At 35.1% G+C, this 144,179-nt stretch overlaps 3 protein-coding genes across 8 annotated transcripts in view; 2 read left to right on the top strand and 1 right to left on the bottom strand.

Annotated features, from left to right (window-relative positions):
• LOC136032971 (regulator of telomere elongation helicase 1 homolog) overlaps positions 1-62,239 on the bottom strand; it is a 102,605-nt gene extending 40,366 nt beyond the window's left edge. Inside the window, exons 1-9 of one of the 2 annotated variants that reach the window (XM_065713472.1) lie at positions 62,095-62,239; positions 55,920-56,124; positions 36,159-36,580; positions 26,961-27,074; positions 16,713-17,108; positions 15,795-15,925; positions 10,871-11,077; positions 6,515-6,677; positions 4,351-4,470 (exon numbers count right to left, since the gene is read on the bottom strand). In XM_065713472.1, coding sequence (XP_065569544.1) covers positions 4,351-4,470; positions 6,515-6,677; positions 10,871-11,077; positions 15,795-15,925; positions 16,713-17,108; positions 26,961-27,074; positions 36,159-36,580; positions 55,920-56,124; positions 62,095-62,196 — 1,860 coding nt within the window. In that variant the 5' untranslated portion in view covers positions 62,197-62,239. The remainder of the gene's footprint in view (positions 1-4,350; positions 4,471-6,514; positions 6,678-10,870; positions 11,078-15,794; positions 15,926-16,712; positions 17,109-26,960; positions 27,075-36,158; positions 36,581-55,919; positions 56,125-62,094) is intronic. The other variant, XM_065713473.1, reaches the window with a different exon arrangement.
• Positions 62,240-66,318: 4,079 nt separating this feature from the next.
• On the top strand, positions 66,319-140,925 carry LOC136032973 (uncharacterized). 3 transcript variants are annotated; one of them, XM_065713479.1, is made up of 2 exons: positions 66,319-66,467; positions 137,866-140,925. In XM_065713479.1, exon 2 carries the CDS (start codon positions 137,869-137,871, stop codon positions 139,219-139,221), a length of 1,353 nt encoding a protein of 450 aa, XP_065569551.1. In that variant the 5' UTR covers positions 66,319-66,467; positions 137,866-137,868; the 3' UTR covers positions 139,222-140,925. The 3 variants fall into 3 exon arrangements, with proteins under 3 accessions (XP_065569551.1, XP_065569550.1, XP_065569549.1); XM_065713478.1 differs by lacking the exon at positions 66,319-66,467 and adding an exon at positions 126,317-126,491; XM_065713477.1 differs by lacking the exon at positions 66,319-66,467 and adding an exon at positions 126,362-126,568.
• Positions 76,836-108,271, top strand: LOC136032975 (nitric oxide synthase 1-like). 3 transcript variants are annotated; one of them, XR_010618833.1, is made up of 9 exons: positions 76,836-76,968; positions 80,604-80,740; positions 90,739-90,901; positions 95,344-95,435; positions 97,533-97,674; positions 98,932-99,072; positions 102,354-102,528; positions 103,599-103,700; positions 106,304-108,271. XR_010618833.1 is itself a non-coding variant. In XM_065713481.1 (6 exons), exons 1-6 carry the CDS (start codon positions 76,873-76,875, stop codon positions 99,004-99,006), a joined length of 705 nt encoding a protein of 234 aa, XP_065569553.1. In that variant the 5' UTR covers positions 76,836-76,872; the 3' UTR covers positions 99,007-99,210. The 3 variants fall into 3 exon arrangements, 2 of the variants coding, with proteins under 2 accessions (XP_065569553.1, XP_065569552.1); XM_065713481.1 differs by lacking the exons at positions 102,354-102,528; positions 103,599-103,700; positions 106,304-108,271 and having other exon boundaries at positions 98,932-99,210; XM_065713480.1 differs by lacking the exons at positions 102,354-102,528; positions 103,599-103,700; positions 106,304-108,271 and having other exon boundaries at positions 97,533-100,365.
• Positions 140,926-144,179: the final 3,254 nt, after the last annotated feature.

The following is a 144,179-nucleotide window of genomic DNA, read 5'->3' as shown; positions in this document are numbered from 1 at the left end:
CTGATTACCAATCCAATGAGCCCCCTCCAAAGTTTATACGGTCATCCTTTCTATACAAACATTATATGCCCAGAGGGCATACCTTAAAACCCTTGCCAAGAGGGCTGTGAAAGGGGGGGGGGTGTCATCTTCCAACACACAATTTCTAAACCTTTCAATTACGGTGAACAAAATGGCTATCTCAAAATTTTGATTGTATGTGTATGGGGAAAATGTGGGCATGGGAGGGGGTTAGTTGCCCCCAATCACTTCTGACTATGAAAAAGACACTAGTCTTTTAAATTTCCAATCAAATGAGCCCTTTTCGAAGTTTCTACAACAACTCCTTCGATACGAAGTTCCCTGACCTAAGACCAAAAAAATAAAAATAATAACAGCAATACATTGTGCCCACACCACTCTTTACTTAGGGCAGCGCTATTGCATTACCTATGATAGTACCTCCCTGTATATAATTTAGATAGGGCCCTGGTGCTTCTTAGCAAAAATAAGTATGTAACTCTTATGAACTGAGAATTTTGAGTCTGGGGAAGTGGCGAAGATAATATATCAATGAAGATATGTCCCCTATTTTCTTCTACAAGTTCTGTTTTCTTAGCATAAAGGTTTACCAAATGACGAACCTGTTCTTACCCCAATATATAGGGGCATTGTACTGTCATCTATAATGCTTTGCTGATTTTCCAAAGCACAAAAATTAGCAATTGAAATCCCGTTTCGATGCCCTTAAATTTCTTAACTAAATTACTAACTTAAAATTCTTAACTAAATTAGCGAGCTACTGGCTGACTTTACTTTAAATTCATAGAGGCCCCACCTGGGTACCTATAAACTGAATTTAGTTTTACAGATATAGAGATAAAAAATACAATATATATATATATATATATATATATATATATATATATATATATATATATATATATATATATATATATATATATATATATATATATATATATATATATATATATATATATATATATATATCATGAAAAGAGAAATCACCAATGCAACAGCACAAACACAAAAAAAAGAAAAAAAAAGAGAGACAGAAGGAGAAAAGGAAGACTGTTTTCCTAAATTAGTGATTAATATAGACCAGCACTTGAATGAGGCCTTAACCCTACTCATCCATACAATCACATAGGTCAAACAGCATAGCCACACACAATCAACCATAAAGAATAATCCATGGACAGGCAGTCATGTCGTCAATAAGCATAAGTCGTCATTTACCAAACAATAGAAAAAATAATATAGACAAATAATTCAGAGGCAACACCCAACATAAGGGCTCATCAGGAGAATACACTGGCCTATATAGGGTTTCGCCACTCTAAATTCTCTACCCAGCACAGTGTTGTGGCTACCACAGAATATCCATGGCATCCCCGCGTCAGGTATCACCCCCAAAATATATGCCTATGAAAGAAAAAAAAACAGCAAATGTAAAACAACCAAGTAAAACCAAAACAAGCTTATCCTGTTAATATATCCCTCCCTTTAGCACCAATAGGTAAACTAAATATTATAAAATTTACCAAATCACAAATATTAACACATTGCAAAAAACCTGAATGAACTAAACAATTATAGAATTCATCTTTACCATGTGGCTAATTTTTAAGAAAATCCGCTCAATTACAAACACAATTCAAAATAAATGGCGCTGCGACAACATTTCTCGAACCTCCGAAATTAGTTGAAAATTTCTTTAAGTATTTCTAGATAATTCTTTTGATATTTATTTAAAAGTTCGTTATAATGAAAACTAAATTTTTTAAATTGCCAAGTTAATTTATTTGCAGAAAAACCTCTTGATATCAATTTTTGGCTTAAGATTTTACATCTATTTTTAAAATCAATATAATTACTACAAACCCTTGCATAACGAAGTAACTGTGAGAAAAACGCTGAATATGTGATATTTGAGTGTATATTACTTTCAGGGAATGGGAAACTAATCACTTCAAAATCAAAATCATCCGTTTTATTATACATTTTAAAACTTAATTTATTATTATCACAAATATTAATATTTAAATCTATGAAATGATCTTCATGACCAGCGCCATGACTAGGCTCAAGAATAAGCCCTGGATATATATTTTTAGAAATATCAATGAAATCCTTACAATTATATATATATATATATATATATATATATATATATATATATATATATATATATATATATATATATATATATATATATGTATATATATATATGTAAAATTGAAAGTAAAAACGGAGCATCTAAAATTGGTGAAAATATAGAAAGACGATAAAGCTATGAGTTATATTAAAAGAGAGAAAAACAACTACAATTAAAAAAATAAATAAATAAATAAATAAAAATAAAATAGCACATATTGGTATCTAATCTCCTTAAATATTACTTCTCTTCTTCCATAAGACGAAATTCAGTTTGTTAGCCTATACAGTTAAAAGACCGAAAATAAATTTGGATAAAAATCAAGTTCTAAAACGACTTAAAATCAGTAGGAGTTCCAGGATTATAGGAAAAGAGCGGGTGGTAGGAGATTCAACATTTTAGGAATAAGGGAGGGACCTAGAATCTCATAACTATTTTCAAAATTTTGTGCTCATTTTTTATGTTCTTAGTCAGCCAACACATACAGCACATAATTTATGGTATTTTCTAATTTAAATTTTTCCACCAATCAAGCTTTTTTTTTATCCTGGATTTGGGATTTTTTACCTTCCCTCTTTGTAATTAGCAGATAATACAAACTCAATATCTGAAGGGACTTTTTGACATTCAGCAAAAACAATAGACATGGCTTTCCTAGTCTAATAATAAATCAATTTTCATCAATGGTTTCTTCCCTTAAAATTAATTTTATTCAAACGTATAGAAACTTGACTAGACAAACGAAACTTTCAACTTAAGCTATTTGTTTAGCTTTTAGCAAAGCGTTAATGACACAGCACACTTTTCGGGGGGTTTTCATGAGCAGAAGTAACACAATTGATTACTTTAAAGCTTTCTAGACACAAAAAATTATGATAGCTTATCTTATTTTACCGATAAACCAGAAATCTAATCAAAGCCTTAAAATTCAGCATTCTATATTTAATTTTCAGTATAATTTTTATTAGTTTTTAAGTTTCATTTCTTCATTCATAGCGATGTCTGGTCGCTTTAGGCCTGACATCCTATTTAAGGTAATTTCTTCCGTTTAAATTTTAATTCGCTCTTTGCTTAAAAAAAAAAATGTTTATTTAATCTAGTGTTTCAAAAATTACTGGGTTCAAACAGTCGTTTTTTGTCAGACTTTGTACGGCTTATGCATGACACGCGCCAGAGCAACAAAGATCAGCTCATATCAAATGAGTAAGTTCCGCCAGCTAAAAAACACACAGAACCATAGCTTTAAGCGGAAACACACCAAAAAGGAGACGTCTGATTCAGCTCCATATAGCCTTCGCTCTTTGAATAATATCTACATTCCGCCTACCCTTACTATTCGATCAGATTTCAATCCCCACATTGCTTGTCAACAGGTCTGGATGTCACTACCTTCTTTAGTACAGAAATGCCACTCGTTTGGGACTTCTAAAAGATTTCTTAAGGATCATTAAATAAAGAACCAAATAGACTAACATTCTTTTTTCCTCTGAGGAGTTGATGTCCCCTGTGTTCTGTTCATGGTGTGTGGTTGTCTTCTCTGAGCTTGACTCCCAGGCCTCAGGTATGTTCTCTATGTTTTTTTTTTCTCCTTCAAGTTGTTGCTTATATTGTATCCCCCCTATATATATATTGCTTATGCTGTAGTTGTTGCTTGTAATTTTTTCTTATCCCCCTTGTATCCCTGGCCATGGAACCTTTCGAGGGGAATTAAGTGTATTGTAATTCAATTTTGCATTGTATTGTCTTCTATTTAATAATAAACTTCTCTCTCTCTCTCTCTCTCTCTCTCTCTCTCTCTCTCTCTCTCTCTCTCTCTCTCTCTCTCTCTCTCTCTCTCTCTCTCTCTCTCTCTCTCTCTCTCTCTCTCTCTCTCTCTCTCTCTCTCTCTCTCTCCCTCTCTTTTAGGGGGCTTTTTTACATACTAGTAAATAATATCGCTTCTTCTGAACAAAATCACTTCCTCCAAAATTTATTTTTTATGACTAGTCGTAAGTAAACTTTGTAGATTTGAAAACATAATTTTCAATAAAACAGCTGAAATATTTCAACGCTGCCATATAACCGTTGTCTTCCAAAAATCTAAAAAAGAATAGGGGGAATAGCCAAAAAAAAACGATTTGCCTGAAAATCCTACAATATGACCCCAAGACAAAAAACTAAGCAAAGGAACGCTAATTAAAACTCATTCTTACCTTTCCCCGGCAGACTGCCATGAATATTGCACCCTGATGAACAGGATCATCAATTGCCTTATAATAGTCCTTCATAACCGTATTGAAGGTCTCTTTTGTTTGCGGCTCAACATATATTGGCTAAAACATAACAAGAAGAAATGTAAGCAGAGTTTTTAAAGCTAAGTATTGCCGAGATGTTATCTAAAAAATGTCCATATTGAAAATTAAAGTTATAAAAACCCACAAGAGTGTAAACAACCTATCAGCAGATTAAATAGATTTTGTTCAAGATAGAGTCTATTACTTAATTTTGATCAAAAAGGAGGAAAAAAGAAGCCTGTGTTTAAACTGCCGAATCGAAAAGGCATCAAATCAGACCTAAGTTTATTGGCACGAATAAAAAGGGTGCTATACACTTTGGCACATTTGAAGCAACCCATTGAAAATTATAAAAAAAAATTTGCAGCTGAAAAACAGACAAAATAGTGTGACCTGAAAGATTATAACATTATGGACCAATTTGCTCTGATTATACAATTTTACTATGGGGCCGCGATATCTATCAAGAAGACTATTCACGGATTGGATAGATAGATAGATAGTTTTTATTTGCAATAATTAAATAAATAAATATGACAAACCAGTGCATATGCCTGGTGGCATACTTGATTGGAACTTGTTTATTTATCTCGGAACAAAACTTCCCATGATATGCAGAAGAGAGATACTTTCGTTTTTATTTATTTATTTTATTTTTTCACCCACACGATACATAAAGTAAATATGGTGGAGTAAGAATAAATATAAAAAAAACACAATGAGAAAAACAAATACACACACAAAGTCAACAAAAAGTCTGAGTATAGATTTCTGTTCTTGAATAGCTTCAAGAGCTAGAGGGACCTGTAAAAAAATCAGAGGACAGTCCAAATCTAATGAAAATACGTCTGGGCTGCAGCACAGATAAAGATGACTAGCGGCTGGCAGACGAGGAGATATCCTGGGTAGCTCGGGTAGCAAGGGAGGGACTAAGATTTAAGCTTAAATGGGTTACTTCTTGCATATCTTCTTACTTTTTTTTAAGCGGTCTTAGAGTACAGAATCTAGGGGAAATATTTCAGCTTTAGCCATATTAATAATAATATGAAGTTATCAACTTGATTCATTAGAAAATACTGTAAAATTAAAGAAGATAAAAGGATAAAAATAGCGTCCAGAAAAACGACAAGCGAAAAATAAATATTGGCACTCTACGTGTCTTGGGTATGCATACGGCAACAAGTTGACAAACGCCTTTCGACACGCCCAAAGCTAATTGTTTAAGACAATTGTATGATAAATTTGCCATGAGTCGCAAGATCAAAGTATTCAAAATTTGGAAAATAGAACTTCTTCATTTGATTCCTCCTTAAATAAAACCTTGTGTATCTTCTTCTATTATATACAAATCATGTTTATTCATGTTAAAAGCCTATTAGCCTAAATCGTAACAACTTTTTAACGATTCAATTTAGAGTTCTACATGAAATAAATTTCAATTTTTAGTCGACCGATTCTTGTTAATCAGCCTTGGAAATGCCACAATATTCAGGATTAGCTCTCGACCTTGAAAGATTCCCCAATTAAATCTTCATTTAATCACCATTATATCAGACGTGTTAGTTAAAGCTTAAGTTATAAATCACGTGAATTGTTTGAAAGTAAGATCCATCGATTAATGAAAATCGACAAAGATTCATTAATGCCAGTCATTTCTAAGCAGCGAAAATAAAAAAATATGTTCATCAAAAATTTTTAATAAAGGGGGAAGTGCTCTTCAGACCAAATCCCCTCTAAAATTTTGATATTTATGGTCTTCAGACTACTTGCTAAAATTTTAATTTAAATTGCCGTTTTCCACAAAGCTAAAGTATTAGGAAAATTGGGAAGAACACTGGATCTAATATAAATCTAAAAGCACAGCCACCTTAAACGTTATGGTAGATTTTAGTTTTACACGAAGACAATTAAGTTTTATTGATATTAATCAATCAAATAAGAGCACTAAAAACTGAGAGCAGTATTTCTTACAAGTAACTGCTTCGATTTCAAACCTTATTCATTCCCAAGGTTTTTGGGTTAAAGTTCTCATTCCGAGTTTTCTTAGTTATGTGCCAGTACTGAAGTGCTTAAGTCTGTGTACCTTGATTCGCATAATTTCACCCCATTGTCCTTCATTTTGCCAGTGTTCAATGCATGACTTCATAACAGGATACGAGGGAAAGAAAACCAGCATTCCGTGGGGTGTAACTTTAGCAGCATAGAAGATAGCCTTTCCCAAAGAGGTCAAGTATTCAGGATTACTCCTAAAAGCAAAAAAAATTATTTTAGCAATGTTATACTAAAGTTTCAGGTACAAAATAGGGAAATTCACAGACTTCATTCCCCAAAAAAAGGCTTTCTTGTTCTGTGTATGCGATCCTTCCCTCCCCCACCTTCCGACAGGTGGACCCTCTTCAAAAAAAAAGTTTCGTGTATCCAACCTGAGAGTAAAATTATCCTATTCCGTAAGAAACCAAAATTTTGGAGATCGTCCGACATTTAGTAATTTTTTTTTCTGCTATTTCGAATGGTCTATGCGAGACCTCAGTAAGACCTCAGCTGAGTAACAGCATAGTAATCAGTTTCTCCATAATCATCATATCAGCACTTTCCTTGACAGCAACACTATCCCATGAGCGAAGTTACCCTTTCACACTTAACTCTTTCCACTATATTACCGACCTAAGAAAAAAGTGAGCTTATACAATTTTATTAACTGAACGATGGAGCGTTCACAAAGAAGCGTTTGAATATTTTCAAAATCTCCGATAGTATCTTTTCTAGAGGTAGTTTTCGAGAGTAGAGTCAAGCAGAGCAGTTATGCAGAGTAGTCTTCTGTCACCATTAATATGAATCATTGTGATGGACTTTGTCTTAAGGCAGCGTTTTCCAAAATGGAAGACGCAGACTAGTCTATGGGGAGGCGCGAACATTAGACAGGATTGCAAAACACTACCGAACGAAAAAAAGACTACGCAGTCACGCAAAATATCCTAAACCTTTCGAGACTGACGGGGTGTGCTGGCCCAGGCTGAACAAAAGCTAGATCACCATCTTAAGGTAAAATTAGCGAGATTTTATAGATGCCGCTAGTAGACGATCATGGCGATTAATTAGTTTCTCGAATATGCACTTTAAATTCAGAGTTTACCTTACAAGTTAAAGAAGGAACTGATGAAGCTAAAACCGCAGATTTAATCGGATATTTTCAATAAGTTGAACAGAATAATATAACAGAAGATAAATTATTTGGCAAAGTCACATCCAGTGAAATTTTAATATAATTGGCAATATTTTTAATGAGAAAGGACGATTTGGAATAATAACTACAGTGCAAAGTCAATGTCAGGACACAAAACTCATCGTCTAGGAGTAATTAAAATGCAAACACCTGATGTTCTCTGGACTCACTGCCTGCTCTATAATCTTATATAAGATTAAATATAAACAAGTTTTTTCAGCTGAAAATAAGGAGCAACATTAAAACCTGAAACGAATGGAAACTATTAACTACATGAGTGGTTGTCCTTCCCTCAATACCTCGCTCTTTACGTTAAAGTTTGATTTTTTGTTCCAGTTATTTAAGAATGACTCTTGAATAACAAAGGCCGTTTGTTCACTTTAAGTTTGTTGCTCCTTACTTTTTGCTGAAAAAACTTTTTTTATTTGATTTCTGGTTGTATTTTAAATAATGCTGGGAAATCCGACTCCCCTCCATGGATCATTCCTTTCCTCACAAAAAAAATCCTTCCATGGAAAGTTCCTTCTACGTAGCCCCCCTCCCCCTCTCCACGAGAAAGATCCCTATTGAAAAATGTTTGTATACTTCCCAATAACCAATACTATATGTAAATAATGAGCAAAGTTCATAGCTTGCAGTCCTTCTCGCGGAGGCTGTAGGGGGTCAAGTCATCCTCAACGACATAGTTAATAGATTTTTCTATTATGCCTAAGAAAGATTTTGATCGGGCAACTTTGAGAAAAAACGAGCGTGGAAACGGGGCTAGAAGCCCTCAAAAACTTTGTCACTTAAAAAGGGCCATAGAACTTTTGATTTCCAAACAAAATGAGCTCTCCCACGATTTTCTACGATCACTGGTTCAATACAATCACTCCTAAAAAAAAAAAAAAACAACAAATAAACACTAATGCATGATCTTTCTTTTGACAAAAATACAAAATTTCACAATTTTGTACATAGGAGCTTGAAACCTTTACAGTAGAGTTATCTGGTATGCTAAATCTGACGGTGACATTTTCATTAAGATCCCTTGGTGTTTTGGGGATGTTCCTCCCTTCTTTCTAAAATTGGTTAAATTATCTCAGGCTCCTAAACTTTTGATGGGTAACATTGAATTTGATGAGCTTTCCATATTTTGAATAAGCCCCAAAATCCAATTCTTTTGATGTATCTATTGTTATCAATACTGTGTTTCCTAGAGCTCAGTTACTATTGAGCGACATCACCCCTTACTTACAGTTCGTTACCACGAACTATTTGAAAATATGAGTGAGGAACTTAAAGTGAGGAAATTTATAAACTACATAAAAACAGTCTGTTATGAGTTAAATTATTCACAAAGCTGTGTGACGGTATGGGAACTACTTACATACCTCATTTTATTACCATATAGAAGTATGACTGAAACTTGATTGAATTATCTTGTGATACTTCTTTTAACAAAATTTTCAGAGTACATCTCTAATTCAATTTTGGCTCGATATTAAGATTGAATATGATATTTTGTCAAATAAAACTTTTAAATTATTGCTACTGTCCACAAAATCTTATTTGTACCAAACAGGTTTTTCTTCTACATCTGAAATGATATTGAAACATTGTGTTCATTAGGTTGTATAAGATGAGCTTCGTCTAGCTATCTCATTATTAATACTGACATTTGACAGACTTTGTGCTAATTATAGGCAAGCACATCAATCTCATTAAAAGACAATAATCTAAAATTGTTATTCGTTTCTTTGTTTCTAATAGTTTATCTTAATAATTTTCGTAGTACTAAAAATTGTCGTATCTACATGATTTTACAAAATGGAAGGGAATCTCCATATGATCAAATATTTTTAAGGGAGCTATGGTAAGATAAAGTTTGGAAACCACTTTTTCAAGGTACATAGCAATGACCATGACAGAGCATGGAGTCAAATGGGAAGATAAGACTCTTCTAGACTTAGGTTATGCAGACGATTTGAGCGTCCTAGATAACAAAAAAAGCAAAATGGACGAATTTTTGGAGGTTTAGAGAGTTGAGGGTCGAAGAATAGTTTGAAAATTAACGTTTAGAAGACTATGTCACTTAAAACCAGGAATAAACTAGGACGAAGAGATGATGATGCTGGGTAGCGAGAAGATCGGTCAAGAGGATAGCTTCCCAAACCTGGGTAGCATTATTAGCAAAGATGGCGAATGCAATGAGGATGTAAAAATAGAATAGCCAAGGCCTAGGTTTTTTTTCATAGTTTAAAAAAGTATGGAAGAATAGCAAAATAAATCTGCAGGCCATGATTAGAATATTGGAAGCTACAGTGATGACAGAGGTAAAGGACAGTTTTGAAATGCGGGCGCTTCGGAAGAATGAGGAGGACGATCTATTAGATATTTTCCAGATGAATTGTTTACAGATAATTTTTGCTACCCGTTTGACTGACTTTATATCAAACAGCAAGCTCTACAAAATTTGATTCTATTCCGCTTTCTAGGGCTACAATAAGACAAAGGTTGAGATAGAAGGGATACATTTGGCAAATGACATAGCGCTAGAGATCCTCTTTTTCGGCCATCCCTCTAGTGCCAAACGATAAGAAGCTCATCCCCGAGTGGAGTGGGAAGAGGCCATATAAAAGGATTTAAACGAAGCTGAAACTTCCTAGGAGGGGGTAAAGAGGGGAACGTTGAATAAATTGGGATATAGAAGGAGCATGCACGGATATGCTGGTCTGAGGCGGCTTAGTGCTGCAGCGAGTTTTAAGTAGTAGTATTTCTAGACGTTTAAGGACTATAAATAAAAAAAAATGAACTAAAATCACTCGATTAGATGTATTTGTATTGCCATTAAAAAAACAATTTGTATTGCTTAAAATACACACAACTTGAGAAATATGGGCATAGAAGATCAACATTTATAATCATATCCATTCTAAAACTCTTACCCTCCCCCTCTAAATTCTAAAAAATCCCCTCAAGTTTCGCATTTATAAACGTGCGATATAAACAATACCGGAAATAATATCCCTGGCCATCCTATTTACTTTTACATGATGGGCTTCCAGTACAAAATGCGTGATTTTTTTCTGATAGCACATTAATTACTTAAGTTCAAAATTAATTCCATGTAGCCTTTGGTTGACAAATAAATTAAATCTTGTTTAGCTCCCAAGAAAACAGACACGAAGCAGAAAAAAAACGCTTTTTAAAAGCAAATAAAACTGAAAAGATTACCTGTTATTATAAGACGAATTTAGAGCAACCTTATTAGGTCCCAGCTGGAGAACAGCTACAAGAACTTGATCCTCTTGAATAATATGCGGGTTTTCTAAAGTAACGGGGAAGGGGACATGCAGCTCCGCAGCAAATGAATCCAGCGGAGATAAGGTACCACTTGTTAAAATGATGCATCGTGGCTTCAGTTCTATCAAATCTTCCATACTGAAACAAAGAATCAAAGTAATGAGCTCATCATATATTCAGAACAGAAATATATTAAAACGTTATGTTAAAATACAGACAGAATAAAATTTTTCAGGAATATAACAAGCAATGAGCGATATGAGAAGAATATTTTGGCAGACATTTATCCCTCTTTTTATAAGTACAATCCTATTTGTTCGAATAATGAGGTTAAACAAAAAAAAACAAAAAAAACGAAAAGACATTGAATCTGCTAAATCATAACAAGGCCAAAGATATGTACCAAACATACAGGCCTGAGAGAAGCAGGCCCACCTTCTAATCTACTAATAAAAAACAGGTTGTGTTCTGGGGTAGGTTTATGTTAGAATCAACGATTTCGAAACCTATTTAAACTTGCCAGTATGTTTGAACCTTTCCAGGAATCAAAACGAACTAAAAAAAAATTCAATATTACAACCTACGAATCTGTCGAGCCAAAAGAAAAAAATGTTGTTAACATCCACACGTCTCTTTTGCCAATGAAGAAAGGTAAAAAAAAAAGTCATTTTCAAAACTCTAGGTAGCCTTAGAGGCAGCAAACAAATCAGGGAGTAACTAGCAGCTTCATAGGAGCCAGTAAGGTTTTGTTTGTAGAGTTTGTTTTTAGATAGTTTTTATTTTAGGTAGTTTTTTAATTTTAGAACGAAACATAAAAAATATATATAGAAACATTAAATAGGCAAATAAAAGAAACATTAAAAACCAAACCGAAAAAAAGCAAGCGAAGAAGTAAACTGATGAGAAGAAAACTACAATGAACGAGTCTACTTTTTCAGAATGGGGATAACGAAGAATACTGAAGCTACAAGATGACTGCCCCCCAAAAATGATTGCCAGGTTTCAAGTCAAAAGTTCCAATGTCCAAAAAATCAGTTAAGCTTGCTTAGTTTGGATTTAGTCAGGATCAGCTTTATGTTATGCTTAGTTACGCTTGAACATCGTTTTTGAGGCTAACCAAAATCAAACGGTTACATCAAAATGTCGTTCAGATATCAGGAGAAACAAAGGACAGGCGGGGGGCTAATTACCCTCCTATCTTTTTGGTGACTAAGAAAGGGCACTGTAGCTTTGGATTTCCGTTCGAATGTGCCCTCTCCCAACCTTCCAGGACCCTTGGTTCGGTATGATCACCCCCGGTAAAAAAAAAAGAAAGAAAAAAATAATCAGGCATCAGTTATCTTTCTTCTGGCAAACAGATAAAGTTTCCACATATATGCAAATGTGAACTTGAAACCTCTACAGTAGTATTCTCTGATATACTGAATCTGACATCATGATTTTCATTAAGATCGCTTTACTTTTCGGGGGTGTTTCTCCCTTTTTCTAAAATCAGACACATTTTTTCAGGATCATTGCTTTTGATGAGTGACATCAAATCTAATAAATTGTGTATATTTGGAATCAGCATGAAAAGCCGATTCTTTTTATGCTTCTACTGTAATTAAAATTCCGTTCTTTGGGATTTGGTTATTATTTGGCCAAGGCGAATTGCAAACTGTTTGACTTACTACAGCGAATTGTTTAAAAAGCAAGACATTAGATCCGTACATTGCGCAAATAAAAAATTACAAATGAAGAGATTGTGTTATCTATGTTTGAATTTTACACACGAAAAACATTAACAAATTAGCCTAATTGGTAACAAGGTGAAAATTTACACATGGCTGAATGTATTTATAATTTTGTAACAGCCAGAAGGAAATAGCAGAAAATCTCGGTTCTCAAGTACGAATAGACCTAAGATGGACCCAGGGGGTAAAAAATGTTTCAATTTTGATGTCCTTGGTACTTCAAATGAATGCATGTCTCGGTCACTTATAAAGCAGTTATGTTTTGTTATCTTCTTACAAAACAAAAAATCGGTATTATTTAAGGATGCTTTCTATGAATAAATCTTAAACTAATTTACAAAAGAAAATATTTTTGCTGAAGATATGACATACGATTATCTAATTACAAGATGTGAATTTTCTTACCGGTATCTTAAGTTCTTACAATTGCCTATTTTGAGACAAAAGTGTATTTATTGCAGAAAGAATATTCTAGAAACAGCTGTGTTGGATTTGACGATGGTGATGGAGGCGTCAGAGACCCTCTATATGCCTCCAATCATACATTAGAAGAATAACGGAGATTCCAATCAAAAGGGTGGTAAACTATGGCTTGGTATAGAAAGGTTGCTCATTGGAAATGATTTTGTGGTTTCGCTGGGGATTGATCGCCTGAGAACCTGCCTACCTTACTACTAAGGCATTGGTCTTGGGTTGGTGCTAGAAGGACCACAGGCCCACTTGGTACCTTCATTCACACAGATTGACAATCTTTGTATGATTCTGGTTGAACAAGGTTCCACATGGCTACCTTTCTTCTAACAGTTTGGAAGTGGGGGAGGGGGCTGGGTTAGAGGAGCCGAAGACACAATTTGCGTCTCTTATAAAACTGATTAAAAATTCTTGCATAATTCCGCTTCAAATAAGACGAAACATACTGCTAAATATTTAGTAAAAAAAACGGCGGAGCAGGGTGCTTCTATAGAAAATTCAGTGGGGGGGGAGTGCGATTCCTACTCAGTTCGTTCTTAGATCAAGCTGGGATTAAACTTGTGCTTACATAGTCTCCTTGTTTTTGCACTGAGTTTGGACTTGGCTTGTTTATGTGCCCGATCCGTCTGCAGCTTGCACTTACCTAGCTTTTAAACGGAATCGCGACTTATCTCGCTTTTGCATTGCTTAAACAAAATTTTGTAACTTGGACGTAGATTGTTGTTTACTCTGAAATTATTTTTTACCAAGCGTGGGTTCCGCTCATTTTTGTACAGAATCAGGATATTGTTTGACACATTACAGACTTGGTTGGTTTCGCACCCAGTCAGGCCTTTGTCTTTTTTTTTTTTACAACAAGTCAGCCCAACGCTTAGAATTCATTTATTTTGCACTGAGCCAGGAGTTAGCTAGTTTCGGCGAAACTTCATAATTTCCACTTAGATTACTTTTGAACTGATTTAGGACTTGGTCAGGATCTATCAGGATCTAGGTCAGCTCGGACTTGGTCTATCAGGACTTGGTCAGCTCGGTCAGGATCTAGGCAGCTTTAGCGCCAATTTAAGCTCCTGCTTTTAAATCTACGAATCTTGTCTTTGACTTTTGCCAAATCTGTTTTTCCACCAAGTGATATGAATGACTTGATGCGGTGCCTCTCAAACCAAATCACAGAAATTTCACGGCTTGAGTAAGCTAATTGTGTATCAATTCATGTCTTAATTCATAATTCACTGAGTCAGTACTTAGTTCACTTCTATGTCAAGTCAGTCCACAGCTCGGACCTAGCACAATTCTACACCAATCGAGGACTTTACTCGTTTTACCCTAAATCAGGAATTGGTTGTTTTTCTTCCGATTCAAAATTTAGCTTCTTTTCTCGTCTGATCTGGACCTGGCTCGTTTTTTACAGAATCAAGTTCATCTAATGTTTAATATAATTAAAACTTGGCTCAGTTTTGAACTAAGTCAGCCCTAAATTTTGTCTTTCAATGAGTCAGTCCATAGATTGAACTTGTTCTAGATTCATCCGGGACTAAGCTCATTTTTTGCACCATATAACTGAAATGAGCCTGCATAAACTTTACTTACTTTTTCATAGAGTTGGGATTAGGTTGTTGTTGGCCTGAGTCAAGAATAAACTAGGTTTTACACAGAGTAAGAATTTTACTCATTTTTGTATTAAAACGAGTGTTATTTTATTTTTACACCAAATCAGTCTGCAGCGATTCTGTGAAATTCCACATCTTATACTTGGCTTGTTTATGTATCAAGACAGTTTGTATCTTGGAATCAGATCGTTTTGGAACCAAGCCAGGATTTATGTCGATTTTTCACCAAGTTTCCGCAGTCCAGCTTTTTGCATTTCAATCATAGAGATGGAAAATCATTGCACTACCTCGGTCTACAGAAAATGTAGAGTGCCTAGATTTCTGCTAAATAATGTTGGAGGAGGGGGAGAGAATAGAGGGATCACGGGGCTAACTTGAACCTATAATCACATACAATTCTATTTTGCTACAGCATTCGAATAATTCCTTGAACCAATTTCTACTTTAAATGAAACAAGATTTAAAATCCTTGTATGATTCCGGTTTTAAGAAGGTGTAAAATTCTACTAAAATGTATCTACGAAGAATGGAATTTTGAATAATTTGGGGCCTTTGTCTTTGGGGCTGCGTGGACCCAAGTACATCATTCTTCCTCGTTACACTATAAAGTACCAAGTACATTATAAAAGCTAAGCAAAGTGATACCAGATTAGAAATACTTGCAGAATTGGAGAACATGAGTCTTGACGTGACTGAAAAACACCTTCAAGATCAAAAGTAGAAAGATCGAACTATGTAAACACCTAATTATATCCATACAGTTAAATTATAGAAATCGATTGGTTAAGTAGCTATCATAACTTGATCTCTATTAAAACTGTTAATTTTTCAAGAAGTTTAGGTTTACAAATATCAAATCGACAAATTATCTTCATAAGTAGAAAAAAAGCAACAAACTTCAAGCCCTCATGAGGGCCAAACTACTAAAGGGGGCAAAGACATCAAGAGGTGGGACGACTCATGAACATATGAACAACGCTAATTACAGAAACGGAAATTAAAATACGACAAAAAAAGAATGTAGGGAGGAAAATAAAATATTACCCAAAACCTGGACTGAAGCACCAGTAATTCAGCGTCTTTACTTGTTTTGCTGAGGATGCATCGCTTTTACTGAGCCATTCGTCGACTTTTCTGTTAGATTTAGACTTGGATTCCTCAATCCCGAAGTGTGTCTATAATGATAAACCTATTAATAAACTTAGGTAAAATAAGCTTCTCTCCCTATCTAAGAGTCAAATCCCAGAAGGACTAGTTTCATTCTTGTTCTAGGACTGGGGTGTTCTTACGCTTATTCTGATACGCAAACAAAATTTCCGAAAATTCTATTGAATCACAGAATTTCCGAAAAATCGATTGAAATACAAGATTTCTCTAAAACGAAATAAAACTGTAATTTGGAGGGTCAAGGTTGATTTTTTTATTGTTATTTTCGAAAACTTAGATGAGACCTTGACTTCCACCTCAAGATCTAAAAGAAATAGTTTCATGTTCTGCACGAATCAGAATTAGAAAATCCCTGAGAGCCTTGCTCTTGGAACCAGGACAAAATTTTTTTTTTTTCTTTTTTACAATATTTAATAGATTAGAAACCAATTCCCAAAAACAGCTGACAATTTAGAAGTCAGTCACTGAAAATAAAATACCCGATTTATTTTTGTAAAGAACATTTGCATATGTCTTGTGGATTTTTGATACATAAAATTTCGACTTATAATCAAATATATCAAATAATTATAATCAAATTTGTCTCTTGAGTTTTCTGTTCCCTATTTCTAGATTATCCGAACTCCTGTTAGTTTAAAATCTTAGTAATTCAAACTTTTTTTCCAATCCCTTGAGTTCCAAATTATTGACATTTAACTTTTTTTGTCAATTGTTTGAAGCCACATTGGCAACCTTCCATTCTATGGAGACAGGTATATTTGATTTTTAAGAATTAGTAGGCATAAAACTACTTACTCTATAAGCACGATTCATTTTCTCTACAAAATGAACCTGGTTTTTCGCAAACACCACTTTAATTAGATCCGCAAAAGTTTGAAGACCTGCTCCTTTCCTTTGAAACGGGGAGTTGCTATTTGCACTTAGATATTGTATAACTTTGTCTAAAAGCTCCAACAATGTCAAATAATTCCCTTGCTGTACTCTTGCACTTAATAACAGCTCTCTTATGAAGCGACCCTCTCTTGTTAAACCTTTAGCTTTGTTTTCAATTTCGATATCGTCAAGGACTTTTTCGAAATCGAGGAGAACTCCCTTCAGTATGAGAAGTTCATCGGGTCCAAAATCTTGAGGAGTAATTTGAACATCTGAACTTTCAGATTCTTCATCCTGCTTACCATAAAGTTTCAGAACCTTAAAAAATACAGACAAAATTAATTTAATGAAGTTTTGTGGGAAAGAATCTGTCCCGTTTGGAATTTTTTTTTTACAGCTGACAATGGTGTACTTTGAGGATGCTATTGTAGGATATATCTTCTCCCATCAAACTAGCTTAATAGTTTCTTTTTTTTTGTCTGACTTTTTGTTTAAAGTTAACAAAATACATTCTTTATAACAGGGTAAACGAAGCATATTTTGAATGCTCAATAAAGAGAGGACAAGCGTTATAAAAAGAAAGAGAAGAAACAACTGACACACAAAATTGTTGGAAGAATATTCAACCATCAGCGGTGTCATCTTCAATAGACGGTACCAAGCGAAGGGGTAACAAAATGGACTATAAAGGACTACATTTATTAATAAAAATAATTGAATAAGAATCCTAAAATACAGGATTCTCGGCAAAGTCAAAACCTGTGGAAAATCCTGAGACTAGGGTTGAACCATGGAGATCTTTTTTGTCGGTTTATGATGGATCGTATCAACGTATTTATGTCCCTTATTGAGAGCTGTGGCTTGCTGGTTGGTGCCTTATTCGTTTTGTCATTGCCCTTGTTGGCTTTTGTACAAATAAATTATTATTAGTATAGCCACGTTAGCTTTCAGTCGATTCAGTTTAGCCAGGCATGACCAATTCTTTGATTCAGCGTGACAAGCATTCATTGCACCTTTAATGGCTGGCTTTAGAGTAGCTTCCTTAACTCGAATATCGGTTATCAAGTCAAATTCTGGTGTCCCTTAAGATGCACAACTATGTGTTATTTCATACACGTACAAATTGCAGATCCCCTCCTATCACCTAAATGCTTAACGTAACATTTACAGGAAACATGCTTATTGATCTTGTTTATTGCCAAGGATGGTATTTTGCTATTTTGCGGCAAAGCTGATCGCATAGGGTCAGATCTACCAGATGCTAAAAATTGTTTTTTGAAATTTAACCTTCAAGATTAATGGAAGCCAAAAATGATGAAACTATCGTAAAATTCACTATAGAAATATTCCTTAATGTTAATTAGGATGTTTCCATTCAAAGCTGTACTATGCTATCAACTACCATGTATTTTACTTTTGAATAGCTTTTCAATGAATAAAGGCCAGTTTCCAGATGCTCTAAAATAATTGGATAAGAATACTGTGAAAACATGATTCTGGGTTAAATCAACACCTGGGGAAATCCTGAGACTAGGGTTGAACCATAAAGGTTGTTTTTGTAGGTTTATGGTGGATCGTATTTACATATTACCTTTCAACTAAGAAAGGCCAATTTCCAGATGCTCTAAACAGGCCAGACTAATACCCCTATGAAAGGGTGGATATAACCAAGATGATAAATGGAGGACAAAAATCAGTTCTTCCATTATTAAAAAAAAAAACTGAGAAAGTTATGTATTGGCGAGTTTATAGGTGTCTTGAGTCCTTGGACGTGTTGTGCAATTTACAGTTTGGATTTAGAATAAGACCACTCAACAAGTCACTCAACACATAGTTTGGTTGGCCTTGGTAATAGTGCGTTTGAAAGTGGAAAGATTCTGCTAACAATTTTTGTTCATTTTAAAAAGACTTCTGACACGATTGATTTTGAATTATTAATGCGTTAACTTGGTTATTCGGGTATAAGGTATAGCTGTCTTCAGTGTTTTCGATCTCATTTCCATGGAAGATCATTGCGGGTTGTGCGTGTGTTGATACGTTAAGATTTTATCTTGCAAGTATTGCAACATTTGCAAGCAACACTACAATAACAATCGCAGAGCTCACCTTGAAGATTCTTGAAGAACCTTGAAGATTCCACAGCTCACGCGAATAATATCCTGAAGAGCCTGAATATATTTACTAGTCCAAGTTTTTTGGGTTTAAATGTCAGTAGAACTAATGATATGATTTTTAGCAGTACCGATTTCGTGACAAATTCCTTGAATAGTATTTATTCATATTAATATACTCTTATTAATCAAATTTTTGAAATGTGCCTTTTTCGTTGATTATAATTTGAATTATAAGAAAGAAAGTGAAATTATAACGTCTAGTAGAGCAGACGTCAACAACCTTGACGTTTTCGTAATTCGTTCCTGGTTTCTGTCTCAAAGAAAATTTATTGTACGATTATCTAACATTGTATTTCATATGGTGTGCCCTTTGGGCAAGTAGCTTTTATGCTAACTACAGAAGGATCCAGACAGTTCAGTGTAACGCAGTCCATTTCTTGGCGAAACGTGTTAATTTTACTGATACATTTACTTGTTATTGTCATTTTAAAACTTTAGATATTGATTAGTTATGAGATCACCAATTATTAACACTATAATACTAATATTTGAATGATGTTGCCCCAGCTTATTTCGTGGACATTTTGCCCGCTAATTCTTATTATCAACACTAGAAATTTGGATAAGATAGTACATGAGAAGAGTGTGTGAGATCACAGTAAGGTGTGTTTCGTCAAGTGAGTGTAATCCTCTAGAATAAGCTACTGGGTAGTATTTAGGACCCTCCTTTCTTCATTTAAATCACAGGTCAAAATTCCCTCCTTAGTCGAGTTGCAGGGTGAGAGCTTGTGAACACTATGGTATAGTTTTTTCTTTTTTCTTCTTCTCTGTTATCTTTATTTTTACGTTGCTGATTATGAGAATTAATCAATTAATTAAATCAATGCATACAGGTCATTTGACCTTCTAGTATTGGCTATGTTTACTTAACTGCTTTTGTTTTAATTCGTTTTTTTTGAGTCGATGAAAATAAAGGAATTAATCTCTCAATAACAAAAACTGCAGTTAGTTTGAACTTCGACATTTTAATTTATTTTTGCATGGGTGTGTGACAGAGTGAATTTTTTTTTTTTTCATTTGGCTACTGAAAACAATTATTAGTAAACAACTTCTCCCTTTTTTGTCTTAATATTTTATTTATATAAGGAAAACTATAAATAAAAAGGTTTTGGGTCAATTAAGTACTTCAACCCAATTGAAAGAAAATTTCAACAACCCAAAAAGCAAGGTTATCTGGTTTGTGGGGTATCTTAGGGATTGTGGATTAATTTCATTTTACAGTTAATATATTGCTTGATGAAAAATTTAAGGCAGAGTTAGCGAAGGACAAAATTAAGAAAATGCTAGCCAGATGAGCGAAGGACAAAACTAAGAAAATGCCAGCCAGATGAACAACCCTCTTTTACAAATAGTTACAAATACCAGAAAGAAGTCGACATTAGCCTATTTTAGATCTTCTCTAATGTCCTAATCAGTTTCGTTCCATATTTATGTGTACTAGGTACTTATGGCAAAAAATTAGTCAAATACCGCGAGCTCCACCAATTTAAAATCTTACATAAAAACCTCAAATTTGGCACCAATAAAACTTAAAAAAAGGCCGTTAGAAAAGGACTTGACTGATAAATAAATGTTTTAACTGACCAAAACTCAAGGTTTACACTATTGGCCAATGACACTCGCAGGAGGAGGTCATCTTCCCTTTTTAGAAGACCAAAAATGTACAAAAAAAATTAATTTTGTTATGTTTGGGGAGTTACATTTGGGATGTTTTTCTAGGAGGAAGAAACTTTTTTTTTAAGCTTAGCCCCTTCCTAGAGAATTTCCTTTACAGGCTAGCCTTCTCCTTTTGCTTCAAATTTATGGAGTAAACTATGTCCTCCATTATTTTAACACAAAAATGAGAGTGTAACCAGAGATAAGAGTAGAGTAGATGTAATAGACATTATTGCCTCTTAACGGCACTTCAAATCCTGCTACAATTTACCATTATCAGCCCTGCAGTACCAATTTAAATCATCAAAAGCGGATTTTTTTGGAATTGCAAAAAAATTGAACTGTTTATGAAAGTTTTCCTAACAGTTCAGATTTCTACACTGAGTGTGAAAATCAATCAAGATTTTTATAGCAGCTGCATTTTTAGCGACTGTTTGTTATCATTTGTAAAGCTTAAAACTAAAAGAAAAAACTTCAAAAAATTATTAAACCAAATTTTGAGTGTTAGAAAAAAAGAGATTTCATTTAATTTAACACAGCAGGTTTCATGTGGATAACTTTCTAAAAGACTTTTACCCTTTCTTTTTGATCAAATACCTCAATGCTGCAGAAACAGCCAATGCTGCAGTAAACGAAAATTATACACATCTCAATATAGCAGAAACAGCCAAGAAATGAGTACACCAACACAGTACACACCTCAATGCTGCCAAAATGCCAAGAAATGAGTGCACGTATACAAAAGACGATTAAAATATTTTGGTGGTACATTTTTATCTAAATGTTGGGGTCTAGTAATGTTACTTCTTGGCCCAATATAATATAACTAACAGCAAAGCCAGTCAGACGGCAGCCATAAGAGAAGAAACGTAGCGTAAGCTATTTTGTGAGAATCAAATAGAATGTTGCCCCCCCCCCCCAAAAAAAAAAACCGTCAGAACAAAGTTCGAAGTACCCCCCCCCTCCCCAACAAACTGGCCTCAAACTTACATATCGATCCCCAAGTCGTGAGACGAAACAGGGTAGTCTTATCAAAACTATAACTTCGAAAATGCTTAATAACAAAGAGGAAAGTTCCTACCCCTCCCCTGCTTTAATCGAATTATTTCTGCCCTGCACATGTAAAATAGTCTAATATTGTTTTTTTTTTTCTCAAATCCAACTTTGGCCAAAAAGATATATTTTCTTAAGAAAAATGCTACCGTAAGGCTCCAACCTATAATCACAAGATCGAATACTTTGTGCACTACCTTTTAAGCTAGCCACGCTTAATTTATGCAAATAAACGGATTTCATAGGCAGTGCAATAGCGCTGCTTAGGTAAAGAATGATGTTGGCGCAATGTATCATTTACTTTTTTTTGGTTTGTTTGTCTAAAACCAGGGCCCTTCGTATAGAAGGAGTTGTCGCAGAAACTTCAAAAGGTCTCATTTGATTGGCAATTGAAAGGGCTAGTGCCCTTTTTAATAGTCAAAAGTGATTGGAGAGCAGCCAGCCCCCCCCACGCCCATCATTTCCCCTAACACATCCAATTAAAAATTTTGAGAGATAGCTATTTTGTTCAACATAGTTGAAAGTTCCGGAAATTATGTTTTTGAGGATGAACAGCCCCCCCCCCACCACATCCCTCAGGGCAAGGGTGTAAGTTATTAGGTTTTTATAGAAAGGGTGGTCGTATAAACTTCGGAGGTGGCTCATTGGATTGGTAAGCACAAGTTCTGGTTCCCTTTTAAGAGTAACAGTGATTGATGGATCCAATTGAAATTTTGATACAGCAGTTTTTCTCAAAATAGTCCGAAGATCATATAACAAGGCTTTCGGGGTTAAAACAAAACCCATAGAGCCTGGAGTTAAGGGTTGTAAGTTATGCCCCGGGGGCATTTAAGGTTTTTTATAGAGGGCATGGCTGTAAAAACTTTAGAGAAGTCTCATTTGGTTGAAAATCGGAAGTTATAATTCCCTTTTAAGAGTCAAAAGTGATGTAGGGCAACTAGCTCCCCCTCCCCGACTACCCCTCTTTTCCCCAAACGCATCTGATTAAAATTGTAAAATAACCATTTTGTTCAAAATAATCCAAAGAACATATAACAATGCCTCTAGGGTTGGCACAGCCCCTCAGAGACCTGGGGCAAGGGTTGTAAGTTATGCCCTGAGGGCATATAAGGTTTTTATGGAATGGCTGGTCGTATAAACCTCAGCTGGGGCTAATTTGATTTGAAATCGGAAGTTATAGTTTCCTTTTAGGAGGCAAAAGTTATTTGAGAGTAAACAGCCCCCTTCCCCCTCCACGCCCATCATATCACCCAACACATCAAGTGAAATTTTGAGATAGCAATTCTGTTCAGTGTAGTTGAAGGGTCCGGACAATATGTCTTTGAGGGTGGCAACCAACACCCAGCCCTCAGGGAAAAGGTTGTAGGTTTTTATAAAAAGGGCGGTCGTATATACTTCAGAAGGGTCTCATTGGAAATGTAATCAGAAGTAGCCGCCTTTTTATACAATCCTAATAAGGGGGGAATTAATGTCAGGTTTGCTTGTCACTCAATCGGACTATCTGTCTTGGCTTTTTCTACAATTAGCCATGACTTGAGGCCCACAACTATTCCATTTTAATTCTAAAGTTTTAGTGCCCTTTTTAAGAACCAGTGACCAGAGGGCAGCAACCTCTCCGCACACGTCGTGGTTTCACAACAGAAACATATATTTTGAGATAGCAATTTTATTCAAAATAGTCCAAAAACCAAATAAAAAGGCTTTTGGGGTTGTTACAAACCACCAGCGCCAGGGGGCAAGGGTTGTAAGTTATGCTCCGGGGGCATTAAAGGTTTTAACGGAAAGGATGGTTGTATAAACTTTAGAGGTGGCTCCGCATTTGTTTGAAAATTGGGAGTTCTAGTTCCCCTCTAAGAGTCAAAAGAGATGGAGCTCAACTAGCCACACACCTAACTACCCCTCTTTCATAAAACGCATCTGATTGAAATTGTGAGATATCCATTTTAAAACAAAATAGTCCGAAGAACATACAACAGTGTCTAAAGGGTTGACACAACCACCCAGGGCCCTTGGGCAAGGGCTGTAGGTTATACCCTGGGGGTATATAAGGTTTTTATGAAATGGATTGTGGTATAAACTTCAGATGGGGCTCTTTTGATTAGAAATTGGAAGCTATAGTGCCCTTCTTAAGAGTCAAAAGTGATTTGAGAGCAACCAGCTCCGACCCCCCCCCCCCTTCCGTTCACCATTTCCCAAAAACAAACATCCAAACAAAGTTTTGAGATATCTATTTTTTCAGCAATGTTGAAAGGTTCAGTAATTATTCGTTTGGGGATGTCAACCCCTCCCCCCAAGGCCTCAGGGCAAAGGCTGTAAGTTAGGTAATCTGTTCATTGTTTACATATAGCATATGTTATTGAGAAAAGGCAGGCATGTTTAACTTCCCAAAATATGAAGTGCATTAATGTGAGTCTTTCAAGAAATGTTGAAGGGAGTGTTGAACTAAATCAAAACATATTTTGTGCATACGGGTTGTCAAAAGGGCGTAACTCAGGAATGACTGAGAATATTAATTTGGAACTTTCAGGAAATGATAAAGGAGATCATCAATTCACCCAAAAAGCAATATTTGCACGCTACTACTACGACATACTATTGCTGCTTCTACTGCTACCACAACTACAACTACCACTACTATCACTAAAATTACTACTTCTCTGGCGGTACTGTTAAGGCTGAGAATACTGAAATAAACATCTGACGAACCGTTGAGGGGAAATGTTGAACTATAACAAAGCATATTATGTCCATAAAGATGGCTGATACAGGCGTATCAGCAATACTTTTTAGAACAGATTATCGTATCAAAAGGGAACTTCAGTGGTATCATGGGTGGGATATTCAATTGAACAAAAGGCAAAATATACCTGCTATGAGTGCTATTAATACTGCTGCTAGTACTGTTACTACTGCTAACAACAATAACTATTACTGCTACTACTATTCCTACTACTACCACTACTACTATCATCCTAGTAAAATAATGGCTAAGCGTATGAAGTTGGAAATTTGACAGAATATTGAGGGGGAGTTTGAATTAAATCCAACACTATGTGCATGCAGATTGTCAAAAGAGCGTATCTCAAAATGGATTTGGGTATTAAGTTGGAACTTTCAGAGAATACTTAAAGGGGAAGATCAATTGACAAAAATGTAATGTATGCATGTCACTACTAACACTACTATCACTGCTACTTTTATTAATACTGCTACTGCTACTACGCTACTCCAACTGCTACTTCAATTGCAATGACTTGTAAGGCTTAGAGTATTAAGGTGAAAAGGGGGTCAAAAGGGTGTCAAAAGCCCACATCAACAATATTTTTGGAACGGCTTACCATGTCAAGGTGAAGCTTCCAGGGCATCATGAAAGCGATGTTCAACTAACCAAGAGGCAATATACATATATACATATATATATATATATATATATATATATATATATATATATATATATATATATATATAAATACATGTATTAGAGCATTAAGGGCTACTACACTACTCCAACTATTGCTTCAATTGCAATAACTTATAAGGCTTGGAGCATTAAGATGAAAAGGGCGTCAAGAGGGGGCCAAAAGCGCAAAACAGCAATATTTTTGTATCGGCTTACCATGCCAAGGTGAACTTCCGGGGCATCATGAAAGGGATGTTCAACTGATCAAAAGGCAAAATGTACTTGCTAATACCGCTATTAATACTGCTGCTACTACTGTTACTACTACTACTAATGCAACACTAACACTGCAACTACTTCTCCTACTATCACCGCAACTACTGTGATACTGGTACTATAAGGGCTAAGTGCATAAAGGTAAAAGTTGACAGAATATCGATGGCAGATTCGAACTAACTAAGATACTATGTGCATTTAGACTGTCAAAAGAGCGCATCTTAAAAATTGATTAGTGTATTAAGTTGGAACATCAGGTGCTGAAGGGGGTGTTGAAAAAAACAAAACAAAGATGATATGTGCATACTGCTACTAATGCTACTACTGCTACTACAACTATTGCTACTAGACAAGCTAAGGGTACTAAGGTGAAGCTTTCAAGAAATATTTAGGAAGGTGAAAGCTATGATCATGTAGATTGTTAAAAGGGTGACAAAGTAATATCACAATATCGGCATATATTATTAAGTCAGACCTTTCAGAGTAAGTTGTGGCGGATTTTGAACTAGCCAGAAGACAATATGTATACTTTTAATGTTGCTTCTATGGTTACTGTAACTAAGGGCAATAAGTTGAAACTTATAGGGGACATTTAGGGGGAGTTTCAATTAAACGAAAAAACTACATGCATGTCTGTATGAAAAGGGCATATAATCGATATTATAGGCAGCGCTGCTCAATCATAACTAGCAATATCATTGATATTTTAAGGAGCTAATTTGATTGGAATCTAAAAGTTTTAGTGCCCTATTTAATAGTCAAAAGCGATTGGAGGGCAATCAGCTTCCCAATTCTTTGTTCCTGAAAAAGATTATGCCAATATAAAACGAACAGCGATTAATTAAAACACATTTTCCACAAAACAAATTCTTCAAGGAAAAGTAAGGAACTTAATTAAACCAAATTTGAGCAAAAATAGAATCAAATAATCTACTACACGTAAAACTACTACAAATCAGCATCAATAAATAAACAAAACCCAAAACGAACAGAAATTGCAATAACTAACCAAGTCAAACTCAAAACGAGTGCAAATAACCATGAATAGGACTCACAGCCCCTATGCCTTCTCGAGGTAGAACATAATTAACACTTTACTGAAAAAAGTTAAATGTTTTCACTTTAATAATTTTAATAAATCAAGAATTATTAAGATTTTAAAGAATAAATATGAGCATACTTATATTAAACAGACAATGCACATTCACTTGCATTTTTTTCAGTGAAGTGCAAATTATGCTCTGGCCTTGAGAAGGCATAGGGGTTGTGAGTCCTATTCATGTTAATTTCTGCTCGTTCTGAGTTTGACTCAGTTATTTACTGTAATTTCTGTTGGTTTTGGGTTTCATTTATTTATCAATTCTGATTTATGGCAGCTTTACGCTTGGTAGATTATTTGATTCTATTTTTGCTCATTTTTGGTTAAATATAATTCTTTACTTTTCCTTGAAAAACTTCTTTTGTTGATTTTTTTGTTTAATTAACCCCATAAAACGGGCTTTCCAAAGTTACATAGCCAAATATCAAAATGAAAACATAAAAATCACTCTCAGAAGTAGAGATTTCATACGTTTGGTAAAAACGTGTAATTGAGAAGAAAGAAACAAAAACCTGGTTGGTCTCATCTATAGCCAATGCTAAGTCAGCACTTCGTAAGTTAACAGACGCAGATTCTTCGCAGATTTTCTCAATATTATGAGCCTCGTCAAAAATGATAATGTTCCCCTGAAATTAAGAATCCAATTTACTCTTTAGATTTATCCATGTAATACAAAAAATGGCTCTTGAAATCGTTCATTCAAGGCTAATAGTTATATTCCTAGATACATGGAGGCTAAAAGGATCACTCCTACTATTGCGGTTTTAAATTTAAAATGCAAAGGTGACAAGCACAAAGAAAAATCGAAAACTACCACGCAGAAACTTTGGACTAAGCAAAAATTTTGACATCATGTTCGAATTGAGTGTAAGATGTTCTTTGTGTTATATAAATTTTTAATTATATTTTTCTAGTACTCATACTCTCACGTATTTTTCTTTTTCCCTTGTATGTCAGCAAAAACGAAAACCTAGAAAAAACTTCGAAAAAACAGTAATGATAAAACAGTAGGTGCAAAAGAAATCTGATTAAATTTTAAATTCGTCGGACGGAGACGTCGTGATCAAAGATGTCCAACTTTCTGCTAGAGAAAATTTTCAGACTCTTTACCAGAAGTCTGTAGCCTCGTCTGTGCACCCTTTTACAATGCTTTTTAAAGTTCTATGAAATGCAAGGGCACTCCAAAATCTTGTAGGATAAGCCAGAGAGCTTCTCGTTCGACTGATATCATGCGACGGAGACAACGTGATCAAAGTTGTCCAGCTTTCTGGTAAGCAAAATTTCCAGACTCTTTACCAGAAGTCTGTATACTCGTCTGTGTGCCCTCGTAGAACACTTTTAAAAGTTCTATGAAATGCGAGGGCACTCCAACCTCTTGTAGGATAGGCCAGAGAGCTTCTCGTTTGACTGAGTTGAAGGCTGCTATGAAATCAATTAAAGTAGGGATCAGCGGCAGAACATACCTAGGGTACTGCGGAAGCATCAGCCCAAGTACTGGCTCAGTGCAAGAGCCTAGGTTCGAAAGTCAGCGTGTTTCTTCCTCATTCTCTCTTCTCGGGCCTGTTTGAACCTGTTCTGGAGAGGAATGGCAAATAGCTTTCCCGCGACATTAGTGAGAGCGGTTCCACGGTAATCCTTCCATTCTAACTTGTCCCCCTTTTTGAAGAAGGACTAAAATTTCCGATTCGTCGGGGGTGTCTTTTTGGTCCAAATCAGTTCAAACAGCAGTTTAAGTTGAGCTGCAACAACCTCAAAAATATCTTGCTCACCAGGAGACTTGTGATTTTTCAATGACTGAATAGCGATCTTTATTTCATCGATGTCACGGGCTCAAGACAAAATTCACAAGATACTCGTGGGACGCTTGGAGGGAAACTTGGGGCTATATGCAGACGGTAGCACGAATTCAAGAATCCTTTAAAACGTTCCCTGCATCTTCAAACTCTGGCAGACAGGTCCATTATGGTCTGTACGTTCTTTGAACGGATCTCTGGTATATATATATATACTAAGCTTGATGGTGACATAGCTAGTTCAAAAATTTTTTTATACCCAAAATACTGTCGTTTTCTGTATGAACGCTAGTACTGCCGTTTCGTAAATTTTACAGATTCGGTTTCGGATGTCTGCAAAAAAATCATGAAGCCAAGGAATCGTATTTTTATTTTGTTTAACTGATTCAGATTCAGAGTTCATGGTGTGAGGACCTTTTTTGGATATAACTTATTGCAAAAGGATTATAGTCTCTACCTAACCTACAGCTAATATTTTGATAAATTAATTCAGTGACCAAAGGATTATAATTTGAATAAACGGATTATTTTGCTACTGAGTGAAAATTCCCTTGGGAACTGTGGATTTTCTTATAGATATTTTCATGATCAGTGACCTATATAATATAGGTCGGGATAAAGCAGTGCGAATTTAATTAAGACTATCCGATATTTATCGACAATTTAGTGAAATTCAAAATTAAGCATTGATTTTAGCACTGAATTTAGTGGCTGAACAGGAAAATAAATTAAATTGTGCTTAATCAAGTGGAAATTTACGGACTCTTATTCTTTACAAGTAATTTGAAATTATTTTTTCCTTAACAAATACCTGTTAATTAAAAGTTTGGACATTTAGAATTTATCAAAATCAGGAAACGCCAACTAATCAGCCAGCAGTGTTGCCACATCAACCTATTTTGGCGAAAAAAAAATTAATTTGTCGAGCTCTCCAACTGCAGAAGAGAGCGGGAACGGTACAGAAGAGCCGTAGTGGTACCGGCCGTACTTTTGTACTTAAACTGCTGGGGACAGGTGTACCGGATCCCGCACTTCCCATTTTGTTGGAAGCTCAGGAAATTAGACATTATCAAGTTTGCGATGTCTTACAGTGTTAATGACGTTGCGTTTGGCAAATTCTACGGCTGCCCTTTGTGGCCTGTTCGAATAGTTGGTATAACTGCATCGAAGAAGGGAAAATCTTATCAAGTATTTTGCTACAGATCACACGAAAAAGCATCACTGAGTGAGGGATTCATTTTGCCGTTCGAAGAAAATTTCCCCGAAGCTTCAAAGAAAAAGTCGAAAGGAGTTCAAGGTGCTTTTACTGAACTAGCCACATTTCCGGATGTGTATCAAGAAATAATGAGAATTGCTGGTGCTGCTTCGACAAACAGTGTATCTTCACTCTCGTCTACCCTAGTAAACGCGCAGAGTGAAATTGCCAAATTGAAAGAAAATCGTCGTCAGGATATTCACAAACAGGTGATTGAGAAATGTTCAGGCGACGAAGGCGTGATCAGTGAACAAGCAATTAACACTATTGTTACCGAGATCTATGATGCAATAAGTCTCGATTACAGTTCAAAATTTGCAAATATTGAAAAGATGCTCAAGGGGTTCAAGCTCAAATAACGGCGCTAGAAAATCGCATCGAAATTCTAGAATACCGCAACGACGATTTGGAACAGGAAAGAAGATCGAACGTTCTTCTAATCCATGGACTGTCTCAGATAGGTGGAGAAACGCTGCCCAATAGCGTTCTAGAGCTATTCAATGCTAAGATGGAGATCCGTGTGCTTGCTAGTGACATCAAGTCAACTGAGCGCTTACGTACTCGAGTTAGATCAGCGGAAAATGTTATCCCGCCTGTTCTCGTCACTTTTCATTTATCTGAGTGTGCAAAGCGCGTGTTCATGAACAAAAAGAAGCTCGCCCGAACGAAAGTATTTATATCTGAGTATTTAACGCCAAAACGTAAGCAACTGCTGAATCTGGCACGCGACAAATTTGGAGCTCGGAATGTTTGAACTGATGGTGGCCGTGTGCTAGCCAAACCGGAAAACAGTTCAGCCATCTTGAAAATTAGGTCACTGAATGACCTGATCAGTGACCAGTACTGACACGTTGAATCCATCCTCAGTTCTTTCGTTTATTTGGGGTTGGCTGCTTTGTTTCGCTAATCTCGTGTCAAAAACTTTTTTGTTTGTTTTGTCATTAAGATATCAAAGAGTTCGCACTATTGAGCATACTAGAGTATTATCATGAATAGTATGACCGACAGGCTTTCAGACTTAGAAAGTAATCGGCTGTCTGTTGACCAATTATTATCCACCCCTATTGCAAATGATAGTTTAAGTGAAGGAAATAATACTCAAGCAATGAAAGCTAGTAATTTTTTGGATAGTCAGTCGCTGAAGAAATGGTCGGTCTATGAAGATACTATTTTTGCATTTTGGAATTGCCAAGGCCTTAGGACTGCATACCCTACACTGTGTAACATATTAAGTGATATGCAAGAAACACCGTTAGTAATAGGACTATGTGAGACGTTTGTATCGAATAGGGATACTTTTTCAGTGTGGGATTTCCAGTTTCCAGGATATGTTAGTGAAAGAAAAGAACGACAGGTTATGGAGCGAGGCGGTCTGGCTGTGTTGATAAAGGAAGGAGTTTCGTATTGGGTAAGGGAGGATCTCACACTTTGGCTTGAAGGAAGACTTGAGACTCTTTTTATTGAAATAGAAGATAAATCTGATAAAAATGTAGTTGTTGGTTTAGTTTATAAGACACCGTCATTTAATGAGGATGTTTTTATTGAGGAAATGGAGCATTTAATGGAGAAATTTAGTAATGATCATAAATATAAAGTAGTAATGGGGGATTTCAATATTGACCTCCTTAAAAGTACAAGCCGCCTAGATTTTCTTAACTCTATGATTTCATCATTCCAGTACCCTCTGGTAACTATTCCTACACGAGTAACTGATAAGTCTGCGACTCTTATCGATAATATATTTGTGGATGGAAAGCTGCTTGAAAGTTCGTATGCTGATGTTCTACTCACGGATGGATCCGACCATCTTTTTCTTCTTAGTAAAATAAAAAAATCTTACAGGATTATAAATAAGAGTGGTCAAATAAATAAAACATATTTTCGAGATTTAAGAAATGATAATTTAAAAAAATTTGAGAGAGAAATGGATGATGCAGATTTTACTCCAGTTTTTGAAGAAGATAACCCGTCGGTTGCGTATGATATTTTTGTTGCAATATTTACAAAGATATTGAATGATACGTGTCCTCTAAGAAGACTTAAAAGAGGTAGTACGAAATTCCCTAAAAAACCATGGATTACACAGGGCATTCTAAATTCTATAAGTCGGAAAAATGAACTGTATAAAATATACCTAGGGGAACCATCTGTCATTAATTTTCAGCAGTTTAAAAATTACCGGAATACTTTAAACGGATTAGAACGGAAAGCTGAAAAAATGTATTTACAAAATGAATTTATGAAGCATAAATGTGATATGAAAAAAACATGGAAAACAGTAAATTCACTCCTGGGTCAAAAGGGTAAAATAGAAGTTATTAATAAATTACAAACAGAGAGGGGGAATTTGACTACCCCAAATGATGTTGCGAATTATTTTTCTAGTGAGGGAGCGAAACTTTGTGACGATGCTCGGAAAAGAATTAAGCGGCCTCCCAAAATAGTTCAGTCGGAAATTCCAGTAGAAAATCAGCTGGTTTTTAATGCTTGTAGCATAAGTGAAGTGAGTACAATTATCAGTAGAATCCAATCAAACTCAAGTGGCGTAGACGGGATTCCTCTTAAGATTGCTAAATCAGTTAAATCAGTTATAACACCAGTTGTATGTAATTTGATTAATAAGTATATAGAAAAAGGAATTTTCCCGGAAGTTTTGAAGGTGGCTAAAATAATACCATTGCATAAAGGAGGTAAGAGAGACGACCCTTCAAACAAAAGACCCATTTCTATCCTCCCTTTTTTTTCAAAAATATATGAAAAGGTGATAGGATCCAGGCTAACTGATTACGTTAAAAATAATACAATTCTTATAAATACTCAATTTGGTTTTAGAAAAAAAATGTCCACAGAAATGGCAACCATTAAACTTGTTGACTGGGTAAATACGTCGTTTGAAGCGGGTCTGATTCCAGCTGCTTTATTCCTGGATTTGAAAAAGGCTTTTGATACGATTGACCATAAACAGTTATTACTTGAGCTGGAAAAAATCGGTGTTACCGGAAAGAGTTTGTCTAGGTTTGAATCTTATTTAAGTGACCGAAAGCAGGTTGTGGTGAATGGGTGTTTTACTTCTGAAGCTAGTACGATAACTTGCGGAGTACCCCAGGGCTCTATACTAGGTCCTCTTTTATTTTTAATATTTATTGATCGGATTAAGTATTATTTGTCAGAGGCTGGTATAATCCTTTTTGCAGACGATACTCTTTTACTTGTAGCTGCTCCATCAGTTGATCTACTTTTTGATAAAATGATAAAAGCAATGACCGAGTTTATTGAGTGGGCAGATTTCAATCTTTTAACATTAAATTATAATAAAACTAACTACATTCTATTTTCTCGGATATCTAGTATTGAAACTAATTTAGAATTAATAATAAACGGAAATCAAATAAAAAGAGTAAAGGTAACAAAGTATTTAGGTTTTATGATTGATGAAAATCTATCATGGAAAACACATTCAAATATTATAGCTTCAAAGTTGTCCAAATCTCTGGGTGTGCTTCGCCGAGTTAAAAACCTAGTATCCTATAAAATTCTTCGGTTATTTTATTTTGCTATTTTTTACCCGTATATTTGCTATGGTTGCTCTTTATGGGCTAGTAATTTTGTATCATGTTAAAAAAAATCCAAAATAAAGCCGTTAAACTTTTATCACCTAAAACTTTATTTACTCATAATATTAATGAACTTTATACTAAGAATCAACTTTTTGATATTTCAAAAACAAGAGACTACCAAGTTAGTATTTTCACATATAAATTTATTAATAATATACTTCCCTCTTCTTTCGAAAATTTTTTCTCCATTAATTGTGATCTTCATAGCCACAATACACGAGGGGCATCAAATCTGGTACACCCATTTAGAAATACGGCTAGAGCTTCTTTCGTGATTAGAAATTTTGCCCCCTCTGTATGGGATATTATTCCAATTGAAATAAGAAATTCGAGTCATTTGGCTTCCTTCAAGGCTGTTGTTAAGAGATTCTTCCTTGCAAAAGAATAGTATGGTAATGATGCAAAAGTATAGTAATAATGCGTGAGTGCCATAAGTAGAATCTTTGTATGTAGTAATATGTAGAGTAGAGATGACTGCCACCTGCTGCCAACAAGCCCAAAGGGGCTTTCTTAGCAGGTGCAGCAAAATGTTTTGTATACATGTTTTTGAAATAAATTAATCTAATCTAATCTAAATCAGTCACAAAAAGAAGAACACAAAAACAAACTTATGAGCAAAAACTTTCATTTTGCATCCAGAAGTTATACACAGATTAATTGATACTCTGTACAGATGTTCCCGCAAAACTTGAAACTGGGAAGTTTGATGGACGTAACAAGCAAATGTTCTGTTTTCACCCCTCTGAGATACTGGGCTTCTAGAAGGTCTAGAACCTATTTCAATATCTATGGTATGCCCTAAGAGTGAGTGGACTAAATTACTGTCTAAGACCCATTGCTGTAACTCTCAATAGTGTTTCTAGCAGTTTCTAGTAGGAGCCTTTACAGTAGGAGTTTACAAAAATCAGCTTGAGACCCTACAAAACACACATAAGGACAACTTTTTTGTAATTCCTTGAACAGGATGTGCCATTACGCATTCATTAGAAGGAGAGGTTTAGTATATGCAAAGTTAACATTCCTAAGGACAGATAAACATTTCCGATTAAGCAGATTTCGAAATTAGAGTTCTCATGCAAATTGTTTTTTTATGCAAAAATTTATATGAGCCCAAAAAACACCTAAAATAAGATTTTGACGTTCAAAAGATTTACGCTATTACTTCGCAAAATGCCCTCTTACCCTGGAAATCTTGAAGGCCGGCAGGTATTCAGTTTAAGTCTAAATTTTCCCCATTAATGGCATACAGAAAAATGACTTAATGTGAAGTCAAATCTTCCTGTGTATGTGATATCGTCTGCGCAAAAACCTCGAACAACAGTTTTGAGGTGGTAAAATTTTTAAAGCTATCGTATTTAGGGTCGCTTTTGCAAACCTGAAATTTCAACAAGTCTTGCAATTAAGAAACTATAATTCGACAAATGTCTTACATGGAAAGATGGCTCAGGGGACGTCATGGATCAGAAGCCACACTTGCTGGAAAAGTGTCTTGAGGAGTCCATTTATTGTGTTACATTTTCAAAGATTATTGAATGAATTAAACTAAGTTAAATCAACCCATTCAATAAAAAAAATTGTTTTCCTTTTAACACTGTTTTTTATTTTTTACTACTTTTACTACTTATCTCATATTTACTGCATTGCTTCTATTAGGAACCATAGCGAATTCTGTGATTCTAGACTGTTCAATCCGATGACCACAAGCTGTAAATATGCCCAATTTAAAATGTCATTAAGTCATCACTAACAATTTATGAAAACAAATTGCAAAAGAAAAGAAATAGAACAATCGTTTAAATCCTTAAAACCAATACAGTTTCTCACTTATACCTTATTTTAAAATCTAGATTAGCTATAAAATGACCATACCAAAAACAGCGAGTCTTGAGAGAAGACAGTTATGTCATTAACCTGATATTTGAACATATTCTATGATTTAAGGGAAGCCAGCAGCGGAAAATAAACAATATCCACGAGAAAAAAAAAACAATATCTACCTATACAATTGGTAAGTGTCAGTAAATAATAAAAAGCCTGTGTAATGCAACATGTAGCTGAAAGCTAAAACAAGTATATTCTTCACGGATATTTTACAATTTATTAGGTCAGTCCATTTTCAATGGCAGAGGACGTATTTTTTTTATGCCTGAAGGCAAGCGAGTATTACACGCACTTTAAAGAGATACCATGAAGCCAGTCGATTTCATGAAAAGGTGACGATATTTATTTTCTTCAAGGAACGCAACACAAAACTATATCTAGAAAAAAAAATTACATCTACCTATACAACTGGTAAGTGCATCTAACCTAACGTCTGCGTGATGCAACGTGTAGTCTAAGCCTAGAGGCAAGCATATGCCAAATTTGATTCGTTTCCTATCATCAAAGGGAGTAAACATTTTTTTTTTATACTTGAAGGCAAGCGAGTATTATACACAGTTTAAAGATACTGTCTACTCAGCGGCTTTCGTTAAAAGGTAACGAATTTTATATGTAATTTAGTAAGTATAACTTGTTGGATCTCATGGCTGGGGGATAAAGTTGAAACTTCCAGAACTTTTTTTTAGAAGGGGCGAGGGGATAACGGGACGTAGGACATTTTTAACGGGGGGGGGAGAGTATTTTTTATTTTCCTCTGGTCCTCAAACCAGGGCATGCGTTATGTTTTTTTTTGTTTTTATGGCTGTTGTCCAACAGGATCTTCGGCTAGTTTGTAAATTTAAATTGATGTGGGTCAGAGAACAAAAATATTAGGTCAGAGCAGGCAATTGACAGATAAAGACTGATCATATTTAATATGATTACATAAACAATAGAACTGTCGTATCCAAACACTGAATGAGACTTAACAGCATTAGAAGTTACAAGCACGCTGTTATTTAGACTAATCAATGCAAATCAACAACAGCTATACTAGCATACTCGAGATATAAAGTAAAAAAACAAGGTACGTTTGAATGAGATTGGGTAAAAAGATTCAGGAAGGGAGTACAAGAACAAGGTAAAAGGAAGAAAAAAGACAGAAAAAAAGAATTATATTAATACCTCAATTTCCACCCCATGCATTTTTCGAATTTTTGGATCTAAGAGATAATTGTAGGGCATAAAAATAATATCTGCATTTTTCTTCATTTCCCTAGACAAAAAGTAAGGGCAGGCTTTTTGCTTTTGTCCTTCCTTGACTAAATCTTCAATATCCATTACTGGGCCATTGGTGAACTCATTGGCGACTGAAACCGTTTCAACATTATTGTAATAGTGACATGTTCGAGTGCTTGTTTTGGCCATGCACATGTAAAGCTTCACTGTAGAATTAGTCTCTTTTGAAACTTCTGGATGGATGCACATCTGGTCACGTGACCCCAACACAGCTACTTTAAGATAGTTGTATTTGCTTCTCTTCAACTCTTGAATTACTTGCGTCAACTGAGAGTGGGTACGGGAGGCGTATATGATCTTGGGCAAAACTAAAATTAAAACAGTGACTTAAAAAGTTTTTCGACTTTTTTTCATGTCTTAAAAAGACACTGCTTATACTTATAAGAAAAGAAATTCAGTAAATCTTTTTTTTTTCTAACAACGATATATAGATATCTATATATATAAATAAATAAGTTGTCTGTGTGTGTGTCGAGTGATGTCATGTTTGTGTGTCGACTGACGTCATGTTTGTCGACTTACGAAATTACAGACCAGGACATCGGGACACAAATGACGACCGGGACATAGGGAATATAAATGACGACCGGGACACTCAAAGAGAAAGCGACCGGGACACAAGGAATGTTCGATTAGCAATCACCATCAACAAAGCACCGGGACACAAATGACGACCGGGACACAGGGAATATAAATGACGACCAGGACACTCAAAGAGAAATTACAGACCGGGACACCGGAACACAAATGACGACCGGGACATCGGGACACAGGGAATATAAATGACGACCGCGACACTCAAAGAGAAATTACAGATTGGGACACCGGGACACAAATGACAACCGGGACAAAGGGAAACAACAACAACGGGGACGCCGGGGGCACAGGGGGATATATAGATGACGACGGGGACACAGGGAATGTTCGATTAGTAATCACCATCAACAAAGCTCAAGGGCAATCAAAGCCGTATGTACTAATAATGGCGTCGTATGCAAACGCTCTTTTTACAAACAAACAAACATGCATACACACAACTCGTTTTTATATAGATATATAGATAGATAGATACAATACAAATTAACTGCGTAAAACTTGCGAATATACAACATTCTTCGCTGTCCAATTGTCGCTGCATACACATAGATTGTCAGGTTTACCGACCCTCGAACATGCAACGTACAATTGTCCATGGGCAAAACAATCAGTATTAAGATCTATACCACATTTTTCTAATGATTGACCTTGAGCTTTGTTAATGGTGATTGCAAATGCTAATCGAATTGGGAATTGCAATCTTTTAAATTGAAAAGGCAGATCCGTTGGAATCATGAATGCGAGGAATGAGAACAGCCTCACCCTCAAAAGGCCCTGTCAAGATTGTGGCCTCTATTAGGTTTTCCATTGTTTTTTTTTTACGGCAAGTCGCGTGCCATTGCAAAGCTTTGGTGGGTTGATATTTCTTAAAATTATTATTGGTACACCTATTTTTAGTTGTAGCACGTGTGGTGGAAACCCTGAAAGATCCACGGAATTTAAAAATTCAGATGGATAATTAACCGCTTCATTTGGTTCCAAAACTGTGTCTTCTGTGAAACTGAGTTTCTGTAGAATGCAAATTCAGAGGCAATTTCAAAGCGGAATGAGAAGTTCTTCCACCAGGCAGCAATGTTGCGGCTATTCCGGACGACACAATTGCCAACGCTATATCATTTTTTGATCGAATTGATGCCAGAATCAGTTTTATCACAAACGTTTTACCAGTACCTCCTGGCGCATCCAAAAAGAAAATTTCTCCAACGTTGTTATCGACACAATGCATTATCGTATCATAAATGTCTTTTTGTTCCGACGTTAACTTGGAAATGTTATTTTGTACATACGACAATAGATCACTCGTACTGTAACTTTGTTCACGATCCAATTCATGCATATGACGGGGACTGCCAGCATATGACGAAGGTAAAATTGTTAATCTTCCAACGTTTGTGGTATTACCGTCATTTATAACTGCATCTCGCAAATGAATGTATTGTTCAGAGCGGAGCTTGGTCTGATTCAGGCGGATATATAGCAAACGTTCTGATTCAATTTTAGCATACATATCAACGAAGAATTGGTGAAACAATTCATGGCATTTTAAAATATAATTTTCTTCATCCTGCCGAATCATTAGTCTATAGGAATAATAATGCATTGCACTGCATTTCTTATTCATTTCTTTGTTAGTGGCTGGATTCATCAATTTAATATTAAAGTGATAGCCGTCGGCTCCATCCCAAAAAATGATAGGATATTGTAGGGCATCGTAGCATCGATGAGTTTCAGCAATTCTTAACAACTGAGCGTTTCGCTTATGAAGAATAATATCTCGAGGTAAAAACTGATCACCGACCATAACGATTGCCACTTCGTCGATAGTTGGAGCATTGTATCTACGCACATGTTGGCCAGGAGGCGTTTTGTCAGCGGAAATAACAATTTTATGCATATCAGTAGGCATCAAATCGATGGCTGTTTTGAACAGACACACTAAATTATTATTTTCTTGGAAAAGATGTTGCAATTGGGAAACGATTGTCCTTTCAACGTTGGGAGAAATTCCGCAACGTGCATTCAATTCAGAATTTCTATCACTGATGAAGTACAATTGTAAAAATATATAATTCTCGCCTGAGAATGGTAGAAGGGACCCTGCTCTATGATAAATTTGCCCTTTTACTTTGAAAGTAGACATAAATTGATCTGGATTTTCGATTTGGGCTCCAAACGACGTCATTTGGAAACATGAGTTATATTTTCTGATTTGTGACAAAAAACGCTTAGATTCTGACGTAGTTAAAGTAAGGAAAGTCTTCAATGGCTCTGTTGGTGCAGCCAATAGAGGAAGTTTAACTTTTCCTGAGGCGCAACACATTCCCATTGTTTCACCATTGAATTTCAAGGCCTTGCAATAGGGACAAATTTTAGACATAGTCCCGATTTGAACACATCTACTCAAGCTATAGTCATCGACTGGGCTGTACCTGAATGCCAGGCGATAACTTTCAGGTTGCTCTGATTCCTTGGCACGCTTTCTTTTCTTACTTTCTCTATCAGTAGCAAGCCTGATTTCTTGCTGTTCTTGTGATTCCTCGGCACGCCTTCTTTTTTCACTTTCTCTTTTAGCAGCAAGTCTGGTTTCATGGTGCTCTGGTAGTTCCTCGGCACGCCTTCTTTTTTCACTTTCTCTTTTAGCAGCAAGTCTGCTTTCGCGTTGCTCTGGTAGTTCCTCGGCACGCTTTCTGTTCTTTCTTTCTCTCAGCCTCAAGCCTGTTTCCTTGCTGTTCTTTTGATTTCTCGGCACGCTTTCTTTTCTGACTTTCTCTATCAGCAGCAAGTTTTTTGGCATAGACTCTTTGAGCATCTTCCTCGGCTGTTGCCATTGTAAGTTCATCAGTCATTTTAAAGTTAAGCATTAATAGATTTCTACGTGAACGCATGTCTTAAATATCTTTAATGACGTCACCGTCATAACAAAAATGACGACAACTAACTTCATGACGTCAGTCAACACACAAACATGACGTCATCTGACAGACACATCCACAGACAACTTATTTTTATATATATATAAATAGATAGAAGATATATATATATATATATATATATATATATATATATATATATATACATATATATATATATATATATATATATACTAGCTGTTGGGGTGGCGCTTCGCGCCACCCCAACACCTAGTTGGTGGGGGCGCTTCGCGCCCCCCCAAGCCCCCTCGCGCGCGTAAGTCGTTACGCGCCATATTAGTTACGCGCCATTGTAGTTGTCTCCCTATGTCCAACCTATATATATATATATATATATATATATATATATATATATATATATATATATATATATATATATATATATATATATATATATGTTTTTAACTACGTAAAACTTGCGAATATACAACATTCTTTGCTGTCCCATTGTCTGTGCATATAAATAGATTGTCACGTTTACCGACTCTTGAACATGCAACATATAATGGTCCATGGGAAAACAATCCGTATTCAGATCTATACCTCATGATTCTAATGATTGCTCTTGAGCTTTGTTGATGGTGATTGCTAATCGACGATTCCCTGTGTCGCCGTTGTCATTTATATATCCCCCTGTGCCCCCCGGCGTCCCCGTTGTATTTGTGTCCCTGTGTCCCGGTCATCATTTGTGTCCCGGTGTCCCGGTCTGTATATACATTCGTTTTTGAATTGGTCTTTTTTTTAGGTTTTAGTTTTTTACCTTTTTTTAGTTTTTTTAGTTATACCTCATGATTCTAATGATTGCCTTTGAGCTTTGTTGATGGTGATTGCTAATAGAACATTCCCTGTGTCCCCGTCGTCATTTATATATCCCCCTGTGCCCCCCGGCGTCCCCGTTGTAGTTGTGTCCCTGTGTCCCGGTCGTCATTTATATTCCCTGTGTCCCGTTCGTCATTTGTATCCCGGTGTCCCGGTTTGTATAGGCTATACATTCGTTTTTGAAATGGTATATGATGAAATAAATTTTTGTATTTTTCCCCTTTTTTTCTTTTTATTTTTTTTTTGGTTTTTACTTTTTTTTTAGTTTTTTTAGTTTTTTTCTTTTTTCTTTTTATTTTTTTTTCTTTTTATTTTTTTTAGTTTTGTTTTTCTCCTTTATTTTTCATTTTTTTTCCTTTTTTTATTTTTTTCTTTTTTAGTTTTTTTAATTTTTTTATTAGTTTTTAGTTTTTTTTTCTTTTTAGTTTTTTTGTAGTTTTTACCTTTTTTTAGTTTTTTTTTTAGCTTTTTTTTACTTATGTCCTGGTCGTCATTTATACTCCCTGTGTCCCGGTCGTCATTTGTGTCCCGGTCGCTTTCTCTTTGAGTGTCCCGGTCGTCGTTTATATTCCCTATGTGCCGGTGTCCTGGTCAACATTTGTGTCCCAATGTAATTTCGTAATTTCGTCAGTCGAAAACATGACTTCAGTCGAAACAGAAACATGACGTCACCTGACACACAAACAGACAGACAACTTATTTTTATATATATAGATATATATATATACTAGCTGTTGGGGTGGCGCTTCGCGCCACCCCAACACCTAGTTGGTGGGGCGCTTCGCGCCCCCCCCCCAAGCCCCCCAGCGCGCGTAAGTCGTTACGCGCCATATTAGTTATGCGCCATTGTAGTTGTGTCCCTGTGTTCCACCTGTTAATATAGATAGATTTATATATGTGTTTCAAACTACGCAAAAATTGCGAATAAACAACATTCTTGGCTTTCCCATTGCCTGTGCATATGCAAAGCCGTATGTACTAATAATGACGTCATATACAAACGCTCTTTTTACAAACAAACAAACATGCATCCACATAACTCGTTTTTATATAGATAGATAGATAGATAGATACAATACAAATTAACTGCGTAAAACTTGCGAATAAACAACATTCTTCGCTGTCCAATTGTCGCTGCATATAAATACATTGTCAGGTTTACCGACCCTCGAACATGCAACGTACAATTGTCCATGGGAAAAACAATCAGGATTAAGATCTATACCACATTTTTCTAATGATTGACCTTGAGCTTTGTTAATGGTGATTGCAAATACTAATCGAATTGGGAATTGCAATCTTTTAAATTGAAAAAGCAGATCCGTTGGAATCATGGGAATGCGAGGAATAAGAACAGCCTCACCCTCATAAGGCCCTGTCAAGATTGTGGCCTCTATTAGGTTTTCCATTGTTTTTTTTACGGCAAGTCGCGTGCCATTGCAAAGCTTTGGTGGGTTGATATTTCTTAAAAGTATTATTGGTACGCCTATTTTTAGTTGTAGCACGTGTGGTGGAAACCCTGAAGGATCTATGGAATTTAAAAATTCAGATGGATAATTAACCGCTTCATTTGGTTCCAAAACTGTGTCGACTGACTTGTAAAGGACTGCCTGGTCTCGAATCTTGTTCAAAACAATATTGTTGATTTCGTGGACGTCTATATTTTTGGGTGCGAGAATCGCTCTTTCACTTAGCCATTTATTATTTTTATAATTTTTTAGAATATTCGGAAATACTTTTTCAATCAATTCATTTTTGGACGTCACTAAAGTACAGAAATCAGCAGGTAGTTGTATACGTCCTGAAATTGAGTCTACTGTTTGACCAGAGTCATCGTTTTGCAATCGGACACGCATATTTGTAGTTAATCTTAATATTTTTACGTGTGCCTATAAATTAGAATTTTTTAGGCAAGCATTCATTTCGTCTGCAGGAGTTAAACTACGTAAAAATTGCGAATATACAACATTCTTGGCTTTCCCATTGTCTCTGCATATACAAAGCCGTATGTACTAATAATGACATCATATGCAAACGCTCTTTTTACAAACAAACAAACATGCATACATACAACTCGTTTTTATATAGATAGATAATAGATAGATAGATAAAATACAAATTAACTGCGTAAAACTTGCGAATATACAACATTCTTCGCTGTCCAATTGTCGCTGCATATAAATAGATTGTCAGGTTTACCGACCCTCGAACATGCAACGTACAATTGTCAATGGGAAAAACAATCAGTATTAAGATCTATACCACATTTTTCTAATGATTGACCTTGAGCTTTGTTAATGGTGATTGCAAATGCTAATGGAATTGGGAATTGCAATCTTTTAAATTGAAAAGGCAGATCCGTTGGAATCTTGGGAATGCGAGGAATAAGAACAGCCTCACCCTCAAAAGGCCCTGTCAAGATTGTGGCCTCTACTAGGTTTTCCATTGTTTTTTTTTTACGGCAAGTCGAGTGCCATAGCAAAGCTTTGGTGGGTTTATATTTCTTAAAAGTATTATTGGTAGGCCTATTTTTAGTTGTAGCACGTGTGGTGGAAACCCTGAGAATAATATCTCGAGGTAAAAACTGATCACCGACCATAACGATGGCCACTTCGTCGATAGTTGGAGCATTGTATCTACGCACATGTTGGCCAGGAGGCGTTTTGTCAGCGGAAATAACAATTTTATGCGCACTAAATTATTATTTTCGTGGAAAAGATGTTGTAATTGGGAAACGATTGTCCTTTCAATGTTGGGAGAAATTTCGCAACGTGCATTCAATTCAGAATTTCTATCACTGATGACGTCAGTCGACAAACAACTTCATGACGCATACAGCTCAATGCTTATAATGATGTCAGTCGACAAACATGACGTCTGACGTCACACGACAGACTGACATAACACACATACAACTTGTTTATAGATATATATATATATATATATATATATATATATATATATATATATATATATATATATATATATATATATATATATATATATATATATATATATATATATATATATATATATATATATATATACCAGCTGTTGGTGTGGCGCTTCGCGCCCCCCAAGCCCCCCGCGCGCGTAAGTCGTTACGCGCCATATTAGTTACACGCCATTGTAGTTGTGTCCCTGTGTCCCACCTGTGAAGATATATATATATATATATATATATATATATATATATATATATATACATATATAAATCTATCTATATTCACAGGTGGGACACAGGGACACAACTACAATGGCGCGTAACTAATATGGCGCGTAACGACTTACGCGCGCGGGGGGGCTTGGGGGGGGCGCGAAGCGCCCCACCAACTAGGCGTTGGGGTGGCGCGAAGCGCCACCCCAACAGCTAGTATATATATATATATATATATATATATATATATATATATATATATATATATATATATATATATATATATATATATATATATACATATATATATATATATATACATATATATATATATATATATATATATATATATATATATATATATATATATATATATATATATATATATATATATATATATATATATATATACTAGCTGTTGGGGTGGCGCTTCGCGCCACCTCAACGCCTAGTTGGTGGGGCGCTTCGCGCCCCCCCAAGCCCCCCCGCGCGTGTAAGACGTTACGCGCCATATTAGTTACGCGCCATTGTAATTGTGTCCCTGTGTCCCACCTGTGAATATAGATAGATTTATATATGTGTTTCAAACTACGTAAAAATTGCGAATATACAACATTCTTGGCTTTCCCATTGTCTGTCCATATACAAAGCCGTATGTACTAATAATGACGTCATATGCAAACGCTCTTTTTACAAACAAACAAACATGCATACACACAACTCGTTTTTATATAAATAGATAGATACAATACAAATTAACTACGTAAAACTTGTGAATATACAACAGTCTTCGCTGTCCCATTGTCTGTGCGTATAAATAGATTGTCAGGTTTACCGACCCTCAAAGATGCAACATACAATTGTACATTGGTAAAGCAATCTGTATTAAGATCTATACCGCATTTTTCTAGTGATTGCCCTTGAGCTTTGTTGATGGTGGTTGCAAATGCTAATCGAATTGGGAATTGCAATCTTTTAAATTGAAAAAGCAGATCCGTTGGAATCATGGGAATGCGAGGAATAAGAACAGCCTCACCCTCATAAGGCCCTGTCAAGATTGTGGCCTCTATTAGATTTTCCATTGTTTTTTTTTACGGCAAGTCGCGTGCCATTGCAAAGCTTTGGTGGGTTGATATTTCTTAAAAGTATTATTGGTACGCCTATTTTTAGTTGTAGCACGTGTGGTGGAAACCCTGAAGGATCTATGGAATTTAAAAATTCAGATGGATAATTAACCGCTTCATTTGGTTCCAAAATACAAATTAACTGCGTAAAACTTGCGAATATACAACATTCTTCGCTGTCCAATTGTCGCTGCATATAAATAGATTGTCAGGTTTACCGACCCTCGAACATGCAACGTACAATTGTCCATGGGAAAAACAATCAGTATTAAGATCTATCTATACCACATTTTTCTAATGATTGACCTTGAGCATTGTTAATGGTGATTGCAAATGCTAATCGAATTGGGAATTGCAATCTTTTAAATTGAAAAGGCAGATCCGTTGGAATCATGGGAATGCGAGGAATAAGAACAGCCTCACCCTCAAAAGGCCCTGTCAAGATTGGCCTCTATTAGGTTTTCCATTGTTTTTTTTTACGGCAAGTCGAGTGCCATTGCAAAGCTTTGGTGGGTTTATATTTCTTAAAAGTATTATTGGTACGCCTATTTTTAGTTGTAGCACGTGTGGTGGAAACCCTGAAAGATCTATGGAATTTAAAAATTCAGATGGATAATTAACCGCTTCATTTGGTTCCAAAACTGTGTCGACTGACTTGTAAAGGACTGCCTGGTCTCGAATCTTGGTCAAAACAATATTGTTGATTTCGTGGACGTCTATATTTTTGGGTGCGAGAATCGCTCTTTCACTTAGCCATTTATTATTTTTATAATTTTTTAGAATATTCGGAAATACTTTTTCAATCAATTCATTTTTGGACGTCACTAAATTACAGAAATCAGCAGGTAGTTGTATACGTCCTGAAATTGAGTCTACTGGGAGCGTTCCGTTTCCCATTGCCAGCAATTGATCTGAAAATGTTTGACCAGAGTCATCGTTTTGCAATCGGACACGCATATTTGTAGTTAATTTTAATGTTTTTACGTGTGCCCATAAATTAGAATTTTTCAGGCAAGCCAAACAGCTTCATTACTGCTTATGTATCTTCCAGCCTGATATTGTACGATTTCATCGAAATCTTTGATTTCGGGCTGCAAGCCAAAAACTGCCATGTCACTGCCTTTGTTGACGTATTTACATATGTATTTGATTGCCTTTACGGAGTTACAGTATTCAACGTTTATGTGTGCATTAAATGTTTTTGATAATAATGGGGAATATGGAACAACCCACTGGTTATCTACTTCGATGGTGGTACCGTTACGCTTCTTTATTATTGCTGTTTTACCGCCATCTTCAGTAGATCTTCTTCTATATTGTGGGTAACCATCATTGCCAGTAATTGTGTTTGATACTAAAAGTCGAGGATATTGCTTTGTGCACCTTCCTTTGGCCATGCATGGTGAATTTTCGTTCAGTGCACCGCAAGGTCCATGTATCATATTTTTTACAAAAATATCATGTAACCCCTTATCGACATTTTTATCAGGTATTTCAGCGGAAATCACATCATCAATTTCGTTCGAAGTAATTTTTTTATGTAGCCAGATTAGTATATGTGCGTGTGGCAAACCTCGTTTTTGCCATTCAACTGAGTACATCCAGCATCGCACTGACCCAAACACTTCAAGTTTTACAATGTAGTTTATCAGTGATTTCAACTTTTGCCGGAAGACACGGGCCGTAATGTCATGCCTATGAACCGCCGATATATATATATATATATATATATTTGTGTGTGTTTTTAGCTACGTAAAAATTGCAAATATACAACATTCTTCGATGTCCCATTGTCTGTGCATATAAATAGATTGTCAGGTTTACCGACTCTTGAACATGCAATATAAAATTGTCCAGGGGAAAAACAATCCGTATTCAGATCTATACCTCCTTACTCTAATGATTGCCCTTGAGCTTTGTTGATGGTGATTGCTAATCGAACATTCCCTGTGTCCCCGTCGTCATTTATATATCCCCCAGTGCCCCCGTTGTAGTTGTGTCCCTGTGTCCCGGTCGTCATTTATATTCCCAGTATCCCGATCGTCATTTGTGTCCCAGTGTCCCAGTCTGCAATTTCTCTTTGAGCGTCCCGGTCGTCATTTATATTCCCTGTGTCCCGGTGTCTCGGTCGTCATTTGTGTCCCGATGTCCCGGTCTGTAATTTCGTCAGTCGACAAACATGATGTCAGTCGACAAACAACTCCATGACAACATACAGCTCAATCCTTATAATGACGTCAGTCGACAAACATGACGTCAGTCGACACACAAACATGACGTCAGTCGACAGACACACAAACAAACAGCTTATTTATATATATATATATATATATATATATATATATACTAGATGTTGGGGTGGCGCTTCGCGCCACCCCAACACCTAGTTGGTGGGGCGCTTCGCGCCCCCCCAAGCCCCCCCGCGCGCGTAAGTCGTTACGCGTCATATTAGTTACGCACCATTGTAGTTGTGTCCCTGTGTCCCACCTGTGAATAGAGATAGATATAAATATATGTTTTTAACTACGTAAAACATGCGAATATACAACATTCTTCGCTGTCCCATTGTCTGCGCATATAAATAGATTGTCAGGTTTACTGACTCTTGAACATGCAACATATAATTGTCCATGGGAAAAACAATCCGTATTCAGATCTATACCTCATTATTCTAATGATGTGTCCCTGTGTCCCGGTCGTCATTTATATTCCCTGTGTCCCGGTCGTCATTTGTGTCCCGGTGTCCCAATTTGTAATTTCTCTTTGAGTGTCCCGGTCGTCATTTATATTCCCTGTGTCCCGGTCGTCATTTGTGTCCCGGTGTCCCGGTCTGTAATTTCTATTCGAACAATCCCTGTGTCCCGGTCGTCATTTATATATCCCGCCTGTGCAACCGGCGTCCCCGTTGTAGTTGTGTCCCTGTGTCCCGGTCGTCATTTATATTCCCTGTGTCCCGGTCGTGATTTGTGTCCGGGTGTCCCAGTCTGTAATTTCTCTTTGAGGTTCCCGGTCGTCACTTATATTCCCTCTGTCTCGGTCTAATGACGTCACCGTCAAAGCAAAAATGACGACAACTAATTTCATGACGTCAGTCAACACAAAAACATGACGTCACCTGATCCACAGACAGACAGACAGACAACTTATTTTTATATATATAGATATATATATATATATATACTAGCTGGGGTGGCGCTTTGCGCCACCCCAAAACCTAGTTGGTGGGGGCGCTTCGCACCCCCCAAGCCCCCCCGCGCGCGTAAGTCGGTACGCGCCATATTAGTTACGCGCCATTGTAGTTGTGTCCCTGTGTACCACCTATGAATATAGATAGATTTATATATGTGTTTTGAACTACGTAAAACTTGCGAATATACAACATTCTTGGCTTTCCCATTGTCTGTGCATATACAAAGCCTTATGTACTAATAAAGACGTCATATGCAAACGCTCTTTTTACAAACAAACGAACATGCATACACACAACTCGTTTTTATATAGATAGATAGATAGATAGATACAATACAAATTAACTGCGTAAAACTTGCAAATATACAACATTCTTCGCTGTCGAGGTTTCCGACCCTCGAACATGCAACGTACAATTGTCCATGGGAAAAACAATCAGTATTAAGATCAATACCACATTTTTCTAATGATTGACCTTGAGCTTTGTTGATGGTGATTGCAAATGCTAATCGAATTGAGAATTGCAATCTTTTAAATTGAAAAGGCAGATCCGTTGGAATCATGGGAATGCGAGGAATAAGAACAGCCTCACCCTCAAAAGATCCTGTCAAGATTGTGGCCTCTATTACGTTTTCCATTGTTTTTTTTTACGGCAAGTCGCGTGCCATTGCCAAGCTTTGGTGGGTTGATGTTTCTTAACAGTATTATTGGTACGCCTATTTTTAGTTGTAGCACGTGTGGTGGAAACCCTGAAAGATCCACGGAATTTAAAAATTCAGATGGATAATTAACCGCCTCATTTGGTTCCAAAACTGTGTCGACTGACTTGTAAAGGACTGCCTGGTCTCGAATCTTGGTCAAAACAATATTGTTGATTTCGTGGACGTCTATATTTTTGGGTGCAAGAATCGCTCTTTCACTTAGCCATTTATTATTCTTATAATTGTTTAGAATATTCGGAAATACTTTTTCAATCAATTCATTTTTGGACGTCACTAAATTAAAGAATTCAGTAGGTAGTTGTATACGTCCTGAAATTGAGTCTACTGGGAGCTTTCCGTTTTCTATTGCCAGTAATTGATCTGAAAATGTTTGACCAGAGTCATCGTTGTCCAATCGGACACGCATATTTGTAGTTAATTTCAATGTTTTTACATGTGCCCATAAATTAGAATTTTTCAGGCAAGCATCCATTTCGTCTGCAGGGGTTGATCTAGGTATTATAGGTAATGTTTGCCTGAAATCTCCCGCAAGTAATATTAATGTGCTGCCAAAGGGTTTCGAATTCCCTCGCAGAACTTTCAAACATTGATCCAGAGCCTCGAGCGATTTTTTGTGTGCCATTGTGCACTCGTCCCAAATAATAAGTTTGCATTGCTGCAATACTTTACCCATCCCAGATGATTTGGAAATATTGCATGTGGGAGTTTCTGTAGAATACAAATTCAGAGGCAATTTCAAAGCGGAATGAGCAGTTCTTCTACCAGGCAGCAACGTTGCGGCTATTCCGGACGACGCAATTGCCAACGCTATATCATTTTTTGATCGAATTGATGCCAGAATCAGTTTTATCACAAACGTTTTACCAGTACCTCCTGGCGCATCCAAAAAGAAAATTTCTCCAACGTTGTTATCGACAAAATGCATTATCGTATCATAAATGTCTTTTTGTTCTGACGTTAACTTGGAAATGTTATTTTGTAGATACGACAATAGATCACTCGTACTGTAACTTTCTTCACGATCTAATTCTACACATGTCGAAACAGCAGCGGTACGATTAGGTGAAGGCATTCCCGAATCCTGAAGAGGTTTGTTTGCCATACATACACACAAATCTTCTATAATAACTAAAGTGAAGTTATAAATTTCTGATGTAAAATCAAAAGTCATATCTGACGTCTCTAACCGTTTTCGATGGAGTATATCTTCGGACGCTTTTGATTTATATTTTTCCCATAACTCTGTAGGAGCTGATGGAGAGCAAGTTGTTAGTATTATGCCAAACAATGCACGAATTTGACTTGGAGTTGACGTTTCGCACGCGTCATTGATGCAGTTATCCCAGTGTTAGTCATTCTCCAATAAATTCAGAGCTTGGCATGCACTACGGTAAGCGTCATGTATAGTACCGTTTACAGTTCTCAAATACTCAAAGGACGTCGGACCGGGTACATTCACCAAAAGCAGGCGTAGAAAGAAGCATTCATGTTGATTGGGGTGAACGGTGTAGAGTCTTCTTATCGTGGTATCTTTGAAGATGGTAGGTTGGCCGTCGACTGACCTACCCTGTTTTCGACGTTCAAATACTTTATTTTTAGTATTCCACGTGTAATACGAAGGCATTTCAGTATACAGCAGTTTTTTTGCAAAAGAATCATTTTTGCATAGCGAAAAGAAAGCAGTTAACTTTGTATCCGGTGGATTCAGGGCTCTTTGTTGCACGTTGGTGTCCGAGAAATAAACACGTTGACCATTCTTTAAATGTACCGCTAAGTGAACAACAGCTGGACTACGTCCGTGTATCGGAAATGAAAGAATTCGCCAAACAGCTTCATTACTGCTTATGTATCTTCCAGCCTGATATTGTACGATTTCGTCGATATCTTTGATTTCGGACTGCAAGCGAAAAACTGCCATGTCACTGCCTTTGTTGACATATTTACATATGTATTTGATTGCCTTTACGGAGTTACAGTATTCAACGTTTATGTGTGCATTAAATGTTTTTGATAATAATGGGGAATATGGAACAACCCACTGGTTATCTACTTCGATGGTGGTACTGTTACGCTTTTTTATTATTGCTGTTTTACCGCCATCTTCAGTAGATCTTCTTCTAAATTGTGGGTAACCATCATTGCCAGTAATTGTGTTGGATACTAAAAGTCGAGGATATTGCTTTGTGCACCTTCCTTTGGCCATGCATGGTAAATTTTCGTTCAATGCACCGCAAGGTCCCATGTATCATATTTTTTACAACAATATCATATAACCCCTTATCGACATTTTCATCAGGTATTTCATCGGAAATCACATCATCAATTTCGTTAGACGTAATTTTATTATGTAGCCAGATTAGTATATGTGCGTGTGGCAAACCTCGTTTTTGCGATTCCGCTGAGTACATCCAGTATCGCACTGACCCAAACACTTCAAGTTTTACTATGTAGTTTATCAGTGATTTCAACTTTTGCCGGAAGACACGGGCCGTAATGTCATGTCTATGAACCGCCGATTGTCCTTGAAGTAAAAGCTGCTGTATCTCGTCCCAAGATTGATTACATGTAAATGTAATAAATAAATCTGGACGACCATAGAGACGAACATACGCAATAGCATCTTGAGCATATTCATGCATATGACGGGGACTGCCAGCATATGACGAAGGTAAAATCGTTAATCTTCCAACGTTTGTGGTATTACCGTCATTTACGACTGCATCTCGCAAATGAATGTATTGTTCAGAGCAGAGCTTGGTCTGATTCAGGCGGATATATAGCAAACGTTCTGATTCAATTTTTGCATACATATCAATGACATATTGGTGAAACAATTGACGGCATTTTAAAATATAATTCTCTTCATCCTGCCGAATCATTAGTCTATAGGAATAATAATGCATTGCACTGCATTTCTTATTCGTTTCTTTGTTAGTGGCTGGATTCATCAATTTAATATTAAAGTGATAGCCGTCGGCTCCATCCCAAAAAATGATAGGATATTGTAGGGCATCGTAGCATCAATGAGTTTCAGCAATTCTTACCAACTGAGCGTTTCGCTTATGAAGAATAATATGTCGAGGTAAAAACTGATCATCGACCATAACGATTGCCACTTCGTCGATAGTTGGAGCATTGTATCTACGCACATGTAGGCCAGGAGGCGTTTTGTCAGCGGAAACAACAATTTTATGCGTATCAGTAGGCATCAAATCGATGGCTGTTGTGAACAGACGCACTAAATTATTATTTTCGTGGAAAAGATGTTGCAATTAGGAAACGATTGTCCTTTCAACACTGGGAGAAATTTCGCAACGTGCATTCAATTCAGAATTTATATCACTGATGAAGGACAATTGTAAAAATTTATGATTCTCGCCTGAGAATGGTAGAAGGGACCCTGCTTTATGATAAATTTGCCCTTTTACTTTGAAAGTAGGCATAAATTGATCTGGATTTTCGATTTGGGCACCAAACGACGTCATTTGGAAACATGAGTTATATTTCCTGATTTGTGATAAAAAAAACGATTAGATTCTGACGTAGTTCCAGTAAGCAAAGTTTTCAATCGCTCTGGTGGTGCAGCCAATAGAGGAAGTTTAACTTTTCCTGAGGCGCAACACATTCCCATTGTTTCACCATTGAATTTCAAGGCCTTGCAATAGGGACAAATTTTAGACATAGTCCCGATTTGAACACATCTACTATAATCATCGACTGGGCTGTACTTGAATGCCAGGCGATAATTTTCAGGTTGCTCTTGTGATTCCTCGGCACGCTTTCTTTTCTTACTTTCTCTATCAGCCGCAAGCCTGTTTTCTTGCTGTTCTTGTGATTCCTCGGCACGCCTTCTTTTTTTACTTTCTCTTTCAGAAGCAAGTCTGGTTTCGCGTTGCTCTGGTAGTTCCTCGACACGCCTTCGTTGACGTAAATTGCACATTCTTAATATGGCCCTTTCTCTTTGAACCGCAAGCCTGGTTTTGCTTTTTGGTAACATTCTATCTTTTTCAATGTTTTTCAATTTGTCAGTGTTCATTCTAACATTGACTGTTAGAAAAAATTTTACGTGCCAAGCATGCTAACACTCAACAGTTTATAATAAACCTCAAAATTATAAATATCTGTTATAAGGTTTTCGAATTACTTTGATCTATTGTCAAAATATATAGAAATATTTATGCCAGTTTCTACATTTTTAGTTTCAGTTATATATATATTTATACAAGCTGTTGGGGTGGCGCTTCGCGCCACCCCAACACCTAGTTGGTGGGGGCGCTTCGCGCCCCCCCCAAGCCCCCCCGCGCGCATAAGTCGTTACGCGCCATAATAGCTACGCGCCATTGTAGTTGTGTCCCTATGTCCCACCTGTGAATATAGATATATATATATATATATATATATATATATATATATATATATATATATATATATGGTTTTAACTACGTAAAACTTGCGAATATACAACATTCTTTGCTGTCCCATTGTCTTTGCATATAAATAGATTGTCAGGTTTACCGACTCTTGAACATGCAACATATAATGGTCCATGGGAAAACAATCTGTATTCAGATCTATACCTCATGATTCTAATGATTGCCCTTGAGCTTTGTTGATGGTGATTGCTAATCGACCATTCCCTGTCCCGGTGTCCCGGTCGTCATTTATATCCCCCTGTTTCCCCCGGTGTCCCCGTTGTAGTTGTGTCCCTGTGTCCCGGTCGTCATTTATATTCCCTGTGTCCCGGTCGTCATTTGTATCCCGGTGTCCCGGTCTGTATATACATTCGTTTTTTAGTTTTGTTTTTCTCCTTTATTTTTTTCCTTTTTTTTTCTTTTTTAGCTTATTTAGATTTTTAGATTTTTTAGTTTTTTTATTAGTTTTTAGTTTTTTTTTTCTTTTTAGTTTTTTTGTCCCGGTCGTCATTTATATCCCCCTGTTTCCCCGTTGTAGTTGTGTCCCTGTGTCCCGGTCGTCATTTATATTCCCTGTGTCCCGGTCGTCATTTGTATCCCGGTGTACCGGTCTGTATATACATTCGTTTTTTAGTTTTGTTTTTCTCCTTTATTTTTTTCCTTTTTTTTCTTTTTTAGTTTATTTAGATTTTTAGATTTTTTAGTTTTTTTATTAGTTTTTAGATTTTTTTTCTTTTTAGTTTTTTTGTAGTTTTTACCTTCTTTTTAGTTTTGTTAATTTTTTTTTTTACTTATGTCCTGGTCGTCATTTATACTCCCTGTGTCCCGGTGCTTTGTTGATTGCTAATCGAACATTCCTTTTGTCCTGGTCGCTTTCTCTTTGAGTGTCGTCATTTATTTTTTTCTTTTTTAGTTCTTTTAGTTTTTACCTTTTTTAGTTTTTTTTAGTTTTTTAGATGAAAATTTTTTTTAGTTTTTTCCTTTTTTTCTTTTTAGTTTTTTACTGGTTTTTACCTTTATTTTAGCTTATTTTTCAGTTTTTTCCCTTTTTTTAGTTTTTTTTTATTTTTTATTTTTTTTAGTTTTTTACCTTTTTTAGTTTTTTTAGTTTTTTTAGTTTTTTAGCTTTTTTACTTTTTTTATTAGTTTTTAGTTTTTTTTTGTAGTTTTTGCCTTTTTTTAGTTTTTTCAGTTTTTTTTTAGTTTTTTATTGGTTTTTACCTTTATTTTAGCTTATTTTTCAGTTTTTTCCTTTTTTTTAGTTTTTTTTAGTTTTTAGTTTTTTTTAGTTTTTTACCTTTTTTTAGTTTTTTTAGTTTTTTAGCTTTTTTATTTTTTTTATTAGTTTTTAGTTTTTTTTGTAGTTGTTGCCTTTTTTTAGTTTTTTTAGTTTTTTAGCTTTTTTATTAGTTTTTAGTTTTTTTTTGTAGTTTTTGCCATTTTTTAGTTTTTTTAGTTTTTTAGCTTTTTTATTTTTTTTTATTAGTTTTTATTTTTTTTGTAGTTTTTGCCTTTTTTTAGTTTTTTCAGTTTTGACGTCACCTGATCCAGTTTTTTCAGGTGACGTCACCTGATCCATCCACAGACAGACAGACAACTTATTTTTATATATATAGATATATATATATATATATATATATATATATATATATATATATATATATATATATATATATATATATATATATATATATATATATATATATATTTATATTATATATATATATATATATATATATATATATATATATATATATATATATATATATATATATATATATATATATATATTTATATATATGTTTTTTACTACGTAAAACTTGCGAATATACAACATTCTTTGCTGTCCCATTGTCTGTGCATATAAATAGATTGTCAGGTTTACCGACTCTTGAACATGCAACATATAATGGTCCATGGGAAAACAATCCATATTCAAATCTATACCTCATGATTCTAATGATTGCCCTTGAGCTTTGTTGATGGTGATTGCTAATCGACCATACCCTGTGTCGCCGTCGTCATTTGTATATCCCCCTGTGCCTCCGGCGTCCCCGTTGTAGTTGTGCCCCTGTGTCCCGGTCGTCATTTATATTCCCTGTGTCCCGGTCGTCATTTGTGTCCCGGTGTCCCAGTCTGTGATTTCTCTTTGAGTGTCTCGGACGTCAGTCGACACACAAACATGACGTCACTCGACAGACACATACACACACACAGACAACTTATTTTTATATGTAAACATATATATATATATATATATATATATATATATATATATATATATATTTATATATATATATATGTATATATTATATATATATATATATATATATATATATATATATATATATATATATATATATATATATATATATATATATATATATATATATATATATATATATATTATATATATATATATATATATATATATATATATATATATATATATATATATATATATATATATATATAATCAAAAGTTGAGATATATTTTCCAATTTACAATTTACACAACAATCTTTAATAGTCAATACGAATTTGAATACAATATCATTTTCAAAAGACGAAAAACAGAATGGTCTCTACAAGGAGGGGAAGTGACAATTCATTACCTAAACTCATAAAAAGTCCCTAGAATGCAACATAGAATCATGCGCATCTATACAGTGTAAACAAGAATATTTGAAAGCATACCTGGTGCAGGCTCTCCCCATGACATGCCTCCTGCATTTTCTAATTGATTAGACAATAATTTGGAAAAATCAGATGCAGCTTCTTTGTTGACTAATAATGCTGATTGTACTTGTGCTTTCCTGACAGTAAGCCATGCCAAACTTGAACAGAGGATGCTTAGTGTTTTGCCTGTCCCTGTAGGAGACTCTAGCAAGCCATTTTCCCCCTAAGAAGTGAAAAGTGTTACCAAATTCCAATATAAGCAATCACCCTGCAGGACGTTGCTTATTTTTATAAAAAGGCGCTATGTTTCCAAAATACGCTTGTCTATAGACGGTTCAAGATATTTTTTACTAAAACTATGTTTCTTAGCAATAGTACTATATTTAGTGATGGGTGAGTAAAATCAACCAGAGCTGGTTCATAATAAGAAATAACACGAATTTGAAAAAAAAACATCATCAATCTTTTGTATATAGCCCAGGGCTATAACTGTAATCATTAGAGGGGAAGTGTGCAACTACCAGCAGTATAGATCAGTATATTAAGAAACAGTATTGAATGGAGAAATTTAGTTCAGAAGAGGCCATGCACGAATTTTATCTTATTTTGAAAATAGCCTAGGGCTATATAAGGACACTTAGGGGGACAGAAGATACTGAGTGCAGTAGTAATACTATTGACTATTATATTTGAAAAGAATTTTGAAAAGGAATTAAATTATATACTTTGCTTTATATCTTATATGTAACATCTTACACATTATATTTTACTAGTTTTATTTAGTTGTTTACCTTTTTTAGTTTTATTTTATAGTTTTTTCTTCTTTCAATATTTTGTTTTTCTTCTTTACTTTTTAGTTTTTTTCCGGAACGAAGCCCCAGCAACACGTGTGCAAGGTGCTGATTCTTAACTGCGTAGAACTTGCGGATATACAACTGGTAATTCCTCTGATATACTCTGGTAATTCCTTGACACGCATTCTTTTTTTACTTTCTCTTTCAGCCGCAAGCCAGGTTTCGCGTTGCTCTTGCAATACATTGACACGCTTTCTTTGGTAATTTCTCTCTGAGCCAAAAGCCTAACCCCCCCCCCCCTAAAGCAACACGTATGCAAGGTGCTAATTTTTAAATGCGTAAAACTTGTGGATATACAATATTCTTTGCAGTCCCATTGTCTGTGCACATAAATATATCGTCTGGTTTACCGACTCAAAAACATGCAACATATAATTGTTCATGGGAAAAAACAATCCATATTAAGATTTATACCACATTTTTCTAATGATTGCCCTTTATCTTTTTTGATGGTGATTGCAAATGCTAATCGAATTGGGAATTGCAATCTTTTACATTGAAAAGGCAGATCCGTTGGAAGCATGGGAATGCGAGGAGTAAAAAAACCATCACCCTCGGAAGGCTCTGTCAAGATTGTTGCCTCGACTACGTTTTCCATTGTTTTTTACGGCAAGTCGCGTGCCTTTGCAAAGCTTTGGTGGGTTAATATTTTGTAACAGTATTATTGGTACACCTAGAGATCCTCTGGAGATCCAGGGAATTTAAAAATTCTGATGGATAGTTAACCACTTCATTTGATTCCAGAACTGTGTCAACTGACTTGTAAATCACTGCCTAATCTCGAATCTTGGTCAGAATAATAAGAAAGTTTTCTTTTTCTTCTTTCCTTTATAATTTTTCTTTTTTAGTTTTTTTCTTATTTAGTTTTTTTAGTTTTTTTCTTTTTTAGTTTTTTTTAGGTTTTTCAGTTTTTCCTTTATTTTGGTTTTTTCTTTTTCTTTTTTTTAGTTTCTTCTTTTATTAATTTTTATTCTTTTTTAGTTTTTTCTACTCTTTTTAGTTTTTTATTTTTTTAGTTTTTTTAAGTTTTCAACCTTTTTTTCTTTTTAGTTTTTTTTTACTTTTTACCTTTTTTATTTTTTTTTATTTTTTTCTTCTTTTTTAGTTTTCTTTTTCTTCTTTATTTTTTAGTTTTTTTTCTCCTTTCTTAATTTTTCTTTTTTTTGTTTTTTCTTTTTTAGTTTTTTCTTTTGTTTTTTCTTTTTTTTTTTTTAGTTTTCTATTTTTTAGTTTTTTTTTTAGTTTTTTTTCCTTTTTTGTTTTTTTTTTGTTTTTTAGTTTTTTTCTTTTTTTAGTTTTTTCTTTTTTTCTTTATTTTTCTTTTTTAGGTTTTTCTTTTTTCTAGTTTTTAGCCTTTTCAGTTTTTTCTTTTTTTCTTTTTTTTTTGTTTTTTACCTTTTTTTAGTTTTCTTTAGTTTTTTTCCTTTTTTTAGTTTTCTTTTTCTTCTTTATTGTTCAGTTTTTTCCTTTTTTTAAAGAAGATAACATAACAGACAGACAGACGGACAGTACATTTACATATATATACTTATGTGTGTGTGTGTGTGTGTGTGTAATTTCTGTGTTATTACTGCTAACTACACAATTTTCACTATATAAAGAAATGGCATAAAAAAGGACATACGTATTTATAGAAAGCTGATTGGCCTCCTCTTTGGTTGGTTAATTTTGCTTATAGGGAAAAGATCAAATAAGAGAAGAAAGAAATACTGTGATCAATGAGTTACAGGAAAGTAAAAAAATATGTCTTTGATTTTAAATAAAATCAGATTAACTTGCAAGCTACTACAATTAAAACATTGTATATGATTTCAAAGCTCAAGCATTGATGATTTGAGCGTTTATAACATCCTTATTTACAATGCAATCATGTCATTTATAATTGTCCCAGAGTGGATATTACCATTGTACAAGAAATCTGCTCTTCTAAAACTTGTATTTTGGTGGTCCTTTTTTTAATAACAGACAACATTTGGCACTGGTTTCATCCTATAAACAAAAACTATTAAATTCTAGAATTAAGTCAAATAAATAAATTGTGTTGTCCCTCAATAACTTATTGCAAAAGAAGAAACGGTATCAATTTACAAAAACTAGAAGGGGGGGTAAATTTTTTTCAAAGCCCAGAGGTGAATAGGAGCAACTTTGTCCCTTTTTTCAATCCTTTTCTATGAAGATAGTAAAACAAAGACATTTCTCATTGAAAATATAAAATACAAACAAACAAAATCAGAATCATACTATGTTATTTGAAGAAACAAATTTAATTAGCAATAAACAAGGAAACCAACAATTTGTCTGTGAACAGGGGCAGAACCAGGGCCCTGGACCCTCCCCCACGATTTTTCTGGCACCCTCATTCCCATTCCATTCTTTTTTCTTTGTTTTTGCGCTTTTTTTAAGTAGACTTGTCAATTTGGTCAATTATTCATAGCATATCTACACATTTAACAATAAAAAACAAAGCTTTCCTATGAACGTAAAGAGCAAAGTTGAAACTTAAAACAAATAAAATTATTTATCTTCAGCCAGTTAAGTATGTATCTGTGAAATTGGCACAAAAATCTTTGATTGCTGCTAGTGTCTCTTTAATTTACAAACATGAAAACTCATGTTTTGATGAATCAGTTTTTCTTTGTGTTACCATATAAACGTTCTGTAATACCAGAAGTTTAGCTATTTTTCAATTCACAATCTGACAGTAGATTAAAAAGTAGCTTTGTAGCTAAAAGTTCAAAATGGATAAAAAGAAAAAATCTGGACCTGAGCATAAAATGGATAAAAGACAAAGACTGATGGCTGAAACTTGAAGGGGATCTAAGGATATTTCTAGATATTTAAGTAAAATATCTAGAAATTGAAAGGTAAGTTTTGACTAATAATAAACCCCCTCCCCTTAAAAAATCTTTAATTTAAGTTGTATAACTAACTAAATAGTAAATGGCAAAATAAGGCTTTTGTGTGAATAAATCTATCAATCTATTTATTTTAATTATGTAGCTAATTTGGTTGAAATTAGATGAATGAAAGAGTTAAAAGCAATTTAGGCCAGGAACAGATCCACAGGGTTGGAGGGGGCAACCCTCCCCCCAAGATACTTCCAGCACCCTTACTCTGTTCTTTTTCCTTTTTTGATCTGATTTAAAATAAACTTGTCAATTTGGTGCCTACCTCAAGTTACATTGGTGCCCTTGTCTAGTGGCCCCTGTGCCAAATATTTTGCTCTTGGTCTGTAAGAGATTTAGACATGAAACTGCTTGCAAGATCAGTTTACAGATCATTTTGTCATGAAATTATAAGACAAACCTTGTTTTCAGGAAAAACTAATCATATAATTATACTTGCTAGCTAGTTGAAGTGCTGATTCTGAGGGTAGATCTTCATCTTGAGATTGTGTTTTATTTTTTGGCATATTTATTATTCTCTTTCTTAAGAGCCTGTCAGTTTAGGGTACATTTTCTGGGCATCATTGATGGTGGTACAATAAGGCAACTTACAACATTAACTTATACTAAGAGGAATTTTTAAAACTGCCCCTGCCCCCTCCCCACTAAAAAACACCTTAATTTTAGTTTTGTGACTAATTAAAAACCAAATGGCCCAATAAGGCTTTCCTGTGAATAAATCTGTCTATCTATTTATTTTAATTATATAGCTAATTTAGTTTGAAATTAGATAAATGAAAGAGTTAAAAGCAATCTAGGCCAGGAACAGATCCACAGGGTTGAAGGGGGCAACCCTCCCCCCAAGATACTTCTGGCACCCTTATTCTGTTCTTTTTTTTCTGGATCTGATTTAAAATAAACTTGTCAATTTGGTGCCCACCTCAAGTCACATTGGTGCCCTTGGTCCAGTGGTCCCCATGCCCAAGATTTTGCTCTTGATCTGTTAGAGATTTAGACATGAAACTGCTTGCACAATCAGTTTACAAATCATTTCATCATAAAATTACAAGATAAACCTTGTTTTCAGGAAAAATTAATCATAAAATTAAGCTTGCTTGATAGATCTTCATCTTAACAATGTGTTCTCTTTTTCTTTTTTTGTAAATAAAAGGGACTGTCCCCTTGTGAGCATATTCTTGCAGGTTTGGACAGCTAGTTGACTGTTATTAGGTATTTATCTTCATTCTAGTTAAAGATGTCTGAAACAGGTATTCTTGAATTGATTAGAGACTCTTTTTGCCTATTTTGGCTGTGCTTTTGACATACTGGACAGTTGGCAATGAGGGTTTATATGTTGTTATGCATCCTGGACAAGTAGACAAGCATTATGGCATGTTGTTTGGATTCCTTTATACCAAGATGAGATTTATGAAGCAGCTTGAGGGTTTTTGGCCAAATATACAAGGGAATGACAATTCTCTCACCCTTGAATATGATTCCATTCACAAATGATAACTTATGCTGGATACTCTAATATATGATGAGATATGTGAGGCACTACTTTCTAGAGCTGGTCCATATGCTTTGAATGATTGTTATAATGTGCTGAAGGTGTTTATCTTTTTCAGTATATAGTTGTATTTCTTCAAGCCTTGTACAGCTAATAGGAAGGATTTGAGTAATTTGATGGATGTATATCATAATACCTCTTTGAAGCTTCTTGTCAACATTGGGTAGGTGTAACCCTGATGGGACATCAGCAATGGCAATAGCTGTACCAGGTTAGTAGATAAACTCTAGGTCATATGGCTGAACCTGTAGAATCATTTGCTCAGCTCTGGCTGGCATGCCTAATGTAAATGAAGGGGGAGGGGTGTGAAGGTATTTCTTAGCTATCTCATTACTGAGTTAATCATAAAATTTACCATCATAGGTCCTTTAAAGAAATGTGATCTTCTGCAGTAGGAATTCTCTCTTTGTCTATGATTGATTTCAAAATTAAAAAAAAAAAATATTTGAAAAGAATTTCAAAAATGGATAAAACTGATTGAAACATGGTAATTTAATTAATAGAAACATGCTGTGTATTATTAATATCCTCATTGTTTGGTGTTTTAATAGTTTAGTTTATAATGTGTTAGAAATGTGGAAATTATCAAGGGGAGGGGGCTCTCTACTGTCAGAAAAGTGACCACAATATTTGGAAATAGGCTAGGATAAAATAGACCTGTAGAATCTCTTGATACTACTTTTATTTCATTAAGGTTTTTCCTTCTGATTGGGACTTCTAGGCTATTACCGAGTATTTTTAATCAAGGATTTTTTTACTCAGTGGTACATCTTTTTTTTTATCGAATTTCTCTTCTATTTGCAGCCTAGGCTAAACTTATGCATCAAATAAAAAGGAAATTAATCGCTGAGCCAATTCTGCTGCATAAAAATTTCAAAATTAACCTTCTGTAGACATTCTATTACTTTCTCCATGTACGCAAACTGAACTGGATACGGTGGAAAAGGGAAATCTACTAAAACATTGTGAATGTTGACAGAACACATTTCTGTATTTTAAACATGTTGGCCATATTGCATTTGTCCAAAGAGATTCACTTTTTCGACGATTAACTTTTTCTTGATTTCTGATAAAACGTTTTCTAAGTTGAGTTCCGTTTTAGGCTGTTAGCTGCAGCCATAAAAGTGGACAAAAACATTGCTGAAACCCATAAGCTTAATATTTATATAGCCTGTAGTCAATTGCAGAAGCGTTTTTTTCTTGAATTCAGGCTCAAGCTGTATCAAATTCGTTCACGTTCTAAACTTACCAACAAGAGGTGAAAGGATTAAAGCTGCAACTATATCAGTTTTATTATATTTATAATAACTTGTTATCATTATTTATTTTTTATTTTCAGAATTTAGTAAAATGTAGCCAAACCTGAAAATTTATGTTCTTTGCGACATGGACCAAGAGGCAGAGTTCATAAGGCTAGCATAAAATTGGGTAAGATCCGAAACACTGAGTGAATGCTGCAATCTTTATCTTTAATGTTCGGCTCCCTAAGCCCAAAAGGAAACCCTGACTTCAACAGCTTAGCAACCATTTCGTGATACCAAATAGCTCCTTGTATTCTCTGTCCAAATATTCTAATCTTTCAACTATCTCAGCTTTAGTTTCATATCCTCTCATAGCCACGACTTTAAATATTTGTAGTAGGAAGAAAAGTAAAAAGGGAGTTACTGGTAAACTAGACGATCAATGTGAACTTCAAGTGACATAGTAGTAGTTTCAAGTAGTAGTAGTAGCCGACAATAGAGGTAGTAGCGGTAGTGACAAGTAGTAGCAGTAACAGTAACTACTAGTAGTAATTACATAAAAAAACTAGTTTTTCTAACTGAAAGTAAGGAGCGACATTAAAACTTAAAACGAACAGAAATTACTCCGTATATGAAATGGGTTGTCCCCTCCGCAATCCCTGACTCTTTATGCTAAAGCTTTTAATTGTTTTAAAAAGCATAATTGTGGTAAAGAGTCAAACTTCAGCGTAAAGAGCGAAGGATTGCGGAGGGGACAACCCATTTCATATACGGAGTAATTTCTGTTCGTTTTAAGTTTTAATGTCGCTCCTTACTTTCAGTTAGAAAACTAGTTTTTTTATGTAATTTCTGAATGTTTTTGAATTTACGCATGTTTGATTTTGGTTCTCCACACATAAATTATTAAAATGAAATTTACATTTAAATTCCTTTTTTGGCTAAATGATTTTCTCTTAGTTCTGATCAGATGATTTTGAGAAATGAGGGATGGGGAAGGAGGCCTAGTTGCCGTGCAATTTCTCAATTACACAAAAAGGCAACTATAAATTTTAATTTTTACCGAATTTTTTTAGGAGTAAAAAATATACGTAACTTAAGAATTAACTTACGTAACAAACTTTTATATTCTTAAATTTGTATTATGTACATGAGGGGGTTTGTATCTTCGTTAATACCTCGCTCTTTACACTAAATCGTAAATTTTGTGCCGATTCTTTAAAAATGACCACTGAATCAGAAAGGCCGTAGAATAAATAGTTGAAATTACTATAAATACTGTAGCATAAAGAGCGAGGTATTTATCTCCTCCTAAATACGTCGCTCTTTATGCTAAAGTATTTTTAGAACCCCTCATATGCGTAATAATCTCTGTTCTTTTTAAGTTTTAATGCTACTCCTTACTTTCAATTGAAAAAACTTTTCCATGTTTATTTTTTCATTGTTTTTTTATAGTAATTTTAGAAAATCCTGCGCCCTTTTCATTGAATTTTTCTTCCCCCATGACATATTTCTCCAAGGAAAGCTCCTCCAACATATCCCCCTACCCTCAACCCCACCCCCAAAACCAAAAAAAAATCCCCTGAAAACGACTGTACACTTCCCAATAACCATTATTATATGTAAACAAGATTCTGTGACTTTTAGAAAATTCTGTTATTTAGAGTTTCGTTTACTATTGAGCCGGGTCGCTCATTACTACAGTTCGTTACCACGAACTGTTTGATTGCAGGTAGCTGTAATAATCGTAAGTTATAGAATTTCAAAATGGTGCATCCGCGATATATTTGCAATAGTTAAAGGCATTAAGTCGGAAACTCTATGTAATTTTGAGCCTATAAAACTAGCATGCTTAAGTGATGGTGTTCAGCATATTGTTAGAAGTGAAGCTGTGTCAGTGTATACAAACCAGTCAAATAGAGTCAGATTAACCCACGGTTCAATTGTATGCCCTTTGTTGTTCTTAATTTATGTTAATGGTATTATTAATTTTTTGAAGACGTACAAGAAACTGTTTTTTTGCTAATAAGACACTATCTTCATTTTTTAGAATTCAGGGTGGTTATTTTAAGCGTGATTTGAGTGATGTATGCGATAGACTAACATAATTCGTTTATGGCAAATAAGCTGGCTCTTAGAACATCAAAGAGGAAGTTTGTGGTATATTTGGTTGGATTTCAGGCACTCCCTTGTTTGAAATCTCAAGCTTCTTTTGTTTCAGAAGCTGGGATTTTACATTTTGAGATTATTCTTTACCTAAGTGTGATAGTTTATTCTAATTTAAGTTAAAAGCCACATGTTTATATTTTTGGGTTGAAGTTTGAAAGAAAAGTAAGTATAAAGTACCGTATAGAATTTAATTTACAGCTTGAAGCAATGTGCTCCATTTATTTTGTTGTATTTTAATTCGTACCAAATCTATTTTTCACCCATTAATTTGACCAATAATAATCCCACTTAACTCCATTTCAGGGACAGTAAAATAAGGTGCTTTTTTTAAAAAAAGGTTGTTTCCCTTCTTTTACATCCTACCGAGGTAAGTACTCTTCAATTGTTTATATCATTCATTGAATATCCTTCTTGTTGAACTGGTAGTTACCTCGAATTTCATTAAGTTGAAGGTTTACCATAATCTTCTGCATCTGCCCAGTTACTTTTCTTTTATTTGGTCTATAATCACTGCACCATCATCCCACCTGTATCGTAACGGTCGCAAACTGTATCGATGGTTTCAAAGAGGTCTCGTTTTCCTCTACGAAATGGTTGATATGTTGGTTTATAAAAAAAAATACATCGTGTCAATGAGATAATTAACAATTAATTGTATTGACCTCCGTCGGGTCTCAGTATTAAATGGAATTATAATATCATATTTGAAACTTCTGCCGAAAAATCTGATTGATTTACTACTCAAAGTTGACATAAAAAAGCACTTCTGAAAATAGGAGAAGGTATAAACCACATTATAAACCAGAAGCATAGCTTAGATACCAATACAGTTATGAAAACTATTATCTTGTCCATGACAAGCTTTTGGCACAGAGCTCTGAACTTGGCACCTCCTCCAAGCCCGCAATCTGACGCGTAGATCGTACTACAACACCGCATGCGGGAACGTAATTCTGTTTTGTTAAATACCAATAATTTTTATCCTTTGATAGCTCAGTTGGTAGAGCGGTGGACTATAAAGGTTAAATTGATACCAATAATTTTCACAAGCAATGAATCACAACTTTACGATTCTAAAAAGCCTTGGAAGATTAGGCTTTCTTATTAAATTTCAATATACACCTAGTCATCTAGGTATAGAAGGAAATGAAAAAGCAAACAAGAGAGCAAAGTAAAAACCCAAATGGAGCCAGTGAAAGCTCTAACTAGGCCTATAATGGATACAACTAGATTATAAGTAAAAATATTACCTAAATTAAAGCCACCAAATTTATCCCCCTTTCAAACAGGATATAAGCAGTCTGGTTTCATTGCGTGTGTACAAATACAGCTAATTTTTTACGGAGTATTTAGTTAATTAGGTTTGAAGGGACAGTAATTTGGCCTGAAAGCGAAGCTATTACCTAATTATCTGATTTACTTCTTTACATATTCTGAATATTAATAAGTTCTGAGTATTAGAATATTACTCTAAAAGTAGCGTATTTGTTAAGCCAATAGAAACTGCAAAGTAAGGCCGAAAGTGAATTCTTCCAAGAAGCAGATAGTGAATTTACTGTAGAAAAAGAAGAACAAATTAGGGGTGTGTTCCAGCGGATGGTTTTTCAGTAACAGCAGTTACTGCGCGGTGACTGCCCATTTTTAACTGCAGTAGAGCCAGTGGGAACGGCACAGTAAGATGACTAGCAGTAGCGTCATTTTCAAATTAAATACACGTGTTTAAATTTAAGGGACAGTTTAATGCTGATTAGTATAATTTTTTTAATTCCTTCTGTTTCAGAGCATTTAGAGAGGTTCTAAGCCAACCATGGGCATTTGGCTGTCAAAAATGATTTTGCTCAAATGAACTGGTGAGAAATAAATAGAACATATACATTTTCTCTTTTTTTATTATTTCAAGACTAGAATATCACAAAGCTAAACATTCACATAGCTTGATTGTATCTTTAGCAAATACAATCCCTGATGGAGTTTTGTTGATACCTGTCTTAAATTGATTTGTCTAAATAAAATGGGCCTGTAGCATTTACAGGATAGTAGTGGGACAACTATAGCAAGTTTTTTTTCAATATTCTACTTTTTTTTTCAAATAATTATTGTTCTCTGGTCAAATTTGTGTTCCTTGCTAAGTGATAGGCACTCTGGGTTGGAATGCTTTATCCAAGGGGTACAGGTTTAATTCCTGGCATTGTCAGTTTATTTGGTTTTGGATAGGGGTTGGTGATATGACTAACCTCAGCTAGAATTGGCCCAACTTTAAATGAGTACAGATGGAAATCTAGGGACAGTAAGAAGGAAGGGCATGCAAGAGCATAGGCTGGCTGGTCCCTAGCTTCCTATTGCACTACCTGGCTAAAGGACCACCAGGTCCTTTACTGGCCTACTGACTTAGCCATAGAAACTTTCTTTCAAACCCATTAAATATAAGTAGAAATGAAGAATACCAGTATGATGGTCCTTCTATTTCCCTTAAATGTGGATGTATGGACAAGAGTGTGGGTCATGAGAGATAGCTTGTGAATATAATTAGGGTGAATATTCTACAAGATTAAAAAAACTTATGACAGTTGCTCAGGTTGGCAACTGAATATAGGAGTATAATTTTGTTATTTGTTTTTCTTTGTGACTATTATGCTTATTTAATGTCAAGTATTTTAAAGTTGATCTTCTTTAATTTGTTTTTAATTGCCATGGTCCTAGGGCTTAAATACAATAAAACCTACTTATATCCATTTATTTTCTTTAAATAGATAGGAGTTCTATGTTTCCTAGCTTCAGTAAATTCAAATGTAATTGTGAGACCAGGGATTACAAAGTAGGTGAAAACTTGCAAATGAACCTCTGGTATCAATAAAAATTTGTAAGAAATGGATATCAATTTAAAGATTAAAAAAAAACTGTTAGAAAACAAAGAAGACAAATGAATAAACAAAAGTATCCCTTTACAACCATTTAATGAATTGTCACAAATATAGGTCACCCTTAAGATTGAAATGAACAAAGCTTCAATTATGAATCCATTTTCCTTTAAACAGACTGAAGGGGCAAACCTCCGAGCTTTGACAAATTCAACCTCACTTTTGAGCAATCTCACCTTTCCTTTTCAAAGGAAACTTTCTTTGGATGTTTCCCATCTGACTAAAAACAACAGCATCAGGTACAAGTGACCTTCTACTTAGCCTACATACCAAAGGGAAAAGCATACTATAATTATATACTATAATTTACCTCCAACCTGCCTAATGTGCAAATATATAGCCAAAATTATGTAGTTCCAGTGTATTCTGTCACCTGTTACATTTTCCCCCATTCTTGCTTTGTCACAGTTGCTTCAATTAACAGGGAGTTAAAGGTTGAGGGATAGATTGGGAGAATCAATGGGAAACATGTAACTTCAGCTATATATATTTTTCAAAGTCATCAAAGATCAGGGCCCTCTAGAGCAAGAATGACCAGAGATGTGTACTTTGAAATACCTTCCCAGGACATACTTTAGCCTGTAGACCCATCCCTGAAAGTTTCATTTTCCTAACCTAACCCCTGTCAGTGATAGCAAGAAGTCAATCAACTAGAACTTTACTGGATAAAATTACCATCCTTGGGAATAGACTCTGAATAGTCTACCCTAGCCTACTTCTTCAATAGGATTAAAGACAGTCTCAGAATAATGATTTGACAGCCCATAAATCCTCAACTTATCTGTAATACTTCACCTAGGCCTGTTTACAGAGCCTAAAAGGAGTCAATGCTTAGAATGCTCCTGTTACGGGGTGGTTTAGTTGAATAATGAGCTTGTGTTGTGGTTTTATCTTAAGGGGGATTTTCATTGAGTCTAATGGGTTTCGAGTGGGATTTATCTTAAGGGGGATTTTCGTCGAGTTGCTTGGGACTCTTCTAAGTCTTAATAGCTTAATGTGGATATGGGAGCTAAATTATTAATAAAATAAAAAGGCTTCGTATATAATCCCCGGTAACCTGGGAGACAGAACCATCTCAGTATTGTTTGAGGTCTCCTGAAACAAATATAGATTCCCTTGGGACCATACCTGAAAGCTAGAGGAACTGTACCTGATGCCCTAATACATAGACAGAAGATGATTAAATACAATAAGGTTTATTTACTTACAATATACAATTATTGACAAAATAGCTTCAATGACTTATTGCATGAACATGAGCAATTGATCTAATGCATTCGAATCTCTCCATAAAACTGACTATTTGCCCTTGCGTTGGGCTCATATATCCAACGCGCGATTTCTCTGAAAAAACACCCGCCGGACAGGCTTGGTGACCTGTGGAAGTTGACCTCCACTACTATTGGTAATATTTAATCATGTGACTAGTCTCGCATCCAAAAGTTGTTTTTATGGCAAGGATTTCCCTTTTGGTTTTGAGTTGAAAAACCCAGGGGTCAGAATAACTGGTTACTTAACTTGTTAAGTAACATTTAACTTATCTAAATGCACGTAGTCCAACTGTGTTGGATTATGCAGACTGTTAAATTTAGCAACTGTTAAATTCTAAATGATTTTATTCAAACCTTTTTCTAATTGAAATTTACTAAAGGGGTGTGACTGAGAAATTTAGTCCTGAATTTAAGAGTTCCTAGATGAGTATGGATGAGAGATTTGGTCCTATATTTGAGGATTTCTAAGGGGGTGTGAATGAGGGATTTGGTCCTGAATTTTGTAGAGGGGAGGGGGCTGGTCTATATGTTACACTCCCATGTGGCAATTTAATGGAGCCTCAATGTTACCTGGAAGAAGTCAATCCTTAGAATGATTCCAAATGGCAATTTAAGGTAATAATTATGCCTGGATATGCCAGAAAACATGGAAATCTTTAAATTAAATAATAAGTTTTTCATTGATTTAACCTACTTGCTAATAGATAGCCTACTACTCAGGGTGTCCTTTAATGTTGATCCCAAAATATGGTGATTTACTAACCTGGCTCAGATCCCTCTTTCTTTTGCAAAATCACCATCCCACCTTCTTCCAAGCAAATAGCTTGATATTCCATTACTTCATTCTTGTCCATATTTATTTTTTGTTGAATGAGATTTTTATTGAAGAAGGTGAATTATGTACTTACTGCGCTAACCATTCTTTTGAGCACGGTAAGAAAATCACTTACTGTGGTTACTGCTGGCAGTAACTATTCTTGTTCCCAGCAGGTTGGGCAGTAACCATTTTCCTGCTAGGAACGGAAATAGTAACCATTCGGTTACTATGGTAAGTCCCTGGAACACACCCTAGGATTTGAAGAGGGGCAAATAATCTGATTTTCAGGACACATGTATTGATTGACAAAGGCTCTTGTTTTCAGAAAAGACATCCTTTTTATATCTTAGTCCCTTGGATTTTTAAGTCCCATGTCTGACACTCTGGTAGAATTTCTTTAAAAATAAGCCAGATAAGTTTTGTTGATAAGACAAACAGATATATTGAAAAAAAATTTACTCTTAAAAAATATTAAAGGGTTTATTGGAAGTTGCAGAGTGCTTTTATTTATATAATAACCCAAAAAATTGAATTTATAAGGAATAATTAAGTATTGAATCTTTCTCTAGTTGTATCCTATGTTTGAACTGACATGAATGAAAACTTTTGTAGAGGGGCAGAACTTCCTTTCTTGAGGTTTTTTCGGAACACTCTCCCTTCTGAACAATATAAAAAATCTTAAATATGTGTGTATGTTTAATATCCCAGTCTATCATTTTTATACAACCTTGAAAAAGTTATTCCAGCTATGCCTCTCACAAGACCATTGTCTGGGTTTTAGTCAATTTAACAATGGCTCTAGATTTTCATGCACTTCCATCAAGTTGATTTTAATTCAAAAAGGAAGTAAGCATCTGGAGCTGTTTTATAACATTGGGAGGTGTATTTTACAAAGGGTTGTGAGCTGAGAATGTAGTGGTTAATGATGGTCATAGTTTTCTCTTACCCTTATGTTGCTTCTGTTCTGTTACCTTACCTGGTGGTTCTGTCCCCTCATTTCGATCAGGAAACAGTAGTCCCACCCTTCTATTTTCCAAATCAGATCTGCATCAGTTGCCACATGTTTGTGATTTTTTTCTTCTTTAATATGAGTCTTTCTTAGGCCAGTTTTTTCCTTGAAAAATGAAATTCATTTCAAGCCACCAACAACCCAAATGTTTTTTACAGTAACCCTACCTTTGAATAGTCAATGGAGAAATATCTTCTCAGAGAATGTCTCCCAGGGCTAGAGCTAAGTATCTCTCCTGGGTCATCTACCACCTCCTTGACCAAGATTTTTGATTGGTTACGTCTATCTCTTTTTTTGCCTTTTGATTGAGTCAAGTTGCCAGCTGGTGGTCCCTTCCTGAAACCCACTTTTGGGACCCCCTTTTCCTGAAGTCTCAGTATGAGCTTGCCCCCTTCTGGCTGCTGTTCTTCTCATACTACACTGGCTGTGCATGATGTTCAATAATAATGGAATAAAGACAAAGAAGAAATTTTTGTATATATTTTTTGAGTACTGAGGACATCCTTGTCAAAATATCTGCTTTGTTTCTCAGGTGAAAATCACCTTTGTTTTGTTAATTATCTTTATATTTTCTTTCTTTGTGTTTATCCATTTTGTTGAATGTTAGAATTGGCTTCTACACAGAACACAATTATTGATATGATTCAACAATCCAAGGTGAAAGAAAACTAGGACATGTTCTTGGAATTCAGTAAATCAAACGGGATGGTTATTTAGTCTGGGTTTCTTGTGGAATGTATGCTTTATAAAAAATTCTGAAGTCTGAATAATAGATTGACCAAATGTATATCTTATATCTGGTAAAAATAAAGCTGTGCATTTTTATTTGACCTGGGATCATTCAGACTTCGGGTACAACTCTAAGAGCATGAGAAATGAGAGTCACCTCCAAAATACTGCTTGTAAAGCTGATATTCTACCCCCCTCCCTCCCCCACCAAAAAAAATTAAGGAGTTCTTTCAATTAGTAAACATTTCATTTTGGTATGTTTAAATTCTGCCAGGTCAGGATAAGGCTCAATTCAGGCCCTTGCACTAAGATCCTTTTTTTACTGGAGGGGAGGGGGTCCTGTTAGTTGAGCAAAAACAAATGAACTACTGTGTATATAAAACTATTTCTATGTGGTTTTGAGCGAGCTTCAAGGTCCTTGCATACATCTGTCTCAACCCCCGCTGATAAAAAGGTAAATAGGTGCTCATACAAAGAGACCTGCTGATGATCTTGCCATATTATTGAAGTCTGATATCACTTGTATCATCAAAATATTGAAAAAGCATCAAAATGCATAAAAGAGCAAAATAGATGTATCACTGCAAAACTTCACTTCAAAGAATAAAATGGATTTCTTCAAAAACTTAGACTTTTAATTTTAAAGGTGTAACATAGGCACCATTGATCTATTGGTTTAAATGAAATAGAACAAACTAGAATAATTTAGATATAAAACTTTGTTTCAACATGTATATTTCTTTTGTGTGACTTGATTGTTCTTGGTTTTCAATTTAGATAACTTCAAAGACCACACTGCCTTTCCATGACGAAAGTAAAACAGTTCAAAATAGGGATGATACCTTTTTATTGACAGTGAATAGATATAAAATTATTTAACTGGATATTTCGAACACATATACAGTGCTCATCATCAGGTTTTACTGCTGATGATGATACTGTATATGTGTTCGAAATATCCAGTTAAATAATTTTGTATCTATTCACTGTCAATAAAAAGGTATCGTCCGTATTTTGAACTGTTTTACTTTGGTTTTCAATTATTATTGTTTTACTTAGTAATTAATTTAAAAATTGATTTGTTTTGTTTGTTTTAACATAAAAAACAGAATGGCATCTAGGATTTATTCAATATAAAAAATTGTTTTCTTTCACTTTTCTTTTGTTTTCAAATTTTCTAAACTGTATTTCATTGAAAACACTATGTAGTTTGAACAGGTTAATTTTAATAGGGCCAAATCTAGAATTCTTCAGAGGAGGGGAAATAATTTTGAGGCTGGATGTTTACAAAAGACCTTACAAAAATGCATCAAAATTTATCTACATGTATTTTGTAGCTTTTTATAAGTAGAATTGAACCTTTGGGCAAGGGAGGGGGCCAAAGCCCGATAACATCCTTCATCCTGGATGCATTGTTTTGGATATTTCGTTTGAGGGGAGTTGCAAAAAGACTTTACAAAATGCATTTAAATTTGTTTATTCGCATTTTTATCTTTTTTTTGTGTGTAGAATTTTAACTTTGGCAATGGGGGATGGGGTCTGTGAGTTGAAAACTGGTAAACCCTTCATTCTGGATACATCCTTGAGTTTTTATTTGACAAAACATTCATGCCTTATTATTTTGTATTGTGCTTTTGCTTTAAAATTGCTTCTAGTATATATCTATTAATTGCTTTCAGTAATGCATGAATGACACTTGTGCTATAACTGGGGTACAAGCAGGACAACTTTACAGTTCAAATATCTAGTAATTTCTGTTCTTTTTGAGTTTGAGTTGAATAGCAGCTGTATTTTTGTTACATGATAAGTTCATTATTGGTTTGTTGTTTTTGTAAGTCGAATATATTTTTATTTTAACTTTAATCTATGTTTTTTTTAACTGTAATTGGGGTACAAAGGGGATAACTTCCCAGCTCATATATCTAGTAATTTTTGTTGCAATACAAGTTTTATTTTTGGGTTGTTTGGAGTTTTTGTTGAGTCTGATATCTGTTTCTTTCAACTGTTAATCCACTCTTTGTTATAACTTCTGTTAGTTTTTTTTGCTCTGCTCAAGACAATACCTTGTTTTTTGTTAAAAAAAACTCGTTTGTTTATTTATTTAAAGACTAAAAAAGACAGACAATTGCACTTTGCTGTGGTGCAATCATCTTTATTACTTGAAAAGGGCTGTAAAACTGAAACTTTAATTCGAATTACTCCTCTCAATATTTTTTTACGTAAGATTTTTTACAAAATTATTTTAATTGAGTCGGTTTTTTGTTTATTAATGGTGGTAATGGTAAGTGATTGACAGTATTGGCGAAGACAGGGGCTGTCTCCTCCTGGACATTTTTGTCCACCTAGGTTTTGAAAAATACTTTTTTATGGCACTTGGTATTAACCAAGTGACATATAGCAATTGCAAATTCTGTCAGTCTGTTGGTCTGTTGGTCTGTCTGTAGATCTGTCCTGGTTTTGCCACTTTAGGCACTTCCAGGTAAGCTAGGACGATGAAATTCGGCAGGCGTATCAGGGACTGGACGAGATTAAATTAGAAATATTCTTTTTCACGATTTGACCATCAGGGGATGGGGGCTGGTTAATTCTGAAAAATTCGAAAAATGAGGTATTTTTAACTTACAAAGGAGTGACCGGATCTTAATGAATTTGATTTTTAGAAGGATATGGTTTCTCAGAGCTCTTATTTTAAATCCCGATCGGATCTGGTGACATTGGGGGGTGTTGGGGGGGATTTAGATCTTGGTAAAGGCTTAGAGTGGAGGGATCAGGATGAAACTTGATGGGGATGATGATCATAAGTCCTAGATACGTGATTGTCATAACCAAAACGGGTCCGCTCTCTTTGAGGGAGTAGGGGGGGGGGGTTAATTCTGAAAAATTAGAAAAATGAGGTATTTTTAACTTATTAAGGAGTGATCGGATCGTAATGAAATTTGGTGTTTGGAAAGATATCATGACTTATTTTAAACGCTGACCGGATCCAGTGAAGGGGAAGTTTTTTGGGGGGGAGGGGGTGTAGAACCTAAAATCTTTGAAAGCGCTTAGAGTGGAGGGATTGGGATGAAACTTGGTGGGAAAAATATGCACAAGTCCTAGATACAGGATTGACATAACCAAAACGGATCTGATCTCTTTGGGGGAATTGGAGGGTGGGGGAGGGTTAATTCTAAAAAAAATAGAAAAAATGAGGTATTTATGACTTACGGAAGAGTGATCGTATTCATGAAATTTCATATTTAGAAGGACCTCGAAACTCAGATCTCTTATTTTAGATCCCGACTGGCATTAAGCCTCTGATTTTCCTTTCAAAGCAATCTATTGATTCTTATAATTTTGCTAGAGCTCATACCATATGAGCTCTTGGCTCTTCTGACTTCATCACAAGTGTCATATGAGCTCTTAGCTCTCGTTTCATATATTCATTGAAAAAAAAAAAAAAAAAAACGTTTTTGATATTTTCGTTGAATTTTGAAAACCTTTTGTCCCTCTCCTATGATTTTGGGAATTGAATCTTCAAATTTTGAAAACCTTTTTGAAAATGTATTTTCCTAAAATTACTTTTTAATTAGTTCTTTAAGCGGAAGGTACAGTAAAAGTGTTTGGATAATTCAATTCCTTTCATTAGTAATATTTAAGAATAATCAGGATCTGGCTAAAACTGCTTATGCATTTACGTCCATATACATTTACGTCCTAGCATATACATTTTATATACATTTAGCACATTATATACATTTAGCACATTATATACATTTAGCATATACGTCCTAGCATATAGCATATGCATTTACGTCCTCTCATAGCCATGGAAGGGGGGGGATGCAATCTTTTTATCAGTTCTTTTCAATGAAAACGCAATGAATTTAGTTTTCAAAATCTAGAGGGAGGTGGGGTATTTATGTTTTTTTTAATTTTTGAACAAAAATAAAAATACGGTGTCTACAAAATCTAGTAAGAAAACTCTCCCCTCCTTCATTGACACCACTGGCTATCTTGGCCCTCTGTTTAAAGAAATTCAAATTGGCTTATACCTGCTAATGATAATGTAGTTAGCTAAATCTTTTTCACAGACTTGGGTAAAATATTGATTTAATGTTTTGTCTATTTGGATGATTAACTTATTCTCCTTTCATAAACTGATTAACAAACATAAATTAATTCAAAGCCATTTTCAGATAGTTGACAAATTAAGCTACTAAGTTATAATATTTTAAGCAACTTACCTTTTTTCAAGACTCAGTAGAACAAAACTGAATATTGAACTTTTAACATTCAAAGCAGAAATTTTAGTTTATATTATTAGAAAAAAAACTTTTTCTGGAGATTGGGTTGCATAGAGATAGCACACAGAAACCGGTAGGACTTTCTTTTACCTAAAGTTGCGCTTTAAAAAATGTCAAAATGGTTGAAGTTTGGTTAGTTTTTATTTAAAGGGCAAAGCTTGTATGGACAAAATTTCGCAAGAAAACTAATACTGCCATGGTTGCACACGGTTGATGATTAGCGATCCTGCCTCTCCCCGCGGAAAACCAGAAATAAATAAAGACTAGTTTAATACGGAACAAACAGAAAACAAGCTTTGTATGTCAGTACTTGGCAGAAGTAATCCTTAGCTTAGGTTCCAGTAGAAGCAATATTTTCTTGCAATGGTTATTTAGTTGCTTGGTGAAGGGAGAATTCCAGTTTTTCAGGCAAATAGGCCATTTTGCTGCAATCTTTCTACACAACAGTATTAGCTGTGTAAGTTTTTATTGAGATTTTTTTTAGAATATGTACTGAAGAGACTCCTTTTCCTCCAAGATTAATCAGGTTTGGAGATTTGTCAGTTTATTGCTTGTTGATCCAGGAATTCGCTAGCATTTCTTTTTGGTATGGTCTTGGGACTCGTTTGACAATTACATGTTTATATGTTTTACCTTTTTTTTGCTGGGAATTTTTTGGATCAATCATGGAGGAGAAAGGATCTCTCCTGGTCTATATTCCGCAGATTTTTGACGAAGTAGGGAAAGGTCGTGTCGACTTTTAGTAAATCTAGAGATCTGGATTTAATTAATATTTGAATTGAAGAAATAATGTTTGGATAATTTGTATATTGTAATTTACCCCCCCCCCCCCTTGATATATCAATCACCTACTAAATAACTCTCTGGATACGCTTGTGAGCGGAACCTACATCTGAAACGATGTTCTTTATTTGTAGATTTTTGTCATGCTTTAGATATATGTTTTGTTTCAAAATGACCAATATTTTAAATTGTATAAACCCATATGGTACTTCTATGTTTGATAACTGAAATCATATAGCATCATTTTATCTTAATCATTACCGGAATCTTGCGTAAAATTAAAGCAATTTTTGCGAGAAGATTTTATTTCTTATTGACCTTGACAGTGTCCGTACTTTCTATAATTTGGTTTTCTTTCCAGGTCAATGGTTTTTTTTTGCTTTATGACTCTTCCTTTCTTTTTAGCAGATAAAACACTATCAGTGCGGGAAGGACGTACAAAATGAAGCAGCATGCTAATAATGAAGGAATACGGCTTAAAAACTGGTCCACTGGTGAAGTCCTTTATGATACGCTGCATTCGACAAGTAACGTCAAGGTAAGCTTTTTATTTTAACTTGTGTCATAAGCAGTGTGTACACTCTTTTGGTTTCTGACCCAGGTGTTGTTTTTTTCTTCTTTTTGGTATACCTTGGCTTAAGACTCCTCCCTCCCCCCTAGGGATTGACAATAATTTTGAAAAAATCTTCCCGATTCTACTTACAGAACAGAGAAAAATAAGAAATTCTTTTTTAAAAGAACAAAAGCAGTGATTACTAATCCACGCGATTATTATTGTTTAGCCTCATTTAAAGGCCTTAATAAGTAATAAAATTATTCTGACCTTCCCGCTTTCTACTCATTTCTTGGTATGTGTTGTAGTGACAACATTGTTCTTGATCTGTAATGAAACTGTTTTTCTATGTCCACTCGGAGATGATCAGCTTAGCATGAGCGAGATAAACGGTATCTATGCAGGTATATTTTGATTAAACATTTGATATGTTGAGGTGATTAGGCTAGGTATTTGATATAATGGGTCCTGGATGGCACGCTTTCCATAATTCTCCGTTGCAGGTTCCATAATTTTGTTACTAAAATACTATATTTTTATGATATTTTAGCAGGCACGTACGCAGGAATTTTTTCGGGGGGGGGGGCAAAACCTTCGAAACAGCAGACATAAAGTAGCACTTTTTTTATTTAGTAATGTAAAAAGCAAGTATATCGGAAAATACAGATTAACTTTAATCTGTAGTATTATAGCGGATGGAGGGAAGAAGACTGAACCTCAAAAGTACGTTTTAGGCTCAGGTTATGTTCATAGCGATTTAGAACCAGTGATTAATGTATTATATCCCACTGAAAGGGAAATTTTAGGGTTGAAAGTGCAATATGGGTGCTGCGGGGGGTAGTTCCTCTATTGCAAAAACGTAGATTTTAATGAAAAATGATAGTTTCCAAAATTCATCCATTAAAAGCTGTACTTTATCCTGAAAAGGGGGGATAAACGCCCTAATATCAAGGATAATTCTATTTTGCTATGGAAAGCAAACTCTGTTTACAAAAAAAAACTAACGGTACAATTGCTAATTACCTCAAAGAGGGTAAAAAGTTAGACAGAAAATGGATTAATAATTGGGCAGTGACTTGACCGGATAATTGCCTGCTGTAAAATCCCCCAAAAAAGGCTTCACACATGTATCTAGATTTGTAATAAATGTCCTATTTTTAATAGAAATCACAAGAAACCATGGGGAAATGATACATTTCACAAAATTTCGGGGGGGGGGGGCGAAGCCCTCTCCCCCCTGCGTATGTGCCAGTATTTTAGTATATTTCGTTATGATTAACCTAACTTCACTTCTGTGGTGTGGTTGATATAACAAGTAAGTACCTATTTTTTCAACTGTGTTTTGGTACAATCTGTAGAAAAAGGGCGCCTCTGGGAGTTATTCCCTTCATGCAGATGCTACTCGAAAGAAAAAGCCACAACTATTTCTTTTATTTTATGTTGCTTTATTCATACTTATATTTCTACAGTCTGTGTGGTAAATATGCGGTAATTTCTTTTTGTTTTATTTTGTCTTTCTAAATCTGTAATGCTTACTGAATACATTTTCTTTTGTGACACAAAAACATGTTAGATTTTGAGGATAAAAAAAGAAATAAAAAAATATCCATGTAATTTTACTGTACAAAATGAGAAGGCTACTCGAGGAAATTTCTCTAGTATGAACCTTAGGTAGGTTGTACAGTTTTTAGCGGACACAAATAAATGAAAAAGCCATCGCAAGCGATACTAATATACTAGTTTCACATTGCCCTAGTATGACGTGTAAAATGAAAGGTCAATGGTAACAATATGATAGAAACTCGTAAAAAGTTTGTTAGTGAAGTTTTCAAATACCTCTATAAATTGATTTTGTTAATGTTTTAGGAAGTTAGCTAGCTATTCTAGGCTTAACCCAGAATTAAGTTAACCACAAGAGGGTAAAGGAGGGTTTTCTATTTTTTTTTGTATTTTAACAATTTAAACCTTTGATTTTTTTTTTGAAACCCTATCTCTGTAGAAAAAATTCCTAGTTATATAATAGCTCTTAATTCAAAAATTCTGCTTGGAAGGTACTTGTAGGGGTCAGCAAGAAGTTCTAGGAGTTGAAACACATTTTCAAAATCCTGGGCAAGTATTATTGTACTATAAACTTTACTCGTTGACTTCATTACCATTTGTGCATGACAAGCTAACAAATAAAATAGGCGTACTTGGCGACGATTCAATCCCCTTGCACATCTGGAGAAAATGCTCTCGTTTGAGCTTTTTACATTTTGACCCTTTGTCAAGCTGTTGCAAAAACAGAAGGTGAAGATCTAACTTCCGGTCTATTATGTCTAAATCAGTTCATTCATGGAAGTGAGATCTCTGTCCCTCAATATTGCAGTTACAGCATCATTATAAAAATAGTGATGGTATTTACCCAAAATAAAGAATAACACACTGTGACTATTGGCAGATTGGTGATCTTGGATGTACATAAATAATATTATCCCTATCCAAGATTTTCTAAGTTTATTTATTGCTGAATCATCAGTATTTAAAAACTGTTCAAATTTTACACAATATGTTGAAGGCTTTGGAAAAATTTTGGACCCTCAATTGGCGCTTGCCAACGCAGTCAGAATGAAAAAGTGATTTGCACAAGGGTCATTCCATAAGTAACGAGACAATTCGCTGTAACTCGTAGACGATTTATTTAATCAATTCAAAACTTTCGAAACCTTTCAACATTGTCTCCGGCAACATTATGTACCCGTCCCATCGGTATTCTAATTTATGTATCTTTCTTGCATGGAATTCTTTGTATTGATCTTGAAGCCACTTATGCATCTGATTTAAATTTTTAATTGGATTGGAAATGTTTTTTGTGACCAAAGCCTCTTTTTGGGGTATAAACAAATGAATGTCTGAAAGGCAAGCTTAGAATAGTATGGGTATTTGGAGCGACCTTCCTCCCCACTTTTAAATAATTTCTTGGTTTAGTAGTACGACATGTGGAAACATATTGCTATGAAGAAAAAATTACACCTTCAGTCAAGAATCCACGACGTATGTTTAAATGACAGGTTTTATGTCATGCTTACATTATTCCGGAGTTCATGGGGACCTACCTTTTGTGACTGTCCTGAAAATTAACGAGTCAATAATAATTAGTGTTACAGCTATATGCTGTAACACTATTATTCATCCCTACTGTAATCATCCCTACTGCCCTGACCTTGCCAGCACATGCTTCCAACACAATAAAGTTCTGAATATTTTGTTTTAGAAAACGAAAACTTTTGTATCAATTGACGAATGATAGATAGACTTATCTGTCAATAAATAATCTGAAATAATTTTTACATAAATCTAAAAAGGGCTTATGCCAGATTTGCCTCTCACTCTCTCGGACTATCTGTCTTGGCTTTTTCTACAATTAGCCATGACTTGATACGAACAACTACTTAATTTTTATTTAAATCTGCCCATGAACTGTTTTTCTGACTCGTAAAACCGAAACAAAAATAGATATAAACAGATTTTTATGCGTTTTTTGATGTTTTCTTTTTTGTGCATACATCCGAATGTGGATTTTTTCCTTTTTTATTAGTTAATTATATTCTTTATTTATTCAATATTTATTTCTTTTATAGGCTTTGAATTGCCGTTCAACAATATGTACTGCAAATCAGATGAACACCATTAAAGAAGTGAAACCCATTAGGACTGGAGACGCAGTTTTGGACGATGCTCAAAAGTTTATTGACGAGTTTTATGCTTCCATTGAAAAGTGAGTTTTTTTTTCTTTTTCGCAATGTAAATCATGTGTCATCTTTATAACTGTAAGTATGCACAGGCTCAACCTTAGAAAGGACTAGATTCGTGGAAAGAATGAGGTTGAAAGTGTAAGCACTTTCTCCCTATTTTGTAGATATTCTAAGGGGGGGTCTGCCTTCTTTTTGCAGGTATGGCATATGAAATTCAGTTTCTGCCATATGCTAGTTCATGGTATTATTACTTTGTATCACTTCAAACTTGATTTCACTGGTGATGGTGAAAAAGATTGTTTTTTTGCTAGGTGCATAGCCTGTCCTCGTGAGTTATACTTGATATTTCCGACTTTCGGCCCTTGCTGATGTAATTATAACTTAATGCATGAATTTTGACACTACTTTATCATTATAAAATATGTTTCGAAGCTCCCTCAAAAAGATGTTTTAACAGTGTTAAAACCTCATTCCAAATGGGAGACGATAGTCCCGCTCCTGCATTTTCCGAGTCAGATCTTCATCAGTTGCCAAATGTTGTTCGAATTGTTTTCCTTCTTTAATGTGAGTCTTTCTTAGGCCAAGTCTCTCCTTGAGAAATGAAACTGATTTCATGCCACCAACAGCTTCGATAGCTTCTCCAGTTATCCCACTTTTGCATAGTCAATGGAGAAATTTCTTATCAGGGTTATGTATCCCAGGGCTAAGGCTAAGCATCTCTCTCCTGAATTATTCGCCTCCTCCTTGACCGACGATGCCATCTTTGCATCTTTCCTTTGTTATGCTGCCCTCTAATTTCACCAAGACAATATCAGGAGAACAGTTCGGATTGTCTTTCATAATCTTTGGTTCCATAAGAAGGACAACATCTTCATACTTGAGAGTTTGTCAACCACCTTTGCTGACCTATACGATGATCAGCTTTACGAAATCAGTAAAATCGCTCTTTCTATTTGGTGCTCCAGGAGCCTTTTTTTCCTCTTTACTACGGGTCGCTGGTTTGCTGAAGCCCTCTTTGGGGTTGCTTTTCGTATATGGTTAGCATCATTTCTTTTTTCCCGTTTGGTTGAGTCAGGTTGTCAGCTGCTGATCCTTTCCTGCAACTCGCCCCTGGGATCCAAGAAGACGCCCAAAGAAAGATACAAAAAAGCACTTGCGACTGGGCGGGTGCATAAAACTCATTTATAGAAAAAAGCTGGTATTGCAGCCATGACAACTGAAGATTTTATATCGAAGGTTAACTTGGGCGTCTGTTCATTCGCGTTATTATTATTTGGTATTACTTGCCTCTTATTTATAGTTAGTCCTAAATGAGACACATTAACACTAACAATGCAATGTTTTATCAAACAAATCCTATTTCGTAAAATACCAATGAACAATAGTTGGGGTGGGATAACATACACGTTGATTTAAGATTTTTTCACCCTCCTCGGAGGGGAGAGTGCTGTGAAAAAACTTCAATAAAGGAATTTTGGTCTCTCCCAACGCAAAGTTATCAGTCATGTGTATTCAAACATATCATATACCGAAAAAAAGATCCAATACTAAATCATTCCTAATAAATTTTATTTTTGCAATTTTTGCGATATATCAAAAATCTTTGCAATATTTTGTTTTTTACCAATAAAACTGATTTGTTTCATCTTGAAGAAATTTTCCTGTCGCCCCAGAAATGATTTAATATATCAAAGGGACTAAGATCAAACAATTCTTGGAAGCAAACTGTAGTTAAGGAGCGACGCGGCTCAATAGTAAGCGAAAATCTAAAAAACGGAATTTTGATTCCGATAGATACATCAAAGGAATTAGATTTGTATGCTCATTTCAAATGTGCAGGTTTCATCAAGTTTAGTCTTACCCATAGAAAGTTACGAGCCTTAGAAAATTTACCTCATTTTCGAAAAAAAGGGGAAACACCCCCCCCCCCCCCCTAAAAGCCATAGAATCTTAATACAAATCACACCATCAGACACCCCTGCTAAAGTATTTTTTTTTACTTTCAAAAGAGCTATTTAAACGGTCTTTGTGATTCAGGGGTCATTCTTAAACAGTTGGAACAAAATTCCAATTTTATTTTAAAGAACGAGGTATTGACGAGGGTGAACCTCTTCATATGCGTAATAATTTTTGTTCGTTTCAAAGTTTTAATTTGCTACTTACTTATAGTTGAAGAAACTTGTTTTTTATGTAGTGATAATCTGGGACCATTGGTTCTAGATGATTACCAGTGGGAAGACAAAAAAAAACATATAAAAACACTTCCGTGTTCATGTACACAAAACGTAATTTGTATTTTACACATTAGAACTTGAAGTATCTACTGGGGCTGCAGGGTTCTCAGATATGTTGATTTGGCTTTATCATTATTTTCATCAAGACCACTTGCCCTTTTGTTGGTGTTTTTCGCTTTTTCTGAAGATCAGGTAAATTTTTTCAGGCTCTTGAGTTTTTTGGGTACCCTGAAACTTGATGAATATTGTATATTTAGGATCACTAAAAAAATCAATAAGTTTTCTATGTATGTACTACTGTCAAAACTATTATTTTCGAATCTCGGTTACTATTAGCGTGCGTTCCATATTCACTTACTGTTCGTTGCCACGAACTTTTTAAAATCAGCACCTTTTTTTTTACAATATTTGCATTCTCCAGTGAATGATTAACCACACGAATGAACAAAGTGTATTCCAATAAAATACATAAGAAAAGGATTTCTTAGGATAATAAACATGAAAGAAGGAAAGTCCTAAAAAGACCTAATATAAACTTTTCTAAGGAAAATTGTTTTGGCCCTATTATGGTTTCGGTACTGCTATTATCATGGGCACATATTCTACTGTTGGGTTTTTAATTTTCAAATTATTTTTTCTTACGTCCAATAGTCTGACGCCCAGCTGTGTCAAACATTCCACCAATATGTAATCTGTTTTGCAGTAAAAGCCGGACACATATATCTTGCTAAATCTTGCCTTTTATTTTAATTTGATACTTGCCACTCTAACAGAGGTGGTTTTAGCGGGACAGGTGTTGCCCCGGGCGAAAAAATGTCGGGGGGCGTAAACTTTCAAATGAATGATATAAGAGTTACAATCATTTTGTAATTTTTTAAATTTCATTTTAATTAAAATAAAGTAAAGGGCGCGGTTGGCAGTGGACATAAAGAAATTGAATCCGATATTTTTATTTGCCTATGTAAAGTAAGAAAAGTCAGATTTAAATAAATATAAATTTCGTTGATCAATTTTGTTGCTAATAAGTAGCAATTTTGTTAAAATTTCGGCTGCACGTTTTTGGAGAAAGGGAGAATTCTAATCAGGGTTTTTCCCCAGGCGCAAGAGGGGCCAGAACTGCCGCTACAATCAACGACCGCGTTCGAATATATTAGAGTGAACAAAGACGTTCAGAATTATTGTGTTGCGAGAGCAAAACTTTGGTTTTGTTGTGGTTTTTTTTTTTTTTTTTCCCAGCACCCCGATTTCAGCTTATTCCTAGAAAGCGGTAAGGGTCTAACCTTTGCGGTTTTTACGGAAAGTGTGGACCTTAGGCCGGATTGATGAATATGACTTTACATTTTGGAAAGCTTCGTAGAACTCTTGCCTGGGGCCAAAAAGGATGGTTTTTGCTTGTCCTTGAGCCAGAGCCTATAGTGTGTGAAGTGAAGAGGAGTTGTATAGCCTATGTCAGAGAGGACTATCTGAAGTTATGCAGCCAAGCTTTCGTTTCATCAAACCATGTTTCTGCTTTCGAGTGGAAAGCTCCGTTCTAGCAGGCAAGCAGGCAGGCACCAGTTTCAAATTGAAGATGGACTAAAATCTATAAGTGTTAAATATATGCGACAGTTACCCTGCCCCACAGCCAATATATCTTCTTTGAGTGATAAATAGAAAAATTTAGAGAAGCAAAAAAGCGGCATTTTCCCACGGGTCCGAAAGTGCTGCCATCTATTGTTTCTACCCATTTCTGTTCGTGATTTCAGCTGAGTTTATCATTCGGTTTAGCAACTTGGGATTGCGGTAGAGAAATGGTATCAGATGTGCCTCTTAAACTTTAAAAGTTCTCTCATTGCTAAAGAAATTAGAGTTTATCCTTTGCTCCTTTCTAAGTGATGACGTTAGAAAGTTGGCCTACGGCAAAAAAGTCAACTTTTGAACTAAGACAGATAGATTTTTTTTTTCGACGGCAGTCGATAGCTTTTGATGAGCTGATCAAAGTATATGTCATCCATTTTTTGTACAAAAATTCCTTCATGAGATATACCAGTTTGAAAGTTTAAAGGGGTTGACAACTTCAATAGTAAGGTACACACTGAAACCAAAAATAGGCCGATACCAATTGTGAGCATATAGGGGAGTTGTAAGCAACAGTCGGCTGTTAGCTCATAATCATCCTCGGCAATGAGGGGTTCGCAACTCTTACTAGTTGGTGTACCTATTTTTTGTTTCTGTTGTATTTGATGGTAAGACCATTTTGGTTCCAGTGGTAAGACATGTAGGGGACTTGTAAGCAATAATTGGCTGTTAGGCTACAATCATCTTCAGCGATGAGGGTTTCGCCAACTTTTGCTAATTGCAATGAGGGGTTTGCAACTTTTGCGAGTTGGTGTACCTATTATTTGTTTCCGGTGTATTTGATGATAAGACCAATTTGGTTCCAGTGTTGGTAAGTAAGACATGTAGGGGACTTGTAAGTAATAATCGGCTGTTAAGCTACAATCATCTTCAGTGATGAGGGGTTTGAAACTTTTGCTAGTTGGTGTACCCATTTATTTGTTTCCGGTGAAATTGATGTCTTATCACGGGAGAGGGACTTGTAAGTAAGAATCGGTTCACTTTGGGCTAGAAATTTGTGCAAATTGGTGCACATTGTATTCGATCTCTGTAAATCTGACGGCAAGAAAGTTTGTATTGATGGTCTATCACTCACTGTAACCTAGAATTAAGTATTTACGCAACGGGTGCAAACGATACAATGAGGTAGTTTCGTAATAATTAATAGAGTATCATCTATGGTATTTTGATCCTGTAAAGTTACGGATAGCTTTATAATACCAACTAGATTATAAAAGATATTGTTCCAAGTTTTCATCCATCACGATGTCTACGATTGAAAAGGATAAAGGTCATCCAATGGTCATGAACAGTTACGGACAGCTTCATAATACCCAATAGGTCGTATAAGATAATGTCCCAAGTTTTCGTAATAATTAATAGAGTATCATCTATGGTATTTTGATCCTGTAAAGTTACGGATAGCTTTATAATACCAACTAGATTATATAAGATATTGTTCCGAGTTTTCATCCGTAACGATGTCTACAATTGAAAAGGATAAAGTTCAACTGGCTGCAAAGTCAATTTAGTCCCTTCTTTCGATACTATTTTGTTGTTGTTTTTTCAACGCTTAGGAATAGCCTTTGATCATGTGATTACTGATCGATAGCGAAGAAACAAAACCAAAGTGTTGCTCTCGCAACACTTTAGTTGGCGAAGCCGGACAAAGGTTGCCGCAACACTTCACGTTGCCCGGGCAACGTAGGTCTAGTCTTTTATTTATGTTATTGCAAAGAATGCAATTTTGATGAAAAATAGGGTGTGATTTTCGTAACTTTAATAAATAAAATTTTACAACTTTTTTTGGCAAGTTTTAATTCACAAAAAGATGCATAGTAGTAAATCTAAATATGTGTGAATAGTGGGCAAATTGCTTAACTTGCGACCTTATTATAAGGGCTATGTGGGGTCTTGATATCTAGGGACTAAGGTATAGAAATGGTTTCATTGTTAGAAAACAAAACTTTTTTCGAATTTTACACCCATCTAGGATTTATTTTTATCTTAAAAGGATAGGATGGAGGGCTGGCTGGCGTCATTACTGATCTGCTATGTGGGTGTCTATGCGTGAGTTGGCTGTTTGTTGAGGATTTTAAACATACTTTTTTACATTTAGGTATTTTAGCTAGCTTCCAGGTCCCCCTCACTTACTTTGAAGCGAGTATTATCTGCTCAGCCGACAGGGGTGTCATGAAGGGGCTACCTTCACTCATTGTCGCCAGGTTTTGCTAAAACTACCATTATCTGTGCCGGAAAAGAATTGAGACAGATGTTCTTTTTCTCTATATATCCAAAGTAAAGGCAAAAAGAACATCTTTAAGAATGGCAAACATATTATCAAAAAGATACCTACAAAGAATTTAGAAACCAGAATAAGGAATAAATAATTTTGATATGCAGAAAACAAGATTTTGTCATACTGTAATTTTGTAAATTTCAATGAAGTTGACGATAATTTAGGCCACTATGGCATAGAATCTCCAAAACTATGTTCGAACTGTAGATTCAACTTTGAACTAGGGATCTGAAACGGTTGATTTCTTCCATAATCGTTCTGTTTTCTATTTCAAGGTCTGCAATTCTGTTTCTAAGCGTTTCCACTAGTTGTTTTTTCTCTCTCTATAATTTTTGGCGATCTCTCCAGCTTTAGTTGTGCTAATGGTGCAATTCCTTTGGTGTTTGTTGATTTGTGATTTTTGTTTTTGTGATTGTGATTTTTGTTTTTGTTTAGTGTCTTCCAGTTTTCTTTTTCGGCCATTTCTTGACATAGTACTTCTTTTTTCTTCTTCAAAGCACGAAATTTTTTGGCCAACTTTGTTCACTTTAGCTTTTCTTCTTTTTTTTCAAAATGATTTGGCTGCTTCTTCCGTCTTTCAAAGATGTTAAATAGAGTAAGTATTCAGGAACTTCTTCTGGCATTTTCCATTCATCATCTGAGTCTTCAAGGTCAGAAAACTCACAATCGTGTCTTCTTACTTCAACTTTACATGTTGCGTCTATATCAAAATCATATTCAAACTTTAGATTTAACAGCTTATTTGACGCTCGTGTATTATAAGGTTTGCTGGTTTCAAAAAGCTTAAGCGCGCTAGCCATTTCAATGTCTAATGCTTCACAAATGAAAAGTTGTTTATATCAGTAAAGCTATTTTATAACTGATGCTAATAACAAATGGATTGCCTTGCATTGATTTTCAAGGCCCCGTCTACTTTTCAACGTTCCACCAATTGCTGCGCAATAACTAAAAACTCAACAGTACTGACTCCGGCTGTACAACCGTCTGACAGTTTAACTAACCATGTCACGCGGGAACTTCTACGGTTGTACAACCCAAGTCTAGTCTGATTGCATTTTCCTTGGGAGTCTTTCGCCTAATTTTTAATTTTCACCTGTCAGTTTTTCCTAAGGAAGTTTTAACTAAGTAATGATAATGTTAATTTTGCAGCTTACTTTGAAATACAATCAATCTGTTAAAGATAAACCTGAACTTCAAGTGTATCGAATGTCTAACTAATGCTCTCAGAGTAAAAGCGGAACAATTACTCAGGACTAGTATTAACACAATGAAACAAAATGAAATATAATTAAGTTGAAAAATCTAAGACCACTGATGTATCTTATAGTTAGGATATTTTGTTGTTAGTTTCATAGGAAAACCTTCTATTTGGTATTGAAAGTATTAAGGTTTTTGATATTATAGACAATTCGTATCACTGTGAAGGAATACTCATGATTTTGAAGGTTTCATGCTAATTAAGCACGGTGGGTCTAATTCGGAAATTATGGAGTATTCCTTCTATTTGATATAGATGGTATTAAGGTATTTGGTATTATTAAAATTCATATCACTGTAAAGGAATACTCATGATTTTGAAGGTTGCTAATCAAAATCAAAATTCAGCTAATCAAAATTCAAAAACTAATCAAAATTCAATCAACCGTGTTAATCAAGCACGGTTGATGTAATTTGTACCACCTTAGAAATAATAAAACATGGTGTAGAAGACCAGAGATAACAATTTAGCTGCTTGATTATTATTTGAATTCTCTTTTTTTTCCATTAAAGTTGAAACTTATTTACCCCTGCAGAGCGCATCAGTTTTATTTTAAAATAATTTATTTCATTAAAATTGCTTTTGAACTAGATCTTTATGCGGTTGGTGCGAGAAAAGTTTTGGCCAATTCAGTTCCTAGTCTGCTTATTACGTGGACAATCTGCGCAGGAATATTCAAGAATAGTCGAAATTTGGCTAAAATTGTTCATAGCATGTACATTCACGTCTCTTTTACAGGAATATCAATCGATGAAAATGAAGGGGGGGGGGGATTGTAAAGTTTTTTTTCTATTTTGTTAGAATATACAGAAAAAATAGTATGTATCAAAGTCTAGGGTGGAGGTAAGACGCTATTGTTTTATCAATTTCTTGCTTAAAATAAAAAAAAACTGTGTTTTCAGAATCTATTGGGTAATCCCCTCTCCTATTTTATTGACTCTACTGGCTTCATCTTGTCCTTCTCTTTGAAGAAATTCTAATGGTGCTATGTCTAATAATTCCAGTATGAAAATATGCAAGTAGTAAGTTAATCTCTTCAGAAGAAATAAATCCTTTTGATTTAACTTTGTGTCCGTTCGAATGATCAACATCTTCTCCTTTCATAGACTTATTAACCAACACAAATTATTTTAAAACCGCTTTCAAATAGTTGATAAATTAAGCGACTAAGCTACAATACATTAAGCTACTTTCCTTCTTTCAAAACGTTTTGGTGGAACTCAAGACCCTAAAAAAAAAAAAAAAAAATGTCTTCTTTCACATCTGATTTCGAGTAAAATACAAATGAACATAGGATTTGTGACATTCAAAGAAAAACATTAATTTATATTCTTAAATAGAAACTTTCTGGAGATTGGGTGAAATAGAGGAAGCGCATTGGAGCCGGTAAGACTTTCGCCTGAAATTACGCTGTAAAAATGTTGAAGTTGTGTCCTTTGGTTGTTATTCTTTACAGCACATATTTTGTCTGAACAAAATGTGTGAGGGAAATAATTACCGCCGTTTTTGCACAAGGAGGATGAGAGATCCTGACTATCTCTGTGGAATTCCATAAATGAATAAAAACTGAAATGAGAAATGAAAAAAGGGTTTGAGACTTGGAACCATTGTTTCAGGGAGGCACCCCTGCTCTTCTTTTCTGTCCAATGTTCGCAAGTATAGCGATGAATTACCCTAATTTCAAATCTTCTTTGTGTTGAAAAGTTGTCATTAGCAGATCGTTATTCAAATAATACATGGCTGTTTTGTGTACCTGACTGCTGCATGCACGCCTCATACGAGCGATTGTTACCAAAAATGATTGCAACAATTGCTATTCTCCTTCTACTGATTGCAATGAAACACTTCCATTGTAAATGCCTCCATGTCTAAAGGAAATAAAAAGCTTAGAAGCAATTTAGTTTCTAGCTCTGTGAAAAATTGGGTTTCGCTCTATATGCGATTTGCACCCACCCTATAGCTGGGAAGTCTTTAAGTATAGTGTTGTTAGTTGAACTATTTTTGTATAAGTTCTTGACAACCCTTTTCGCAAATCTGATTTAATATTGAAGCTCCCAGGTTCTTATTTGGCACACTAGTACAAAATAAGGTGAATACATCATAGATGACTAACTTTCAATCTAAGCCTATGCCTCCTTTGTATTTTAATTTAATTTAAAACGTGAGATTCTGACTTCGTACTCGAATCTTTTCAAATGGTAAATTTCAAAAGTTCACAAAGTAGCTGTTTGGGTTATTTTTGGTTATTTTTGCCTCTCTATTGGCAACAGGAATTCTTGATGAGTATTGATGAATTTCAGGCTATGTTGAATTTTTTTTTTTTTTTTTTTTTTTTTGAAGATTCATGCTCTCCGAGCATTTACTTGTCTCTTATGGTAAAAAAAAAATATATTAATAGATTTGGAAATAACCGATAACTGATTTTTTTTTTATTCCCTGTTTTTCACGTCATTAACGTCAAATTACATACTTATGATTTTTCCCATAAGAAAAAAAGAAGATACCATTTAAAAGTACTGAAACTGTAATCACAATGAATATTGACATATCTTCCTTGTCTACCATTTACTTATCTGTGGTGGTATTTCTACTCTTTGTGGGGGCTACTAAAATTCTTTGGTCTCATCATGCTAGATTTGGATCTGCTGAGCATCTAAGCCGTTGGAGCGAAATTAAAACGCAGATCGAAGAATCAGATGGTTACATCATGAAAACTGAAGAATTGAAATATGGTGCTACAGTTGCCTGGAGGAATGCTCCACGTTGTCCTGGACGTATCCAATGGAAAAAGCTACAGGTACAATTCACAGTTTTAAATTTATTAATTTAAAATAAATAGACTTGCTTTGCGGAAAAACAGTTTAGTTTGTCCACATAGCTAGTCTGAAAGCCCAATTTAAAGCGTTTAATAGTTTTTTTTGTAACGTCCATAAAATATGCATGATTGGCTATTGTGTAGCATTAATTAACTCCCCGTCCTTTTCTTTCAAATGCAGTATACTCTAAATTCTTCTTCTTCTGACTAAAATAACATCGAAAAATTTCATAGAAGCCCTAGAAGATCTAGTTGCCGCTAATTTTTTATATTAAACTTTTAGTGATGTTAAATAAGTAACCGCTTAAATAAACTACCTAGTGCAATTGAATAAGCTGGGAGGAAGAGTTAAGACTGAAAAAGAATAAGAATAATGTTTCAAAAATAAATGTTGTGTGTCCAAAACTGTTGGGGTACGCTAGATTCGGAAGCATGCATAAAATTCTGGTTTAGTCCAAAAAAAGGAAAAACCAACAAACAAAAGAATGTTTTATAATTTTGTCTTAGTTAATCATAAATAAGAGATGACTCGTTTATTTTCCTTTCGACCAGCAGCTTCTACAAATTTTTGTCCAAGGAAAAGCTCATCTGCCACCTAGTCTTCACACACCAATTACTGCTTTGCCATCTGTAAAAGTAACTGTTGAAATTTTACCAGATCAAACTCTTTTAAAATAACTATCAATGGAAACCATTTCTTTCATTTATTTTTAACATATGATATTAGTAAAATAGTTTAAATGTTTTTCTCTAAAATTATTCCTGTTCTTAATTTATCTGAGTACGATGAAATCCTTTGGCAAAGTATTATACCTAAAGTACTCCCCGTCCCTATAATATCCATTGCCATAGCTTTCTTCTATTACTGGCCAAACCAAAATGTTGATGCAAAACGCAAATTTCTCCAGCAGTTGCAGATCAGCGCTGATTTTTTTGTCTAAGTACCCAAGTGGAGGACTTTTTCTGGTTTGTAATCCCAATGAACTTACGATGAATTCAATATGTTCCTCTCTAAAAGTTAGGCAAATAGTTAAAATACCAACAACTAGGGAAAATTCCTCTCTAGATGTCATGCTAACTATCTGAATAATTTTTACAGTCCCCCCTCAGCTTTGCCTCCTTTGGGTAGGAGTTATCATTTTCCCCTCCTCCTGTCCCCGTTTTTAATTTCAAGTATACATTCTCAGTAACTTATGGCTCTTTCTGCCCTCTTGAAAATGCTGGCCTTTTTTCTTTCGAAACGTGGTTGAATACTGAGGATTGGTCTAATATTTATAATTTTGCATAATATTCATGAAAAAATCACTACCTTTCACAAAAAGCTAAAGGAAAAATATATAATTTCTTTCCCAGAAAATAGATTTAAAAAGTCCTCCAGTGACAAACCATTCATTAATCAACCCATAAAAGTGCTAATTAGAAAAAAATAGAATCTTTTAAAAATGGTAAACTGGATGAGGCCAATAAACTAAGCAAAACAATTAAAAAGGAAATACGTAAAATTTGCCTGATCCTACTTCAAGAACAAGGTCAAAGAATTGTTTACCAATAAACTAAGAAGTTGGTACTCCGAGGTAAAAAAAAGTTATGTGGTAGGAGTCTATACCAACTTGATTTCAAATTAACTGAATCCCCAGAAGTTACTGGTAATAATCTTAACAAGTTCTTTGCTTCTATCGTACAGAGCCTTCTGGCATTGTATTATCAATTACCCATTAATATTCTCCCAGCTGGTTTCCCCTCCATATCTCCGTCTCATATCAAAAGAAAAATTGGGAAACTACAAAAAACAAGTGTTGCCCTTTAGATATCCCTTTTCTTCCTATTAGTGCTTTCAGTGACTTAGACTTAAAGCCCTTGTCTGTTGATTTCAAGGAGATTACTGAGTTTGGCCAGTATCTGCAAATTTGGAAACAGGGTCTCATAACCCCCTTGAATAAGAAAGGCAGAAAACCTAGTGTTGAAAGTGTTCATCCTATTTCACTTACTCCTATGTTCTCTAAACTATATGAAGATTCCTTGGAGATTGGGTAAAGGAGAAAATCCTACCTTTTACCGTCCTGAGACAATTCGGGAATATCAAATCCGCTTCTACTTCCCATTACTTTTTTTTCTTATTGACTCAATTGGAAAAATTCTCGAAAAACCTAATTGCTGGCTAAATTTAATTTCCATTGACCTTCAACAAGCATTTGACCTTGTTAACCACAATATTTTGGTTGAGAAATTTGTAACTGATTTCAATATTGATCCTTTCCTGGTTAAATTGGTTGCCTCCTTTTTATCAAATAGATCACAGGAAGGCAAATATCAGAATCGTTATTCCAGTCCTCTCCTTGTTCACAATGGATTACCCCAAGGTACTCTCCTAGGTCCCCTCCTTTTTTCTGTTACTAACCGTTGTTGGAGCCTGCTTCCGAAACTTTCTAAGCAACCCTATGAGTATCCTCAATGATATTGCAGATGACGCTGCGGTCTTAGACATGAGAGTATACCCCTCTAAATCTATGATAATGCCAATATGTTTCCTTAAAACCTCACACCTTTTCCTCAACCTTATTCCTCCAGATATTTCTGTGTCTTCCTTTAAATTACTTGGGATTGCAATTTCATCTAATGTAAAGTGGGATATCCACGTTAAAAATATTGTCCATAAAGCTAATGCGTCTATGTCTCTCCTTAAGCTCTTGAATAAATTTAACGTCCACCCCCATTCCATTCTTTACGGATCTGTATTTGAAAAATGAAAAATGAATCAGAAAAAAATGAATCCATTCAAAATAGAGCCCTGAGAATTATTTTTAAAGAAGCCAAGGTACCATCCGCTCCTTCTAAAAAAGGCCAAGCTGGAAACTCTTGAGCACAGGAGAGGAATGTTTTGCCTCCGTTATGCAAAAGAAAATGGAATAATAAACCTTCTTAAGGAAAATATTTTCCCCAAAAACACTCCCTATCCAAACACCACCTGCCATGCAGTGTTTCTGAATCCGTTCGTATTTTGCCCCCCATTCGCTGCTTAATGTCTAGGTATGAAAAAACTTTTTCCCCATTCATTACTTATAAAATAAACCGCTAGTTTTCCCTTTTTTCCTTTGGTACTTGTGATACCAAAGTTTTATGTTCGTTTGATTCTTTCGTTCCATCCCATTTGTTTATATGTTCTCTTTTAAACCTTTCCAACGCTAGTTTTATCTCACTCTTTTTTAGTTCTGTTTTAGTGCTCACCTTTTTAACTTTCTTCCATTTTAAAGCTTAATTTTTCTTGTCTATCTTTTTTTTTACTAATGAATGGCTTCGGCTTTCTGATTTAGTTGTTTATGACATTGTTTATGCCAGTTTTTTAGTGGTTGAGCTATTTTTATTATTATTATTATTTTTTTTTTTAATGGTTTTATGACTTCGAAATGCGAATTCGGTCCTTCGGAGCTTGTGATAGACGATTTTTGAAATTAAATATCTTATCTTTTTTTTTTTTTTTTTTTTTTTTTTTAGTTAGTTAGTTAGTTAGTTAAGTCTGACATTTATATCATTAATCTAAATGAATGTTGTCATTATTGCTTGTTTGAGTTGTCTGTGCCTTTTTCTAGAATTACTTACATGATAAGGTGATTACAAATTTTACCTTTAAAAAACGAACATGTATATCAAAGTCAGACTTAAAGAAGAAACTTGAATTCGTTACTGATAGTTAGGAAAGCCTCTACTTTGTTATAATTTGAGCTAACAGATATCACAATTTTTGGATTTAAGCTTTTCTGAGACGCTAGCCCTGCATTTGGAAAAATACAGTGATTAGAAAATTTTGAAAATCTTGCAGAAATATTTATTTTTTTATAATTCATGAGAAACTGTTATTGAAATGACGGGCCTTCTGTTGGCAAGATTCCATACACACGTCTTGTAAGATATTTTACCGTGACATTTATGAAGATTCATGTCTTGCAAGACATTTTCTTGTAGCTGCTGCAATATCTTTTACGCCTTAACTTCAGTATAATTTCGTAATTTTATGTAGATATCAAGATTTTATAACGTGTTAAACTTGAGTATTAAGCGCTGAAAAAGCTTCAAATAAGATTAGTACTTGTATAGTACATATTTTATGGTGCTTTGTCGTCAACACGGACTGCAAAGTTCAGTTCACAAACAATCTTGCTTTGTGTGTCGACGGAGTGAAAATTAAGGGTGAACGGTCAACATTTAAGACCAGACTTGTGTGTAGTATGTTGTATTTTTTCTCTCTTTCGCTCTGATGAGTTTGAAGGTTTGCATTTGGCAATCTCGGTTGCAAATCAGCTTAAGGAAAAAAGGTACAAGAGATTGCTTCAGAGTAGTTTTGCAGCAAAGTTTATAAAAATGAATTAGTTGTTAGTTGTATTTGTTCCTCTGGTTGGTTTTTGCATCAAATCTCATCCCTCTTTTAGGTATTTGATAGTCGTCATGTTGGTACAGCACAGGGAATGTTTGAAGCCATGTGTACCCACCTACAATACGCCACAAATGGTGGAATTCTACGGTAAGATTTTCTCCCTTTTATAAGTGTTTCTTCTCAAATTTATTATGGTATTATCGTCTTGTTAACTGTATTTTCGGAGGCTCTATCAAATTTTAAAGCTAGTTAAGCTGGGTAGTGTATTTGAAAATATAATCTGTGACGATCTGCTATTGAATTTCACCATTGGAAATTGAACTTTTTTACAATATGATTGTAATTTGAAAAAAAAAAACTGTTTAGACTGTTTAGGACATTGACTAAGACATGACTAAGGAACACGAGGGAAATTTTTCGTATGAGACAGAGGTTTTTCTATTGGAAAAAACCCCCCTGAATCCCTTAAGCTTCCAACTTGTGTACACGGGAAACAAGTAAAATTTACTCTTTTTTCGTCGCGATACCTGGACATGACGATGCCTGATATTTCACTTGTCTCCTACTAAACGAAACTCACAACTAGAATTTATCCTTCTGCTGAATGCTCGTTTACAGGATTCAGCAAACAATATAAAGTAATGTCCAGATGTAACGTCAAACACGACCGAAATGGTTGTTTGTTTTTTTTTTTTTTTTTACTCTGGTTGTAAAGAGACGAGTTGTAAGACAACGTTTCGTAGGTTGCTATCTTGCGAAAATTGGAGTGTATTTTTAGGTTTGTCTTTGTAGTGGTTGCTTTTGAGTAGCCAAAAGTCTTGACTACTTTGACTTGGCTAAGGACAGACTGCTTGGGAATTGTGGAAATACTCATGCGCATCACGCATCCAAAGTAACTCCATCGTCGCCTTCATTTGTTCTGAATGACAGATGACTGACCCTTTTATATTCCTTGCGTTCCTGTTCATTATCTTGTGAGTCGAGGAGACGCTAAGCAGTCGACGGGGGCACTCGTTTTCAAAACTAGATTCTTCTCTCTTCCTTTTGGTTGAGACAATATATTTCTGACGCTTAGAGTCGAGGAGGGGCAGAACACTTTTATCAACATGAGAAGCTTAAGCCGTTGGGATTAAGTGCTTGATCTCCAAAGTCTTTTTTAGCTTTCTGACGGCACTGCTAGCCTGTGCATTTCTGGTGATAGCTTCTTTGGATATAGATCCCTTTTTCTCAATGTGTAACAACACCCCAAACAAGGCTGTGAGTATCTGTGAAGATCGTTTTCATACACTACTCTCGAAAATAATCTGTATGAGTATGGAGAATTGAAACTTTCGTTTTTTTTTCACAGAATACACAAGAACACATTGTGTATCTTCTTGAGATTTTGTAAAGCAGAAGATGAATAGGAAATTGTGTGTTTGTAATTTAGGAATGACAGTTCGTAACCCTACCAGAAGGGCTCTAAAGTTGAAAAGAGAAGGGTACTAATTTTATGATTTACAAGACCAAAATAGTGCACCTTAGGCCCACTATTTTAAGACATCTCTGAGGATTTCAGCATGCATCGGGGAATATGGGTTGTGGGTAAATTCAGGCTCTTGACCCTAGTTTTTTCCCTACTCTAGATTTTGAAAAACACCTTTTTTGGTATTCCCCCCCCCCCCAAAAAAAAGAAGAATTTGAATAAAAAAAAGTGAGCCACTTCTTACATTTTGAAATATATTGCCCTCCTCCCAATTTTTTCGTGAAATAGTACAACTGGTCTCATCTTACTTTTAAGAATGTGTTTTTAGGCTAACATTCCGTGGATTTCCATGTGTTGAAAAGACCTGATATATTTTTTGCGTTCTTGTTCGTTGTCTTTTGTGTCTGATGCCAAGTAATGAAACTTGTGAAACAGAAAACATCAGGAAAAAAACACGGATGAAAAAAATAAATGTAAAACAATACCAAGTTCAATAAAGCGGAATCAAAATAGCAGCAGAAAAAAACATTAAATAGAGGGAAGAGTTCAAAACCGTTAAAGATTGAAACTAAAAAAGTCAACGAATCAAAAACTGAAAAATGAGACTCCCTGTCACTACAATAGTGAGCAGGTGTAATTGTATTGTCTTTATTTTTATTGTTTCTGTTTTACAGATTTTGAGGCTGGATTTGGGAATTATTACCTGCCTTTCGTGTTTTATTGTTCTCTTATTAAATTTCTGCTAAATAGTTTTTAATCATGGCTTTTACTCTTTTAAGATCAGCAATAACGGTGTTTCCACCCCGTCAAAAAGGAAGATGTGACTTTCGTGTGTGGAATTCTACTATGATTGGATATGCATGCTATAAACAACCTGACGGTACCCTTCTTGGAGATCCTTTTAACTTGGTGCTGACTCAGGTCTGTAAGATTTACGTAACAAAAAAAAAAAAAAAAAAAAAAAAAAAAAAAAAAAAAAAAAAAAAAAAAAAAAAAAAAAAAAAAAAAAGTGACGCCTGTTTTGTCCCTTTCAATTTGATTTTCGCTGCTGATATTTTTTCTTTTTCTGTACTTTTAATGTTTATAATTGGTTCAGCTACTAGTATGCAGTGTGGAGAGGCTAATTATGGATAGAAAAGCAAGTTACGAGCCTGAACAGTCAAATTAATGTTGCCCATTTTCTGCTCTGACATTGCTATATTGTTAGTTTATTATAGCAGATATAATTATTGAATTATTAACTGCCAGATATTAACAGTAAAAAAAGATTTGTAGTAGTTTTTGCAATGCTATTGAGTGGAATACAATTCTCTAGCAGAAGTTGGTAACTTCAGCTCGTCAGATTAAAACAAAAATATTAAAAATATTTTATAATATAATTTTTGTATCTCTAAATTCACTGTAAACTAATTTTTGTGTCTTGCTACCAAGGAAGATTAAAACTCTATAGACAAAAAATAAAACCATGACTAAAAAGTTGTCTTTGAGTAGTTATGAAATCTCATGAGCGACCAAACTTTTTTGTTTTTAGTGAACATGCTATTAATTATTCAACTAGGAACAAAGGTGTTAATTGGTAAAGTATTCTAATTATTAACAGTTTTCAACACAAGTTTAAATTTGGGAAAAGTTGAGAATGAGGCAAGTGCTTTAGCGTAAGATTGTCCCAGCTGATATTGAATCTGGTTTTTGATTCTAGTGTAGTACTGTAGCATTGTCGTGTAACAGTATCTTGTCAACTACTGTCTGCGTACGGTGCTTTGATTAAAAAGACTAAACACATGCAATCTATTAAGCTGACTGTAGATTAGCAGTGCTTGGCGACTATAATTATTATTGGATTTTGTTTTGTTTGGGGGGGGGTGGAGATATAGGCTAGAAAAGTATTAATACGCGCTGTCGATTCACTGATAACATCATAAATGCCAATTTAGAAAAAAATGCTGCTAAACAGAGGTGTAGAATCGAAGTTTTTTAGTATTGCTATATATTGAACTATTCCTTTGCTTCTTGGCAATCCCGTTCGTTTGCAACTCTATACAAGTCACTTTTTTTGCAACCTCGAGCTTTTCTCTCTGTAAATTCATCTATTTTATTAAGTTTTCTGGACAAAGTCGGTGCTTTGTCATATTTTGCTTTTATAATTATTTAGTCTTAATAATTCGTTTTGATTTTTAGGCTGCTCAAAAGCTTGGTTTGGGCTGGAAAAGGGACGAGACAAGATATATTACCCCTCATAGTTCAGGCTGGTGACGGAGAAGCGCATTTTTTCGATATTCCTGAAGATTTGGTTCTTCAAGTACCGCTTCGTCACCCCAAGTAAGTAAAAAGATCGTTATACTCGTTGCCTTCTAACCTTCATAAGATTTAAACTGGACGAAAAGAAATGGGAAACAAGGCGAAACTGAATTTTTAGTAATTTTACATAGCTGTAATAGGACTGCTACAAGTCAATAATCCTATTATGGGTTGAATTTAAAAGCCTTACAGGGATACAGATCTTTCCAGTATTTTAGTTTGTAATAAGATTGTCGCTAGAGTTCAGTATTCGACATTTTATTTGGGATTAGTTGTATCCAATTTTATCAAACAGTTCGGTGTAACGAACTGTAAGTAAGGAATGACCCGGCTCAATAGTAACTGAAACTCTAAAAAAGGGATTTTGATACCAATAGATACATAAAAAGAATCAGATTTTTATGTTGATTTTAAATATATAAGTTTCATCAAGTTTAGTCCTACTCACCAAAAGTTACGAGCCTGAGAAGATTTGCCTTATTTTCGAAAAAAGGAGGAAATACCCCTAAAAGTCATATAATCTTAATGAAAATCACACCATAAGATTCAACGTATCAGACAGCCCTATTATAGAGGTTTCAAGCTTCCATCTGCAAAAATGTGGAATTTTTTTTTTTAACATCAAGTAAAAAAATTGAGTTTTTTTAACTGAAAGTAAGGTGCAACATTAAAAATTAAAACGACCAGAAATTATTACCTATATGAGGGGTTTGCCCCCTCGTCAATGCCTTGCTCCTTGCGCTAAAGTTTTCTTAGTACTTTCAAAAGAGCAATTTATTCTAATTAAATGGCCTTTGTGATTCAAGGGTTATTCTTAATGAATTGGAACAAAATTCGAACTCTAGCGTAGAGAGCGGGATATTGACGAGAGGGCGAACCCCTTCATATACGTAATTATTTCTGTACCTTTTGGGTTTTAATATTGCTCCTTACTTTCAGTAAAAAAAAAAACTTGTTTTTTTTTTTAATTAATTAGAAATCAAATTGATCCAGGATAATTAAGACTTGACTAATCGAATCTAATTTTAGTACGTGCGAAATTGAGTCCAATTTTAGTGTGTTTGGTTCAGTTCTAATTGATCCCAAAGGAGCAATTGTTTTAAGTAGTATGAAGTATGACGGCACTAGACCCTTAAGGTCCAAACTGGCGGTGCTGATCTCTGTTTCGTGGCCTTTCAGCCAGGAACTGCAATGGGGAGTTGGGGACACCCTTCCTGCTCTCCTTCCCTCTCGATGAGAACTTTTAACATATTGAATAGCTCCTTACTACAGTTCGTTACCACGAACTGTTTGATAAATTTAAAATAATTGTTTTGGCAAATAAAAATAACGAATAAAATAAATAAAAATAATAATAGAAAAAAACAATGCCCCTAATCTATTCTGGTTGAATAAAATAAATGGTACGCAGTACAGCCCAAGTCCTTTTAACTGAAAGGTAATATAACTGAAAGTATCAAATTTTATTTTTATGGAACAATTTGGATAATGAAATGAAGAAGATGCTTAATTTTGAAGGAAAATTGAAAGAAAGTTTCTTAAATCAGTATGTATATTAGTTTTGTTTCTTTTGGAGGAGATTTGATTCTATTTAAATTCAGTTTTGATTTCTAGTTGGTTTTTGAGTGTAATCCTACAGTATACACATGGTATGTGGTTGCTGCCCCCTTTGCATTATTATTATTTTATATCTTTCTTATTTTTTATTTTTTATTCTTTTTTTTCTTTCTATCTTTCTTATTATAGTGAACATAAATGACGTAGGGTATTCACCCCACGTCAAACGTTTGGTTTTGGGTTAATCATATTTATTTTTGTTCCAAATTGTTGTTAAAACTATATAAATATATCAATATATAAAAAATAACTATCTTAACGTTGAGTCCATTTTCCTTTCTATGAATCCCTTATAATTTGTTTTTTAATTTCTGGATCAAATTTGATCTCGAGATCAATTTATATTTGGTTAGTTAAGTAGCCGTTTCTTGATTAATTCCTGACCATTTACTGGGTCAGGTGATAGAAAATATATATATGAAATCTTGTATTTGTGATCTATGTGTAATCAGAAACGTGATCAGATGTGTGATCACATTGAACATTTGACCCGTGCATTTTTTTTTTCGTCCGACTATAAAACATTAAAGCCATTTTCTATAATTTCATTGATTTGGATACATATTTAATTTATTGTACAATATGTCGGCTGTGTCCAAAAAGGCTTTTGATGGTTCCTGACCATTTCATATAGTGTTTTGTGGTCCAGACAGGTCAGACAGACAACTTAATTCGTTTTCGATGTAACTATTCTAGAAGGATCGTGTTTACGTTTTAATTTACTTCATGTAATGTAGAAGCCCTTCGATTCTAACTATGAAAAAAATACAACAAACAAAAAACCATAGGGCTTAACAAAATTCCTTTCTGTTACTAGGAGGCGCGGAGCTTTTTTACGTATTTTTACAAAGCATTTTAAACTCCTTCACTTTTTGGATTTTGTAGATTCTCATAGATTAGTCGACTTGACGTTTTAGTTTATTTATATTTAATTTGAATATAAAAATGGAACTTTAACTTATATTGGAGACATTCCCAGAATCTTTTGGAAAACCGTTACAACGAAGGGAGGTGCTTAAATGTTTAGATAAGCCAGGAGGTAATGGGCGTGTGGCAGTTGAAGAGCACATACGATAAAATCTTTCCACCCTGCAAGTTCTAGTAGAGTAATTTTTCTCCGTGCTTTAGCTGTTGTTTTTAATTGTCTACCGCTAGATCTTCTAGATTCAGCATTGTTACCGTATTTTATCTCTTGTATTTTATCGTGTTTTAACTTTCAGAATTTCTTTCTGCTTTGTCAATGAAAGAAAAGTATGCCATGAAATATCTTATTGTGATAATCAATAACAAACTACACAAGTTTAGTTTGGTTGGGCTGTTTATATCTCATAACTAACTCTATATTTTTGAAATTTATATATTGTTGAGATTCGATTGACTTTTTTCTTAAGTTTGTTTTTTCTTAGGTGGTAAATTTATCCAACTTTAAGGTTTCCCAATTTGAGATACCCTGAGTAATTTATTAGAGATTTTTTTTAAATGTATTTTGCTTATTTGTTAAAATTTATTATGACATTGAAGAAATGTCATAAAGAATTCTATTGTTATTTTGCGATGCATTGTGTATGGCCAGTTTTGATGATTTTGTTTCACTTTACACTCTCGAATTTTAAAGCTCGAGAAAACATATTAATTTGAATTTTTGTTCGTTCATGGCATTTTTTTCAACGTTCTCTTTATTTCAGATATGAAAAATTCACCGATCTTGGCTACAAGTGGTGTGCCCTCCCGGGAGTGTCATGCTTGAAATTAGACTGTGGTGGTTTAGAATTCAGTGCGATACCCTTCAGTGGCTGGTACTCGGATTCAGACATAGGATCACGTGATCTAGGAGATAAACATAGATTCAATCTCGCACCTGTAAGTAAATCAAATATTTTGGGTTAGAAATTCGATTTATCGCTTCCTGGCGGATTCAAGTGACCAAATTAATATTTTTTAAACACCTTGATATTCGATACGTTTTTTTTATCCCCCTCCCTCTCTATACGACAACCTGTAACCACAAGATTATAAGCCCCTCTACCCGCCGAGTTCTGCGTTCTTGTTACTTTGTCTTTTTGGACGTAATACCTTATATTAGGTATTGTTTTTGTTTTTTAAGACCACACTGCCTTTCTATGACGAACAAATAAAAGTTCGAATAGGGTTAAGTCTTTTTATTAGACAGCGAAATTAAATATAACAAATCGGGATATTTTGACCTACAACAATGGTCGATCACCAGTGGTCGTATACAATCAAGTATATAACTTTAAATTCAACAACATTTCGTTTGCAATTGGAAGAAAAAGAAGTTTGTGCCACCTTCATTAGAAATTCAACTTGCATGTTGGCGATTTTAAAGAAGCAAATTTGCTACTCAAGACTTAATGAACCCTGTTAATGAACTCTCTCTGACAAATCTAGTGAACAACCCGAAAGCATTTCTTTTGTTCTGTTTAAGTACGTTTGTTTTAATTTTAAGGCCTTAGTTTTTCTGCTGAATGACGACCACTGGTGTTTGTGGTCGAAATATCAAGATTTTTTATATCTGTTTTAACTGTCTTATAAAAGGACTTATTACCATTTCAACTTATATTTGTTCGTTAGTTTGTCGTGAAACTCGGGTGTGCTTACGGATAATAATAAACTGATTTCTTAGTATAAAATCTAACCTCTTGGGTAGTAAAATTCTGCTACTCAAGATCAGGATAATTTTACATCCCTATCTTTGTGAATTATACTCTTTATATTAGTATGTTACTTTATACGTTTTATTCTTTGATTTTGCATATTTAAGGGGTTAGGCTGCTGAAACTGTCTCATTGTGTCAACAAGTGTTAGAAAAGAAAATAAAAACAAAAGTATGACTTTTAGTTAAGTAAGCTTAATTGACCTTGTAAGTAAGCTTAACCTTGTGGTTTGCTAATAGTTTTTGCAATATCTAGGTGATGGCTGGTATCATGGGCCTGAACACAGAAACAAACGAGAGTAATTGGCGAGACTTGGCCGTCAGCGAGCTGGTTGTCGCTGTAGCGCACAGTTTTCGGGTAAGTTTCTCTGCTTTTCTCTTGGCAATTATCAATGATATTTTATGCTTTTTAGTCAATTCACTCTCATGCTTAGCTTGAAATTAGTGTCACATTTGTGATGCTTATGTTTGACCAATCAAAATTTTGTTTTGAAGCAGCACCGGAGCTTTTATTTTGTTGTTGCCATCAGTGGTTTCTGACTCGGTAACGACAAGAGATGGAAATTACAAAATCTTGTCCGGCACGAGCATCACAAAATGTATACCCGTTTTTTTAGCAAGGAGCAAACCGCAACTGTCCCAACCCAAGTTGGTCGTACTTTGATATCATGGTGACAGACTAAACTTAAGAAAGTATCTAATCTAAAGAATGGTTGGATCTCAGCCAAACTGGTTTTAAATAAGAGCAAGCGCCCATGCTGCGACTTCTGTTAGTTTGTTGCTGATTCGGCTAATATGAGGAACGAATAGCTAAATTCTTCTGATCAGTGGATTTGCTAGAAGGGACTCTTAAAGAAAGGTAATAGAGTAAAGGCTAATGTAATAGCTGATTTTTGGCCCTTGCCCGATCTTAGGAAAGAAAAGGGATTGCTTTCTAATTCCTTGTCATCAGTTTATCTCATGGGAAGTTATAGGATCTTGGCCAACCTTGGTCGAAAATAAGATTCTGTGCCCTAATTCTGCTTTTTGGCGGTCCGTAACCATTTTGATATGGTTGGGAGTATGGTTATTCCCTAAATTCTTGTCACGTTGATATTTACTAGAATGGTTGGTTAAATCTCAGTCGCACATGGGTGAAAGTAAGAGTAAGTATTGTGTTTTTTTTTCTAGAAGATCTGAGTTGATTCAATATTTGTTTGTGTAAATGGTCCCTAACTTCATCTGAATCGGTCATTTACCCGAACGAGTCGACTAATATTCACAAACCTTGCCGGGGAGTAAGAGTTAATGTTCCAGTTCTACCATTTTGTGATCAGGGCCTTATTCGAAGCCTGAGGTCAAGATATCTTTCAAAAGGGTCGGTAATTCTCAACCCAATTCAGTTTAGAAGTGAGAGTTGAATTTCTTACTATGTCCTTTGTGTGTTTAGTCCCTTTCTGGAGGGACTATGATTATATAAAATATAGTTATAGCGGTATCTACCAAAAATCAATTTTCAATCTGGCAGGTCTGAAAAACCAATCACAACCATTAAAATCAAAACACGCGCAATGAAAAATCAGTCCTTATGGCGTAAGTTTAGGGAAGTAATTCATCGTTGTCACAAAGGTAGTTTCTGTAATGCTCCCAGGTAGAAAGCTGTCTTGGCTGGAAATGCCTGAGTGTGACTTGAGTTCAGCCCTTGTTAAAGTGGCTGATGCTTTTGAATAAAACTCGCATTTAATGAAAATAGGGAGGTCGAAGTTTCATATAATTTTTATGGTGTATAACAGTGTATCTGCACAACGCTTCCTAAACCACATCTCGGAAACATTGTTCTTGAGAATCTGGTCAAGCTTTCTCAAAACAAATTGCTCTGCTCAAATCAATATGAAAAATTGACTAAGCAATACTAGTCATCAAGACTTTTGTCGAAGCGTGACAAGTTTTTCCATCACACAGAATAGTCAAGGCTCGCCTGTATAACTTAATAAAACGTGGGTACACTGTTCTGGCAGTAATTTGAGGCTTATTTAAATAATATATAATCTTTTTGGATCCCTCCTATACTATCCCTGATGAGTCGTGATTCGAAAGTATTTCAAATTTCTGTAAAGTCAGAAAGAGGGGGCAATTTGGTATGGGGAATGGGCTGAAGGGATTACTTTGTTGTGGCTTATACATCAATTAATAAAAGAAAAAAAATGTTGTTTTTTTTTTTTGTAATATCGTAATTTGTAATTTTGTATGGTGTACCTAATTTGTGCTTCAGAATTAGATTGTGTTTTCTGTTTCTGGCATGCCCCCAGTTATCTAAATGATTTTATTTTGTTAAGTTTTATTCTTGTTAATAAACTTAACTTACATAAAATATTTCATACATACATTTGTATTTATCAATTTGAGAATCCTTTTTTATTTTTATTTTTACTGAAAATACTTAAAAAAAAGTCGTTTTTTAATGAAATCCACCAGGGGAAGCGATTTGAGTCTTCTCCAATTGATGGCCATGGTTTACACATAAAACTATTATGAATGTGGTTATGTATGACTTGAAACATAACCTTTAGTTGTTTTATTAACCTTATTTTATGAATGAAGACCCAATAGATGTGTTAGGTCTCAAGAGCATAAGGAAGCTAATTATTTTAATCTCTAAAAAAAGAAAAATACGGCATTTGGGCTTTAAAGTCCCGATGGAGCCGATCCTCATATCTTGGCCCTTCAGCCAGGGAGACAAGTGGGGGGTTGGGGGGCATTTATCCTCGATTTCACATACCTTTTCTGTTTGTATTCCCCATTTTTCTCCAGGAACTCATCTAGAGCTGGGTCAATTCTGTATGAGCTTACAGAGTCAACTAGTAGTACTTCAATCAAGTTGTTCAGGCAGAGCCTTTGTACAGCCTTTTGTTTTATCTATAGTGATAGTACATGCTTCTTCTGGATACTTGGCTTTACTTTGTACTCCTTTTTTTATTTCAGGCCCAGGGTTAGTTGGCAAACCGAAAATATTCATTTTAGATGGTATTGGCAACGGTGCTAGACATATGACCTATGTCTTATGATCTGAAAGTCTGCAGTCAAGAGAACCTGAATCTAGTACTCCTACCAACGGGCACTTTGAATTAGATACAAAATATTGTCAATGGTGTCCTGAACCGTGGATGATAAGAGAATCGTATAAAGAAAGCAAAGGTGACCTAATTAGGAGAAACCGAGAGACTGTGGATTTTTTTTGTATTTTCAGGCTGTGAAGAAGGCTATAGCTCTTATAGTTTGGCAAGAGGACCAAGATTCATAAAAACGTTTTGCAAGGTCATGAAAACATTCTACAAAACCAACAGCCTATTGGATATGGCGGTAATTGTGATTCGAGACACGATTGCGCTAGAAAAAAGATTTGTACAAACTTCCATTTTCTCATCAACTCTTACGAGGCAAGTATTTTGTTTGCCGAAAAGAAGAGGATGAAAAGGAAAATAAACTCTCCCCTCTTAGCTTCCATCCCCTTGAAGCAATTTATGTAAAAAAGGGTAAAGCCCTCTTTTTTGGCCCATGACAGTTTTGACCCAAATTTGGATCTACATGACTTTACTGTTAGTGATCTAGAAAGCATTGAGTTTGAAAACATACTCGTTAGTTGTGGCTTCACCATAAGAAAGTATAAGAATCTTACACTTGAACAGATCAACGACAATGTATAGAACTTCTTAGGGGAAAATTTTACCGAGTATCAGTGTCCTTGTTTAAATCTCTAGTCACGGGAGTAAAAATGACCATATTGCCTCATTTGACGCTAAGTACAATAGACACGGAGTGGTTGTAGAACCTTTTCGGAATAACGAAAAAGACTGCCCTACACTTGTGGAAAAACCAACAATATTCATAATGGATGCGTGTAAAGGCAGAGGAAGAATGAATGGACAATATGTGAGATTGAAAGAAAATTTTGTTTTTGTAAGTATGTTTTTGTTTTTATGCTGATATGTATTTAGTGTTGTCAGTTCAAGGAAATTAGATTTGGGGGAATGTATATTTCAAAGTCTATGGGTTTTGGGGGTATTTTTGTTGTTTTTTCAATGAAAGTTTTCAATAAGGCCATTTTTTAATGGAAATACCAAACAAATTCAACATAAGGGGAGGGGAAGCATAATCGTGCGTGGGGGGGGGGGGGTAAACCACTTTGCTTTGCTACTCTCTCCCCAAGTGACACCACTGGATGAGTTTAATTTGGTAGCTAAATTTTAATGCTAAGTTATGGGCCACTCAAGACCCCTTGTAGGCTTAAGCCCATATAATAGGTCTGATAATAAGCCTAAAGATGTTATCTAAACATAATCATCATGTTAAAACATGGTGAACACAAAAACACAAACGCAGAATCCAACTGGTAGAGGATTTTGAACCACGGATGGCTGAAATTGAGTCCAATATTACAATTAGACACAATAAAGTTCACGGTCATTTCCACCCTTTTTTTTGGGGGGGGGGTGTGCACTTCCTAGGGACAAAATATATTTTTGTACTCAAAGTACATTTCATTTCAGGCATTTGAGACCTTGTTGTTTTCTCCCGTGCTTCAAAAAGCTCTCTCTCTACTAACGTCAGTGACAATACTTAGAAAGTCTTCGTTTAAACTCTTGAGTGCTCCAAATAAAGCTGGAATAAGCCTCCTCTCTTTTGCAAAGTAGCCTTCACACTGGGAGGACAGAATTAAGAATTCAGCATTAAGGGAGATTTTCGGCCATGTCTTTAGGTTTATATTTTGCTCTCTGTAAGCAGTGCTGCAACAAGTACTCCAAATTCTTACTTAAGTATCAAGTATTAAGTACTCATTGTTTTTTTACTTAAATATCAAGTAATAAGTACTTTCCAAATTCTTACTTAAGTATCAAATATCAAGTACTTGCCAAAATTGTACTTAAGTATTACTTCAAGTACTACTTCAAGTATTTATTCTATATATATATATATATATATATATATATATATATATATCATGAAAAGAGAAATCACCAATGCAACAGCACAAACACAAAAAAAAAAAAAAAAAAGAGAGACAGAAGGAGAAAAGGAAGATTGTTTTCCTAAATTAGTGATTAATATAGACCAGCACTTGAATGAGGCCTTAACCCTACTCATCCATACAATCACATAGGTCAAACAGCATAGCCATACACAATCAACCATAAAGAATAATCCATGGACAGGCAGTCATGTCGTCAATAAGTATAAGTCTTCATTTACCAAACAATAGAAAAAATAATATAGACAAATAATTCAGAGGCAACACCCAACACAAGGGCTCATCAGGAGAATACACTGGCCTATATAGGGTTTCGCCACTCTAAATTCTCTACCCAGCACAGTGTTGTGGCTACCACAGAATATCCATGGCATCCCCGTGTCAGGTATCACCCCCAAAATACATGCCTATGAAAAAAAAAAAAAAAAACAGCAAATGTAAAACAACCAAGTAAAACCAAAACAAGCTTATCCTGTTAATATATCCCTCTTTTTAGCAACAATAGGTAAACTAAATATTATAAATTTTACCAAATCACAAATATTAACACATTGCAAAAAACCTGAATGAACTAAACAATTATAGAATTTATCTTTACCATGTGGCTAATTTTTAAGAAAATCCGCTCAATTAGAAACACAATTCAAAATAAATGGCGCTGCGACAACATTTCTCGAACCTCCGAAATTAGTTGAACATTTCTTTAAGTATTTCTAGATAATTCTTTTGATATTTATTTAAAAGTTCGTTATAATGAAAACTAAATTTTTTAAATTGCCAAGTTAATTTATTTGCAGAAAAACCTCTTGATATCAATTTTTGGCTTAAGATTTTACATCTATTTTTAAAATCAATATAATTACTACAAATCCTTGCATAACGAAGTAACTGTGAGAAAAACGCTGAATATGTGATATTTGAGTGTATATTACTTTCAGGGAATGGGAAACTAATCACTTCAAAATCAAAATCATCCGTTTTATTATACATTTTAAAACTTAATTTATTATTATCACAAATATTAATATTTAAATCTAAGAAATGATCTTCATGACCAGCGCCGTGACTAGGCTCAAGAATAAGCTCTGATGGATATATATTTTTAGAAATATCAATGAAATCCTTACAATTTAAGACCAAAATATCATCTAAATATCTTTTTTTTTTGACAAAGCATGTTTTAAATTAATTGGATTATTCTTATCCATCATATATTTATATTCTAGTTGACTTAAAAACAAGTCAGCTATAAATGGGCTGGCATTCCCCCCCCCCATGGGAATTCCCACAATTTGCTTGTACAAATCACCCCCAAATCTTATATAAGTATTGTATAAAACAAATTCTAATAACTCAAAAATCATATCCTGAAGGCTTCTTAGCCCCTTCCCTATAGAATGTCCTCTGTCATTCCTCTCTTGGGAATCTTAATCAAGAACCAAAATTTCCGTTTTATCGTTCTTAACCGTTTCCCTTGTTCGGTTGGTACACACCCAATGAAGTCAAAGAAAATAATCTTAACCAATTTTCAACACAGCGGCTTAAAAGCAAAAGACTATCAAAACAATTAAGTGCAGTCAAAAAACTTCTGATTGGATCAGACAGATCACATGACAGGATTAATACAGTGCACATAGAGTTGAACTTCTGTCGATTAGTGTTCAGTCAAATCTGGCACGTTTGAAAAATACAGGATTATTCTGAAACATCGGAATGGTGGAAAAAATATTGAAAATAGAAAAATAAACTTTGGATTGACTTTAAAATAGATAAAAGGTAATAAAGTAGTTCATTCTCTGATTCAATAAGTAAAAACCTTAGCAACAAAAACACTCTAGTTTAAAAGTAAGCAGCCAAGTGAGTCAGTTGCAGACTTTTTTAATAAGAGAAATCAAAGCTCAATAATCAAAAATAAAAAAATCAATAGATGACATGTCTCGCCCTCGGCACCTTTACAAGGAAACTGCCTCAAGTTTTCAAGTTAAATTTCCGACGGGTGTTCATCAGGTCGTATTTTTATAAATTCATCCAAACTACCTATTTTAAGGGTTCTGGGTTTTGTTGATAATTTTCAGAAACCGTTAGGACAGATAACTGTGTTGCCTGAGCTAGACTTTCTAGCTCAGCCACTTCATCAAAATTTAAACTTTCAGCATTGGCGTAGATAAACCTAGGGAAGGAAAAAACTTCAGAATTATAATACTTTACCTTTGTGGTGTTTGATGTTCTTGTTCTCGTTAATTGACTTGTCCTCACCTGTTACTCTAAACAATTTTTACCTACCAAAAGTTTCTTACCCGGACATATACGAAAGCTATAATGCTGCTTTGTCCTTCGTCTTTAGATTAGTGAAAATATTATTTTTTTAATCATACCAATTATCTTCTGAAAAACAGGATACAAACGTAAGAAAGTTTTTGAATCCTTTGTAGGTTTTATCAGATGGCCGTTTATTGTCCTTATAGACATCCCCGACAGTTCTTGGACCAAGAATGGCGAATCTTTTAAAATTTTCTAAATTGACCCAGATCAATCTTTTGCATGAGCACAACTCCGCAAGTGACAAAACGTGTGTCAACTGCAATATATGTCACATTTGAATAGTCTGGGAATTACAAAAATATTATCAAAGGGTTACTCAACTCTTTTTTCTTAAAAAAAAAAACTTTCTTCCCAATCAGGGCCCCATTCCAACGGAATTCCCTTCCTCAAAAGCTTATTTAGAGGTTAAACTAAATCACATAGATTCAAGAAAAATAGTTTATACCTCTTGACCAATCTAATGAAGCTACGCAAGTCACTAACAGTACGAGATCTGCTTATCTTTTGGATACTGTCGAGTTTATTAGCCAGTTGGGAAATACCCCGAGAAGAAACAGAAAAACCAAGCGGCTCAAAATTCTTTTTCAAAACTCGAATTTCTTTATACCTTTCTTCACATCACACTCCAACGATCTGGGAAAATCTTTTCTAAATCCCCAGGACACTCACTTCCGGCGACTGAAATAAAACTGAAGCCCGTTGACATAACACCTTAGTACTCACGTTACTACCTTGAGGAAGTTTACGATACACATATTGCACACTATCCGGTCCGGTATACGAATAATATTGTTGGCTTTCTTCTGCCAATGTTACATTGAAAAGGCCTGTTTTAAATCGAGAATGCTAAAATTTCTCTTTGGGCTAAGGTGGGTCAGTACATCCTAGATCCTCTTAATACGGCAGGCACTGTCCCTAGCTAGACTATTAATCTCCTGGCAATTATAGATAACCATTTTATTTTCCAAACTCCACTCATGCTTAGGAGGTTTTTTCTCCTGAGATTTTGCAATAAGGAATATAAGGCTACAATAATCACTTCTACTAGGTTTCATAATACCTACGTTTGTCACCGCATAAATATGCTGTTGCAGAGCCTCCTGTATTTTCAGTGGCAAATTACAGGACTTTGGTTTATGTGGTGGTAAACTTTAGTCAATATCTACTCTAAACTCTATAAAACTATTATTACCTATATCATATGCATGGACTGAAAAAATGCTTTTATATTTCACAAGCAAAGCAAAAACAAACTCTGAGCCATTATCAGCTGGTTTTGTAACGACCGTCATTCCCTCAGGTAAACGTAACCTTTCCTTCTACCTAAAAACAACTTCTGCTGCGTTAATTGAGAATCGGTCTAAAAACTATTCTCTTAGACATCACTACGCTACCAGAAAAAGATAGACTAATCGACATATCATTTTCACAACTCAGGAAAGTCAATGTGTTGGTCCGGAAATCAATCGTGCCTACTACTTGGTGTATATCCCAACCAAGAATAATATCAAAGCCTAAGCAAGAGACCCCCGAGAATTCTAAAAAAATTTTCCACAAACTATTTCCTTCAAAACTTGTTACATCTGAAACTACTTTTAATGAAACAGGAATTGCCTTCGAATTCCTATCAATAGGTTTTATCCTAGCCGAATCTTGCTCAGCGTTCATCTTTTGTTGGTCAAGCCCTACAAAAATTGCTAATCAAACAATAATGTATGGCAATCAGGATTTAAAAAAGCTTGGCACTCAAAACTATTAAAGTAACTTTCTTCATAATAGGGCACCGATTGAAACTATATTATGTCCAAATTTGCTACGTTTCAGGAGAACTTTTCAAAGTTATTAAGATTGTTTTCCTTGTACATTCAATAGAGGTCACAGGGGAATAACTAAACTGTAGAGTTATCTTATAATTATCGGCTACGTACTAATGAAGAAATTTTCACCTGCTAAGGTCGGAACGTCAAAAAACTGGACATAAGATGCTGGTCTTGTTATTTACATCACAACTAAACAACAGTAAGTCCTACTTTTGGACATAGGATAGTTACAGATATAACAATCCCTGCTGAAGAAAGGCACAGTCCATCCTATGCCTGTACTTTATCAAAGATTTCACCATATATTCTTTTCCTTTTCAAGCTAATAAATCCTCATCCAATTTTCGTTCATAAGCAAGTCTAATTTTCTTACGATCACCGGATTTTTACCCATGGATGAAGGAATTAAATACGTATAATGGAGTTATAAAATGGACTGCTTCTTTTAAATACCATGGGATTGTAATTGATGAAACCTTATCTTTTAAGCAGGTTTTAACTTTAACTAGTAAAATTCTGGTAAGAGATTTAGGTATAATAAAAAAAACTCCAGCATTTTTTTCCTAAATCTGTCTTCCGCCATCTTTATTCTTCTCATAGACACCCGTATATACTTTATTGTTCAAGTATTTGGCAATCCACTTTTCCATCTATCCTAAAACCAATAAAAGTTCCACAAAATTACGTAGTTAGGCTTTTAGCAGGGATTACTCCTCGTCAGTCTGTTCGAGAATATTATCCAACCTTGAAAATTTTGTCAGCTGCGGGCCTCTGTGAATTTTACGTATTGTGGGTTATTTTCAGATTACTGCAGGATATTCAACCACGCTGTTTTACTGATTTATTATGCGTTAGATCTTTTGTTCATTCACGCGATACAAGAGGTAGTGTTGATTTAAGTGTACCTAGAAGCATTTCTTCCCGTTCGTGTTTTTTTGTTTTAAATAAAGGTACACAGAAATGGAATAGTTTGACGAGTAATATAAGGTGTATTGGAGGCCCCGTTATATTTCGAAAAACCATTAAGGAACTGCTTTTTGTTGATTAAGAGTTTTGATTCATTCATTTATTTTATTTATTGTGGTGGGTTTTGATGATATGTAGTCCCCAGAGGAAAAGTGAAGTAATGAAGTTTTTTTCATATTTATAGTTGAGTGTGTTGGTGTTAGTGGTGTCGGTGGACTAGTGCTATTTTATTATATGTGTTTTTTTCTCTATCTCCACCTTAGACAAACTGCTTTTTAGGGGAGGTAGTAGCCATTTTTTATTATCTGTTTAATGAATAAATCCTTCTCTCTCTCTCATATTAGAAATATGACAAAATAAGTAATAAATATTATAATTTTAAAAAAGGAAGAACAAAACCAAGCTATTCAGGATCATCTGTTTCAAAGCATGTTTAAAAAACCTATGGGTGAAAGGAAAAACCTACGAGACCCTGCCAAATCAGGTTTTCCTTGGATGTTACGTCATAGGGCTTACATGCTACGTAATAGAGAGCGTTTAAAAAATCTGCAAGGGTCAGAGTTTGTTCACTTCATGATTTCTTTGCATGTTACCTAATATTTTGTTTTGATTCTTTAAAAAAAAACCTGCGAGACCCCACCGAATCAAGATTTCCTTGGATACGATGTAATAGGCTTTGGGTTTTATATAAGAGTGTCTTTTCTTTTTTTAAAACCTTCAGGGCTTCTTTACTCTAGATTCTAAGATTGTTATGTTTTAAAAACTTGCAAGGTCTCCCCTCAAGTAAGGCATTGTCCTTAAGTCATCCCAATATTTTCACGCTGTTCTGCCATTTCGTGTTAGAAAACAAGGGATTTTTTATGCCATTTTCTATGGCCAAAACCGTTACAGAGACTATTTTTTTCCTATTGACTAAGGTTTCCTAGTATCTTTATATCTTTAGGAAAACAGAAGCGTCATCCACTATTCGTTCTAACGGGAACCGATTATTTTTCTATTGCCTCCTGAGGGTATAGAAAACGGGTATTAGACCGGGATTCCCCATCAGTGCTCTATTAGATTTTGAGAGTAACACATAAACTTTTTAAAAAGGAATATGTCTCAAAAATATCATCAGGTAAGCCAATCTTTCTGTATACCCCCCTCCCCCGACCAAAAATAAGGTGTGCATACAAAACTTTAACCTACTTCAATTCTTCACATTAGACAAACACCTAAAAAACCTCTCCCTCCTGCTATTATTTGGTACTCTCAGTGATAGAATAATCTAATTTTTTCGCAAAGTACCTTACCGTGTCTTTCGTATCCTGTCGGCAATTTCGAAGCACTTTTCTGACAACTAAATCATATCCTAGATGGCTGCTAAAAAAGACATAAACAAGTAATCTGGCTTAAAGTATTAGTGATACCTTTCCGTCATGCAAGGGCTTATTTCCTGCTGGACAGTTGCTCTTGCGATATTTATATAGGAGGGCATTCCTTTTGTCAAGCAAATTTGAACAAAATTAGACTACAAGCGAATCAGAAATTTACTGACTTATGCTCAAACATAAATATTGATTTCACTGTGAAATGCTCTAAAAAAAGTTTATTTTATCTAGGCATTAAATGAAGGCACAGAAAATATTTTTTCCTTATCGTAATTAAAAAAAGCTACCAAGCTTCCTTTTGACAATAAAATCAATTTATTTGAGAGCCCTCCTTTGCCAACAATAGGGTTAGATACAACCCTGAAATTTACTCGTTCTATAGCTTTTTTCTCTGGAGTGCTGTGTTATACATATTTCTCGTAAAATTCTAGTTTTGCTACTTTTTGCTATCTTGAAAAAGAGGATATGGTTTCGGAAATGATATGGGTCTACAGAATTGTCCTAGGAAGTTATTTTGACGCATGTACAGAGCTCATTTTATTGCTATTGAGGGAAATAAATGTGAATCAGCGCACTTACATCCCAGCAAAACCCTGCGTTTACAATTGTATCCTGTATTTTTAATTCTTCCTCCTGGAATTGAAGCACTAAATTAACAGATAGCTGATGTAGCAAATTTTTTTCAAAGCTTTTTTGAAAAGAATTCCTTTTATTCTCAGGAAAACTACTTCTAAACTTACAGATGATAATTTAAATTGGAGGGGGAAACTTACTAAGGTTAACGAAGTTTAAACTTCCCATAGTGGAAAGGGGTTTACATATCATTTGCCATCCATAGCCTCGTATCATTAGGGCATTTTTTTTAGGGGGGACCTCCTACCGTTTAGGTGAGTAGAGGTTTAACGAGTTGGACTTCAGTGAGTAGTATCCTTGTATGCACTCTTAAAACACAGATACCCTTTAGCTTCCAATACACACATAGCTTTTAACTCCCAATGCACCCACATCCTGATGCTTTAAGTGCACACATATTCTCATTCTTCGAAACACAAATATATCACATTATCTCAGTTTCTGGTTGATAAAGAAATTAAAGGAAACGATATTATTTGAGTTTCGTTTGCCAAGTATTTCGTTCAATAATTGAAGAGAGTTTGAAGTGACATGATGTCTAATAAACAAAATATCTACATGGATTCTGATATGCAATTGAAGGAAATATTTTTTGTACTCTAATTATATCGAGCATACTGATTCATTTGACTGGCTATTTAAGTTTTTTTTACACCGAAATTTGTAACGGCACCAAAATTGCAATGACTATATCTGGCCAGTTTGTGTAAAGAAATAGTCCCGAACATACTGGTTTTTCATTACCGGGTTCGCGTATGAGTTTGCGTCCATAAGTCCCCCTCCAAAACCCCAGTTTTCCGTGTAAAGCCCTAAGCTCCCCCTTCAGGACCCAATAATCCCTCCTTGGCCCCAGTGACTCACCCCCCAAGGTTTTGTCTCCCTGCTTTTTAATTATTGTTTTTGGAACGAAATTTATTACACTTGAAATTTTATAGGGCCCCCATAGTACTCTGTGGTTGGATATCGACAGTATTTTTTTTTACTAATTTATTTTGAAAAATTAGTTTTAAAGTTAGAGTTTTTTTCGTTTGTGGCCATCCCCATAGTACTCTGGGGTTGGACAGCGACAGTAGATTGTTTATTACATGTTTTCCCCAATGTTGATTGTGCACTTAAGGATAAACACTTGCATCATATTAATGAAAAAATGGAGATGAAATATTCGAAGAATGTATGTGCACACAAAAAAGTTATTGTTGTGCTGAATGCTGACAAGGATAAGTATTTGAACTATGAGACAAGCACTAATGGAGATCTTATTGGAAATGTATGTATAAGTTTTCATGACAGTGAGAGATTAAATTCCTTTGGTGTGTTGAAAAAATTCAACATTGCTGATGGTGGATATGCAAGAGTAATATTTCCGGAGAAGCTAATGCCGTAAGATAATGCAAGTCTGAAATTAATAGTTGACGACGAGGGCCAACTTCTTGCTCATGGTTCTAATAACACGTTTCCTGTTGATAGATTCTGTCGCAATCTTTCCGATATTAGCAATCATATGAAAGCTAAGGGGAAAAAAGATGTTGTTGCATTAATGTCGTAATGCATATCATGTCTATGTGCCAAAACTGCAAACCATGTAAAAATAATGTGGAAACAGGCAATGAAATCGAAAGTAAAATAAAAATGGTATTGGCAGACAGCATTCCTGTCTGCCAATATGTGAAGAAGTTATCACTGAGTCCTTATTAAATTTCATATGGCTCAAAAATGGAATAAGTGACATGTGAAGAGAAAACATCATGAAATATTTTATGGAATAAATTCAAAGTGTTCATTTTTTAGAATGATATTCAACTTACCATTATTTCAATAAGAATATTTCATGCATTATTTTGTTATGTCTCCATTAAATTCAAGGTATGCTAGCAAGTTAAACGCTTAGAATGTTTAATAAAAATCCAGAGATAGAAGAAGAGGAACAGAGAGACAGGTATTCAACCGCTCAGATACAAAGGCACAGACACAGACTAAAAACACATATAACCATATAGTCAAACACAAAAACACACAGAGACAATCAAAAACCCACTCAGATACAAAGGCTTAGAGAGAGAAAGAAAGAGAAATAGAGAGAGAGAAGCAAATAGCTGCTCAGGCACGCCGACACAGAAAGAGAGACAGAAAAAAACAAGCAAAAACACACAGAATCAGACACACAAACACGGAGACAAGCAAACACCCACTTACGTAAACAGGAAGGGAGAAAAAAACAAACAGCTGCTCAGACAAACAGGCACTGAAAGAGAGATAAACCCATAGATTAAGACTCACAAATAAGAAGATAGACACACAGACAAGCAAACATCTCACTCAGACACACAGGTACAGAGATAGAGACATGCAAACAATCGCTCAGACACATAGGCACAGAGTGAGAGAGAGAGACAAAAACACATACAAACACGCGGAGTCAAACATAAAGACAGACACATTATTTCTAAGTCGTTACTGAGGAATGAATGGATTCAATGAACTCAGGCTAATATTCATTTATCATATTATCATAACAGGAACTGGGTGGCATGACTGATTTTTGTTGTGGTGCCAATAGAGCAATTTCTGCTCATAAGAATGGTCCATGCCACTTTAACTATTCAATGGAACAGGGTAAGATTTACATTAGCTCTCCCATTGGCGATGAGAAGGTTATTCTCAACGATAATTTGAGAGATTTTCTAGATTTTAAGCAAAATATAATTAATGGTTGAAGTGATGGAATCAACAGTCGCATGGATCGTGTTATTTTTGCCAACTATCCATCCGGCTTCTCATCTGACAATTTTATATTTAATTACGCTTCATTCTTTGAAGCATCGGGAATTGACAATAGCAATATCCCCCTCCTACGTGTTATTGAACGGAAAACCACTCACGAAAACATTTACCACTATAATATAAAGCACCTTCAATATATTCCAGTCAACACATCGTATTTGGAGCTCTGTCAGTTAACAATAAGTTGTCAATTAGGCGATCTTGTAGCAATATCAAAAGGTTTGGCTCTGATTACATGTAATTTTTGACCCATTCAGTTAGTTGGCTAATAGAAAAAAAAACTTTTGTTTGTCCTGATAATGAGTACTATGTTGTTACTCTTGGAACATGACAATTGTGTCATGGAATGGACTATTACAGGGGTAGTGTTAGGACAACCTAACACTAGCATAAAAAATCCATAGCCTCAGAGTGGGCACTAATATTTCACCAAGTTTAGTGACATTTGCTTTTATTAATAAGGATGTATTTTAAAAAGGAAGAGTCTGAATAAAAAAAATTCTTTATGTGTGCATTTCTTTTTGTTAATAAACAAAAAAACGCCTTAACCTTTACCAGAGACGCTTAGACATTCCCTGTCTAATGGGAAGAGATGGGAATATATGTAGGTGGGGTTAGAATCAGGTTCAGCATTGCCTCTCACATCAAAAAGTCAGAACACATGTGTTTGCGGTGGGCGTTATGTCTCCTAGCCAGAAAATGTCTTAGAAATTGACGCAGCTGGGCTTAGACCTAGATTAAAGGTCAGATACCGCCCAGACTTTGTCTCTCGGGTTAATAGACTACACATACTTGCTTAGAAGAGGAAGGGCGCGTAGAAGGCCTGAAAATGCAATAGAAAAGCTACACCATATCGAAAAATCTGAAGACCCCTCGAAAAAAAGGAATCGTACAATCTACATAGGGATACGTGGTACAAACCATTATCCCTAGTTCTACTTACAACAGCAATCTTCATGTTATTTTCCTAGCTAAAAAAAAAAAATTTTTATAAACCTACTTTTGGGTGAAATAACATAGCTTCTTGAGGATTTCGGTAGAACCAAACTCAAAGTAAAATAAAAATGGCACCAAAGCGCAATTTAAATACCAGACAGGTGCAATTGTGACGCCACTGGGAACTAATTTTAACAGGCACCGCTTTGTAAAATGTTCAGTGATACGATACAGTAATACACATACACTTGAGAATTAACAAAGCGGCGTTCACATGCGTGTCTAGCTAGAATCCCCATGTCTAGACACATGTCTGGCAAATAATCAATATCTAGGCAACTACCGTTCACAAGTAAAATTTGGTGCTTTGCTAAAATAGTTACAGCCAAGCATCCAGTTCTAGACTCTAGAACTCCAAGTCTAGAATTTTCGACTGCAACCAATCAAAATGTGTCGAGTTCGACCATTTTCCTCATCTATGTTATCATCTTTAAATTGAAACTTAATTTTTGTTTCTTCATTATTTTTTCTCATTTTAAACAAATACGCAACATCAGGCATAATAGCAAAGCACTTCCCATTTTAATTATTTTTTCCCATTTTAAACAAATACGCAACATTAGACATAATAGCAAAGCACGCTAAAGCTATTGTTTGGCCAGTCTCATCAAATATCTTAATGACACTAAAAACAAGAATTACAATTTTAAAAGTTTAGCCAGCATAAGCTATCTTTATTGGTAAGAAATTTCGACTGAAATCCATTTTAAACTAAATTTGTGGTTTAAGCACTGAATTTTACTAGTGAACGACAGTTGCCAAGAATTGGATTTCTGACCAGACACGTTTCTAGATACACATACGACCGCTGCATAATGAAAAGTTCCAGTTTCAAAATCTAACACGTTTTGAGAACTATCCATGTATAAAAAGTAAAAAAACACATTTATAATTTATAACACCATAACCATTGAAATCAGCTTGTTTAAGCATCTTGGCTATATCTTCATCAGAGAGTGTTTCATCCACATTAAAGGAAAATACTGACGTTCTTCTATATCAACTCAGTCATTTCCATTTTTGTCAAAGACCTCGAAGGTCTCTTTGATCTCTTTTTCAGCATTAATGCCGTTGAGACTCTTAGCCACAACAATCAAGTTTTCTTTGATTTCTTTTTCAGCATTAATGCCGTTGAGACTCTTAGCCACAACAATCACAAATACTCAATCGCACCGTTTCACAAAAATAGTTTTTTTATAGCTTTCTATTGTATGTAAGGAATAAATTTTTTATTTGGATTTTACAAAACCCTCTAAAGTTGTTACAAGACTTTTATGTGTCTAATCAATTTGTCTGCTCAATATGATCAATCAATTTGGTTAATCAGTAATCCAGGGGATGTCTACCTTGGTCCGTAAGAATACCAAAGGCTAGTGGTTTTTCGAAATATGTTAAAAGTTTTATTTTCTTGCTTTTGGGAAGGAATGACTGAAAACTGCTTTTGATATCCAATACATTTGTTTTTTTAAGATTAAGAGAAAAAAAAATTCACTTAAAAATAAATAGTTTTTGTAGGAGAAACCAAAAGAACTTTTTCTTAGACATTCTGCTCATAAACAAAAAGAAGAAAAAAAATTCCAACCGGAGCCGTCCATTTGCAACTGGACTGCGAGAAACACTGTTTTTGACTCAAGAAAACTTCCACTTGCTTTTAAAGCAACTTTGAACCCTATTCTAGATGCCATTTTTATTGGTGACAGTTTTCGCATTTAAATTTTTCATGATTGGTTGTAGTTATTCTTTTGGGAAACTTGGACGTCTCTTTATTTTTCAAGGGATCAACTTGAATTGTATTAGATATCTTTCTACTGCAGCTCTGCATAATTATTGCATTACTTTGTTTTACGTTCTTCAGTTGAATTGTCGGTACTCAGTACTGTGAAAGACGGGAAAACTGTGATTAGAAAATGTTTTTCCCATATAATAGGAGTTGCTGTAAAAACAAGTCTATTCTTGAATGCTCAATAGAATTCCTACGCTGTGATAGCACGACGGATAGATCTTCCGGCAAAGGACTGGAGTTCAAAGTTAAACTGTTAAGGAGGATTTAGAACAAAATCAAAACACACTATGTGCATGCAAGTTGTCAAAAAGGTGTGTCAGCAATATCCATGGAATAGTTTAAGGTACTAAGTCGAAACTTCCCAAACATATAGAAACGGTTGTTGAACCTTTGCCGCAAGGTTGGGCAACAGGGCTGCAATTTGCCCTGCAGAGAAGACCCAGCAACTGAAGCGTTGAATCGAAGCCCTATGCACCATCAATGGCTCGGGAGGATGTTTATCCTTTTGAAAAATAGAATTCCTGAATGTTAAAAAGGAAAAACTTCAAAGAGCGAACATGTTTAATTAATTTAGCTTGCCAAAAGAGACGTAATAAGATAGTTTTAATTCCGTTCACTGTTCATGATTGATCTTGAAAGATGTCAACTTAAGAAAGGCGCTGATTCTGTTTCATCATTCTGGCAAAAGCTGGAAATAACAGAAACTATCAGTAAAAGAATAAATAAAATATTATAAGAGATTTCTGAATAAAGATTAATTATAATAACATCGAGAAAACACGATTAAGCTTCGTCACACCGATTTGCAACCCGATTTTGAGCCAAGAAGTTTGGCAGTCCCTCCAAATCCGGCAATACCTGCTTATTATTTCCTTGTTTTAATGTGTCTTGGACCTCTAGACTCACTAACACAATCATTGTACTATGGCTATAAGAGATCTTGTGAACTCCTTTAAACGTGCATGGTCTAATTTGTGGTATAACAAGCGTTACCATTGATTGGAAGACAGTGCTGTACCCAAGAGAATAAGTAACTCACTTTCCCTTCCAACCGAAGATAAAACAGAAAATCCTACCACTGTAACCAAATTGTTTTCTTAAGGGGGGAGGGGGGTAATATTGCTAAAATAGAAATTTGGTATTTAGCGATAGACAAACTTTAGTGTAAAGAACAAGGTATTCAATGGGGGGGGGCAGCCCTTTTGTATACAGAATAAATTCTGTTCGTGTTGAGTTTTAATGTTTTTCCTTACTTTGATCGAAAAAAAATATTTATTTCTAAATTTTTGATTATTTTTCAACTAGTGCTGATGAATTAGTGCAATAAGTATAATTAAATGAATATAAACTATTATTGCTTAAATGTTAAAAACCATTCCTTTCCAAAAATCTAATTAATAAATCTTTATCGACTTTTAGCCGATTCGGAGCACGTCATTAAACCACAGAAAAATACCTGGCTGGAAAAATCTGGTTTTTTGGGAAAGTATAAAAAGTAAAGTTTTCTAGCTTTGGCGCTTGTTTTCTTAAGTCATTTGTCGTCTAAAAAGGATGTAGCATAAGTAAGTATGTTTTAGGTTTTGTTAGGCGTTGTTATAAATGTTATTGGCTGTATCGTGCTTGTCCTGCATTTTCAGTTAATACAGTAGTTGAAAGAGAACCCTGGATTCCTTAGTTTGAACTCGGTCAGGACCAGCGGATACTTGTCTAGGCATTTGGAATCGACTGTGGTGTTGCAGTTATCTACGCCTGCGGCTACTAGCATTGGGTGTTTCGAACCCGGCGGGCTCGCCTTAACAAGCGTTAAGGACCCCCGAAAAAGATTCACGTCAAGCAGTTGACCGTTGGGCTAGTACGGTCTTCAGGCACAGCAAACCGAGTCACCTAAGAGCATTACATTAGGCTCACCTCCCCCATGAAACATTCCCTCCCGTCCTTGGAAAGTTCTTCTCACTTAAAATATACTCTCTCCCTAAAATTTCTTCCAGAGAATTCCATCCTCGCTGAAAATTCTCCTTAGCATACTTTTATTTGAAAAAGACGTAAATTTTAATCGTTGATCTGATCACTCCAGAATTCTTCCCTTCCATGGAAACTATTTCACGGAAATCCAAACAACGGAGAAAATTTTCTCTCCGACAATTCCCCTGGAACATCTCCCCATGCAAAAGTAAATAGGCAAAGTCAAAGTAAGACAAATAAAGAGACTTTTCCATAGAAATTCAATCAAATCTCCTCAGTGTAATATGTCCCCTGGAAAATTCACTATGGAAATTTTCCTCCACACAGAAACTTTTCTCGTTGGAAAACCCATCCCAAGCACAAAATCCTACTCCCCATAAAAAATATCTGCTTACGTCCCAATAACACATACTAGACGTAAGCAGTAGGCAAATTTTCATAACTTAAAAACTTATCCTCAAGTGCTGGGGGTGGGGGGTTATCTCCAAAGGCATTATTTTTCGGACTTTCAATATGCTATGCAAAATGGCTATCTCAATAATTTTATCAGACGAATTATTGGAAAAAAGGAGTGTTGGAGGGGCTAGTAGCCCTCTAAACCTTTTTGGCCACTTAAAAAGGGCACTAAAACTTTTAATTTTCATTCAAATGAGCCGTTTCCCAATGTTCCAGGAGGTTCGGGGTGTGTTCCAGCTGACGGTTTTTCAGTAACTGCAGTTACTGCGCGGTAACTGCCCATTTCTAACTGCAGTAGAGCCAGTGGGAACGGCACAGTAAGCTTGACTAACAGTAGCGTCATTTTCGAATTAAATGCACGTGTTTAAATTTAAGGGACAGTTTAATGCTGATTAGTATAATTTTTTTATTCCTTCTGTTTCAGAGCATTTAGAGAGGTTCTAAGCCAACCATGGGCATTTGGCTGTCACAAATGATTTTGCTCAAATGAGCTGGTGAAAAATAAATAGATCATATACTTTTTTTTGTTATTTCAAGACTAGAATATCACAAAACTAAGCATTCAAATAGCTTGATTGTATCTTAAGCATATACAATCCCTGATGGAGTTTTGTTGATACCTGTCTTAAATTGATTTGTCTAAATAAAATGGGCCTACAGCATTTACAGGATAGTAGTGGGACAACTATAGCAATTTTTTTTCAATATTCTACTTTTTTAAAAATAATTATTGTTCTCTGGTCAAATTTGTGTTCCTTGCTAAGTGGTAGACGCTCTGGGCTGGAATGCTTTGTCCAAGGGGTACAGGTTTAATTCCTGGCATTGTCAGTTTATTTTGTTTTGGATAGGGGTTAGTGATATGACTAACCTCAGCTAGAATTGGCCTAACTTTAAATGAGTACAGATGGAAATCTAGGGACAGTAAGAAGGAAGGGCATGCAAGAGCATAGGCTGGCTGGTCCCTAGCTTCCTATTGCACTACCTGGCTAAAGGACCACCAGGTCCTTTACTGGCCTACTGACTTAGCCATAGAAACTTCCTTTCAAACACGTTAAATATAAGTAAAAATGAAGAATACCAGTATGATGGTCCTTCTATTTCCCTGAAATATGGATGTATGGACAAGAGTGTGGGACATGAGAGATAGCTTGTGAATGTAATTGGGGTGAATGTTCTGCAAGATTTAAAAAATTTATGACTGTTGCTCAGGTTGGCAACTGAACACAGAAGTATAATTTTGTTATTTGTTTTTCTTTGTGACTATCATGCTTATTTAATGTTCAGTATTTTAAAGTTAATCTTCTTTAATTGCCATGGCCCTAGGGCTTAAATACAAAAAAAAACCTACTTATATCCATTGATTCTCTTTAAATAGATAGTAGCTCTATGTTTACTAGCTTCAGTAAATTTAAATGTAATTGTGAGACCAGGGATTACAAAGTAGGTGAAAACTTGCAAATGAACCTCTGGTATTAATAAAAATTTGTAAGAAATGGATATCAATTTAAAGATTAAAAAAACTGTTAGAAAACAAAGAAGACAAATGAATAAACGAAAGTACCCCTTTACAACCATTTAATGAATTGTCACAAATATAGGTCACCCTTAAGATTGAAATGAACAAAGCTTCAATTATGAATCCATTTTCCTTTAAACAGACTGAAGGAGCAAACCTCCGAGCTTTGACAAATTCAACCTCACTTTTGAGCAATCTAACCTTTCCTTTTCAAAGGAAACTTTCTTTGGATGTTTCCAATCCAACTAAAAACAACATGGACAGCATCAGGTACAAGTAACCTTCTACTTAGCCTACATACCAAAGGGAAAAGCATGCATCTCTATACTATAATTTACCTCCAACCTGCCTAATGTGCAAATATATAGCCAAAATTATGTAGTTCCAATGTATTCTGTCACATGTTACCTTTTCCCCCATTCTTGCTTTGTTACAGTTGCTTCAATTAACAGGGAATTAAAGGTTGAGGAATAGATTGGCAGAATCAATGGGAAACATGTAACTTCAGCTATATATATTTTTGAAGGTCATCAAAGATCAGGGCCCTCTAGAGCAAGAATGAGTAGAGATGTGTACTTTGAAATACCTTCCCAGGACATACTTTAGCCTGTAGACCCATCCCTGAAAGTTTCATTTTCCTAACCTAACCCCTTTCAGTGATAGCAAGAAGTCAATCAACTAGAATTTTACTGGATAAAATTACCATCCTTTGGACTTCTTCAGTAGGATTAAAGACAGTCTCAGAATAATGATTTGGTAGCCCATAAATCCTCAACTTATCTGTAATACTTCACCTAGGCCTGCTTACAAAGCCTAAAAGGAGTTAATGCTTAAAATGCTACCATGTGGCAATTTAATGGAGCCTCAATGTTACCTTGAAGAAGTCAATTAGAATGATTCCAAATGGCAAGTTAAGGTAATAATTATGCCTGGATATGCCAGAAAACATGGAAATCTTTAAATTAAATAATAAGTTTTTCATTGATTTAACCTACTTGCTAATAGATAGCCTACTACTCAGGGTGTCCTTTAATGTTGATCCCAAAATATGGTGATCTACTAACCTGGCTCAGATCCCTCTTTCTTTTGCAAAATCACTGTCCCACCTTCTTTCAAGCAAATAACTTGATATTCCATTACTTCATTCTTGTCCATATTTATTTTTTGTTGAATGAGATTTTTGTTGAAGAAGGTGAATTATGTACTTACTGCGCTAACCATTCTTTTGAGCACGGTAACAAAATCACTTACTGCGGTTACTGCCGGCAGTAACTATTCTCGTTCCCAGCGGGTTGGGCAGTAACAATTTTCCCGCTAGGAACGGAAATAGTAACCATTCGGTTACTACAGTAAGTCCCTGGAACACACCCTTGGTAATGTAGCTTTAAGTCTTAATATAAGTCTTAATATGGTAAATTTTTTTAAAAGCTCGAAATGCAGATTAGTTTCTTGAAAGGACAGGGAGCTGATTTCAAAACCAATACTGATAATCCTGAATATTAGTGAAGCTGGACAGGCATTAATTGCTATTTTGTAAAAGTACATCCAAATAGATTTATTTTTTATTTACTTTTAATTGGGAATACAGGGCCTCCCAATAAGTACCCATGCCTGATGTAAGTTTTGTTTTCCCTTCAATTAGTCTTTATTAAGTTCTAGTTAGGATCTTGCTGTCTTGGAAAGTAGCTGATTTGGTAAAATTCTAGTTAATTGACTTCTTGCTATCTTGGAAAGGGTTTAGGTTAAGAAAATGAAACTTTCAGGGATGAATCTATAGACTAAAGTATGTTTCAGGAAGGTATTTGAAAGTCCTTCTAGAGGGCCATGAAAGAACAATTTTGTTGTACTTTAATTAAGCAGAAATTTGCAAGGTTTCACTTTTATAACACATATTTTTAAAGGTCATCTAAGGTCAGGACCCTCTAGAGGGAGAAGGAGTGGAGGTAGTTGCTTCAAAATACCTTCCCGGGATATACTTTAGTCTGTAGATTCATCCATGAAAGTTTCACTTTCCTAACTTAAACCCTTTCTGAGATAGCAAGAAGTCAATTAACTAGAATTTTACCTAAAGTACCCACCTCTACTCCTTTTCCATCTAGAGGGCCCTGAATTTGCCTACATGTCTGTCTATACTGATTGAAATTTTGACAAAACAACATTTTACCTTAATTTTCTGTTACTAGTTGCTTTTTCTCTGCTTTTAGTTCTGAAAATGCAAATTCCTGTTATTTGAATAGAATTTTAGGCCATATCAATGTTTTTTTTTAATTTAGGAAATGCATTTGTATACCTTTAAAACCTTATAAATTGGGATTAAGCAAAGTTATGAAGCTGAAAACAATTTTGGTGTACTTCAATTAAACAGAAGATCTATTTTGCAAGGTTTCACTTTTATAACCCACATATTTTTAAAGGTCATCAAAGCCAGGGCCCTCTAGAGGGAGAAGGAGTAGAGGTAGTTGCTTCAAAATACCCTCCTGGGACATACTTTAGTCTATAGGTTCATTGCTGAAAGTTTCATTTTCTTAACCTAAACCCTTTCTGAGATAGCAAGAAGTCAATTAACCAGAATTTTACCACTGATTTTACTTGAATGAAATTTGGTGTCAGTTTTTTGTATCCACTGTCAAGAAGTAAGCACTAGCCTATAAAATCTTGCAGATTAGCCTTCTTTGAGAAATTGTAAAATGCTCAGGCTATTTGAATCATTTGTTAAGGTTTACCAATCAACAGTAATTTTGTGTTTTTAAACATAATGTTGCTAGGATGAAAGTGAATGCATCAATTGATCCCTTTTCTAATGTTCTTTCAGAGTTCAATAAGTGTTTCTGGGGGAAATTTCATTTGGAGCCTTAAGAAGAAAAATACTCCAAAGTAAAAAAAATGGTAAAATTCTAGATTAGTGACTTCTTGCTATCTTGGAATGGGGTTAGGTTAGGAAAATGAAACTTTCAGGGATGGGTCTACAGGCTAAAGTATGTCCAAGGAAGGTATTTTGAAGTACTTACCTCCACTCCCTCTCCCTCTACAGAGTCCTGACCTTTGATGACCTTTAAAAATATGTGTGTTATAAAAGTGAAACCTTACAAAATATATCTTCTGCTTGAACAAAGTACAACAAAATTGTTTTCAGCTTCACAACTTTGCTCAATCCCAATTTATAAGGTTTTAAAGGTATGCAAATACATTTCCTAAATTTTGAAAAAAAAAACATTGATATGGCTCAGAAACCTATTCAAATAACAGGAATTGAATTTTCAGAACTAAAGGCAGAGAAAAAACAACTGGTAACTGAATATTAAGGTAAAATATTGTTTTGTCAAAATTTCAATAGATAGAGACCTGTAATGTAAGCAAATGTCAGGGCCCTCTAGAGGGAGAAGGGGTAGAGATAGGTACTTTAAAATACCTTCCCAGGATATACTTTAGCCTGTAGACCCATCCCTGAAAGTTTCATTTTCCCAACCTAACTCCTTTTCAATATAGCAAGAAGTCACTAGACTAGAATTTTACCAACAAAATTTAATTTTTTTTATAACCCCTTGAAAATGACATCACAGTAAAGCTGACATAAATTTTGAGGGATGTCTAGCTCTTTTTAAATTTTCTGTAAATTTGTTTTCAAAATAACAATTCACTATTAAGACTAAGAAAAATTATGAATTTTCACTGAATTGGCTACAAGGGCAATTTTTTCCCACAAGACAGTTGATTTGCAGAACCAGGTTTTAAAACTTGTTTACTATGGAAGTTTTTATCCCTTTAAGGGCTCACAATGTAATTTAAGCCAGAAGCAACTAGGCTATCAAATTATAATATACAAAAATGTTTCAAATAATTTACCTGAACTTCATACCCTCCCTCCTACCCAAATGGCCAAATATATGCCATGCCTTATATATACATGCAATGAATTCCTCATATGTCAACTCCTTTCTTCAAATGCTTTAATGACATATTTTTTATTTATTTGTGGCATCATTTAACCACATCTTGTCTAATATCTAAGGGTGTTTAGCAGGTAAATCCCTTATGGTATATATTTATTCCAAAATGCAGTAAGCTTTACCAAGCTTGTTGCACTAAATGTTATAACATCTATGTCAATGCTGAAACATGCTCAATGAAAACATACATGTCACAAAACAACTAATACAATAAAAAGATACTAGATTGTGATAAGATCTAGTATAGAAATCCATAGAGCCTAAGCTAGTTTTGAAAAACTAGACCATGATAGTTGCAACTGTTTCCAATAGAAGTTCATTCCAAGTCTTCTACACTTGGCTAGATTCAGGATTTTGAACTAATCTTTTATGTGGACATGGTGGGTATTTTTTTGTGTTTTTGTTGATGAGTCCTACTTTATTCTGCAAAAGGGAAGAAGTGAGTTGGAGTGGTATTATGAATGTGGAATGTATTTATTAGGTCAGCTCTATCATATCAGAAATATGGGCAACTGTAGTCTCTGCATTCTCTGGTGGTATGATAGATGTCTCAGGTAAGGTATGAGTTGGGTGGCCCTACATTGCACTTTCTCAACTTTTTCTCTATTTCTCTTATTAAGAGGATACTATACTGATGAGTAATGCTCAAGTATTGGATTTACAGTGGATATATAAAGTGAAATCAATGAATAAAGATTAAAATTAAAGAATATGGGATTTGGATTTAATAATTGGTAATTTGCCCTATGGGTGATATCCAATACATGTTTGTCAAATTTGAGACTCAAATCAAAGCAAACCTCAAGGTCTTGAATATGCTCCATACTTGAAATTGATTTACCATCAACAAAGTAAGGGTAATGTTGAGGGAGTCTACAAAAATAGTGTGCAGCATTGCACTTGGTATGGTAAATGAACATAGAGTCCATCATACACCACCAGTCCAGAGCTTCCAAATCCTCTTGAAGTAAAGAAATCTTTGTTCATTCATGACTGACCTGTAAATTTTCACACCCATGGATTGTTTTATGGTTGATTTTTTAACAACCAATTGCAATAGATAAAAAGGCAGAAGAGTATTAGCCCAAGACAACTGCCTTGCAGAACTCCACTCATGATAGACATTGATGATGACAAAACATCACCTTCTGCAACCTCTTGGGTTCTATTTGTAAGATAATCTGTTATCCATGCTTCAGTTTACTGGCTTATACCATATAGTTGACATTTCTTAATCATTAAATTTTGTCAAACACTTTAAAAAGGCATTACAAATATAATCAAACAGAATACATCTATCCACCATCAATTGAAAATCATTAAGCACCTCAAGAAGTTACACATTACAAGAATGCTGTTTATGGAACCCATGCTGAGCCTACACCATAAGTTATTCTCCTCAAAATGTGAGTGGATTCTGCTCACCAGAACTTTCTCCATTATACAGGTAAAGATAGATATATTTGAAATTGTTCTGTAATTTTTAATATGGAACTTTGAACCATTTTTATACAACATTCAAAAATTCAGCAGAAATGTGAGTGGTTCAGCAAGCACTGTTGCAAGTTTGCATAACATCATATTTGAAAATCCCATCAATATCTGGCACCTTTCCAGTATCAGGATTTCAGAGCATTTGATAAACTAGATAGACTGTAAAATCTGAATAATTGAATTCTTTTGTCAAATCTGTAGGAGTAAAATGAGCATGTGTTTCTGTCTGTGTTTGTGCGAAACCTGAACTAAATACCTTACTGAAAAGTTGTCATTTTTATGATTATCATCTGTATGTGAAAAAGTTTCAGGATCTGTTGAGGAAGTCGATGATAGGTACTGTGTTCAGGTAAAGCATTGGGTTCAGATGGCATGTAACCTGAACATCTGTTATACAGGACAGTAAAATTGTTTGAACATTGTGTTATTTTATTTCAGGCTTGTAGGAAAAAAAGCTATTCCTGATGCGCTATGTGAAGGTCTAGTATCATGCATTTTTAAGAAAAATAAAGACCCAAAATCCTGCAACACATATAGACTGATTACTATACGTTCAACGATTGGCAAGCTTCTTGAGAAGCTTATCTATAATGAAATTACCTTGAAATGTGATCATGGCAATAACCAGTTTTGTTTTTTGGGAAGGTCCTGGCATGCAGAAAGGCATAAAAAGGCAAAAGTAACTTCTACTTTTGTGCCATTGATATTTCAAAGGCTTTTGACTCCATTCTTCATTCTCAAGCAATTCTGTCTCTCTTTAGAAGTGGAGATAATCGATTTGTTTGTACCTGCCTGTGGCAGTGGTATCAGAATTCCTCATTCCGGATACGTTTGCAAGGTACTGTTAGTAATCGTATTCATGTCAGCCGTGGTTTTAAGCAAGGTTCTTTTCTAAGTCTGGCAATATATAATAACTGTATTAAAGTAGTCACTCAACAGATTCCACCATACTTAACTTAGCCATATATTGATGCAAGTCACTTGTCTTATGCTGATGACATTCTTCTCTTGGCTGATAATCTTTGTGCACTTCAGAACGCTGTTAATGTTGTTTTGCTCTGGACAGAAAAAAATTGGTCTTTCAGTTGCCACTTCCAAAACAGAGTTTTTTGTCTTTGGAATGGAGATTGCTTCCAATGATACAATCCAAGTTGTTCCCACCACAATCTTGTCTTCTAGTTCATTTAGGAATTTAGGCCTTCCATTTGGAACATAAATTAGATCCACTGGGCAGCTTATAATTGTTCCTTTGAAAGAGAAACTAGGACAATCTTATGGTGTTCTTGCCAGTGTAAAGGGCCAGTTTGATACGAGAACCTTGGGTCGGCTATATAATGCGTTTTTTGCACCATATGTGTTGTTTTTGACGTTTGGAAATTTTTCTCTGCATTTGATAAAAAACAATTCTGATTGCTGTTCTTTAGGTTCTGCAAGTATTTTATTAGTATCTCCATTTGGACTAATATTTACATTTCATGAAGGTACAGTGTTTTGAGATTTGTCAAAAAATGGACAAACTGTAACGTAGATCTGCTGACTGTTGCAACAAAATTATTGATTTTCCACTGACTTGACTTCTTACAAGTACCTAGTGTTACTAGTTATGAAATCTTATGATGTTTGATCCATGTACTAAAGCATTTAGAAAACAATGGAAGAGGGGTTGTTCTGGTAATAGTTAAAGAATGTGCAGAGGAGAGTGGGAGTGAGTGGGAAGAGCCATATAGGTGCCAGCCACCCTATAGGCCTTGAACTGCTGGGGACAGGCAGCTCAATTACCATTTCTTCCCACTACACATCATTAGAATTAATTAATTTTATAAGGAGAACCAGCTGTTAGGTAGTTGAACGATATTTTGATTTTTATGTGAAGTTATTTTTGTGGAGTCAAAGAGGTGAATCAACTAATCAGGTAGTCCATATACCCTTACACAAATTTCGGAACTGGAAGATAAATGAGTGTTTGAATGTTAAAGTTGTCAAGAATCGTGCATGATTTTTGTCTGTGCCCCTTTTGTTTTTCTTTTCATTTTCCTATATTCCTCTGTAGTTCATTTTTGTTGTGTACAGAGGGTAACAATAATTTATTATTATTATTAGTAAAATTCCACTTCTATATAGATAGGAGCTTGGCTTCCACAGTAGATTTCTCAAACATGTTGAATCTAACTGTTGGATTTTCATTAAAATATATTGCTTTGTTGGGGGCGTGTCCTCCCTTTTTCAAAAATCACGCAAATTTTCTCGGGCTTGTAGTATTTGATGTGTAACATTAAAATTAGCGAGCTTTATATATTTGGAATAAAGAAAGCCAATTCCTTTGATCCATTAATTGTTATTGAAATTCCTTGTCTTAGGGTTTCAATTAATATGGCCTGAGCTGCTCCTTAGTCACAGTTTTTTATCACAAACTCTTTGATTCTATACTATGTATTCCATTTGCATTTTAGATTATAGGTAGAATATTCTAAGAAGCATTATCCTAGGATAATGCCTTTCCTCTCTCAGTTCTATCTCAGGATGTTCAGTTGGAAATTCAGGGTATATTGAGGGGATGTTGAACTAATAAAAAGGCAATAAGTACATAAAACTGTTTCTACTACTACTTTTACTAAGGCTAAGTTTATATGGGTTAAACTATTAAGGAGGATTTAGAACAAAATCAAAACACACTATGTGCATGCAAGTTGTCAAAAAGGTGTGTCAGCAATATCCATGGAATAGTTTAAGGTACTAAGTCGAAACTTCCCAGACATATCGAAACGGTTGTTGAACTAACCAAAAGGCACTATGTGCATAATACTACTTCTACTACTTCTATTGTTACTAAGGCTAAGGCTATATGGGTGAAACTTACTACTACTACTACACCAATTACTGCTACTAAGGCTCAGGGTATGAAGGTCAAACTTTCAGGGAATGTTGAGGAGGACGTTGAATGAAATCAAATACACTATGTTGCATGTAGGTTGTCAAAAGGATGTATCAACAATTGTTAATGAACCATTTAGGGTATTAAGTTAAAACTTCTAGGGCATGTTGAGAGAGATATTGTAATAACCAAAAGACACAGTGTGCATACTGCTACTCCTACAACTGCTACTGTTATTGCTTTTACTACTACTACAAATACAACTGCTGCAACTATAACTGCTTGTGACTGTGACTACTTGCATCTTTGACTATTTGTGACTGCCCCTACTTGTGACGATGACCATAAATACTTGGGACTTTTACAACTTGCGACTATAACTGTTTTATTTGTGACCGCCACTACTTACGATTGTGGCTGCTTACAGCTGCGACTATTTGCGACTGCGACTGAAAATAACTGCGACTACGACTACATGCAACTGCAACTACGACTGCGACTGCTCGTGACTTGCAAAAACTTGCAATTACGTTCATGACTAGTAGCAATGGCAACTACTGCACCTGGGACTACTTGTGCCTGTGACTGTGACTACTTCCTGTGACTGCAACCACTCTTCAATTACGACTACTAACAACTGTGAATACTTTTAACTGTGACCACAACTACTTGTAACTCCAACTCCATCTACTTGTGACTATAACTGCGATTACTTGTGGCTGTGACTGCGACTACTTGCGATTGTGACTGTGACTAAATGTGTCTGGACATACTATAAATGCAATTACTTTGCAATTACGACTATTTGTAATTGTGACTATTAGCAACTGCAACTACTTGTAATTGCGACTATCCGTGACTGTGAATACTGTGACTGCAAATACTGGCAACTGCAACTATTAGTGACTCCAAATACTGGCGACTGCAACTTGCTAATATTATTACTACTGGTCTGCTACTACTCCATCCACTACTAATATATAAACAACAATTATTGGGCTTAATCAAAAGAATCTTAAGTTCATTTAGGTTGTCAAAATAACATGTAGGTGTTATATGTCAGTAACAGAATAGGATATAAGTTGAAACTTTCTTTGAAAGCTATGAAGGGTGGGAAACTAAATTAAAAGACTCTGTGTGTATCCAGATTGTCAAAAGGGAGTCTGTGCAATATCTCAGGAACAACTAAGGGTTTTATTTGAAACTATCAGAACATGTTGCTGGGGATGTTTGACTTGATTGAAAAGCAGCATGTGCCTCTAAGTTTGTCAAAGGGCGTATCTGCAATATCTAAGGAATTTTTATTGGTATCAGGTTCAAGCTTTCAGGGCTTGTCAAGGGAGATGTTGCGATGAATCAAAAGAAACTGTGTGCATCGAGATGGTCAAAAGGACTTAGCTGCAATATGAGAAATTAGACCTACTCCTGTGTGTGGTAGTTTTTGCTGGTTTTAAATTTGACCTGAGTATTTGTTGTAATTTCTGTTTGTTCTGGCTTTCATTTATGTCTTGATGTTTGTGGAAAAACTATTCTGAACATTTGATAGGTATGTTGTGTTCAATCAATAGGTTCCATTTTCAGGTATGCTTGTTTACCTTCAGTAACACTTATGTAAGATGTCAAACATATAACGAATAGAATATATTATAAATGCTAAAGTAAGGCTAAAAAGGACAAATAGAAATTTCGATAAACAGTAAAGTCAAAGTTTAAACAAAAATAAAAAAAAACAGAATAAGCTTAATGTTGCCATTCCACTTAAACCCATCTGAAAAGCCTAATAGATTGCTTAAATGATACCAATCTGTAAGCCCATAGATATTGTATGAATTTTTGCGTAAAGGAGCCGTAAATTTCTAGAAGAGACCCATCAAACGCTGCACTGCCTCTCATCAAGTGAGTAGCAATAGACCCCATAACATACAAATTCTTCAGCCAAATTCAAGAAGCTTGCCTAAAAAAAACTGTTGGATCCCTAAGCGTTTAGTCAGGATGAAGATATTAGTGTAATATGTTTACAAAAGACACAACAAGTTGGCCTCTGTAAACATATCTGGGTGTTTTGTATTTAAAAAGACACGCTCTAACAAAAAAGAGGCAGAGTTGCTATTGTTGTCAACCAGCAAATAAATAGGCAGCAGCATCCAAATGAAAAGATATACAAATGAAGTTGGCACTGTTGATGTCAGACTTTGGCTAAGGAATGCCCATTGTCGTAATATGCATGCGCAACCCCAATGGTAAGTGTAGGGTGCAAGGCCGCTTCAGTGGGGCTATAGCAAGCCCAAAGAATGATCTAACTATTGTGATGGGGTTCAGTTACTTCAGCAAATTACTGATTGAGAAGGAAGTCATTATTCTTCCAAACCGTTTCTAGTTTAGCATTCGGTATGACCAACTCACTGAACAGTTCTTAGCTATGAACCTTCAAATATTCTCTGCGAAAATAATGATTAACCTACCTGTGAAATGACTTGGGATATTTGTCAGTTATTGCTTTGGAGTTATTACCAACATAGTAGACACTGCTGTGTCCTAAAGATCTTGTGCAGTAATTCATCAACTAGATGACAAACCGGAAAACTTCCAAACCAACCTTTCAATGACTGACTGTTACAAAATAGCAGCCATAGCTCCCCCTGCAATTCTTGTTAATAAATTTAATGAAGTAATCCTTGATATCTATTAGTGTGGAATGCTCGTAGCTATCACTGCTGCACCGTAAACGTAGGGCATGGTAATACCTTATTACGGTATACCCTGTTCCAGGGTATGGTAATGTGATCAAACAAGCCATACTCTAGGCCAAGGGTTCACCTGTCTGGGTCAGTCCTAGTATTTTTTGCTATCTCTTTGAAGGGTAAACGAACGTCGAAATTGTAATGACGGTTCTTCTCGAAAACTCTTTTCCTACTCCGCCTGGGTTCGGGGGGGGGGTGGAATTTCATACAGTTTTAGAAATTAAGTCACTTGTATCTTCCAATGTCAAATCTGATAAATCTCACAATATTAATATAGAAACATAGACTCTGAAGTCTATAAATGAACTAACTCCAAAATCACTATTTTCATAAAAGGAAAACTTGTCTTGAGGTGGACCCCATAATGGCACGGACCAATCCAATAAATCCTGAAAAAGCCAAATCCGTTGGCTTTTTTCGCATAGCATTATCTTTCAATGGTCTCAGGAAGACAAAAATATAATTTAACTTGAAAGCTTACTTATTGCAAAAGAATCTAGCTTAGCAACGAGACTTTAATTAATCATTGAAAATTATTCTATAGGGAAATCTAAGCAAATGTAATTACAGAAACAAAAACAGGACATTTACCTGAAAAAAAAGAAACAGGGATGAAATCCCAGCAATATCAGTTACCCTCCATTATCTAAAAGTTCAAACCATATACATCTGACAAAAGAACTAAATACTCCTCTCAAATCTGTGGTGGAATCCAGACTGCCATAATGTGTGTAAGAAAAATAACTTGCCAAAATCCAATTAGTAAGTTTTCTTTCATCAAGCTTTATTCAAGCTTGCTGTGGAAGGCAAATAAGCTTACATAAGCAATCCAAAATCAAACGAAAAGTCTCAAACAAGCTTTCCCCTAAAATAAGTCATAGATTTTTGTGGACATGATCATTTTTATGATAATAATTCTCTTAAAAAAGCACATCTGTTTTAATGATATAGTCAGCATCGACTTATTTTGACAAAAAACGTGAAAACAAAAAAATTGATACAGCATTTGGAAAATTCATAAAATTTTGCTAATCTAAATACAACTGACCAAGAGGTCAGGATGCAACTGGTCAAGAGGTCAGGATATTGCAAGGAAATTAGCTTATCTTCCATCAGTCATTCCAAAAACTCTAAGCAATGCATATTATATAATAACAAACACTTTAAATAAAAGTTTCTGTTATTTCACAAGAAAATGTAGAATCGCCCCAGATAAAAACATTAGCTTTCCGTCTATTCTTGAAAAAATAGAATTTTTCCTAAATTAGGTGAAAAATTACTTTAAGGTAACTGAACTAGGTATCAAAATACTATACAAATTATTGTCTTTTCAATTACTTTATTCGATCTTGCTGCTTCTCTGCAAGGCAGTATTGTGGTCAACTGAAATGTGTAAACTGTGATTACTTAAAGCCAACATATGTTTTTTTTTTTATTGTGACAAGGTTATTTTGATTAATTTCTTCTTTTACAGTACATCTAAGAAGATCACTCTCAAAGATCCTTTAGCTTAGATGCAATATTCACTTGCATTTATACAAATCTGAGCAAATACCTAAGGTCTTCAGGATTCTAGGCTACAAATATGGCAAGTAAAAAAGGCATTAATTTCTAAGTGGCTTTCCCCTTCCTGCCACCTGCCAAAATCCTGGATCCATCAGTAGCTAAAATAGGTCGGTAGTAAATCCCCTTCCCTCGTGGAATGACTTTTAAAAAAATGCAAATTTAAATATTTAGGCATAAAATTGCATTTTTTTAAAAAAATTATAGGATTTTCAAAAATACAATAGTTGTAGTAATTGAACTGACTTGAAGCATTGACGCTTCTTTAAAGTCTAATTTTTCGTTTTTTATTCCAGACAATGTGGATCAAAACTACGAAACAACTTTTGTTTTTGAGGAGCTGGCGTTCTCTTCGCTGCTGTTCAAACTCACTAAGTTCAAGTGAATCAAATACAAACAATGCTCTTAAGCCTGTAAAATCTTCGTTGGAAAGCAAAGTTGAAACAGAGAAAAGGACATTATATCCACCAATGCCAGATTCAGCCAAAAAAATTGTGCCGGGGGTTTATATTGACAAAGATGGCGCCATTTGCATTGTTCCTTCATCTGGGTACGAAAATCCACATGAATCCTTGTTTCCTTTTACACCCTGTTACAGACCTAATCCTCCTGCCCCCAGACCACGAAAAACTTTTCAAGAAATAATGGCAGAGAAAGAAAAAGAAATTAAACCTATTTGGACTGAGGCTAGTAAAGAAGAAATTGCTGAAAGAGTAAGGAGATGGAACGTAAGAACAATCGAAGTAGTTGATCCGAACGTACCACTTACTGTACCGATCATGAGTGATCAGTATGGATTAGTTGTACAGACAAATAATAGACCGGGAGAACCTCTTATTAAACATGAAGGTGAACCGATCACAAATTGGTTTCCAAAATCAAAGAAAAATGTGGCATACCACCTTCAGCGTAAAATCCGGAGGGCAGAATCCCTGCTTACTGCAAGTGGAATCCGCTATGAAATTAAATGGCGAAAGTACGATCAGTATGTAAAGAATCAGCAATTTATTGATGCTAGATTCTATATTCTTGGGCCGGATTTAGCTGCTGCTCATTTCTTGGTTTTTCGCGGGGCTTCTGTAAAATTCAGTAATAAAAATGAGTTTTACTGTGATGAAAATGGATCCTCTCTTCCATCATCTTATGATGGTGAATGGAAAATTGAAGAAATCAATGCATCTGGACTGCCTCTTGTTTATGAAGGGCTCCTTAACCTTCGTGGTTTAAAGTGTATTAAACGTCTAAATCTTAGTAATTGTGAATATATTGATGACTGGTGCCTGGATAGACTTTCAGGTGAATTTTCAGAATCATTAGAATCAATAAATCTTTCAGGCTGCCCGAAAATTACTTCAAGAGGGATAGCCAGTCTGAGTAAATTAAAGAAGCTAAAACATGTTGAGCTTGGTAATAGGGAAGCTTCGAAGGAGTTTCATCTTACATGTATCCTTTTGGAAGAACTAAGGGATGATGATTTATTAATTGGTGATGTTAAAGTCAATGATCAGATACTATTAGATGATAGATTGAATGGTAATCCAGATGATGGACCTGAAGTGAAAGTGAACGTGAAAGAGTTTGATTTGGAACTGGAAAAATCTATTAGATCTGATCTTGCAGATGAAACTCAGCGTGAAAGGATTTCTGGTTAACCCATTTCGTTTTATCTTTCCTTCGTTTTCTCTTTTAAGTGGTGATGTTGTTTTTTTTTATTAGTAATATTAGCCTAATATCACGGATTATCCGATATTTTTCTTTTCTATTCTGATGATTAGGGGAAAATATGTCTTGATTACAATTCAGGAAGGGTTGAAGATTTTAGAATGTCCTTCACCTACAGTTACTGAGAGCAAAGACTGGGCCTTAAAGACATGTTTCTTCGTCCCTTCCTCGTTCAGCTACCGTTGCGAATGACTTTGGCAGGTCGTAAAAATGATTCTGTCTATTGTAAGCAAGGAATTATATGCAATATTCGCCAGATCTGTGTGTACAGCTATATTTTCTGGTTGTACTATTGCGTAAGTTTTCTCAAAAGTTTAGGCTATAGGTCTCTTTCGATTTTTAATTTTTTAATCAGTGGTAAAAGAAAATTATACAAGAGTCAATTATACAAGTATAAACAGATTTGATTAAGTTAAATAATAAAAAAAACTTAACTTATTATGTAATTTTATACATAAAAAAAATCAAAGTGGGACTTTTTTGAGGCTGAGACCAGGGGTTTTAATTTCTCCTCCGCCCCGTCCCTTCTTTCCTTCAGAAAAAATATACATATACAGTTTTATTTTAATCTTACAGCGGCTATAACAACACCTTTCTATCGTTGACCCCCTACCTTCCATGTTTTGAACTCCTACGAAAATAGAGGTGGCTATACGGCTTCACAAATTTGTCTCTGATGAAGCTTCTTGAACCATATGAAATATCTAGACAGTTAAAGAGAAAAAGAGAAGCAATGGTCAAATTGCTGTTAATGCAATTGTTTATTTAGTGATTCTTAGATGGCAGAAAAGTAAAGTGAATGATAGTAAAGATAATAATTTTCGAAAATAAAACATAAGATATTTAGTCCTTTAATATATAATGACAACTCATGATTCTCTGCAAAAGAAACAACAACAAAAACAAAGTGCCGCATTTGCAGATGATTAGTATGGTAGCAGATCCCTAGCAATGCATAGAACCTTTCACAGAAAAAGATGCCCAAATACCTTTTTAAAATGTTTATAAATTTAAGTACAAAGACATGGAGAAAGAATTCAAGCAGAGATAAAAAGCTGGATAGATAGATTTATTTAGCCCAAAAGCCATATGGGCCATCACTAAACAACCCCAAACGTAAAAATATTGTTACCTAACATCACAAAGCAAAACATAAATATGGTTTTACAAACTTACACGCCCTATAAAAACCTCTTTCGATATTCCAAGGTTATCCAAATAAATCAAAGCTCAAAATCCCTGCTACTCAATAAGCTTTTGGCAACTTTCCATTATATATTCCCAAGAGCTCAAATCTCACCTCCTTTAGCTCTTTGCTTTCAGTGAAGTTTGAATAAGTTCCTCCTCACCATTTTCATTCCCTTGGGATGAATGAGACCTTCACTATGATCAGTCCTTCCTTTTCCAGCTGGAAGGAAAGGTATTTCCTTTTCCAGCTGGAAGAAACTTATGTTTCTCTTTCCTGACCCATCAAACTCTTGTGCTTAGCAAAAATGACATAACCTTGTTTTGGGGGAATCATTTTTAGTGGAGAATAGAGCCTTATGGGCAGACTGTGATGATTTAGATGTTTTGATTGTTCCGATTTATTGATGTTTTTATTTTTGAATAAACCTATCTATCTGTTTTGTCTATCTAAGACGATCTCTAATCCTATTTGTTCTTCTTATTTGTTCCATCGGAATCTTTACTAGTTTCATTAACTAAAAGTAATGGCAATTGAATGGCCATTTCGGGAATAACCTAAAGTACGCTTTCTCTCAAAGTAGTAAAATTCAAATTCAACATTAAATTTTCTTAGGATTGTACAAAAAGCTCAAGTTTCATTTTGGCACAAAAATGTCCTACTTTAGTGGAGCAGGCATCGGACTGAATTTGGGTTTTATGCCGATTCCAAATATATAACATTCGCTAACATTGATTTGAATTTACCATTTGAATTTATTAGGCAAAAAAATATTTAAATGTGAGATTTCTTTTTCTTATTTGTGATATTCCAATGCTATCAAAGGACTTATCTTTGAAAGTAAATGGATTTTAGGGCTTGTAAGTCGAAGATTGCCTGCCTCGCCAAAATACTTGCAGGGCAAAAATTGTCAGTATAGTTGTACATAATTTTGTTTTAGTTGACAACTGAGGCTCGGGTATTAAAAGTCAAAGTAGCTTGTCTAAACCTTTAAAAACTAGTTGTAATGGATAATACATCGTTCTGAATTTGAATACACTATAGGGTAAAAAGAAGAAATTTATCACCGTTAATGGTAATACAAAGTTAAGTAAAGAGCAACACCTTCAATAGTAGCTGTAACTGTAATTAACTGGTTTAAAAGCAATAGACACTTAAAAAGAATCTGGTTGCAGGAATGTGAAATTCATTGGTTTTAAAGCTACCGTACCCATAACAAGTAATCAGCATAATTTTAGAAAAAGAATAATATCCCCAAAAATATGTGTGATGCAAATGCAATTTACACCGTCAAATCCAACATGTTTGTAAACTCAAGAAATTGATATTTCAAGCCCTTATAATATTTAAATAAAGTCTTTTCAACTGAAAGTAAGGAGCAACATTAAAACTTAAACAAACAGAAATTATTCTATATATTAGGGAAGCTGCCCCTTCCTCAACCCTCGTTCTTTACGCTAAAGTCTTAAAACTCTCTAAAAATACTTCTAATCAAAAATCAAGGGCTCTTGTGTTTGAGTAGTCTTTACTGAAGAATCAAGACAATTTTTTTATTACGTATATGAGGGGGTTCGCCCACTCGTCAATAGCTCGCTCTTTACACTATTGTTTGAATTTTGTTCCAATTCTTTAAGAATGACCCCTGAATCATAAAGGCCGTTTAATTAAAATAATAATAGGAAAAAAACTTCGTTTTCTTAAAGAGTTAAAGAGGCTGCGTCCCAAAGTCGAACCTTAAAACGTACAGGAATTAGAAGAGACAGTTGGGGGACTGCCGCCCCCCAAACCCCCCGCTTTTAAGGACTCTTTTGTACAGTTTTTTTGTGGGGGGACTTCATTGTTACTAATTACTAGTTTCGGCGCAATGGTTCTCCTGTCCTCTTGTGTTTAACATTTTTCGAAGTTATTCCATTATTCATTCATTTCAATTTTTTGTTAATTAAAAGAGGGCCTTTCCGAAGCCAACCAAGAGCGGTGGGTTAGCAAAAAAAAACAAAAAACCTGTACAAAAGAGTCTTTAAAAGCGGAGGGTTTGGGGGGCGGCAGCCCCCCGACTGCCTCTTCTAGTTCCTGTACGTTTTAAGGTTCGACTTTGGGACGCAGCCTCTTTAACTCTTTAAGAAAACGAAGTTTTTTTCCTATTATTTCTGTACGTTTTTCTACAATCCATGGTGGATGTAATTTAATAATTCCTGTACTCCTCGTACAGGAATTAGGAGAGGAAGTTGGGTGGCTGCCGCCCCCCAAAGCCCCCCCCCCCGCTTTTAAATTATTGTATAAAATAGAAAAAAAATAGATAGAATGACCGAAATGTTTCTTTTGCTCATAAGAAGCTAATATTCTGTTATCTCTCAAATGATAAGCTGTCCAGGTGTTATCGAAATTATACACTTTTATTTTGATGTTGTGAAAAAAACCGCCCGTAAGAGACTTGAACCCTTGACCCGAGGATTAAAAGTCCCACGCTTTACCGACTGAGCTAACCACTTGCATGTGTGTAAATATAACTTTTAAAATTTTCAAATTAACATGGGCTCTTGTGGAGAAATGCGTTAATTAAGTAGCTAATGCGTGGTTTCTGGAAAACAGGGAAGGAGTTATCGGATCGAGCTGAAATTTCGCGGATAAGCTCCTGGGCCGTAGGGGACCTTAACTTGTGAATTTCAGCCCGATCGGACAACGTTAAAAGGGGGGTGGGGTTGGTGGGTCGAAACTTTCGGGGGGTTAAGATTTTCCTACGGAACTTTCCAGGAAAATTACTCGGAGAATTCCGCATCGAATGAGTCCTCGTACACCCAGATCCGATGTCGGCTGTGACCTGTAGGCGTCGAGCAAAAAAAAAAGAAAATGAACATTAAGTGGCTATGCGTGGTTTCGGGAAAACAGGGAAGGAGTTGTCGGATCGAACTGCAATTTCGCGGATAAGCTCCTGGGCCCTAGGGGACCTTAACTTGTGAATTTCAGCCCGATCGGACAACGTTAAAGGGGGGCTGGGGTTGACGGGTCGAAACTTTCGGCCAGATTTTTCCCATGAAGGAAAAGTTGGAGGGGGATGAAATTTGGCAGGTTTCTTAGTTGGAGCTCGGGCTACGAAATGCATCCCTCTGCGACCACTGGAACCGAAGATCGCTTAACATTGTCGTAGTTCGCCTCTTTATAGAGGCACGAGTGTGCCTCCTTGAATAGCTCTTTTGAAATTACAAAAAAAATAGAGTAAAGAGGTAGGTATTGAGGAGGGGAGGGTACGAACCCCCTCATATATGTAATAATTTCTATTCCCTTTTAAGTTTTAATGTTGCTCCTTACTTTAAGTAAAAAAAACTTGCTTTTTTATTTAATTTCTCGTTTTTTTTAATAATGCTGGAAAACCCAGTGCCCCCTTAATGAAAACTCTTCCCCCATGATGAATTCCTCCATGGAAAGATCCTCTCACGTAACTCCGTCCCTCATCCCCCCCCCTCCCACCACCAGAAAAAAATCCCACCTGAAAACGTCAGTATACTTCCAAGTAACCAATACTATATGTAAACAATGGGCTAAGTTCATAATTTGCAACCCTTCCCCCATGGACTGTGGGGGACTAAGTCGTCCTCAAAGACATAGTTATTAGATTTTTCGACTATGCTGAACAAAATGGCTATCTCAAAATTTTAGTCCGGTGACTGGGAAAAAAGAGCGTGGGTGGGGGGCTAGTTGCCCTCC

The sequence above is a fragment of the Artemia franciscana genome, chromosome 11, assembly GCF_032884065.1.
Source record: "Artemia franciscana chromosome 11, ASM3288406v1, whole genome shotgun sequence".
Lineage (NCBI taxonomy): Eukaryota > Metazoa > Arthropoda > Branchiopoda > Anostraca > Artemiidae > Artemia > Artemia franciscana.
This window is presented reverse-complemented; position numbering and strand designations above follow the sequence as displayed.

Coding starts and splice junctions, on each gene's coding strand:
- LOC136032975 (XM_065713480.1), top strand. CDS start 76,873: ATGAAGCAGCATGCTAATAATGAAGGAATACGGCTTAAAAACTGGTCC. Junction 76,969..80,603: donor ATTCGACAAGTAACGTCAAG/GTAAGCTTTTTA, acceptor TTTCTTTTATAG/GCTTTGAATTGCCGTTCAAC. Junction 95,436..97,532: donor ACAAATGGTGGAATTCTACG/GTAAGATTTTCT, acceptor TACTCTTTTAAG/ATCAGCAATAACGGTGTTTC.